The 121,896-nt window shown below is 43.7% G+C and overlaps 2 protein-coding genes across 3 annotated transcripts in view; both read right to left on the bottom strand.

The window, feature by feature from the left end:
- The window catches only part of Golph3 (golgi phosphoprotein 3), a 34,582-nt gene extending 26,806 nt beyond the window's left edge, over window positions 1–7,776 (bottom strand). Inside the window, exon 1 of the mRNA XM_070040977.1 lies at window positions 7,232–7,776. Within this exon, the coding sequence (XP_069897078.1) occupies window positions 7,232–7,459 (228 nt within the window). The 5' untranslated portion in view covers window positions 7,460–7,776. The remainder of the gene's footprint in view (window positions 1–7,231) is intronic.
- Window positions 7,777–46,295: 38,519 nt separating this feature from the next.
- On the bottom strand, window positions 46,296–121,211 carry Mtmr12 (myotubularin related protein 12). 2 transcript variants are annotated; one of them, XM_070040978.1, is made up of 16 exons: window positions 121,034–121,210; window positions 90,404–90,464; window positions 86,563–86,705; window positions 85,338–85,410; window positions 83,516–83,646; window positions 81,998–82,082; window positions 78,603–78,732; window positions 71,911–71,986; window positions 67,276–67,382; window positions 65,820–65,944; window positions 59,764–59,842; window positions 58,332–58,402; window positions 56,107–56,279; window positions 53,602–53,769; window positions 52,515–52,676; window positions 46,296–49,071 (listed from the first exon to the last, which is right to left on the bottom strand). In XM_070040978.1, exons 1-16 carry the CDS (start codon window positions 121,112–121,114, stop codon window positions 48,499–48,501), a joined length of 2,238 nt encoding a protein of 745 aa, XP_069897079.1. In that variant the 5' UTR covers window positions 121,115–121,210; the 3' UTR covers window positions 46,296–48,498. The 2 variants fall into 2 exon arrangements, with proteins under 2 accessions (XP_069897079.1, XP_069897080.1); XM_070040979.1 differs by lacking the exon at window positions 52,515–52,676 and having other exon boundaries at window positions 121,034–121,211.
- Window positions 121,212–121,896: the final 685 nt, after the last annotated feature.

The raw sequence follows: 121,896 nt of genomic DNA on the forward strand, positions 1-121,896 counted from the left end.
AACAGTGCCCAGGCCCTGAGTTCAAGTCCCAGAAATGGTCCAAAAATAACAATAAAAACAGTTATCTTCCCCCCTAGAAATACTCCCTATCCTTTGGCAAGGTTTTTTTTGGCCATCCTTCATTCACAAATTCCACTCCTCCACCGATAGACATGTCTGTCCCTTCCTCTCAAATCTACACTACAGATCAAGCCAAGAATCTCCTCCCTTTAGAAGAACTCTGTCCTCTTACCAGATAAGATAGCCAGTGAGTAGAAACAACTCAAATGCCTGTAAATGGATAAATATGTGATATAAACTTACCATGAAATATATTCAGCCTTAATCTGATATGTTACAATATGAATAAGCCTTGAAATACTATGCTAAGTAGAATGAGACACAAAAGAGCAACTCTAATTTGATTCCCATGTATGAGGCAGCTAGAAATCTAGAGGCAGACAGCAAAATAGAGGTTACTAGAGACTGAGGGGAAGAGAGAACAGAGAATGACCAGAATTTTAGTATGAAATGATTATTAAAAAAAAAAAAAAAAGCCAGGCACCAGTGGCTCACACCTATAGTCCTAGCTACTCTGGAGGCTGAGATCTGAGGATTGTGGTTCAAAGCCAGCCCAGCAGGAAAAGCCCATGAGACTCTTACCTCCAGTTTACCACCAGAAAACTTAAACAGACGCTGTAGCTCAAGTGGTAGAGCACTCCAGGGCCTAAACCCAGAGTTGAAGCCCCAGAGACTGACAAAAAAAGTCTCATAGGCTTTCACTATATATATATATATATATATATAGAGAGAGAGAGAGAGAGAGAGAGAGAGAGAGAGAGAGAGGGAGAGGGAGAGAAAGAGAAAGAGAAAGAGAGAAAGAGAGAGAGAAGTCTCACAGGCCTGGGCTGAAGATCCTCAGATCTTAGCCTCCTGAGTAACTAGGATTAAAGGTGTGATCCATGAGCCCCCAGCCAGACCTTTTTTTTTTCTTTTTTTTCCCCCCTTAGCAGCTCAGGAGGTTTGAGACTGGAGGATCAAGGTCTGAGGTCAGTCCAGGAAGAAAAGACTGAAAAACTAACAAAAAACTGGAGGCAAGTGGTAGAGTAACAGCAGAGAAAATTATCCCAGCAAATTCAAATCCAACCCTGGTACCAAGATGGGGGGAAAAAAATCAAATCTCAATCTCTAAATCAATTTCCAATCAAATCAGCTTCAAAACTTCTGTGGGCTAGGGATGCAGCTCAGCAGAATGCTTGCCTAGAATGCATAAGGTACCAGGGTCAATGCTCAGCACTGCCCAAAAAAAATTTTAACTACTCTATGCCTCTATGGCGACAATTCCCTGGAAGGTTTTGTTCCATGTCCTACCTTCCTTCTACAATTAATGCAAAGCTCAGCTAAACTCTGCTCCCCTCAGGCCTTAGCCTAAGCGGACACTTCCTCTGAAATGAACATTTACCCTTTCTACTAGACATGGCTAAGGGTAATGCTATACTTTTATTAATTCTCCTGTCTTGTTTTTCCCATAACTTGCAGAGACTAAGACCTTTCATGTTTCTTGTTTTTATCTCTGCACCCACCACCCTTTAACAAAGAGCTTTTGTATAAACATTTCAATTTTATAGTTTTGTACCATTTTCTTAGCTGTTATTCCCACATCCTGCACTACTCTCAGCCTCCTCCAGGTTATGGTCTTAACAGCAAAGAGACCCAACAATGAAGAAAAAAGTAATCAGGCTGGGCATGATGGTCAGTAACTGCACACAGGATGCAGAAGCAGGATGTCCTAAGTTCAAGGTTAGCCTGGGCTACATAGTAAAATCAAGAATGGGAAGGGAAGGGGAAGGGAAGGGTAGGGGTAGGAAAAGGGAATTTAAAAGCTAAAGAGGAAGGTAAGGATGTAGTCAGTGGTACATGACAGCATGTGTGCAATGTCTTGGGTTCAAACCTAGCACAGCAAGGAGAAAAACAAAATAAAAATGGCATTTTGTTGCAGTTCCTGACCAGATAACTTCCCTATTTCCCTATTCCACACAACATTTCCACTAAAGTCAGTAATTTTACTAAAATTATTTGCCAATCTGTTTTTTTAGATAGACTGAAGGATAAAAACATTTTCCTCTGGCACGTCAGCATCTAGCTAAAGGACTGGCACTAACATGTTCAATACCTGGATTACAACAAACAAAAGTAACACCTATAACCCTGGATACTCAGGAGTCTGAGATCTGAGGATGTGGATTTGAAGTCAGCTCAGACAGACAAATCTGCCAGAGTTTCATCTCTAACTAACTTCCAGCAAAAAAATGGAAGTTGCCAAAATGTCTTAGAACCCTAGCTACTGAAAAGGTTGAGATCTGGGAAGTGGCGCTGTAGCTCAAGTGGTAGAGCGCTCGCCTTGAGTTGAAGAGCTGAGGAACAAAGCCCAGGCCCAGAGTTCAAGCCCCACGACCGACAAAAAAAAAAAAAAAAAAAAACTATATAGAGCACTGAAAAGGTTGAGATCTGATGATCACAGTTCAAAGCCAGCCCGGGCAGGAAAGTTTGTGAGACCCTTATCTCCAATTAACTACCAGAAAACCAGAAGTAATGCTGTGGCTCAAAATGGTAGAATACTAGCCTTGGGCAAAAGAACTCAGGGACCAACAGTGCACAGGTCCTGAGTTCAAGCTCCATAACTGACTTCCCTCCCTTCTTGTCGCCCCCCCACCCCGCCCCTGTGTTCAAGCTCCATAACCAACTCTACCCACCCACCCCACCCCCAAAAAAAAAACTATGCAAAATTAATCAATGCTGAATTCTAAAGCTAAATTACTGATTACTCTTGAGGGGTGAGGAGTGAAGGAAAAGAAAATCTGTTGAGGCTTCTGGATAGGTGGGCATATTCCATTTCTTGCTCCAGAAACTGTTTCAACAGCATTTGTAAAAACAGATCACAGAGGGGGGAAGGGGGGGGAAGGAGAAGGATTGGGATTGGGGGGAGGGGGGAGGCTGGGAAGGGATGTGAAGGGTAAACACAGGAGGAGGCTGCAATGCTTGGTAAGAAATGTACGCATTATCCTGCCCATGTAATTGTAACTCCTCTGTACAGTATGTTCACAAATAAAATAAAATTAAATTAAAAAATAAAAAATAAAAAAAATAAAAAATAAAAACAGATCACAGAGACTGGAAATGTGGCTCAGTAGCAGAGCTAGCATGCATGAAGCCCTGGGTTTGCTTTCTCTACCACATACACAGAAAAGGCCAGGAGTGGCACAGCTGCAGCTCAAGTGGTAGAGTGCTAGCCTTGAGCAAAAGCAGCTCAGGAACAGTGCCCAGGCCCTGAGTTCAAGCCCCGAGACTGGCAAAAAAAAAAAACAAAACTGATCACAGGCACATGTTTCTGCACATTATTTTCCAAAAGAACATTTTTAAGAGCCAAAGAAATTTTTTGGGGGGGGTCCAGTCGTGGGGCCTGAACTCTGGGCCTGGGCGCTGTCCCTCAGGTCTTCAGCTCAAGGCTAGCGCTCTACCACTTGAGCCACAGCGCCACTTCCAGCTTTTTTCTTTTTGCTTATGTGTTGCTGAGGACTCAAACCCAGGGCCTCATGCATGCAAGGCAAGCGCTCTACCACTGAGCCATCTTCCTCGCCCTGCCAAAGAAATATTAATAGGGCTTTTTTTAATTAAAATTAATTCTACCACTTAGCATTTTCTTAAAACTGATGGTTGATCACATATCAAATAACATTATATATGTATAATATACATTATACAAAAGTGTATAGTGTATTATAATTATATATAATAAACTATATGTAACATTATATATATATATGTAAGTATATACTGTGTAATTTTACATTACATATTCATGTTTGACCAATATTAATGACTTGCCTAAATTTAAAATTAACATCTTAAAAGTCTCTAAATAGGGCGCTGGTGGCTCATGCCTGTAATCTTAGCTACTCAGGAGGCTGAGATCTGAGGATCTCGGTTCAAAGCCAGCCCGGGCAGGAAAGACCGTGAGACTCCTATCTCCAATAAACCACCAGAAAACCCGAAGTAGCGATGTAGCTCAAGTGGTAGAGTGCTCACCTTGAGCTGAAGACCTGAGGGAAAGCATCCAGGCTCAGAGTTCAAGCCCCACGACTAACCAAAAAAAAAAGTCTCTAAATAGGGTCTGAGAATATGGCTTAGTGGTAGATTGCTTGCCTAGCATGCATGAAGCCCTGGGTTCAATTCCTCAGTACCACATAAGCAGAAAAAGCCAGAGGTGGGGCTGTTGCTCAAGTGGTAGAGTACTAGCCTTTAGCAAAAGAAGCTCAGGAACAGTGCCCAAGCCCTGAGTTTAAGCCCCAGGACCGGCAAAAAAAAAAAGTCTCTAAATATTACAAAAATAAATGCTGTTAAAATAATGTATTAGGCTGTATATTAATGGCTAAAGTTTAGAACCTGTTAACAAATTTAGTAAGTTGCATATTCTGTTAAGGGCCTAGGGCTATGGTTAAAAAAAAAAAGTTTCTGCCCCTTAAGAAAAGTGATACAAGCTGGGAACCTCCCAAGGAGAGATAAATTGGTTACTATTACTTAAATATGTGAGGAAAGGAAAAACGCAAAGGCTAAACTCTAAAGCCAAAATCTAAAGCAATGCAAAATCCCAACCAAGTCTCTGGAATTGGGGGGAGGGGGCTTCAGGAAAGGGGGGGAACCCTATGCAGTTGTTGAAATCGGCAACAAAAACAAGTCTGATTTAGCTAGTGTCTGGACCTTGGCAACAACTAGCAGTATAGCCACTATTGATACAAAAGGAACACACAACAGATGGTTTCAATTACCTGCCATCAAAGAACTTCAAATTGCTTAAATTGTTCAAGTACCATTAAACTTCAACAAATTCTTTATCTCCCTGAGAACCAATCACAGAAATATCTATTAACATTAGATTAATCATTTAGAGTAACACATTTAAAATCAGAAAGGTACTTTCTCATCATAATTCCTTACTTAACACTAAGAGCTAATTTAGTTTTTTGTTTTTTAGTTTTGCCATTTCATCCACATGGAAGTACCAAAAACTATAAAGTACATTGTTATTCCAGGGAGCTTTCTCCATTTTGTTTTTCTCATATTTTCTCAAAGGTTTCCATAATCTTAGTAATGTTGCTCCATCTCCCTCAACTCCCCAAAAAACTCTTAAAACATATTTATTACCAAAACTCCAAATTATGGAGCATTAAAGAAAAAAAAAAATCAAGTCGAATACTTTTTGTCTGAAACCAGGACTCAAACTGTGTTTTTCCACCCACAGCACAAAAAACAAAGTCACACACAGGCTGCTTTCATCATCACAACTCAGAAATTAAAGAGGTAGTGGGGCCTTTTGGTTTTTTTGGCCAGTCCAGGGGCTTGAACTCAGGGCCTGGACACCGTCCCTGAGCGTCTTTTGCTCAAGGATAGTGCTCTATCACTTGAGCCACTTCCACCTTTTTCCGTTTATATGGTACTGAGGAATCAAACCCAGGGCTTCATGCATGCTAGCCAATCCCCAGCTTCTTTTACAGCCAGAGGTACACCAACTTTTTTCAAGTTGACTGTTATGAAAACCTGAGAAACTGAGGTTTTTTGCAGAAGGCCCACGCATCAAGGTAAACTTCAGTACATTAGATTTCTAAGCATCAGGTGGCCACAAAGAGCCATATAAAAATAACTGTTGGTGAGTTTTATGGAACTAGGAAGATATGTTTTATAGAGATAAGTTTTTTGTCAGAAGATAAAAAATTTAGAGGATAAAAGTCTATAGACTTTCAACACTGAGGCCAAACAAGTTTCTCACTGGCCATATCATGTGTTAATTATATAAAATGTCCAAACATGGGGCTGGGAAGGTGGCTCAGTGGTAGAGTGCTTGCCTTGCATGCATGAAGGCCCTGGGTTCAATTCCTCAACACCACATAAGCAGAAAAAGCCAGAAGTGGCTCTGTGGCTCAAGTGGTCAAGCGCTAGACTTGAGCTAAAGAGCTGAGGGATAGCGCACAGGCCCAGGGTTCAGGCCCATGACTGACAAAAATAAAAATAAAATAAATAAAATAAAATGTCCAAACATGTCTGTCCACAAGCCTGTCTTAATCACTCTTTTGGGCTAGGAAGATGGCTCAGTGGTAGAGTGCTTGCCTCGCAAGCCGTACGGCCCTGGGTTCAATTCCTCAGCACTACAGAAAAAGCCAGAAGCGGTGCTGCCGCTCAAGTGTTAGAGCACTATCCCTGAGCTGAAGATCTGAAGACAGCACTCAGGCCCAGAGTTCAAGCTCCACGACCGACAAAAATAATAATAATCGCTCTTTGTAGACAGAAGGATATGTGAAAATCAAACACAGCATAAAACGCTAACCATAGAGTCAAAGGCTAAGTACGGATGACCAACGTACTCATTTTTTTCAAATTCTTGTGAAATTCCTAGATGAAGGAGGGATTGTAATTATTTTCAAAAGTCAAGAAACAAGTGTCTACGGAAACTTAAACCTGGGATATCTTCGAGACCTTCTAGCAAATCACACCTGGCATTTCAAGCACTTCATGAAAAACCGTTTCCTTAAAACAGCAAAACAAGACTGAACTTCTCAAGACAAGAAACTCAACTGATAAACTTCAACAACAGAAAAAAAATCATCTCTCGCCTAAAACCAAGCTCCCATAAAAAGTTGCACTGAGAGTTAAGAGAATTTCGAGTTTTAACTTCACTCAGTAAAACTAACTTTCTCCTCCAAATTTTTCGAGCAGGAGGCTTTAACTGAAGTGATGATAACTGCCCAGCAAGCAAATCGGAGGTTGTAAAACCTTTGGAACTCAGTAATTCTGGTGGTCCTGGCGTTTCGATCGACCCGCCAGTCTCCAGGTTCAAGTTGAAACCTAGAGTCTACGTGAGATCAACAGGAGGAAAAAGCGAGGAAGAAGGAGAGACAGTCGGGGGGTCGAAATGGGAGGACTGTACACCGGGAAAAGGGAGGAATAAGAAAAGAGGAGGAAAGGAAAGGAAATCCACGCAGTGTGCTGCAGGGCGAGGGGATCTGGGAAGCGCCAGGGCCCCGCTGGGAAGCACTAAACTCCAGCGCTCCTCGGGTCAAGAGCGGCGCTCCGAGGCGCGGGGCCCGGGAGCGAGGGGGGCAGGTGCGCAGGCCCGCGCCCCCCGGAGCCCGCCTGGGGCCCGGGGCCGGCCCCGCGCCGCCGCCCCGCCGCCCCGCCGCCCCGCCGCCCCGCGCCGCACCTCTCGGTCCTTGAGACCCAGCAGGAGCACCTCCTCCATCAGGGTCAGCCGCGTTTCCTTGGAGTCGCCCTTGTCGTCGTCGTCCGGCTCGTCGCGGCGGCTCGGCGCGTCCTCCTCGCCGCCGCCGCCGCCGCCGGCGCCCGCCGCCCGCTCCTTGTCGGCGGCGCTGCGGGAGGCCTCGGTGCGCCGCTGCACCAGGCCCGAGCTGCGCTGGGTCAGCGAGGTCATGGCTCCGGCCGAGGCGCCGCGCCGGACCCACGCGGGGTGCGCGACGCGACCCGGGCTCCCCTTCCGACGCGCCCCCGCCCCCCGCCGCCCCGGCCCCGGGCTTCCGTGTTAGATCCGGGCGCCGGAGCGACGACCCGCGGCACCGGCAGTCATGGGGAGACGGGGCGGGCCGAAGCAGGCGAGCAGGACGTCCCTGCAACGGGAGAGCAGCGCTTTCCTGCCAGCGGCCGCGGCCCGACGCGACCGGAGCGGTGGAGCGGGGGCGGCGGCGGCGGCAGCGGCGGCGCCTTTCCAATATGGCGGCCCCGGATGACGTCACCGGGGATGTGGCAGCGCCGGGGCGGGGCGACGGCGCCGGAAGTGGTCGAGAGGGAGGGGGCGAGTCGGACGGCCGTCGCCTACGCTGCCGGCCGCTCTTCCTTCCCAGGCTGGCGAGCTCGCCCTTCCGCCGGAGTCCTCGGTCCCCGGTCCCCGCACGGTGACGTGTCCCCCTCTCTCGTCGCCGTCACCGTCCCGGCTGCACCCAGGGCCAGGCCGCTCCTCCCGCCAGGCGGACGCCATGCCCTGGAGGACCCCGCTCGCTCGCTTCCCAGCCTAGGCCGTGTGCGGGCCCCGCCCGGGCGCCGGGGCCCCCGGGACCGGCTGGAAGGGCGTCGTGGGGCGGAAGAGCGACTCCGGGCCGGGGAGTCTCAGCGTTCCCGTGGGAACCTTGCCTTCCTGGCCGGCCCCGGGCGCGTCCGCGACGCACCGGCTCGCCCTCAACTCCAGTTAGCCGTTCGTGGTCACACCCGGGCCCGGACATCGGAAAAGCTGTCGAATCCTGGGGAGGAGGCGGCGTGGAAGAGGAGAGAGGCGGACAAGGCAAAGCATTATACAGAGATGGCAGTGTGAGCCATCCGAGACTATTTAAAGTCGTGATCAGGCAGTATTTAGACAGGTTTTTCCCCTTCCAGTCCATTGGCTGGAACTTCCCCTCAGCCCAGAGCTGGACGGTGAGGATGCTAACTGACCCCTCCTCACCCCCCCCCCGCAGGGTTACAAAAAGTGTATAAAGAAGTGTAATGAAAATCTCCCCAGCGCTGTCCCTGTTCATCCAGATGTTCCACGCAGGACTGAAGATACGCCAGCAAATTCTCAGCCCTTCAAATGAGAGGGCTCATCCCCCCACCAACCACCGCCCCGTTTGGGGCAAGAATAGAATGTGACCGGCCTTCTCAGGTTAGGTCATAAAAGTCTTCGCAGTCCCCCACTCCGACTTCCCCCTCGTTCATTCTGGGGGAAGCCACTCGAGAAGCCAAAGGGAGAGATCCAAGTGGGTAGGTATTGTAAGCCTCGGTCCATAGTCCATTGCACGGTCTGTCTGGGAAACTCATCTTCCAGCTGTAGCAACGTCTTCGGTTAGCTACAGCTCTGGTCAAAATCTCAAAACCCGGTGAAAGATTCTGAGCTAGTACCTCCAACGAAGTTATTCTCAAATTTCTAACCTGCAGAAACTGAGGTAGAACTTGTCTGATGTTGCTCAATTTGGAGTCATTTGTTATGCAGTAATAGATACTCAAGTGTTTGCCTGCACCCTCACACATGGACTCACAAATAAGCACTAATGCTGCTTTCTTGGATATCCTTCCACAGGTTTTTTTTAACACATATATAACCAAATGTGCAAGTTTTTTCTTCTCCATTATGCTAATAATAACGTTATACATATCCTTACACCACTGACTGCATATCCTTCCTTCTCTCCTTCCATTCCTTCCTTCCTGGTATGGGGATTGAGTTGGGTAAGTATGCATTGTGTCACTGAGCTACATTCCTAGCAACACAGTTTTGCTTCTTAAGTTTGTCCACTTAAAGGAAGTTGGAAAGATTATGCATCAGGACTATGGAACTTCTCCCTACCTCACACCCCAACCCGGCAAAAAAAAAAAAAAAAAAAAAAAAAGTTCATGCCTGTGGCCCTAGGTTTGATTCCAACACACACACACACACACACACAGCGTTTTCCTACTGTTTCAGCTGCAGGCAATCTTACTGTATAAACACACTAAAATCCCCTATTAATGGGCATGTAGGTTATTTCCAACCACTTTACTTTTATAACCTGCTATATAATAAATGTATGGTCTGTCTATACACCAGTACACACTTCAAATTATTGAGATTTTGCATAACTTTGCTGGGGTTTTCACCTTTTTATGCTTATTTTTCTCAAACTCCTGCCAAAGAAAAAAGTAAAGAAGCCAAGTGACTCACACCTGTAATCCTAGCTACTCAGGAGGCTGAGATCTGAGAATCATCATTCAGAACAAGCCCAGGCAGGAAAGTCTGTAAGACTCATCTCCAATTAACCACCAGAAAACTGGAAGTGGTACTGTGGCTGAAGTGGTAGAGCACTAGCCTTGAGCTGAAGAGCTGAGGGACAGTGCCAAGGCCCAGAGTTCAAGTCCCATGACTGACAAAAAATAAAGAATTTTTTTTGGGGGGGGTCCAATCATGGGGCCTGAACTCTGGGCCTGAACACTGTCCCTCAGCTCTTCAGCTCAAGGCTAGTGCTCTACCACTTGAGCCACAGCGCCACTTCCAGCTTTTTTCTTTTTGCTTATGTGGTGCTGAGGAATCGAACCCAGGGCCTCATGCATGCAAGGCAAGTGCTCTACCACTGAGCCACCTTCCTAGCCCCAAGAATTTTTAAAAGGAAGGGAGGGAGGGGAACCTGGGAAAACAAAGTATTTTTAATAGTAACAATGAGCTTTTATCTATTGACTGCTAAATATGTGTCAGGCATGTTCTCTAGTAACCCCACCAAAACCCTACCAGCTGTGCCACCACTACACTGGCAGTTCCACAGGGACACCAATTAGCTCACCTATAGAAGCCAGAGGATACCACACCTTACATCCACCTGGAGAACTTAGAAGCCAGAGGAGTTAACACGTCAAGCCAGTGTGTGTATATGTGTGTGCCAGGTGTATATTTGACAGATCCCCTTCTCCCTACAAGGATTGTTTAGAGATAGTACACACACCTCAGTGGTGCTTGGCTACAGCAAGCTCACATTCATCCCTTCCTCCCTCTGCACCCATAAAACAGCACAAAACCCTTTTTCTTCAGCATTGTTTTCTAAGAAACCATAAGACACCCATTTTATCTGTGAAAAGATAGTTTCTGAGAAGTTAAGTAATCTGCTCCATATAACAACATCTGGCAGTTTGCAACTCTGGATCAGAACCCTCAATTCATTCAATAAATATTTATGTTCACACATACAGTATGCTGTTGGCAGTCATTGTATTAAGCAATAAGGATGTAATAGCAAGCCAAAATAAACAGGGTCACAAACCTCCATGAAGCTGACAGTTTAGTGGACAGCACAGCCACTAAGCAAATCAGCTCATTAATATATAAACTACAGCTAAAGTATATGTTATTCTCTGGCAGAGTACTTGCCTAGTATATGTGAGGCCTTGAGTTTGATCCCCAGCATCACAAGAGAAAAAAAAAAAAGATATCACTTTACAACACTACGATGTTATAATGAAAAAGACATAATCACAAGTGTCGCCAAGGATATGGGGAGATCAGAACCTTCACATACTACTTGGAAAGCAGTTTGACAATTCCACAGAGGGTTAAGCACAGAGTTCCGGTGATCTAAAAATTCTACTTCTAGGTATATACCCAAGAGGAGGGGAAACGTGTTGTTTACACAGAAACCTAAACCTAAGTGTTCATGGCAAAGCTACTCATAATACTAAAACAACTCAGTTGTTCCCCAGCTGAAGAACTGGTAAATTAATTGTGTTATACATACCACAGAATATGATAAGGCAAAGCTAAATGGGAGAGTGGGGAAGACACACAAGTTCACATTTTATGTAGCTCTGTTTATATGAAATATCCAGAAGAAATACATCTTTTTTTTTTTTTTTGTCAGTTGTGGAGCTTGAACTCTGGGCTTGTGCCCTGTCCCTCAGCTCTTCAGTTCAAGGCTAGTGCTCTACCGCTTGAGCCACAGCGCCACTTCCAGTTTTCTAGTGGTTTATTGGAGATAAGAGTCTCACAGACTTTCCTGCGCGGGCTGGCTTTGAACCGTGATCCTCAGATCTTAGCCTCCTGAGTAGCTAGGATTACAGGCATGAGCCACCGGCACCTGGCTTAAGAAATACATCTTTAGAAATGGAAAGCAGATTACTGAGGGCCTGGAGTTTTCTCTTGGAAGTAGAAAAGTGTTTTAACACTGATCACAGTGACAGTTGCACAGTTGTGGATTTATTTTTTATGGTTGAATCAGATGGTAGGCCTGTGACCCTAGTACTTTGGAGGCTGAGATTGGGATAGATGGAGGATTGAGGCAAGCCAATGCAGAAAAGATTTTAAAATCCCCTCTCAACTGAGAACTAGCAGAGAGGTGGTATGCATCTGTTATCCTACCTAGGATAGCAAGCTTAAACAAGCAAATAGCGTTTCAAAAATAACCAGGTTTTTTTGTTTGTTTGTTTTGTCGGTCATGGGACCTGAACTCTGGGCCTGGGCGCTGTCCCTCAGCCCTTCAGCTCAAGGCTAGTGCTCTACCACTAGAACCACAGCGCCACTTCCCACTTTTTCTTCTTATGTGGTGCTGAAGAATCAAACCCATACATGAGAGGCAAGCACTCTACCACTGAGCCACCTTTCCAGCAACCCCCCCCCCAAAAAAATAACCAGTTTTTAAAAAATGAGTAGAGATATGGCTCAGTGGTACTTGCCTACCCAGGAGTGTAGGGCCCTGAGTTCAAACCCCAGAGCTGACAAAAAGGGGGGGAAAGTTGATTTCTACTCTGGGCAGGAGTGGATTACATGGTATCTCAATTACATTTTAATAAATCTGTACTTAATAAAATTATTCATTTATGTTTGTCTATGCACATGTCCCAAGATAATATACTATTGACAAAATACTTGATTTACAAACTTATTGTAAAATATATGTGAACATGTGTGCTTGTTTTCCAGTAGGGAGTTATTTTAAAAAATTATACTTGCAAGGTTAGAAATGTTACTCATGCCGGGCGCTGGTGGCTCACGCCTGTAATCCTAGCTACTCAGGAGGCTGAGATCTGAGGATCACGGTTCAAAGCCAGCCCGGGCAGGAGAGACCATGAGACTCCTATCTCCAATAAAACCACCAGAAAACCGGAAGTGGCGCTGTAGCTCAAGTGGTAGAGCGCTCGCCTTGAGCTGAAGAGCTAAGGGACAACGCCCAGGCCCAGAGTTCAAGCCCCACGACCGACAAAAAAAAAAAAAAAAAAAAAAGAAATGTTACTCATTTTTAAACCAATATATTTGGACTAAAACTTCTTTTAGTCAGTACTGGGCTTGAACTCAAAATGGGCTTTTTTGTTCAAGTGGCTCCACCACTTGAACCATTCTTCCCATTCTTGGCATTTTGGTGGTTAAAGATAAGAGTCTGCACCAGGTACCAGAGGCTCACACTTGTAATTCTAGCTACTCGGAGGCTGAGATCTGAGGATCATGGTTCAAAGCCAGATCAAGTAGGAAAGTCTATGAAACTCTTATCTCCAATAAACCACTCAGAAAACCAGAAGTGGCACTGTGGCTCACGTGGTAGAGTGCTCACCTTGAGCTGAAGAGCTGAGGGACAGCGCCCACACCCAGAGTTGAAGCCCCACAACCAACCAAAAAAAAAAAAAATCTGCAACTGGCTTCAAACCTTGATCCTCATTTCTCAACTTCCTGAGAAAGTAGGACTGTGGGTGTGAGCCACTGGCACCCAGCTAAACTTTACATTTTGAAACAAATGTAAACCATCACATTTTCTTCACCTTCACTGAAGATTAGAGTGAGGAAACAATATAAATACTGAAGGACTATCTGAAGATCATAATTCCAAACCTCCTTGGGCAGAAGAGCCCTTGACACTCTTATTTCCAATTAAAAAAAAAAAAAAGGCTACAAGTGGAACTGTGGCTCAAGTGCTAGAGTGCCAGCCTGTGAACAAAAAAGCCAAGAGAAAGCACAAGACCCAGAGTCCAAGCCCCAGTACCAGAATAAAGAAACAATAAACAGCTGTAGTTCTCTGCTTACACAGCTACCTTTCATGCAAATTCCAGAACTATATAGTTTAAGGGAATCTTAGAGATCAATCCATTCACAATTCTGGAACTCTTTCAACTGCCTACTCACTATTCCTAGAAGTCTGGAGGCAAGATTTCATAGTTTTGCCAGGGAAAGCTTCATCTCTGCCCACCATGATCATCCAGAAGTCTTCTGAATTCCTAGGCAGAATTAGTCATAAATTTATATGTCAGGATGTGGCGAGCCACTGACCTGGAGACCAGGCAGATAGCTCCCTGCTTCTGAGGGTGCCCACTGTCACCCACAGGTTTATGGTAAAGCTATCTTGTTGGCCTTTACTTCTGGCTTATGCTGGATCCTTTGCTCTTTGTTGCTCTCAAGTCCCTGTTTTCCTCAGCTCAGTGGAAACAATAGCTTACTCATTCCCTCCTAGAAAATTCCCTCCTTGCATATGGCCACAAAGTTAATTTGTTCCCTGCCCCACCTTCTCTGGGTAAATGATCCTCCATTCCTTGAGTCAACCATTAGAACAAACACTCTCCTATCAAGGAGTTTAAATAAATCAGGGGGTGATAAGAAAGAAATGACCTTCTAGTGGTATTGAAGGCCTCCCTCTTCTCACAAACCACACATTTTTCTTGGAGAAGGCTGCATTGCTTTACCTTCAAAGGATTGGATGCTTCAGCTTCCTGAGCAGCAGCTGTGGCATATAACATATAGTTGTGTTTTTAATGTATACACAACAGGACTTATAACCCAGGCTGGCATCAAACTGGTGACTCTCCTGCCTTGGCATCTTTTTTATTTTTTATTTTTTTTTGGGTCAATCATGGGCTTGAACTCAGGGCTTGGGTGCTATCCCTGAGCTTTTTTTTTTTTTTTTTTTTTTTTTTTGCTCAAGGCACTAGCTGTAACACATTGAACTACAGCTCCACAGCCAATTTTCTGGTCATTAATTCAAGATAAGAGTCTCATGGACTTCTCTGCTCAGGCTGACTTTGAACCATAATCCTCAGATCTCAGTTTCCTGAGTTAGCTAGGATTACAGGCACAAGCCACCTCTGCCCGGCCTGCCTCAGCAATATTGAGTGCTAGGATTTCCTCCTCGCGCCCCCCCCCCCCAACTTGGTCATAGGACTTGAACTCTGGGCCTGGGCTCTTCAGCACAAAGCAGGGGCTCTACCATTGAGCCATAGCACCACTTCTGGTTTTCTGGTGGTTAATTGGAGATAAGAATCTCATGGACTTTCTTGCCGCTTTGAACGGGGATCCTCAGATCTCAGCCTCCTGAGTAGCTAGGCTTACAGGTGTGAGCCACCAGTGCCTGGTTGAGTGCTGGGATTTCTTATCTCATGGTTCTGTACATCAAGCATAACATACTGTATAGTTGGATCCTCCAGTGTGATAGACTCAAAAGGCTGCCATGGAGGTGGCAGTTGGGCTTCATTCTCAACTGGAGTAGCAGTGGGAAGAGCTGACTTCCAGGCTTGCTTGGATTATTGTAGAATTTATTTCCTGCCTGGTGCTGGTGGCTCACGCCTGTAATCCTAGCTACTGAGGAGGCTGAGACCTGAGGATTGGGGTCAGCCGGGGCAGGAAAGTCCGTAAGACTCTTATCTCCAATGAACCACCAGAAAACCAGAAGTGGTAGAGTGTTGAAGAGCTGAGGGACAGTGCCCAGACCCAGAATTCAAGCCTCACAATGGCCAAAAAAACAAAAAACAAAAAACAAAAAAGGAGGAGGCAACAATGCTAGATAAGAAATGTACTCATTATCTTGCCCATGTAATTGTAACTCCTCTATACTGTATTTTCACAATTAAAAAAAAAAAAAACCACACTTCATTCATTTTCTGGTGCCTAAAGGACTGTCTTTGTTGACTGTGAGCTGGAGGGTTAATAGAGAAACTGCAACACCTGGATCAGGTCCTTTGTCTCTCTATGTTCCTGAATAAAGAGTTTAGGGCCACAGAGGGAGGAGTAAAGCAGCAAAGACTTATTGAAGAAAGTGATAAGCACAGTGCCAGCTAGACAGAGAGGTCCTAACAGAGGACACCACCCGGGGTATGTTGTGCAGGGGGTAATAAGGCCTCTGTAGGAGACCGCTGCATGACTCCTTGGGCCAATTCAGTCCTCAGAGTCCTCACAGCTCTTTGGGCAATGCTTAGTCTATCTGCCTTGGTTTCCCTTCTGGTGCACACTTCTGGGTCCAATCAGTCCGCTGTTCACGTGCAAGCCTTCCAGGGGCAATGGGCCATGATGTGATGCTCAGGGCCCCCCATGTTGATGTCTAGAGGCCTGCTCAAGGCGGTGGGAGGGATGCAGAACCTATAAGAGAGCAGGCCTTTGTCCTGTCCAGGCAGGCACTTCTGCTGTCAGAGAGACATGGCTCCTTGTGCTTCCAATACTGCTGGCAATGGCAGATGAGCCTTTGAGCTCAGCCTTCTCCCATAGCTGGAATAGCAGGCATGTACCACTGCATCCACCCATTGATTGGTATGGAAGCTTACAAACTCCTTTTTCCCTAGGCTGATTTTGAATTGCAATCTTCTGGTCTCTACCTGCCAGGATTAGTCTTCAGACACTAGGTCCTACTTACGTATGCATTTTTGAAATCCTAGAAAGGTAACAGGAAAACCAGGCACTGATGGCTCATGTCTGTAATTCTAGCTACACAGGTAGTTGAGATCTGAACATTGAGGTTCAAAGCCATCCCAGGCAGAGAAATCAGAGACTTTCATCTCCAATTAACCAGCAAAAATTTGAATAGAAGTGTGGCTATGGGACAGTGTGAGGTTCTGAGTTCAAGCCCTAGTACTAGCACAAAGCCAAGAAGGAAGGAAGGAAGGAAGGAAGGGAGGGAGGGAGAGAGGGAGGGAAGGAGGGAGGGAGGCCGGCAGGCAGGCAGGCAAGCAAGAGAGAATGAGAGGAGTTACAGATTTGGAAATAGGGTGGTACATTAACATTTACAAAGTATATCAGTGCTATTGGTACAGCAAGGTTTTTGTTTTTACATTTTTTATATATGTATTTTTATTTGTATTTAATTTTATATTTACTACTTCAAAATGTCAGCTCTACTGAGACAGAACTCATCTACCATGCAATGCATCTATGTAAATTATACATATGGTTTGCAGTGTATTCATAGAGTTGCACAACCATCACCCCAATTTCAGGACATTTTCACCACCCACTCCCTGCAAAAGTGCATATTTACTAGTAATCATTTCCCTTTCACCCACTCCCCAAGTTCTGGGCCACCACCAGTTTGATTTCTGTTGTTAAAAGATTTTCCTGCTCTTGCTCTCGCTCTTGCTCTTGCTCTTGCTCTTGCTCTTCTTCTCTTCCTCTTGCTGCTCTTTTCTTGCTCTCTCTCTTTCCCAGCCACATGGAGTGCAAACCTTGCCTGGTCCCAGCAGGTCTACCCCTTAACCTGAATACCACGTGAGTGCTACTGTTCTTACCCCTCTCTCTGCTCTTTTCTGGCTCTTTTCTCTCTCTCTTTCCTCTCTTCCCAGCTCTCTCTCATTCCCAGGCCTTTCCCAGCCACATGGAGTGCCAACCTTGCCTGGTCCCAGCAGGTCTACTACCCCTTACCTGAATACCACGTGCGTGCTGGTGCTGTTCTTACTCGGCTTACCTCTTTTTAGAAACCTAACATAAATGGTACCGTGACTCGGATAAAGGCTTATAGTCAGGATAGCTGGGATTTCTCTGTTTTTTGCCTCTTTTTTCATTTTTTTTGTTCTTCCCTTTTTGCTCTGAGGAATACCCGCAGTTCTGACGGCCTTTTGCAAACCTGTCTGTCTGCGGCGGAATCAATGCATTGATACCATTGCTGCCTTCACATCCACATCCACACCACTTCTCTACTCTGGTGAGTGAAGCTACTCTCTACGGTTCTCTGTTGCTCTCTCTAGAGGGCTCTGGGGGAAGTCGGGACGCCGCTTCTGCCTGGTCAGCTCTCCTTCACTCACCAGACTGACTCTCCTACTCATTAATCGGGTGCTGTGAATCACGCCCAAGCCGTGAAGCCCCTTTGAAATGTCTCCTGCGCTCCCTGGAAAGCCAGAGAGCCTCATTTTTATGCCATTCTCAGAAGTACACAGTTTTTGCTACTGCAATGGTAAATGATCAGAAGTCTGTTTTACTTTCGGGCTCTCTTTGCTCTCTCTCTGCCATTCATGGGCAACTTTCTACCCTTTTTTTTTTTTTTATATAACTTTTTGGCTTGTGCCTTGAAGAGTGCGACGCAGGCTGGGTCCCAGGGAACCCCCCCTCTAGGTTCCCTCTCAAAGGCTAGCCAATGTAGGCTTAATCTATTCAGGCTTTCGTTGCATTCTTTCAGAGATTCGCCATCTTGAATTCGCCATCTTGGCCATGTGGTGGCTTAAGGGTTTGGCCCCATCTGACCCTTAACCTTCCACTAAGTATACTACTCCATCTATTCTAAGGTGCCTTGCTAACAAGTTGCTCTTTTCACAGGCCCTGGTAATGGAGGCCCAACCAGCTGATATGCTTTGTTAGCAAAGATGTCTAAACGTTGTCGAAATTTTGGGTTTTAAGTTTTGCCTTTTTTGTTTTGTGTTGTGTATTCTACTACTGACTAAGTGGTTCTAAAATACTGGGTATATATGTGCTAAAATTCTCATCACATCTAATGAGTTTTGTCATTTCAGAATATTTGTTGGCAATTCTTGATAAGAACCAGGTAAGCTCTACTTATTCTACTTGATCTCCTTGTTGCTTTAATTGGAAATAATAAAGGGCTTTTGTGGCAAAGATTTCAGTTCAAAGCCAGCTCGGGCTAAAAAATTCCTAAGACTCCGTCTCCCAGCTAAACTCTGCAAGTGGTACTATAACTCAAAGTGGTTCACTGCTAGCCTTGAGCAGAAGTGCTCAGGGACAGTGCCCAGGCCTTGAGTTCAAACCTCCTTGAATACTAGTGGTACTATAATTCAAAGTGGTTCAGTGCTAGCCTTGAGCAGAAGTGCTCAGGGACAGTGCCCAGGCCTTGAGTTCAAATCTTGAATACCAACTGGGACAAGCCATCCCAGCAACGAGCACCTAGACTCAGCCAGTCTGGGGAACAAGGGAACGTGGAAAGGAGTAAGAGGAGATGATGTCACATCAGCTACTTTGTGCCTGCCCTTTCAAAATTAACCTGAGCCGGGAGGTCAGTAGAAGTAAGAAGCCTACCCAGCCAGTGTCTATACCTGTCTACCTATTAACTGAACAGGAATTTATATTCTTGCCTTTGTCACTTGACTTCTCTACCTAGTCGCCAGATGTCAGAAGTAACTAGGGACATTTCTAACAACATTTTCAGCCCAAGTCCTTCCTCTTGCCATTTATTTGCTCTCTAGTATTTTTTTCCAGCCCCTCAATGCTCATGAGACTTCTCCAGATTTCATCTAAGGACTCACGCCACCAAGGGACAGCTGCTGCTCACTGCCTTCTCTGGGAGGAGACCAAATTCCAGCCTTTTACCCCTATTGTCGACGCCCCTTGTCAGCAGGAAGTAGCCAGAGAGAATCCTCACCCTATTTCATGATTATTAAAAGGCTGGAATGTAAGGTCCGCTCCTGGATGGCCAGCAGACTCCACCCTCCTCGCAGCAAAGTCTCCACCCAGTACCTGCGTTACCTAGGCAACTTGGATACCAGGAAGAGGTCACATCTGCATCCGCTGAGGTCACATCTGAATTTGATGTGGCCACACCTTTCCCCGCCCATACCCTACATAAGGCCTAACCCAGGCCCAGACGCTCTCTTGCTCTTGCTCTTTTGCTCTTGTTCTTGCTCTTGGTCTTGCTCTTGCTCTTCTTCTCTTCCTCTTGCTGCTCTTTTCTTGCTCTCTCTCTTTCCCAGCCACATGGAGTGCCAACCTTGCCTGGTCCCAGCAGGTCTACCCCTTAACCTGAATACCACGTGAGTGCTACTGTTCTTACCCCTCTCTCTGCTCTTTTCTGGCTCTTTTCTCTCTCTCTTTCCTCTCTTCCCAGCTCTCTCTCATTCCCAGGCCTTTCCCAGCCACATGGAGTGCCAACCTTGCCTGGTCCCAGCAGGTCTACTACCCCTTACCTGAATACCACGTGCGTGCTGGTGCAGTTCTTACTCGGCTACCTCTTTTAAAAAACCTAACAGTTTCCTCATGTTATTTATAATTTAAGGAAGCTCAATGCCAGACATTACTATTTTCTGTAGTTGTATGTTACAAGATCTACATTCATTCCCATGGAATGTTTTATTTTTGTTGGGTGTGGTGGTCCTTGTACTAGGGCTTCAACTCAGGACCTGGCAATGTCACTTCAGTTTTTTGCTCAAGGCTGGGACCCTTCCACTTGAGCTACCTCACTGCTTCTGGCTTTTTAGTGTTAACTGGAAATAAGACTGGGTAGGTTATGGAGGGGGTATGACTGTGATACATTGTATCCATGTATGGGAACTTCACAACCTCCTTCTTGTACAACCAATACTTGCTAATAAAAAGAAAGATAATTAGAGTTCTAAAAAAAAAAATTTTCCTGCTCTGTAGAGATGAGGGTTCCTCTTTCTCCATCATGCGCAAATTTGATCCATTTGTAGACACTTTCTATCCAGTTAATACATTTTTTTAATCCATCATAGACACTTTTGCTTATTTTGCACCAATCCAAACAGTTCCCCCTCCAACTCTTACCATACATTACTTGGTAGCATTTCTTTTTTTTCCCCTCTTTTAATTAGGTATGCAGAGGAAAGTTGCATTATTACATTTCTGATAGGTTTGTGATCTATTGCAATCACTCTCAATCTCACCCCATGTCACTCTAGTGACATCTTTGTGTGTGTGTGTGTGTGTGTGTGTGTGTGTGTGTGTGTGTGTGTGTGTGTGTGTGTGTGTGTGTGTGTGTGTGCTGGTCCTGGGGCTTGACTCCATCCCTGAGCATTTTTGACCAAGGCTAGTGTTCTACCACTTGAACCACAGCTCCACTTTCGCATGGCAAGAGAAAAAGTCAGAATCTGTTACAGATGTAACATTTTTTCCAATATTTTTTATCTGAGGTTAGTTGAATTTTCCATTTCAGAACCTGTGGATACACAGGGCTGATTGTGTTCGCTTAAATACTGAAATATTCTGTCTCAGACCCAGTAACCAAGGCTGTTTGTGCTACATGCTCTCATAGACTCTTGTCTCCTCCCCCACCCCAGTCAAGAGGTCCTCATTCCTTGAACCTGAGCAGGCCTTGAGTCTGGCCCAGGCAAAGGGGGTTGGTGGGACTGATGTTATGTAACTGATGATGTTAGGTCATAAAAGTATGCCTGTGGAGATGCTGGCTGTTGGAGCACAGCCCACAGCCCATAGCCCATAGAGAGGCCCACATGGATAGGAACTGAGCTACCAGTCCACATTCAGCACCAATTTGCCAGCCATGTAAGTGAAAAGGGAGTCTTCAGCTCCCAGTTGACTTATTCAGTGGATGCTTCACAGAGCAGGTGTGAGCCATCAATCTGTGAGGAATAGAAAATTGAAAGTGTAATCAGAATCAAATAGCAGAAAAACTGTTAGAAAAGTTAGAAAAACAAAACAAAAAAGGAAAGAAAATCAGTTTAAAGAGTTTGTTGGAGCTAAGCCCAGTGAATCACGCCTGTAATCCTAGCTACTCAGGAGGCTGAGATCTGAAGATTAAGGATCTAAGCCTAGACAGGAAAGTCTATGAGACTCTTATCTCCAATCAACCACCAGAAAAATGGAAGTGGCCCTGTGGTTCAAAGTGGTAAAGCACTAGCCTTGAGCAAAAATAAAACTCAGGAACAGCACACAGGCCCTGAGTTCAAGCCCTACAACCAACAAAAATAATAAAAATAAAACCAAGAATTTTCTGGGCTCAAGCTTCTCTAGATCAGGGTCAGGCATCACTTAACAGTTCTGTGAAATTCATCACTAGGCGATTCATCTTCATGGGAACATCAGAGTATACTTAGGCAAACTCAGCTTCAGTATCATCAAGGTTATACAATATTATGGGCTTACCTATGACATCATAAGTGACTCATCTTTACTGAACAAGACTTTGAGATGCTACGTGTGACTATTTACATGTAAAGAACTTCCCTCTACTTGATGCAAATCAGCCCAGAATTGAGAACTTGTTATTTATTGTTGTTAGGACTCTGAATTCTCCGTCAGCTTTCTTTATCCAATTAATCAACTGGATAAAGCTGAGCTACATACACTCATTTTACAGGCTGGAGACTTTAGGGAAAATGAAGCCATCGGTGGACACAAGGGCCAAGAGCAATCAGGCTGGGAAAAATAACCAACTTAATGCAACTCTCATGAAGAAGAGACAAGAGATCTCTTTTTTAAAGAAGGAAGCTTTCTATGGTGAGAATCAGAAGAAATAAAGCTAAACCTGAGCATGACTTTGAGACGTCACAAAAATCATCTCTTCTGGTTTTTCAGCTCTTGCAATGAGATAGGATAAGCTCAGAGGCCAAAGAGTTACTCACACAAAGAGTTAGCATTATAGATCTTGAACTTTGTGGGGCAAGGAGGAGAGGGATGGGATGTATCAAATGATCTTTCAAAAGTAACAGTCAGGGGAGGACACAGAACTCCAGGGAAAAGGGTGAAAAATTACAGCAGTGGAGCTCACTGGCCACTGCTGAAAGTGAGCTGTACAACTCATGGGTAGAGACAGGAGGGAAGGACTGGGAGAGAGTGAGTGAACAGAACACACTGTACAAACTAAGTATACTCGTTACCTGACTCGTGTAATTGTAATTCCTCTGTGTATCACCTTTATAATAACAACAAAGTAAGGTGCACACCAGTGGCTCACACTTGTAATCTTAGCTACTCAGGAGGCTGAGATCTGAGGATCATGGTTTGAAGCCAGTCCGGGCAGAAATGTCTGTGAGACTCTTATCTCCAATTAACCACCAGAAATCCAGAAGTGGCACTGTGTGTGGCTCAACTGGTACAGTACTCAGCATGAGCTGAAGAGCCCAGGGATAGTGCCCAGGCCCAGAGTTCAAGCCCCACGACCAGAAAAAAAAAAAAGTAGAACTCCTCTGAGCTCTTGATTCAGGTTAAATATTTTTTGAACATTGTACCCCTTGTTTTGAACATTATACCACATTTTTAAAGTATTCTCTTTTTTATTTAACCATCTGTATCATTTCTTGTTCCTAAACCTATAGAAGCTGTAAAGAGCATACTTTGATCACATCTTTATTGTTTCAATGTGTAGTTCCTACAACTAAACACGTTTGTTTGCCTATTTTTGTTTTTGTTTTTTTGTTTTTTGTCTTTGTTTTTGCCAGTCCTAGGGCTTGAACTCAGAGCCTGTGCACTGTCCCTGAGCTTCTTGCTCAAGGATGGCACTCTACCACTTGAGCCACAGCACCACTTCTGGCTTTTTCTGTGTATGTGATACTGAGGAATCGAACCCTGGGCTTCACACTTGCTAGGCAAGCACTCTACCCGCCAAGCCACATTCCCAGCTCCTAAACATACATTTTTACATCACCATCACCATTGTCAAACCAGGAAATTCAACCTTGCTGCACACTCTTGTCTACTCTGAATACTCTACAATCCATCCACCTTTCTCTGTTATATCAATGAAGCTCCATCATACTGGGCACCAGTGGCTCACACCTGTAATTCTAGCTACTCAGGAGGCTGAGATCTGAGGATCCCGGTTCAAAGCCAGCCCAGGTGGGAAAGTCCATGAGACTCTTATCTCCAAGGAACCACCAGAAAACCAGAAGTGGCCCTGTGGCTCAAGTGGCAGAGTGCTCACCTTGAGCTGAAGAGCTGAGACCCAGGCCCAGAGTTCAAGCCCCACAACCGACCAAAAAAAAAACCAAACCAAACAAACCAGTGAGGCCCAGCCACAAATCAAATATGCATTCAGTTTAAAACTTCATTAACCTTCAGCATGCCTTTCTCTTAAGATATATTCATAAATACAAACTCCTTATTTTCTAGAATCTTCTTTAGGTTTTTATTTTTTGGGAGTCCGGTCATGGGGCCTGAACTCTGGGCCTGGTCGCTGTCTCTCAGCTATTCACCTCAAGGCTAGCGCTTTACCACTTGAGCCACAGCACCACTTCCGGCTTTTTCTTTTTGCTTATGTGGTGCTGAGGAATTGGCTCCAGGGCTTCATGCATGCAAGGCAAGTGCTCTACCACTGAGCCACCTTCCCAGCCCCTTCTTTAGGTTTTTATTTTGTTTTGATGGTACTAGGATTTAAACCTGTGGCTTCAAGCTTGTTAGACAGATGCTCTACCACTTGAGCCAACCCCTCCAGTCTTTTCCCATTGTTCTGGTGTTTCCTTATGACTTGATTTAGGTCTTGGGTCCCTGGGAGAATATGAGGCAAGTATGTTCTTCTCAGAGTATGCTATCTGGCCCCATACCTTGTGAATCTAACCCCGGGTAGCTAACACTCTCTACTGGATCCAAGTGCTGTCTGGCTTTTCCACTTGTGGTTGTAATTTTCCCCTTTCAACTATAAAGAGCAATCTGTGGAGAGGACTGGTAAATACTCTGTTCTGCATCACATGCCATCCTCTGGATTTAGCAATCACTGCTGTTTCCTCCCCAAACCAGTTTGTACTGTGAGAATTGCAAAATGGTGATTTTTTTTTCCCCAAATACATTCTTTCCTGCAAACTTATCACTGTAAGGAAAAAGTGCTCCTTTTATTCCCCCCTAATTTTTTTTTCTGCTTGCTTACGTGGTGCTGAGGAATCGACCCAGGGCCTCAGGCATGCAAGGCAAGAGCTCTACCACTGAGCCACCTTCCCAGCCCTCCCCCCTAATTTTTTAAATTACTTATAAAAATATTTTTATTAGTCTATATGAGTTGTGATAGTCTCTATGAGTTGTCTCATTGTGACATTTCCACACGTACCTACAACATACCAAACTGATCAACTACCCTCCCCATCTCTGTCCCTCATTCTCTCTACCTTATTTACCTATTTGATATCAGCATGATTGCGTTTCTTCTGTTATGTTTTTTGAGGGTAAAGTCTTTAAGAGTGAAATAACTGGGTCACAACTGTATGTATAAGCCAGGCATCATGTCAAACACCTGTTAGGCTAGCACTTGGGAGGCAGAGGATCAACAGAGGCCAGCTGGTGCTACAAAGCAAGACCCTGCCTCAACAACAACAAAAAAAAAGAGGAGAGAGAAAAAAAGTAGACATATTTATAAGCAACAAAAAATATGCTCAGGGCTGGGAAGGTGGCTCAGTGGTAGAGCGCTTGCCTTGCATGCCTGAGGCCCTGGGTTTGATTCCTCAGCACCACATAAGCAAAAAGAAAAAAAAGCCGGAAGTGGCACTGTGGCTCCAGTGGTAGAGCGCTCGCCTTGAGCTGAAGAGCTGAGGGACAGCGCCCAGGCCCAGAGTTCAGGCCCCACGACCGGCAAAAAAAAAAAAAAAAAAAAAAAAAAAAGCTCAAAATCCAGGTGCTGGTGCTCACGCCTGTAATCCTAGCAGGCTGAGATCTAAGGATTGTGGTTCAAAGCCAGCCCAGCAGGAAAGTCTGTGAAACTCTTATCCCCAATAAAAAACCGGAAGTGGCACTATGGCTCAAGTGGTAGAGAACTAGCCTTGAGTTGAAGAGTTGAGGGACAGAGCCCAGGCCCAGAGTTCAAGCCCCACAACCAACAACAACAAAAAATATGCTCAACATTAATCATTTAATGCAAATAACTATTAACATGAATAGAAACTTTAATGAGGTACTACAAGAGTGTGGAGAAACTAGACCTCTACACTAGGGATGGAACGTTGCACTAGGATTAGGAAGTTGTGGCAGCCATGTTTGAAAATGGACCCATTACTCAAAGCTGAACACTCACACAGGCCATGACATTTGTGCCACAGTTACAGTTTTCTTGTCCTACATTTCAAGTCCACATCCATTTTCTTCCAGTTCCTTTATAGGTTTAGTGTTAACTGAATATAGAGTTTAAACAGGAGGCAGAAATTCACTTTATTTTTTCTAAGCGATTATCCAGTTGCTTCGACAGTCTATTTACTGACCAAGTAATCATTTCCTTCTAGAAATCGATTCCCTGATTGCAAAGCCAGAGTAATAATATTCAAAATGCTTTTATCTACTTGGATTCATTTAAAAATACTTTACATTTTTCTTCTAATAATTATAAGTGGGTCAGATGTACCTTATTATCTAAATTTCTAAAATGCCCTTAATATTTTCACTTTTTTTTTTTTTAACTCTGGGCCTGAATTCTGTCCCTCAGCTCTTCAGCTCAAGGCTAGTGATCTACCACTTGAGCCACACCGCCACTTCTGGTTTTCTGGTGGTTAATTGGAGATAAGAGTCTCACAGACTTTCCTTCCTGGGCTGGCTTTGAACTGTGATCCTCAGATCTTAGCCTCCTGAATAGCTAGGATTACAGGCATGAGCCACCAGAGCCTAGCTCACAAATTTCTTTGCTAGTTGAATGCTAGAGTCATTTTGCAGAAGTGAAGTTTGGTTTTGGATTTATATTGGGTTACATTTTAAGATATCTTGAGAAATCCTAATGAGAACATGTATGTTTTCCCACTTATTCATGTCTTATTTTCTGTCTGATGGAATTTATTTTGGAATTTTAATCTTGGAGGGTACAGTTCTTGTTTTAATCATCTTGGTCTCCCGTTGGGGCTTAGCACCTAGACATAACAGGGACACTGAATGTTCATTGGATGAATCCAGGACTATGTTAACACCCTCCAACTCCCCCCTCCTAAAAATAACTGCTCTGTAGGCAACCGAACTTTTTCCTTTGCTGTATAAATTTAAAAATCTATGGGAAGGCCGGGCGCTGGTGGCTCACGCCTGTAATCCTAGCTACTCAGGAGGCTGAGATCTGAGGATCGCGGTTCAAAGCCAGCCCAGACACGAAAGACCGTGAGACTCCTATCTCCAATAAAACCACCAGAAAACCGGAAGTGGCGCTGTAGCTCAAGTGGTAGAGCGCTCGCCTTGAGCTGAAGAGCTGAGGGACAACGCCCAGGCCCAGAGTTCAAGCCCCACGACCGACAAAAAAAAAAAAAAAATCTATGGGAAGGGCTGACGCCACAGCTCAGAGGTAGAGTGCTTACTCAGCATAAGCAAGGCTTTGGGTTTGATCACCAAAACTAAAAATAAACAACAACAACAACAATAAATAAAACTTGGATAAGAATATTTTTCTTGAACATTTTACTACAGTCAAAATGAAATAATGGGCACACCAAGTAAAAGTTGAATCATTAAATTTCATTAGTGCATTCCTACTTGATTAATAACTAAATGTAGTTTTATTTCATGCATGCCGATGTTAGTTCAAGTGAGACCGATGCAATAGAGACATCTGTTATTGAGTGGAATGTGTGTTGAGAGATGTTTGTGACACTTCAGGGTTATTTCCACTGATCAAGCCCTGTACCATATTCATAGTATATTTCCACTGATCAAGCCCTGTACCATATTCATAGTGATACAAATAGGAGGTGGATAGTGAAGAAATGCTAATCTGATATATATATTTTTTGGCAGTACTCAGGTTGGAACTCAGGTTCTCACCTTGCTAAGCAGGGTCTCTACTGCTGAGATGTGTCTCCAGCATTGCTCTTTGCTTGTTGAAACAGAGTTTCACTTCCTGCCCAGGTGAATGCCTGGATTTCAGTCTGCCTGTGTTAGGCTTCCCATCGCACCTGGGATGCCAAGCACATGCCACTGCATGCAGCTTCCCTCTGTTTGACTTTTCTGCTTAGGCTGACATTGGGCCATGGTCTTCCCAATCTCAGACTCCCACATAGCTTAGGACCACAGGCACATACAACTGTACCCAGCTATGAATTGTGAAGGGGTCTTGAAAACGTCTCTGCCTAAGCTATCCTTAAACATCCATCCTCCTATTCTTGGCTGCCTCAGTAGATAGGACTATTGTGTAAACCACTGGGGTCCAACTTAATATTAATTTTTTTTTGACTGCCAGTACTGGGGGATGGAGGGCTTTGAACTCAGTACTCGGCTGAGCTGGGACCAGGCCTCCAAGCCCTGCTTATTGTACAGATTGAATCTCACTGACTTTTTTTTTTTTTTTTTTTGTCAGTTATGGGGCTTGAATTCAGGGCTTGGACATGACACCATCCCTGAGCTTCTTTTTGTTTTGTTTTTGTTTTTTATTTTGGGTCTGGTCATGGGCCTGAACTCTGAGCCTGGGCACTGCCCCTCAGCTCTTCAGCTCAAGGCTAGCGCTCTACCACTTGAGCCACAGCGCCACTTCTGGCTTTTTTTTTGCTTATGGGTGCTGAGGAATCGAACCCAGGGCCTCAAGCATGCAAGGCAAGCGCTTTACCACTGAGCCACCTTCCCAGCCCCCTGAGCTTCTTTTTGTTCAAGGCCAGAGCTTAACCACATTGAGCCACAGCTCCACTTCCAGTTTTCTGGTGGTTTTCTGGCATTGATTGGAGATAAGAATCTCTCGGACTTCTTGCGCAAGTTGTCTTTGAACCACAATCTTCAGATCTCAGCCTCCGGAGCATAAGCCACCAGAGAGTAGCATAAGGATTTTGTTTTGTTTTTAAACTCCTATGTCATGAAAATTTCATAGTATAACTTATGGTTTTTCAAGCTACTACTAAGTATGCCTTTTATTATACAGAATACAAACTTAGGTGTGAAAAAACTGTAACTTTACCTGTCTATAATTGGATTTAATATCTAAAGCCTCCCTTCTGTCTTTGTCTGAAAACTTAATCTCAGTCATTTTGGGCTGAACTCTCAATTTAGGTTGTTCTTAGTTGATTTTTAAACATTTACTTTGTAGAGTTGTTCCAGGGGGAGATCATCTCAAATCATGCTAAGATGCAGCCATGGATAGTGTAAGGTCTGAACAGGGACACCTCCCTCCCTCTTGGCTAAGTTTCTGCCCAGTATCTGTTACCTAGGTAACTGGCAGACCTGGAAGCAGTCACCTTCCCCTCCTGCTAGGTCACATCCTGGGCCACCTCTGGTCACATGCCTCTCATCTGACCTTAGGAGGGTCCCAGACCCTGAAGTTGCATCCAGATCCAGTGTGTCCATACCTTTCCCCCACCTGGCCACACCTCTTCCTGTCCCTGGCCTAGATAAGTCCTGGCCCAGAGGTGGGTCGACCCCCCCCCCCCCCCCCCCCCCCCCCCGTCAACCCTCCCTTTCCTTTTTCAATCATGCCTCTTCACCAGGCATGGCCAGGGCAGTGGTTTGGTAAACTTCTTGGCAGGGGTGGGGGAGGGAAGGGATGGGAAGGGGAAACAAAGGAGGAGGCAACAATGCTTGATAAGAAATGTACTCATTAACTTGCCCATGTAATTGTATGGTATTTTCACACTAAAATAAATAAACAAACAAACAAACAAACTTCTCCTGCCTGAATAGCGCCTGGTATTCTCTTTATCAGCTACCTAATGAAACCTACCTATTTAATATACCTTACAGATAGGAGCTATGCTACCAGTTCCTATAATTTGAAGCCTCAGAATCCATTTTATTTTTTTTATTTGGAGTTGATTTTTTTGTTTGTTTGTTTGTTTGTTTTTGGTCAGTCATGGGGCCTGAACTCTGGGCCTGGACGCTGTCCCTCAGCTCTTCAGCTCAAGGCTAGCACTCTACCACTTGAGCCACAGAGCCACTTCCGGCTTTCTCTGCTTATGTGCTGCTGAGGAATCGAACCCAGGGCCTCATGCATGCAAGGCAAGCACTCTACCACTGAGCCACCTTCCCAGCCCCAGGTAAATACTATTTTATACGCTCAGAGGCACGTAGGCATTGCGCCTTTGTTTTCCTCCCCTAAGAGTATCCTCCTTTGGTCTCACTGTGTGTGGATGCCTAGAAACCAGGACAATTTATCATGTCCCAGTGTAGTTTAGATCTAGCTTCCGATTATGAGAGAAAACCTGCATTTGTCTCTCAGAGCTTGGCTTACCTCACTTAACACGATTTGTTCTAGGTCTACCCATTTCTCTGCAAATGACATAATCTTATTCTTTCTAATCATAATCCATTTTAAGTACAAGGCATGCACTCTTCCTATACGTCACAAGCCGAGTTTGGTCACCCTCTTTGGAGTTCCTAGCTCTCCACCTCTCCCAGCTTCTCAGCATGGTCTACCCAGATAGCTACCTACAGCAGCACTTCCTGGGACCACACCCTGCGATTAGATTTCCTGACCTCACTGAGCCTCAGTCACAGAGGGACTTCTGGGAACTTGTGCTTGCCTGCCCAACAGCACAGTGCCCTAGGGCAAACCCTCCTGGACGACTCTGTCTCCCAGTAAAGGTTTAGGCCTTCAGGCTCCCTATTTGCCAGCGTGTGTGAGCATCCCAGACAGCTCTTCCCTTCCAGTTAGCTCTGCCTGGGAGACCTGCTTCCCTCTTCTCTCAGATCTGTGAGTGAGACACTTCCTCCCTTCTATTATTTTCATGTGTTTTGTGTTCTGCTGAGTTGCTGCACCTGTGTCTCACCTGACAAACATCCTGAATTTACTACTTTCCTGGTCTGGTAGCTCCCAGTGGTGGCCATCTTGCTGGGAATAAACTAGGCAAAGGCCAGACAAGAGTCACTAGGGTGTCTGCCATAGCAACAAATTTCCTGAAAGAGAAAGTGAGGTTAGCAACTTGGCAAGACAAACCAGGTGGTCTTGTCAAGATGAACAACTATTCCCTGGCCAGGCGCTGGTGGCTCATGCCTGTGATCCTAGCTGAGATCTGAGACTGAGATCTGAGGATCGCAGTTTAGAGTTAGCACAGGCAAAGTTAGTAAGACTTTTACGTCCAACTAACCACCAAAAAACTGGAAGTGGAGATTTGGCTCAAAGTGGTAGAGCACTAGCCTTGAGCAAAATAGCTCAGGGATGGGCTGGGAAGGTGGCTCAGTGGTAGAGTGCTTGCCTTGCATGCATGAAGCCCTGGGTTCAATTCCTCAGCACCACATAAGCTGTGGCTCAAGTGGTAGAGTGCTTGCCTTGAGCTGAAGAGCTGAGATACAGAGCCCAGCCCAGAATTCAGGCCCCACAACGGCCAAAAAAAAAAAAAACCTCAGGGATCGTGCCCAGGCCCTGAATTCAAGCCCCATGACCACAACAACAACAAAAGAACTATTCCCTGGCCAACCCTAGTGATACACACTTGTAGTTCCAGCTGGTTGGCAGACTGAGGCAAGAGGATCTAAAAGTTTGAGGCTAGCCTGGGCATACACGTAATAAGATCCTGTCTCAAAAAAAAAAAAAAGTTAAAGGCTGAGGATGTAGCTAAGTGGTAGAGTTTGCCCTAGTAATGCAAAAATAAATAAAAAGTAGTACAATGTACAAATATTCCCTGAAAAGCACATCACAACCAAATGGCCTGCACACCTGGTTGAGGCAGAGCTAGAGTTTATGGCCACTGCCCTGAGGAAGACCTCAAGATCAGATCAGAGACAGGCATGACAAGGCGCGGACCAACTCCTTCCACAACTCCCTGCACACTCCTTCCCCGCTCTCCCGGCTCCCGAAGAGCACTGCTGAGCCCAGGAAAGTATTGGGCCTTTTTCTTGGGGCACTTCAAAAACTCTCAGGCCGCAGGGCGCTGGTGGCTCACGCCTGTAATCCTAGCTACTCAGGAGGCTGAGATCTGAGGATAATGGTTCAAAGCCAGCCCGGGCAGGAAAGACCGTGAGACTCCTATCTCCAATAAACCACCAGAAAACCGGAAGTGGTGCTGTGGCTCAAGTGGTAGAGCGCTCACCTTGAGCTGAAGAGCTGAGGGACAGCGCCCAGGCCCAGAGTTCAAGCCCCACGACCGACAAAAAAAAAAAAAAAACCCTCAGGCCTCTTCCCACCCCACCCTTCCTCTACCCCTGCCCTCCGTGGGGAATTTGATGAAATGCCTCTTCCCAGGCTTACAAATTGGGAGGGGGGTGGGTGAGGATGAGACCTAAGGATCCTCTTCTCCAGCTTCTGAAATCAGTTTTATGAGTTGCAGGGCACAAAGTCCATATGCTGCTCCATGGTGCTCAAGGGAAACAGGGTGCGACACTCCTGCCCTGCTCTTCCTCTCCCCAGACTCTAGTCCCCAGCCTGAGGCGCTTTAGTCAGGAGGGGTATGGGAAAGGAATGCCTGCTCTTGACACCTTGCCTTTTGATTGTACAGGAATGAAATGCTTTCATGGGGGGGCGGGGGGGGGGGGCAAATCCACTAACTGTCTTGAGTACTGGTAATCACATTTTCTCCTGTAGTTTGAATGGGATGAAGCAGGGTTTCTATCCTGGGGGGAGGGGGCGGCTGTTAGATGTCAGCCATGACAGCATTTGGAGGAGGTGTTTGCTGGACTTGCACAGTGTTCCTGGCAAATGCTAGGGAGGAGCTCTCCAACTTCCTGCTGGCATGAAAACACTGAAACAGGGCTGACTACACATTTGCTTTATACCCAGTATTATGAAAAATAAGCACATACATACATAAAATAATTAAATGAATACATGTTATAATTAATTCATATCACCCTCATAAAAATCCTCCATTCTTTTTTTTTTTTTTTTTTTTGTCAGTTGTGGGGCTTGAACTCTGGGCCTGGGCGCTGTCCCTCAGCTCTTCAGCTCAAGACTAGCCCTCTACCGCTGAAGCCACAGTGCCACTTCCGGTTTTCTAGTGGTTTATTGGAGATAAGAGTCTCATAGACTTTCCTGCCCCGGCTGGCTTTGAACCATGATCCTCAGATCTCAGCCTCCTGAATAGCTAGGATTACAGGCGTGAACCACCAGTGCTCGGCTCTCTCCATTCTTTAAGTGAGAAACTGAGGTAAAAGGAGATAACTAACCAAAGTCACAGAATGGCTTGGAACCTAGGTCACTGAGTTCAGAGTTTGTTCCATGGGTCACCACACTATGCCACTATGAATCAACAACATCTGTGTTAGCTGAAAATGGAGGAAATCCATTTTTCCCAAACACTTAGTGATTTGGATATAAATACTTTACTAAGAACATTAATAATGAGGGGAAATCTGAATTGGAAACATGTTTTTTCCTTTTAAAAAGGGTATGTTACTAAATGCATCATGCAAAATAATAAACATATACCCATTTACTAGGATATGGATAGTAATTTTTTTCTTGTCTGTTTGTTTAATGCCAGTACTTGGGCTTGAACGGAGGGCCGAGGTGTTGTCCCTGAGCTCTTCAACTCAAGACTAGCTTGAACCACAGCTCCACTTTCAGTTTTATGTGATTAATTGGAGATAAGAGTCTCACAGACTTTCCTGCTGGGGTTGGCTTCTAATTTTAATCCTCAGATCTCAGCCTCCTGAATAGCTAGGATTACAGGCATGAGATACTGGCACCTGAATTGTCATCCCCTTTCTAAAAATGTTTTTTAGTAGCACATGTTAGCTGTACAGGTGTTTCATTGTGACATGTTTATTATGGACAGTGACCTTTGTGGTAAAATCACTAAAAGTTCCCAGATGAGTAAACATAGCTCTTTGTAAAAGACAAGACGTGTTGGGTCTTACAAGATCTTCTCATTGTAAATTTCTTTTCTAGCTGTAAGTGACCTCCATTTCATGAAATTTATTATGTGTTTTCAACATGAGGTAGCTTCTGACCACATGGATTTGCACTATTGCTCGTAACAAATTACTCTAAAATTCAGTAGTTTACAACCAAATGGTTTTTGTTCCCTTATAGTTCGGCTAGGCCAGTGATCTGGGCGAGGCTTAGCCGGGTCCTCTGGCTCAGTGGCTCTTCAATGGTGCTGTCATCATTTCAGTGTTTTCCCTGGCAGAGAAGCAGGTCCAAGCTTGGCAGCCTCTCATCTCCAGTGCATGCTAAACAAAGACACCATTTTCTAGCCATAATGAACTGACTGTGTGCCAGCTGGTTGGCTTCAAAGCAAATGTGGTAGTGGGAGGATCACAGTCCTGTGACTCAATCACAGAGAGTGTCCTATCTGTTAGAAACAGCCCACACTCCAAGACAGATGATTACACAGACATGCCCACTAGGGGGCATAATAGAGGCTGACCACCCACCCAGTAATTTTATTCTGCCTCTTGGTTGTTGCTTACCTTTCTGTCCTTGTAAAATGAATCAGGCCATACACATCCAACCAGTCAACCCAGGTCTAAAAGTTCATACTATAAGTACTGTAAGCACATATTGTTCTTTCATTAATATGATGATGTGCTCTTTGTACTAAAAAAAATCATTGAAGAGAATGGAAAGCTTTTTTTTTTTTTTTTTTTTTAATCAGTCGTGGGTCCTGAACTTTGGGCCTGGGCGCTGTCCCTCAGCTCTTCAGCTCAAGGAGAGCGCTCTACCGCTTGAGCTACAGCGCCACTTCCGGTTTTCTGAGTGGTTTATTGGAGATAAGAGTCTCATGGACTTTCCTGCCCAGGCTGGCTTTGAACCATGATCCTCAAATCTCAGCCTCCTGAGTAGCTAGGATTACAGGCGGGAGCCACTGGGGCCGGGCTCATTTTGTTTTTTTAAGATAGGGACTTGCCAGGCTGACCTGGCACGCACAATCCTTCTGCTTCTACCTCGTAAGTGCGGAGATTACAAGCATGTGCTATGTTGTATGGTGAGAAAGACTTTTAGAGCAATTTTACTATATGGATGTGTTCAGATACTTGGATTTTCAGCTCAACAGTCCATAGCATAGGACAAGCAGGACACCTCTCCAGTGGGGCTTGCCTATCTCCAATAGAACCTCAAAAGCTTTTGTTCCTTCAGTGAAGCAAAATTAATACGTAGGACAAAAGATGTGAGGTTTCCCAGGGTAGCTACATCTAGGAAATGTAGCAGACGAGAGAATAGCGCCGCAGGGCTGCTATACTGGCTGCTGGCCTTCCAATGCTTGGTTCTGAATGTGGTGTGCGTTGATGGGGGCTATGTGGCTTGCACCAGGAGAAGAGATGCAACCAGACTAGAAGCTTGTGAAGATGACTTTCTGCTAATTCTGCTAACCCGGCATCCACCTGAAGTTCTGTAGTCATTGCTACGCCTCTAGGCTTCTAAAATGACAGCGTTGAAGCAAATGAAGTGTACAATTTATGGGTTAATGTGTAACAGAGATAATTTATGAGCTAGTAAACAATGTTTAAGTATTTGGAAGTGAGAGGGATATACTAGTGCTGGTTTATTTTTTATTTATTTTTTTGGTCGGTCGTGGGGCTTGAACTCTGGGCCTGGGCGCTGTCCCTGCGCTCTTTAGCTCAAGGGGAGAGCTCTACTGCTTGAGCCACAGCGCCACTTCTGGTTTTCTGAGTGGTTTATTGGAGATAAGAGTTTCACAGACTTTCCTGCCCGGGCTGGCTTTGAACCGTGATCCTCAGATCTCAGCCTCCTAAGTAGCTAGGATTACAAGCGTGAGCCGCCGGTGCTCGGCTAGTGCTGGTTTATGAAGAAAGTACTATAAACAATTTATGAGAGGGGGCTGGGAAGGTGGCTCAGTGGTAGAGCGCTTGCCTTGCATGCATGAATCCCTGGGTTCGATTTCTCAGCACCACATAAGCAAAAAGAAAAAAGCCGGAAGCGGCGCTGTGGCTCAAGTGGTAGAGTGCTAGCCTTGAGCTGCAGAGCTGAGGGACAGCGCCCAGGCCCAGAGTTCAAGCCCCACGACCGACCAAAAAAAAAAAAAATTTAATAGAATTATATATATTGCACAAATAGTTGAAAAGAGTATTGCTTTGTAAATATAGAGCTACTGTTCTTGAACTAATCACCTAGTACTTCTTTCTTCAGTCCCTTCCACCAGTAGGACAGACAGATGTACATGCATGTGTGCTTATGCACACACACGTGTGCGCGCACAAACACACACACACGCACGCACGCGTGCACGCGCACACACACACACACACAGAGTCTCACGGAAACCGCATATTGGTGCACCATCATCTGCTGGCAACAGGGTCACCCTCAACCTTTCCCCTGGTGATGTGGATCTGGAAACAGGTGAAGGCTACTTTTGCTACTAGAGCTAGTTGTGGAGGTAGGAGGGAAGGGATGGTAGGGGAAAACAGGAGGAGGTAACAATGCTCCATAGGAAATGGACTCATGACCTTGCTCATGTAACTGTAACCCCTCTGCACAGTATTTTTACAATAAAAAATATATATAAAAGAGAGGGGACAGACAAATAGGATATAAAAGGAGGATAATGCAATCACAATATTCAATGTACATATGTGGAAATGGAACCAGTGACTTGAGTTGGGAGAGATGGGGGAGAACGATGCACCGACGGACATGAACTGACATGTTGAGTTGCAATCTCTCTGTACACGTACTTCAAGATAGTTTAACCAATTGAAGAAGGAAAGAAAGGGATAAAGAAGAGAAGCAGGGAGAGAGAGAGGGAGGGGAGGAATCGATATGTCTGAAATTGCCTTATTTTTTTCTGTTCTTCACCAAGCTTCTTAATAATGAAAATACATGTAAAATAATTTTAATTTTGTATTTGTTTGCTGAAAATATATTTAAATTTTGTACTCTTTGTAAAAAAAAAAAAGAATGCCAGAACTAGCTGGGTGCTGGTGGCTCCTGCCTGGAATCCTAGCTACTCAGGAGAGCTGAGGATCATGGTTCAAAGCCAGCCTGGGAAGGAAAAGTCCATGAGAATCTTATCTCCAGTTAACCACCAGAAACCCAGAAGTGGTGTTGTGGCTCAAGTGATAGAGCACTAGCCTTGAGCTGAAGAGCTGAGGGACAGCGCCCAGGCCCAGAGTTCAGGCCCCACGACTGATGGGAGAAAAAAAAAAAAAAAGAATGCCAGAATCTAAGCTAGGAAGGTGGCAGCTCTAAAGTGTCACCAGAAATCAACAAGCAACAGAGATGAACAGAGTGAAAGGCAGAGAGGAGGAACGCAGCACTATGTGCACTTCTAGCTCCCACTATCGCGAAGGCACAGCTGTTTCCTTGTTGATTTTCTGAGATAGCAACAGGATCCTCGTGACAATTTCCCCTTTTGGTTATACATAATTGATTTGACTTTCAGTCTCTTGTAACCTAAGGGGTTGCAGACATAACTAATTAATAAATTTATTGCAGAAAAAAACTAATTGAAAATGTGTGAAGAAACTGAAAGCCAGGTGTGGTAGTATACACCTTTAATCTCAGCAATTAGAAAGCTGAGACTTGGAGGATCACAGTTAGAAGCCAGTCCTGGTAGAAAAGTCTGAGAAGACTCCATCTCTAAAATAACCAGCAAAAGCCAGGCTGGAGGCATGGCTCAAGTGGTAGAATGACAGTCCTGAGTACAAGTCCTAGTACCTGCATAAAACAAAAATAAAGAAGAAAACAATATCAGCATAGTCAGTGTGCAGCACTGAGGGCAAACCAGTGCTGAAAAAACAAAACAAAACAAAACAAAAACAACAATTCTACCATTATATGATTTCTCTTAACAATTTGCAACAATTTTCCTGTCACTTCTCTATGGATTTAAATTAAATTAGATTTTGGACATGATTTTAAAAACTCATATCCTTTTCATGTGAATATGAATATACTGTGGACATTTGTATGTCAATTCATGCTCTTCAAAAATGTAACTTTCATGCTGGGTGCTGGTGGCTCACGCCTATAACACTAGCAACTCAGGAGGCTGAGATCTGAGGATCACAGTTCAAAGCCAGCATGGCAGGAAAGTCAGTGAGACTTTTTTTTTTTTTTTTGGTCGGCTGTGGGGCTTGAACTCTGGGCTTGGGCGCTGTCCCTCAGCTCTTCAGCTCAAGGCGAGCGCTCTACCACTTGAGCTACAGTGCCACTTCCGGTTTTCTAGTGGTTTATTGGAGATAGGAGTCTCATGGTCTTTCCTGCCTGGGCTGGCTTTGAACCGCGATCCTCAGATCTCAGCCTCCTGAGTAGCTAGGATTACAGGCGTGAGCCACGGGCGCCCGGCGTCAGTGAGACTCTTATCTTCAATTAACCACCAGAAAACCGGAAGTGGTGCTGTGGCTCAAGTGGTAGAGTGCTAGCCTTGAGCTGAAGTGCTGAGGGACAGCGCCCAGGCCTAGAGTTCAAGCCCCATGACCAATATATGTACATATATGTAACTTCTAGTTCTCTAGGACAATCCATGCTCATGAGATTTTAGCAAATGGAGCCACGTGGTATGAGTGCAAAGAATAGCTCAGTTGGATTCGATTTCTGAGAACAAGATCTGCACTTACTTCACAAGAAAGGAGGAAAGCACTTGATAAGGAGGGAGGGCTAGGCTATGGCCTCTGCCAAGCTCGAGAAAGAACTACGCTTCTGCATAAGGCAATTTCCTTGGAAGACAGTCGCGAGTGAAAGCCACTGGTCTTTCTCTCTCACCATTTACCTAACTATAGGAAAGTAGTTCTAGAAAAGGAAAGTCAGCATGTTCTGAACACCTGCTATATACACTCTGTGCTGGGTGCCACACAGGGAGTACTTAAAAAAAAACTCCAATATTTAATTAACAAATAGGCATTTCAAATTCTCCCTTGATAATTCCTGTCAGAGAAATGACACTCATATAACCCTAGAGAGTTCACCGCCAATGAAATACCTGCAATGAAACGAGTATTGTGTAAATATAAAAGCCTGATTGAGTTGCCTTACCTGAAGACTAGCTCAGCATACCTGAGAGGTGACAGCTAAACGGTGTATGGTGGGTTTGTTTGTTTTTGAGACAGTCTCACTATTTAGCTCAGGCTTGCTTTGAATGCACATTTCTTTTGTCTCAACCTCCTGAGTGCTTGGATTACAGAAGTGAGCCACCACCACACCTTATTTTCTAACCTTACCCCCCACCCCCCAATCCTGGGGCTTGAATTCAGGGCACTGTCTCCCAAGCTTCTTTTGCTCAAGGCTAGCACTCTACCACTTGAACCATAGCTCCACTTCTGGCTTTTTCAGTTTATGTGTTACTGAGGAATGGGACCCAGCGTTTCATGCATGCCAGGCAAGCACTCTACCACTAAGCCACATTCCCAGCCCTTCTAGTCTTTTCTAGACATGGTCTTTGTTGTGTGGAGGCAGGTAGGAGTTTTTGTTTTGTTTTGTTTTGTCCAAGTCTGGGACTCAAACTCTGTATCTGACACTTGCTTATGCTTATTGGCTGGCACTCTGCCACCTGAGCCATGTCTCCAACCCCTAGTCTCATCTTCAGTTTAAGGGCAATTAGGCCCTAAGCCCTTAGAGAATTGTATGTGAATAAGTAGCATTTTAGAAAGATCCTAATATGCAGAGTGGGCAGATTGCAGAGAAACAGGCAGGAGGCAGAGGTGAGGGAAGTTGATAGTGGAGCCCAGTGAGCACCCATGCTGGTGTGGAACAGATGATGATGATTCAGGATCATAGAAGGGAAGGGGTGAGAAGAGCAGCAGTAGGCGGACGCTGGACACTGGGGTTTGATTAGGGATGGGGAGAGAAGGGAATCAGGACATGGAGAATAACTCATAGATCCAGACTGGACAATGGAATGAATTGTATCTATAGTTTAGTAAGACAGAGCATTCTGGAGGGGAAGAAAGTTTGAAAGGAATAAAATTAATTTCACAATGGACTTAAAGTCATCTCTGCAATGCTTTATAAATACTCAAGTCTTGATATTTGAGTCAGAGGAGATAAAAATTTGGAGGATGGGGGAGGCATGGGTCAGGTAGTAGAGCACCAAGCAAGCCTCAGATACAGAGTTTGTTCCTGGTCTCAGACAAACATTAAAAACAACCTTTTACGGGTGAGACTGCTACAGGGGTTAACACTGATCCAGATGCATTTTATTCATAAATTGCTTTGTTAAATGGCACATCCTTTATACAACTACTTAAAGATATATAAAAACTTTCAAACATTGGAGGTCAGGGCTGGGGGGTGTGGGTCAGTGTAGTGTGTGCTTAGCATGAGACCCTGCGCTTCATCAGCCAGGACCAAAATTTCAAACTAAATAAATATGGAAGTAGTATGTGTTATACTGCATTTTTCTTATCACCTACTATAATCATTTCAGGAGAGGAGTGACGAGAGAAGAATTTGGGGGGATCATTTGTGCCCACAGGTAATGAAAGTCGCAGGAATGAATCACATACCTCAGGAAGAAGAGTAAGAGGGCTCTGTGGTAGAACCCTGAGTTGTAGCCCCTACACTGAAAACAAAACAAAATACAAACACAAATTTGGATGAGTGGCCGGCAGGGACTTGGGGTGGGGATGTAGCTTCAGGAGGAAGAGAGGACCAAGGCACTGCAGGGGGACTGAATACTCACAGGCAGAGTCAGGGGAGACGAAAGGGCTGGGAGACAGAAGCTGGGAGGGCACGAGTTTCCCAAGTGGGCAGGCAACAGGCAATGCAGCCAGGGCACAAGTGCTGGGGCTGGATACAGACAGAAGGCCAAACCTTGCTCTAGGCCGCAGGGGAGAGAGGAAGAATGGGATCAAGGTCATGGCAAGCTCGGGTGATGGGGAGAGGGCATCGGGAGCTCTAGCCTCTCCTTAATCCCCAATGTCAGATCCAGTGAAGCCATGGAGCCAGCTCAGACGTCACTGCCCAGCTTCTCTGTCAATAACATTGCTCTTTTTACTCTCTAGCAAGGGCTCTATTCCCAAGTAGCAAAGGCAATCTTTTAAAAGAATGTATCTAAATCTATCTCCTCCTGCATTAGCTTCTGCCATCTCTCTACCAAGACAGATCAGATCAGACAGCAGGTGGATGATGCCCGTGGATCCACTGTGAATCCTACAGTCAGTCTGGAGTCTACATGAACCCCAAGGGCCAACAGCTAGAATAGAAAGAAAGCCCTCGAAAAGAAATTTGAGGCCAATAGGCAGTTTCTCTCCAAGAGTCACGAGTACCTTCAACCATTTGGTTCAAGTTGAGAGGAACCTAATAAAAATGTGGATCACAGTGTACAACCACAGGACTGGGCAACTATGGGTCATTGAAATTCATTCTCTGTTGTTCTTTGTCTTGACAACCTGGCTCCTTTCTGTCAGTCTGTCCAGAATGTCCTCTCTGTGTCTAGAACACACTGAGACCTTATTCTCTGTCATGGACTGCGTTCGTATGAAAACTGGCAATTTTGGAATCTGCTCACACAGAGGAAGTAAGCACCAAACGGAATCTGCAAAAGACAGGAAGTGCTATGTGTAAAGTTACATTTTTTATACCACCTACTATAAATGGAGGCTACTTGATTTCTTGGATTTTATTTTACTCTTTTTTAGGCAAGTGTTCATGAGCCATGCTCCCCCAATCTTTTGTTTTTCATTTATCAAAAAGTCCTTGTGGTTAATTGCCCAGGTGGCCTTGGACCTTGATCATGATCATCTTATCTTCTTGTTTTTTGGTTGATCCTGGGGCTTGAACTCAAGGTCTGGACGCTGTCCCTGAGCTCCTTTTACTCAGCGATAAGTCACAGCGCCTCTTCCTCATTTCTTTTCTCTTCCTTTCTTTTCTTTTCTTTTCTTTTCTTTTTTTTTTTGGTCACTTGTGGGGCCTGAACTCTGAGCTCTTCAGCTCAAGGTGAGCACTCTACCATTTGAGCCACAGTGCCACTTCCAGTTTTTGGAGATAAGTCTCACCGACTTTCCTGCCCAGGCTGGCTTTGAACCACAATCCTCAGATCTCAGCCTCCTGAGTAGCTAGGATTACAGGCGTGAGCCACTGACGCCTGGCCATTTCCTCATTTCTTAAAAAAAAAACCAAAAACAAAAAGATAAACATTTCTTTCTTGGATTCTTGTTCTTTTTTTTTCTTCTGGTCGGCCGTGGGGCTTGAACTCTGGGCCTGGGCGCTGTCCCTCAGCTCTTCAGCTCAAGGCAAACACTCTACCACTTGAGCTACAGCGCAACTTCTGGTTTCCTGGTGGTTTATTGGAGATAGGAGTCTCATGGTCTCTCCTGCCCGGGCTGGCTTTGAACCGCGATCCTCAGATCTCAGCCTCCTGAGTAGCTAGGATTACAGGCGTGAGCCACCTGCGCCCGGCTTCTTGCTGTTCTATGCTCTGTACCTTGGGGGACCTGGGGACACTTTAGAATGTCCCTGTGCTTCAAAAGTCCCCATGCTCAGAAAATCAGATGATGGCTCAGGAAGTTCTCTGGATTTTAAAAGCATTGTGCAGTGATTTTTGTTTAACTTGGTAACAGTTCAAATTTACATTGAGGATTAAATGCTATTATCATCTAATTTCAGATTATTTCAGAATTATTTCTATCATTTGAGTGAATTCTCGTCATTTCCTATAAAGCAGGGGATAGTGTGGACCAAATCTTCCAAGAATTCTGGGAACTCAGGCCCTGTAGCCAGAAAGCTGATGTGCAGTGAACATCAGTCCCGGGCAGCCTCAGCCTAGTACTGAGAAATGCCCACCATGCTTTGATGATGCAGACATAATGTCTCTTTTAAACACAGCTGGCACAGCAGCCCTGACTTTGGGATGGGTGAGAAACCAAGGAACTTACAATGAAGCAGGAAAAGAGCTGGCAACTCCAGCCAGCTTGAATTCAGAGCCTGGACACTGTCCCTGAGCTTTTGTGTTAAAGGTTAGTGATCTACCAGTTGAGCCACAGCTCTTTCTGGCTTTTTTATTGTTTCTTGGTAAATTGGAGATAAGAATCTTACAAACTTTCTTGCCGGGGCTGGCTTTGAACTGTGGTCCTCAGATCTCAGACCTCTTGAGTATCTAGGATTACAGGCAGAAGCCACCCGTGCCCCGTCATAAGCACATTTTTTAAAAATTAGCATCAATCAGGGGCTGGGAATGTGACTTAGTGGTAGAATGCTTGCCTAGCGTGCATGAGTTCCATTCTTCAGTACCACATAGACAGAAAAAGCCGGAAGTGGCACTATGGTTCCAGTGGTAATGTGCTAGCCTTGAGCAAAAGAAACTCAGGCCCTGAGGTCAAGCTCCAAGACTGGGGGAAAAATAGCATCAATATGTTGTACGAGGGTGTTTTGTTTTGACATGTGTATTTGCATACAATGTACCCCTCCATCGCTCTCCGTCATCCTTCCTCTTCTCTTTCCAACCAATTCCAACAAGCTTCATTGTTCCATCTTCACATTTAATAGTTTGACCATATTTATCATCCTTCACCCCCTGTTCAGCCCACTAGTACTCACCCCCAGATTAGACTTGTCTTACATTTCTGTCATTCGCTATTTTAACTTTATGCTAGTTGCTCAATAGATTTTCACTGTATTACACATATGCATATACTGTGCTTTAATTAGACTGACCCTCTAATGTTTAACATGCCTAGCATGCATGAAGCCCTGGGTTCAATTCCTCAGTATCACAAAACAGGAAAAGCAAGAAGTGGGGTTGTGGCTCAAGTGGCAGAGCACTATCTTTGAACAAAAGCCGCTCAGGGACAGAGCCCAGGCCCTGAGTTCAAGCCCCAGGACTGGCAAAAAAAAAAAAAAAGTTGGTAATTTCCTATTGCTTCAATCCGGTATTTGTATGTGACTAAATGTAGAGAAAATTAAAAGTAGACATACACAGGTTAAACTATGGCAGAGAGAAGGGGGAAAAAAACAAGAAAGAAAATGAAGATTAGTCAGATGCTGGTGGCTCATGCCTGTAATCCTAGATATTCAGAAGCTGAGATCATGGTTCAAAGCCAGCCTGGCAGGCAATTCTGTGGAGACTTATCTCCAAAGGACCACCAGAAAACTGGAAATGAAGCTGTGACTCAAAGTGGTAGAGTGCTAGCCTTGAGCAAAAAAGTTCAGCAATGGCTCCCAGACCAGCCCCATGGCTGACCAAAAAAAGGGAAGACTATAGGAAAGAAAGGAGGCAAGAAAGGATGAGAGGAGGAATATGTAATAACATATATAATGTGATTTTCTTATAGTGATATTTTTATGCATGAAGGATGCCACATGTATACATATAAAGGGGCCTTTGGTTAGAGTCCAAACCCCTCTGTGGAGGGGGCGAGCTAACATAAAGCAGGCTCCTCTTCCATACTTGTGTCCTGTCCCTCAGCTTCTCCCAGGATGAAACCACTAAATGATTTGGGGCTTATAGGAGCCTCTCAAGATGGCCAGGTACTTCTTTTTCCCCTATTTCCAACTCTCTGGTGGGTTGAGTTTTCACATTTGGAAGCTGGGAGTTAACAGACTGCTTTTGTTCAGGCCTGCCCCACTGAGGTCCAGGTTTGGGAGGTGTAGATGCTCCAGAAAAAGAGAATAAAAAGACTCTTATTTAGAAATGGTGCAAACAGAAAACTCTAAGTCCCACATTTCAAAGTCTGCCTTGGCTAGTGATTGCTGTTGGAGTCAGAAGCCACAAGCCTACCAGTAGTTTAATAAGGAAACTTAACAGAAGGAGAAACTGTTGACACTGTTGCTTTTAAATAGACAAAGCCAGTATAGTTTCTAAACAAATAGCTAAAGAAAACGCTAGTCACTTCACACCCAATTGTCGTAAAAAATCAGGCTAAATTAGTACCTATTTGTATATTATCATATACTAGTTTTAGTCTAAGTTTACTAGGTTGTTTTTTTTTTTTTTTAATCGGTCATGGGGCTGGACGCTGTCCCTGAGCTCTTCAGCTCAAGGCTAGTGCTCTACCACTTGAGCCACAGTGCCACTTCCAGCTTTTTCTGCTTATGTGGTGCTAAGGAATCGAACCCAGGGCCTCATGCATGCAAGGCAAGCACTGTACGGCTGAGCCACCTTCCCAGCCCCAAGTCTAAGTTTACTATGAAAGTGCTTTCTTATCATATTGAAAAGCCTTAGGAGTACATAAAAAGATTCAGAGACATTTATAAAGCAGGCTAGCAAAACTGGAACTTGTATTTTCTTTTAATGAAGGTGTCCAGGAAGCTTACTGTGTTTATTTCCATGTGTTTATACACTTCATATCCTTTCATTGCTAAAGGAAGTATAAAAAGAAAATTTAAAGATTTTTTAAAAGAAATTGAGCCTGAAACACAAAATGGGACAAGATGTCCTGTTTGCAAAGGCATAAAGTCACCCTTTGAACAAATGACTTTGCTCTTGAATATTTAAATGACACTTAGACGTCTATTCTGTGTTGCCCATGCTATCAGCCGACTCACAAGTGGGCCCTTGGCCACAGCCCTGTTGCAGTGGAATCCATGGCACAACCGGAACTGCCAATCCCACTCCATCCTGATACTTTCTTAGGGTTTCGTAGAGGGTGTGTATGTGTGTATGTGTGTGTGTGTTGGGGAGGAAGTTGTTGGAAGGACATACGTCAGCACAAGGAGGCCATGAGTCAACTACAGATTCTGCGGCTGTCCTGGATGTTTAGCTTCGATATGCTGTGCTCCAGAGACGGTTATATAAATAATTTTTTGGGGGGGAGGGGTTGGTCGTGGGGCCTGAGCTCTGGGCCTGGTCACTGTCCCTCAGCTCTTCAGCTCAAGGCTAGTGCTCTACCACTTCGGCCACAGCGCCACTTCTGGCTTTTTCTGCTTCTGTGGTGTTGAAGAATCGAACCAAGGGCCTCATGCATGCAAGGCAAGCGCTCTACCACTGAACCACCTTCCCAGCCCTGATAAATAATTCTTGAGCATAGCCCTGGAGAGCAACAGACCACAACTACATGAGGGGCTCAGAAAACAAGGCCCTGCTGCTGCCTCGTCTCCCTCCAGGGACAGTAGGTGACAGAAGGTTTCGGCCCATTCTCAACAGGCATCCACCACCATCCTGCCGCACACTAGAGGGAAAATGTTCCACTCTCCTCCCTCACGGAGTCCCCATGCTCTCACTCTTAATTCAGGTACACACAAAAGAAGAGTCACTGGCCACAGTCCACCAACAGTCCAGGAGCTAACCCAGCGCACATGAGAAGGCTAGAAGTTGCTAAACTCTAGAGTTACAAATACTTAAACAAATTTATTACAAATACAAAAGAACCACAAGCCTGAAAGGACCATGGTAGCAATGAGGGCGCGTTAATGCCAGGGTCATCCCAGGCTACGCCTGGGCTGTTGGAAGAGGACTTGTGGAGACAGGGAAGGTGACACAGGGTGGAAAGGCAAAGGCCCAGGAAGCCGGTGCTGCAGGCAGAAAGGTCAGAGAAAGGGAACTTCTTGACCAAACCTAAGTCTAATTAAGAACTAAACCAACTCAGTCTGTGCCAGCTCTATTGTTCCCTCTGGAAGGAAAAACAAAGCCTTTTCTTTCTTTTTTTTTTTTTTTTGCTGGTTGTAAGATTTGAACTCTGGGCCTGGGTGCTGTACCTCAGCTCTTTAACTCAAGGCGAGTGCTCTACCACTTGAACCACAGCACCACTTCCGGTTTTCTGGTGGTTTGTTGGAGATAGGAGTCTCACAGACTTTCCTGCCCAGGCTGGCCTTGAACTGCGATCCTCAGATCTCAGCCTCCTAATGATCTAGGATTATAGGCATGAGCCACCGGCGCCTGGCTACAAAGCCTTTTCTGTTGAATTATGTTATATAGATTTCCCCCCAAAACTAGCTGTGATATTTGACAGGAGGGGTTAAAAAACCTCCTTTCTTTTAGTTACCCCTTAAGCCTCTTAATCCTGATTTCTTTTTTCTAATACCATTTGTCACCACTCAACATGTATTTTGTTTGGCTACCGATTTGCTATCACATATTGACCCCACACATGCACTGGCACACAGGCAAGCTTCCAAACGCCAGGAGAGCAGAATGTGGTCTCTGGGTTTCTACCTGCAATAGGCTTACAGGACCTGGCACAGCTCAACACTTCCTGAAGTGAATGGAGGGGATGACTCTATGATGGACCAATTACACCAAATACAGTATTGCTTGTAAGTTGTGCTTTAATCTCTGCAATCAGATATGACGCAGTGAGATACAAGTATAAACTTCATTATACATCAGAACATAAAAGCACATTTGTACAGGTCTTGCCCAACAGCTTATTCCCTTTAAAAAATTGAATTTGATTAAAGCTAGTTTATCTTCAGTGTAAAAACTTGGAGGTATAAGCAAACTTAAGATATTATATACAGTAAGTTATTATTGTACATTTCCAAACTTGCACAGTGCAGCATTTTAAACCAAGTAAATGGTCTCATTTCAGCTTTTACTATTAAGCATGTCCACATCTCAATCTGGAATAAAAATTTCACAATATATAAACTCACTGAGAATTCTGTACACAAATACAAGTTATAGAAATCTCATTTCAAATATAAATACATAGTCATGACCTTTCGTGCTACAATAGCTTGCTTATTTTCCTATTGTGAATTTTAAAAAATTATAGAAAAATATTTCAATGCACATTCAACTGCTATGATAAAAGCCAGGACCTTGTGCCTTTAAACTACACTGTATGGAGTGTAAGGCATCACACTAAAAACTTTTGGAATGGAAATTGGTAAGACTGGAGAGACGATAATATAAATATTCACGTTATAATAGTAACAAAATAGTTAGGCCCATAGGGTATTTGGGAGGCAATGGGGTGGCAAAGTAGAGGTTAGTGCTGGCTAAGAAGGCTCACAGAGTACATGTGAAGGTAGCTAAGGAAATAGCACACTTTAAACTCCCGTGGCAAGCCTAACGTGGACCCGGCCTGTAAGACCTTATCTTAAGGCAAGCAAGATTGAGCAGGAAGCCTGCCCTCCCCACAACCTTCCATCTCAATAGCCTACAGGCCTCACTCTGCACTCGTGCAGAGAAGAAGAGCAAAATGATTGTATGTACAAAAGACAGTTCAGTGCAAATCAGAAACTCTTTGTGAATAGTTTCAAGATTTCTTACTGCTCTTGAGCAACTGAGAGTTTTTCTAAATAACATTCAAGTTGGGATTTTTCCTGGACAGCAAATACATATAAAAGGCAAACATTCATTTTAAAACATTCTAATATGATTTTTTTTAACTTTCTTTTGCAGGATTTGGCAGGGCTCTATTGAGGATGAAAATACTGGTCCTTAAAAAGTATACTTTCACACATTAAAAAAATATACATCATTTAGACAGCAGATCGAGGAAGGTGACCAGGCATAGTCGAGTTTCTTCTATGGCTTTTGAAATCACTGAGGTATCCTGTGATAATCACCACTTCAGACATGTATGCTTAACTGCTTTCCTACGAAAGCCACATTCAAATGGGACCCACTCCAGCTTCTGTGAAGGGAACGGAGAAGACTAAGGGCTGCAGACAGCACAGAGGTGTTCTAGTCCTCAGGATGCAATTTAAGAAAAACAAAGCAAGTTGTTCAAACACTGTTCTCCAGAGGATTAGAAGCTCCTGTGGGCAAACAAAGATCTCCTTCCCCCTCCTCTCCCCCCCCCCCCCCAAGTGTAAATGCTGGCTTAGCAGCAAGACACTGGGCTATGTGAGCCAAGGTGCACAGAGCAGGAAGAGGAAAGACCCAGAGCTGTCAGCACAGAACAAAGGGCAAGTGGTTGGCTAGTCCACACTCTACCCCTCCATTCCCACCCCCATATTGCCATAACAATCCAGGAAGGAGGGAGGAGGGGCTGAGTGTTAGCATGAGCCACACCAGTGGCATTTCCTAGTTTTCCTATAGAGAAGGGAAGAGAGAAAGGGAAAATGCTAGGGTTTAAGTAAATATGTCTATTTCTATATTTCAGTTCATTCAAATACCACATAAAGCTGACCTTGCTCCTGACTGAGACGGTTATACAGAAACTTATATTCTCAATGTTTAATTATATTATCTTGGCACAGAAAGGATCAGAAGAAAATATCAAGCCCAAGAATATCTTACTGAAGCTTTTTCCAGTAATAAACCAGCCATTCCAGGTTCTGTGAAATTGGCCATAATCCTATGACAGGTCAAGTAGAGATCCCTTCCAATTAGTAACACTATAGAAACTGCAGTCTTTCAGAACTGTGAAATACTGACCAGTTCTTTTCCTAAAGGCCCAGGTGTTCTCCATCAGAGCACTGGGCTGACTCTCAGCATTTGTGTGATAGAAGTCCCAGGATCAACAGTCCCAGCCTACCTTCACAACCAATGAACATACAATCATACATCCCCAAGATCCACAAACTCATCTTCTCGTTTGGCCAGATCTTCCTCATCTTCCAAAGCTTTCCAGCCACTGGTGGGTAAGACAGGCTTGGACGAATGCCGCTGGAGCAGAGCGAAAGGAAACAAGGAGGACAGGCGGGCAGAGTTCCTCAGCAGGCAGGAGGCCTCCGCATGCCGCGACTCTGCCTGGCTCGGATGTCTCTCGTTGATTTTCTCCTGTAAGTCCTGGATTTCCTCCATCATTTCCAAGAGTCTGCTCATAACGGCCATTCTGCCACCACCTAGGATTTGGGCTTCTGGAATCCAACGCAAGTAGCGCTGAGCCCAGACTCTGATTTCTGGTCCCTCGATATGAGGCAACAACAAACCATGGTAGTCAGTGGGCTTGCTGTGCCAGCTGTCATAGAACTCTCGAAAGTTGTCTTGCAGCTCATCAGAAGAATTAATAAGTTTACTAATTCTCTTGCCCAGAAGGTTTTTAATTAAGTGATCTGTCTCTTCCCTGAAAAATCCTCTTTTGGGAGATGACTTAGACTGGGTAAGTGGCAAAGAAAGTTGTCGTTGATGCTTTGAGAGAAAACACAAAAAAAGAACTTGTGGTTAACACAGAGACATGGCTATTGTTGTTACCATTTTGTTTTAAAGGGCATAATCCTGGTTTAGTAGGAATCAAAAGACTTTAGAACTTTCATGTAAATACATACTCATTAACTGCTGTGGGACACAGAAAGGAAAAGGTACATATTTATTCTCATTATGCTCATGCTTGATGCACACTGCACATAATGGGGGAAAACCAGGACCATGGGGCAGCCATGCAGAAAGGTATGCCGAGACAGCAAAAGTGGAGCTACTGATCCTCTGCTGAGAAAAGGATTACAAAGGACACACTGGCTTAAGATAGATCAATGATTTGAGAGTTTGGGAAAAATGCCTGTTCACATTTACAAACAGAACCAAGTGTTTCTTTAGGGACATCAACTGCTGCAACATTCTGAACACCTGCAGGGAGGCAACTCTGGCTGCCTGGAAATCCTATCATGTGAATCAAATAACTTAATAGCTTACCTGGCATTCAGTAAGAGTTTAAGCCTAAGTCATAAAGATTCTTTTGGGCAAGGAAAACAAGCAGGTAGAAGCAAAGGAATTTTAAATGAATCAGCTAAATTAGCCAGACTTTTTTTTTTTTTTTTTCCAGTTCTAGGCTTGAACTCAGGGCTTAGGCACTGCTCCTGAGCTTCTTTTGCTCAAGGCTAGCACTCTACCACTTGAGCCACAGTGTCACTTTTGGCTTTTTCTGTTTATATGTTACTGAGCAATGGAACCCAGGACTTCATGCATGCTAGGCAAGCACTCTACCACCAAGCCACATTCCCAGCCCTTAGGCCAGATATTCTTCTCGACAATCTGTATGTAGTAGAAACTGTGGGAGCATTTAATTTTTTTACTCTTTGGTAATTCTCTCTGTAGCAAAGCAAGGTGCTATATTTTGGAGGACACAGTGAGAGGCCTTGGAAGATGGGTTAGCAGGTGTGGGATCCCCTGACCAAAGGAGATGGTGGAACAGGTGAGGAGGAGATGCATTTCCCCGACTCCTGTTCTCATAAGAGGTCCATTAAAGTAAGACTAAAACAATGATTTCCAAGCTAGTTCTATCATTTTCTAACATATTTCTGCCAGTAAATTTTTTATAATAGAAATATGTAATGGAATATAGGATAGCTATAAATCAGAAAGAAAGTAATACAATTCAGGGCTTTGGACTTTCTGCCCAGGGTCAGGAAAGATGGCAGGCAAGGGGCCAGTGGCTTCTCTCCTCCACAATGATCATGGTGGGATAGGTGGGATTAGAGAACACATGGGAAACCCAACTCTCATGAGAGCTCACTGCCTGCTGGGTGATGTGCTGAGTGCTTTACACATATTGACCTACAAAACTCTACATCTCTCTTATCGCCCCATTTCACAAATGAGGAAACTAGGCTCAGCGGTTAAATAATCTGCCAAGGGCACCAGCCACCAAGTGTCAATGACAATTTTGAGCACAGCCTGGCTTCAGAGCCTGAGCTCTTAGCTGAACGCTATTCTATTGGTGTTAGAAGCCCTCAACTCCCAATCTCCTAGGTGAATGGGACATCTGAGATGGATCAGGCTGAGGTCTGCGGCTACCGCTGAGACACCACTGCACACCTGAGTGAACGCTACTCTCAGGTGGCATTTCAGGGAGCAGCAGTTCAAGCTGCTCAGTCTCTGAAGAAATTCTCCAGGGCTATGTCCACTCAGCAAGATGCCAAGCTCACTTGATTGTCTTACCAAGGTTTCAAGTGCTTTGTTGCCCAGATCCAACTCTGCTTTATTTACTCAACCTGAAAATTTCTAGCACTTTAGCTGTCAGCATCTGCCCCTATCTTTAAGAAGGACAACTAGAAAAATGGACTGAGTAGAGAAATCCGTTTTTTTGCTTTTTTTTGCTTATGTGGTGCTGAAGAATCGAACCCAGTGCCTCAGGCATGCAAGGCAAGCACTCTACCACTGAGCCACTTTCCCAGCCCAAGAAATCCGTTCTAAGAAGGTAGATCGTTAGTTCCCTCCCATCAAATAAGGGGAAGGCCTAGCTGTCCTGGAGGTCCCTGGCCCCTCAGGTACCAAGCAGTTCTGTAGTCCCAGCCCACCCCTTTTGAGAAGCGTGCAGGTAGCCACCAGGGGGCACAACACCCTGGTGAAAAGTTGAGCTCTGTCCAACTTGCTCTAGGGCTCAGCAGTGCTGGTCAAACTAACAGAAAGGAAACTGAACCCAAGGAAGGAACAGCCAGTGTCGGGACGACAGCTAAGACGTCGTGAAGCAGCAGTTCTAAGTTCTTTGTCATCACTGGCAGTGACCATGACAAAGGCATTACTCGACTTCGGCTCGTGTAGGTTGTTCCTGTCCTTAGAACAGAACGACCTCCCACACCAGAGCTGAGTGGGCTCCCTGCAGTCCCTCCCCGGAGCAGGATGGGAAGCACAATGATAGAGAAGATGGTGACATTCACTCGTGACCCCCCCCTTTGAGACCTGCCTTTGTGGTCTCTACTCGTGAGAAATTCCAGGCCAGGAGACAGAGCTAGAAAAATGCTGCTTAAGAAATTGATCAGTTAGGGCACTTTGACGTACAATCAGGAACAAATACCTGCAAGAAAAACAAATAGTTGGTATTTGTTAGCTGGGGCCCACACTGTAATCTTTACTACTCAGGAGGCTGAGATCTGGAGGACTGTAGTTTGGAGCTAGTCCAGGCAGAAAAGCCTGAGACTCCATCTTAACCAGCAAAAAAGCAGGGCTAGAAGTATGGCTCAGGTAGTAGAACAGCAGCTGAGGAAGCGAGCTGAACAAGTCTAAGGTCCTGAGTTTTAATCCTAGTATCACCAAAAACTAACAACCACAAACAACAGGGAAAAAAAATCAAGATTTGATATTTGTGGTTTAGAGCATGGGTTGGCTTATGGCCAAATGCAGCACAGCACCTATTTGTAAAAATGGAACACAGACATGGCTGTGTCTGTATTCTGCCCAAGGCCATTTTTGTGCCACAACAGTGGAGTGTATAGTTGTAAGAGGCTATATGGCCTTTCACAGAAGCTTGCCAACTCCTGGATTATAGGTTTAGTGATTAAGAAAAGTCTTACTGTATAATACATGAACTGGCATATATTGAGTAAACCCTACTGGATCACTGCTCCCTTTATTCTGCTAAGTACCCACAAGGTTGGGTCAGAAGCAAAAGACTGTGAAGCAGGATGACAGCAGTATCCTCATAGCCAATCAGCAATCACTTCTCCTCAGGGCAAAGGCTGATTTGCTCAAAGTTCTTCTAATGGACCACAACTTGACCATCATCAATCATGACTTCACACCATTTCAAAGGGTAGAATATACATTGACTGACAAAATCCATAAGGAACGTTTTATCTTTATACACATGGAGTCAGGTGATGGGGAAGATGAAATGGGGTTAGACGTAGACATCTTACTTTGAAACGCATTCCTTTCCGTGGGCCTTTGTCCGGCTTTGGCTTTTCTGCATAGAGAGGGTTTCTAAGCAATGTCTGGGCTTTGGGTTCAAACTGTACAGACCAATCCCACACGGTGAGCAGATTCAAAGGCTTGCTTTGTGTATCCAAGCTTTCCCTACCCTGCCAAAACAAGCACAGGTCACCATGGCTTCCAGGGAGGGCTGGGGAAAGCAAACACATATTCTCAGAAACAGGCACCAGGAATGTGCTCCTGCTCTGCTTAAGATGAATGCTCCCTGGCATTTCATTTTCTAAGGCTGGGGCTACCAATGGTTATTCACCAACAGTCTTTACGGGGGAAAGGACAAGAGGAAACGATGCTTATTTTCAATGGACCACAAGTCAGCCAGTGGGCCGAACACTTTCACAAGCTTGTGAGGTGACCACTATGTTTTCCAAGTTTATACTAGAGGAAACTGAGGCCCAGAAAACAGAAGTGATATGCTTAAGGTCATGAATCTGATGAGCTGCAGGGCTGGAGTCTAAAAGCCCAAGTTCAGTTGTTCCCACTTCACTGTGAGACTTGGGAATCTTATCAATTCAAGCAAGCCCTTAGGCCAGGAGAAGGCTGGTGGGAGGCACTAAGCTCAACTTCCAAGTTTATTCCCTGCAAAAGAGGCTCTGGAGGGACTAAAAGGCCTTAGAAGCCTAGTCAAAGTCTGGCTTCCAGTCCTGCTGACGGTCCATTCTCATCACAGAGTAACTCCAGGCATCAAGCTAATGGAGAGAGAAGACAGCTCGTCTATCTTCCAAAAGGATAACTTTTAAGTTGGCACACTCTCCCAACCCTAATACTTTCCAGATCAAATATTTACTGTTGGCCTGGATAGTCAGGCTTTGTATCTTACCTTCCTCAGAGATAATACACATCCCAGAGGGTGCTGTAAGGGCTAAAAACTTTTCCAGATATGAATACAAGGAAAGCATCCAAAATAATGCCAGGTCTATAATCGACGTTAAACAAATGTCACATTTAGCATCGGTGTCATCACACTGTTTGTGAGACACAGTGTCTGGCACACAGGTTTCTAGGAGGGATTCTTACCATGTTAGTGTCTTTTTGATGAGGTGAATTGAAGAAGAAGGTGCTAAAAATAGGTATATACAGGCTATCTGACAAGACGGTCAGATAAGTCTCGGTGAATTCAAATGCTGGGGTATGCTGGTGTACCAGCTGCCAGACACAATCTAAGAAAAGCAGGAACACAGGAACCTACGTGAAAACAAGATCCATGTTATTCAGAAGACACTGCACCCAATGTAAGCTGCCTGAGCTCAGTGGACAGCCAGCTCAAGAACTGTGGTGTGGCCACTCCTGAGCCCTTCCTTCTCTGGGACACACAACTCAATCCCATTCCAAGTGATAAACAGATGAATAAAAATGCTCAATTGAAGCCACATGCTCATAGATTAACATCAGTAACTGGGAGTACTGATCTGTGTCAAAGACATTGCCAAGATGAAGTAAAATTTCTTACGGATCAACATTCACAAGTGAGCATTTACAATTGATTTTGATGACAGAGAACAGTAACTTTGAAACCCCAATTAGAAGAGATGTCTCCCCCAAAAGGATTCTACTCTTGGGGCTGGGAAGGTGGCTCAGTGGTAGAGCGCTTGCCTTGCATGCATGAGGCCCTCGGTTTGATTCCTCAGCACCACATAAGCAAAAAGAAAAAAGCCAGAAGTAGCACTGTTACTCAAGTGGTAGAGCGCTAGCCTTGAGCTGAAGAGCTGAGGGACAGCGCCCAGGCCCAGAGTTCAGGCCCCATGACCGGACCCCCCCCCCAAAAAAAAGGATTCTATTCTTATCAATAATGATAAACTGTAAACAACTACTTAGTGATTATTTTAAATATTGTCAATAGTGTGTGTGTGTGTGTGTGTGTGTGCGCACGTGTCTGGAGGGGGCAGTTATGCTACTGCCTACCCACATGCTAACTAACAGAATAAGGGTCAGAAGCTTCCCTTCTTCACCACTTGCCCTTCCCAGTGAGGGTCCCAAAGACAGAGGAGGGAAAGAAGGCAGAAGCAGCAAGAATAAGTCCCTAGCATGTTTTCACAATTTTTTAACCTTTATTAGCAACCGAGGCAAGCCCTTTATTATCAGAGACAGTGGTTTTAGGGTATGTTATTTACGAAGTGCTTATCCTTCTCCCCCGACTCTCAATGATCCTACCAGGTGGGCAAAACAAGCAACGTGACAGTGTGTCCCTTGAGAAGATTGGTGAAGCTGAGGTTGTTGGTGAAGCTGGTAAGACAGAGGAGTTGAGAATTCAAGTTCTTGGATAGAAGGCCAGTGTTGCTCCATTAAATAACAAATCAGAGTACCAATTTTTCCTTTAAAACTTTTTTTTAAGTCTGAGACTCAGTCAATACCTGATGCTTTCGCTCATTGGCTGGTGCTCTACCAACTGAGCCATCCCTCCAACCCTTCTTTTCAAATTTTTATATGTCAGTGCTGAGATGCTAAGAATCATTCATTTTGCAACTCTACTTCATACCTTGTATATCATTAATAGAACATACAATGTGTGGACCTAACTGTACAGTTAGAAACAGGAGAGATCTTCCCAGGGCTGGGTAAACAAATCTTGGCTTCTTTTCCCACTGGATCCAGTGCTTTTCTCTAGATAGGCAAAATCATACCCCTCTCCATACAATGTCATCTCTTTCAGCTTATCATGCTTCATGAATCTCATCACTTTTTAAATTAGTCTTCTAAATCCTTTCCAAGCATAGAAACAGCGAGTTCTCTACAGCTCAGTGGCACACAGAGGAGTACAGATTAGGCCTACAAGCAGGAATCTATCAATCCCTGAAGGGCAGAGATCACAGCTCTTTATTCTCATGATAATTGTGCCAAGCTGTTCTGCACCACAGATAAAATATGCTGATTCTGTGAAATAAATAACACAAGTTGCACTAATAGTAGGTCTACTTTCATTTTCCTTCTACCAGTCACCAGTGAAGTAGCTATGGGAGTTAACATAGCTGCCAAATACACCATCTGGAGGTGAACTAGAATGCTGAATCTCTAGCCTAACCATAGAGGCCCAGGCCTAAAGCCATTTACTTAGACAAAAGGAAGCTAGGCATGGTGGCACCTCCCTGTAATCCCAGCTACTTGGGAAGCAGGAAGATTTTGAGCTCAAGGTCAGCCTGGGCAATGTAGCAAGACCCAGAAGAGGCTCTGGCACAGTCCTGCACATCACTGACTATCTACTTATTGCAAAGTTTAATTCACAGAATGTGTTGGAATCTGTCTACAACACACTGGGTTACTTTACATTTAAGTGGCACAAAACCAACACTACTTCCACAACAAAATATATGCATACCTTCAGTGATGTAACTTAGAAGACTGTGAACATACTTGTTATAATACCTTTGTCCCCCAGGAAAGGTTTCAATACTACTTAAAGCATTTGAAATCAAACTCACATGAGTCACACTCATTTGCACTCATTGCAAGCAGCACATTGCAAACAGAAATCCCATATCTGAGGACTGGTACTGAGACTAGGCAGTCTGTCCTGAGGAAACTCACCTCTTCTTTGTCATTCTGGCGGAGATGGTTGCAACGATCCAAGAAACAGTGGCCACCCATGACCCACTCCTTTTGTACAAGGCTCTGGAAACCAGTCCTGGTTCGACAGTGGGGATCCATCATCACTTGTACCAGAGAGGAAAGGAGGCAGCAGAGGTCGGAGGCGTTCTCCTCTGGGAGGGCCCATTAGCAATGCCAAGAGGAAGGAGGGCAGAAAGTATTAAAGCTGTAGTAATCTCACATGCATAGGTTAAAGTAGTTTCCCAACACTAAGATCCACTACTAAAAGCTCTTATTCCCTACAGCAGGGACCAGTGGAACACAAAGCGAGTTTTCAGAGCCGGACACACTGCTTCTAGCCTGTCTAGGGCAGGTTCTGGCATATGACGGTGCACAGTATGGATATGCTCACTGAGTAAGTGAAGTACTGGAAATTCATTCTGGTCCATGGGCATCCAGATGTGCCATATAAGAGTGAAATCATGACAGGACAACCCGGCAGCTTCTAAGCAAGTGGAAATTCCTGCCTCCTGAATTCAAGCCTCATATTGGACCCACTGTTCCAAGGCTCAGTTACTTCTCACACCTATGAGCTCCACTCCTAATCCTATACTAGCTCAAGGCTAGCGCTCTACTACTTGAGCCACAGTGCTACTCCAATTTTCTGGTGGTTAATTGGAGATAAAAGTCTCATGATGGGGCTGGGAAGATGGCTCAGTGGTAGAGCACTTGCCTTGCATGCATGAGGCCCTAGGTTCGATTCCTCAGCACCACATAAGCAAAAAGAAAAAAGCCGGAAGTGGCGCTGTGGCTCAAGTGGTAGAGCGCTAGCCTTGAGCTGAAGAGCTGAGGGACAGCGCCCAGGCCCAGAGTTCAGGCCCAACGACCGGACCAAAAAAAAAAGAGTCTCATGAACTTTCCTGTCCAGGCTGGCTTTGAGCCACGATCCTTAGATCTCAGCCTCCTGAGTAGCTAGGATTACAGGCATGAGCCACCGGTGCCCGGCTATGATCACATTTTAAAGCCAGAAAGCTCCTTCTTTGTTTGTTTGAGGAGCATGGATGCACCTGCTTTTCCTTGACTGGTCTAGGGAAGAAATTCTCCTTGGTCTGCTTTTTTTTTGGGGGGGCGGGGGGTTCGGTCGTGGGGCCTGAACTCTGGGCCTGGGCGCTGTCCTTAAGCTCTTCAGCTCAAGGCTAGCGCTCTACCACTTGAGCCACAGCGCCACTTCCAGCTTTTTTCTTTTTGCTTATGTGGTACTGAGGAATCGAACCCAGGGCCTCGAGCATGCAAGGCAAGCGCTCTACCACTGAGCCACCTTCCCAGCCCTCCTTGGTCTGCTTTTATGTGCCCACCTAGAATGCACTTCACAAAATCCCCATGGTAAAAACCATTCATATACTTATTTAACACTCAGGACTCAGTGAAAATAACACACCTACAGCCATATATTTGTCTTTTCAGTTATTTGTTTTGTGGTACTGGGCATTGGATCCATAGCTTCTTGAGCCACATACCTATTTTCCTTCCTCTTTCCTTCCTTCCCTCCCCCTTTTTTTCCCAACACAGGATCTTGCTAACTTTGCCCAGGTGGGCCTCAAACTCAAGTCTTCCTCTGCCCAGCTACCTTAGGGTTTAAGAGTCTGTGAAGCCCTGAGTTTAAGCTCGATATCATTAAAAACCAAAACAATCCCCCAAACCCCAAACAATAAGAAATGCAAACTTTGTGTGTTAGGATGGCTTAAATGATCCCAAAGAAGCCATACAGAGTAACTGCAGAAAAACGCATGAGAAGTAGTATGATATAAAACTGTATAAATTGGAAAGTGGAAATTTCATGAATTTATAAAAATTCTGAGTTTGCAATATTACCTTCACATTTCTGGCATTAATGCTTGCATTAACAGTAAGATAAGATGCTTACAGTTTCCAGTTTAAAAGTAAAAAACCAAAAAAGAAATGTGAGCTTTGCTAAAGATACCAAACAATTCCTTCTTGGGGTATGATAGCACTGCCAAGTTCCAAGAGAAAGAATTTTATTTTAAACTGTAATATTGAAATCCAAGGCAAGGGATTCCAAGGCTGAGGAGAAAGGAATGGAGAAGATTTTCATACTCATTTGTTCCATTTATACCACAAGTCCACTTCCAGTAAGTTACATGTACAAAAATTGAATCTGAAGTGAAGGAAAATGGAACCCATGCTTTGTGTTTTAAATATATTACCTAAAAGAAGAACGTTCATGTTTTGTGCTTCCAGACATTCTGTAATCTCTATTGCTTTCTTCAGGCAACGTCTGAACAGAAAAAAGGCAAGAAACAGGAGCATTAGTTTGTGGGCTTAGTACTACCAGAGGTAGTTTTCTTCTTATATTTTTTTATGCTAAAATCCTCCAGAAGAGAAAATAATCACCACTTACACTATTCAGATTCTGAGAGACACTATCTTTTCTTTTCTTTCTTTTTTTTTTTTTTTTTGCCAGTCCTGGAGCTTGAACTCAGGGCCTGGGCTCTGTCCCTGAGCCTCTCTGTTCAAGGTTAGAGCTCTACCACTTGAGCTACAGTGCTACTTCCGGCCTTTTTTATATATGTGGCACTGAGGAATTGAACCCAGGGCTTCATGCATGCTACGCAAGCACTCTACCACTAAGCTACATTTCCAGCCCGTGAGAGACACTATTTTGCCTGAATCTGAATCTGCCAGGTGCTGGCATACATATAAGGCACAAAATTTAGAAAGGTATTTAGTGAAAAATCAATCTCCTAGTTCATCCTGTTTCCACCGGGAGGCCAGCATAGCTGCCTCAGTCACAGGCTAGAGTTGTTAAATCTGGTATTTTAGTCTTGAAATGTCTTATCTACAGAGTACATTTCCTTATAAACAGGTAGTATGCTGGTAAATTCCTACCAAATATGCAAAGAAACAATAAATAGCAAATGTATAATCTAGCTGGGCTCCAAGTAGAAATATGATCTAAGAATACTTAACTATGGAGAGTTTCATACAAGATGTTAAAGATTCTCAGAAGAAACAATTAATAGGTAGCAGAAAACAAGTAGTCAAGAAAGATATAGAAGAAATTCTTAAAAAGAAAATGGATAGAAGTGGAGGTGTGACCTAGGTAGTAGAATGCTAGCCCAAAGCATAAGTCCCTGAATCCAAGCCCCAGTATTGGCAACAACAAAAGGAAAATGAGACATTTAAGAATTTGGTGGATGGCCAGGCGCTGGTGGCTCATGCCTGTAATCCTAGCTACTCAGGAGGCTGAGATCTGAGGATCGCGGTTCAAAGCCAGCCAGGGCAGGAGAGACCGTGAGACTCCTATCTCCAATAAACCACCAGAAAACCGGAAGTGGCGCTGTAGCTCAAGTGGTAGAGCGCTCGCCTTGAGCTGAAGAGCTGAGGGACAGCGCCCAGGCCTAGAGTTCAAGCCCCACGGCCGACAAAAAAAAAAAAAAGAATTTGGTGGACATTGCCATAACACTGATTCCTGTCATCCAGAACCATGTATGACTCTCAGTGTACTCCTGTCATCTTTTATGTCCTTCAACAAACAAAAGAATATTCCATTCTGAAACATCAATTATGTGTAAATTTGCTCTACTCAAATGAAACAATGTAAAATTCATGAGCAAAACAATGGTTTGAAATAAATACCTGATGATATCAAGCCAGCTGCTACTTTCTAGGAGAGAAAACCATTTTATATCTGTGTCCCAGAATTCAGTACTGTTATCTGAAAAAGAAAAAAAGACATCAGGTCATTGTTTACTGACACCCTGTGCAGTGCAGATCAGACGCAGCCTCAACCAGCAGAAGCCAGGCACAACACTCCATCATTTTAAGCAAAGAGCATTTCAAAACTTCAACTCGCACTGAAATAGTTTTGGAACTGTAGGTCTCTGGAAGGGTATAGCAGTCAAAGAGGTCTTTGTTACTGAAAGAAGAGATGCCTAGCCATGGTCTACCGTGTAATTCAACATGTTTTAGGAAGAAAACCATCAACATCAAGACTGCTATTGTTGGGCTGGGAAGTTGGCTCAGTGGTAGAGCACTTGCCTTGCATGCCTGAGGCCCTGGGTTCGATTCCTCAGCACCACATAAGCAAAAAGAAAAAAGTCGGAAGTGGCGCTGTGGCTCAAGTGGTAGGGCACTAGCCTTGAGCTAAAGAGCTAAGGTACAGTGCTCAGGCCCAGAGTTCAGGCCCCACAACCGGACCAAAAAAAAAAAAAAAAAAAAGACTGCTATTGCTAGACATGAAATAGGCAACCAGGGACTATGCCACCAAAACCTAGACTCTTGTTTTTTGGTAGTCTTGGGATCTGAACTCAGTAGGAAGGCACTCTGCCACTTGAACCACATCTTCAGTTCTTGTTTGCTTTTACTTGTTTTTCAAATAGGTTCTTGTATTTATGTCCAGAATGGCCTAGATCATGATCTTTCTTTCTTTTTTTGGTCGGTCGTGGGGCTTGAACTCTGGGCCTGGGCACTGTCCTTGTGCTCTTCAGCTCAAGGCAAGCACTCTACTGCTTGAGCCACAGCACCACTTACGGTTTTTCTCGAGTGGTTTATTGGAGGTAAGAGTCTCACGGACTTTCCTGCTCAGGCTGTCTTTGAACCGTGATCCTCAGATCTCAGCCTCCTGAATAGCTAGGATTACAGGTGTGAGCCACCAGCGCCAGCTTAGATCATGATCTTTCTACTTAGACTTCCTGTTCAGCTGGGACGACAGGTACACTCCCCCCCTCCCCCTGCATAAGCTTTTTATTATTGAGATGAGGTCTTGGCAACTTTTGTCCAGGCTGGCCTGCAAACTGTGATCCTCCCAATCTCCACCTCCTGAGTACCTAGGATTAAAGGTGTGAGCCATCACTGTGGCTGGCTTTGTTTCCTTTTTGAAACAAAGTCTGTGTATATAGCCTAGGCTGTCCTCCAACTTAAGAGGTGTGAGTCATCACACCTGGCTTTGTAGAAGTTTGAATATGAGTTCATATAACTTGCATACGAGTATAATTTCCTCTTTATATCTCTTATTTATTTATTTTTTGCTTATGTGGTGCTGAGGAATCGAACCCAGGGCCTCATGCATGCAAGGCAAGCGCTCTACCACTGAGCCACGTTCCCAGCTCTTTATATCTCTTATAAAACAAAAACTCTTAGCCAGGCGCTGGTGACTCACACCTGTAATCCTAGCTACTCAAGAGGCTGAGATCTGAGGATCACGGTTCAAAGGCAGCCCGGGCAGGAAAGGCCATGAGACTCTTATTGCCAATAAAAACTAACAGAAAACTGTAAGTGGCACTGTAGCTCGAGTGGTAGCGCACTAGCCTTGAACTGAAGAGCTGAGGGACAGCACCCAGGCCCAGAGTTCAAGCCCCATGACCGACAAAAAACAAAAACAAAAACAAACCCAGAAACTCTTGAATTTTACAAAGTATTAATTTAAAAGTTTCCAATAAGCCAGGGACTGGTGGCTCATGTCTGTAATCTTAGCTACTCAGAAGGCTGAGATCTGAGGATCACAGTTCAAGCCCAGGCAAGAAAGTCTGTGAGACTCTTATCTCCAATAAAACCACCAGAAAAGTGGAAGTGGCACTGTGGCTGAAGTCATGGAGCACTAGCCTGAGCTAAAGAGCTGAGGGGGAGCACCTAGGCCCAGAGTTCAAGCCCCATGACCAACAAAAAGAAAGGAAGGAAGGAAGGAAGGAAGGAAGGAAGGAAGGAAGGAAGGAAGGAAGGAAGGAAGGAAGGAAGGAAGGAAGGAAGGAAGGAAGGAAGGAAGGAAGGAAGAAAGAAAGAAGGAAGGAAGGAAAAAGAAAAGTTTCAAACCAGTTAAGTAGAGTAGTGCACACATGTAGTCTAAGCTACTTGGGAAGATAAAGTAGGAAGATCACTTGAGCCCAGGAGTTTGAGACCAATGTGGTAATATAGCAAGACCTCATCTCAAAATAATAACAATAACAATAATTCAGATCAACAAAAGATACCAGGGAATCTTGGGTGATTAAAATAAAACACAATTCTAAAATCACCATCTTGGATCAAATACTAAGATTATCTTTTCTCCAGGTTCCTATTTCTTTCTTTCTTTCTTTTTTTTTTCGGTTGGTCATGGGGCCTGAACTCTGGGCCTGGGCACTGTCTCTCAGCTCTTCAGCTCAAGGCTAGTGCTCTACAACTTGAGCCACAACACCACTTCTGGCTTTTTCTACTTATGTGGTGCTGAGGAATCAAACCTAGGGCCTCATGCATGTAAGGCAAGCACTCTACCACTGAGCCACTTTCCCAGTCCCACCGGGTTCCTATTTCTTACTGATCTTTCTTTTTTTTTTTTTTTTTTGTCGGCCGTGGGGCTTGAACTCTGGGCCTGGGCGCTGTCCCTCAGCTCTTCAGCTCAAGGCGAGCGCTCTACCACTTGAGCTACAGCGCCACTTCCGGTTTTCTGGTGGTTTATTGGAGATAGGAGTCTCACGGTCTCTCCTGCCCGGGCTGGCTTTGAACCGCGATCCTCAGATCTCAGCCTCCTGAGTAGCTAGGATTACAGGCGTGAGCCACCAGCGCCCGGCTCTTACTGATCTTTCTTATAGTAACCATCCCAACATTTTTATAGGCATATGCTGTTGCAGGGTAAATCCAGTCGGTGAGATTTAGAGAAGCCACATTTTTGAGAGGTCAAAATGGGAAACTTTACTGGAAAGCTCTTCATGGTAGACTATCATCTCAAAGACCAGCAGCCCTGAACAGAGCTTACACAAAGCCTTTTGTGTGTGTGTGAGAGAGTGTGTGTGTGTGTGTGTGTGTGTGTGTGAGAGAGAGAGAGAGAGAGAGAGAGAGAGAGAGAGAGAGAGAGTGTGTGTGTGTGTGTGTGTGTGTGTGTGTGTGTGTGTGTGTGTGTGTGTGTGTGTGTGTGTGTGTGTGTGTGTGTGTGTGTGTGTGTGTGTGTGTGTGTGTGTGTGTGTGTGTGTGTGTGTGTCCTGGGGCTTGAACTCTAGGCCTGGGTGCTGTCCCTGAGCTCTTGAGCTCAAGGCTAGAATTCTAACACTTGAACCACAGCGTCACTTCCGGTTTTCTGGGGTAGATAATTGGAGATAAAAGGTCTCATGAACTTTCCTGCCTAGACTGGCTTTGAACCACAATCCTAAAATCTCAGCCTACTGAGTAGCTAGGATTACAGGCCAAAAGACTTTAAAGACAAAAACCATATGCTTGAGCTGAAGAGCAAGCATTACAAAAGCAGACCTTATATGGACATACTCAGGTACAAGCTCAGGTACCAGCAGAACTTTTCCATCAAGGGAAGATACACCTTAACTTTCCCATATAGGGGAAATCTTAAAGGCTACTCAGAATTGGGTGATTCAAGCCATTCAGAGAGGCAATCAAAGCAGAATCAGAGCATTCTCTATGCCAAGCTTTCCTAAGGCTCTGACATGCCGAAGCAGAGCTCTCCCAGCTCACCAGTTAGGTCTGCAATTCAATGAATGGCCTCTCTCACTGCCAGGCTTTTCAGCAGGGTGGAGAGCTCCCTCCACCTAGCAAGAGGCACCAGGATGTCTGTGAGAACAAGGTGACATTACTTAGACTCTGTTCCCCTCACTTCAATGCTTGTTTCCCTTACAAGAGCGTAGTTTTTTTGTGTGTTACATTCACTTTTATTCCCCCTACCAATACCAGGGCTTGAATTTAGGACCCTGAACTTGCCCAGATTGATTGCTTAAGCTGGCACTCTACCACTAGCGGCATGCCTTCAGCCCAACTTTTAGCTGGTTATTTTGGAGATGGAGTCTAGTGTACTTTCCTACTCCTGATGGCTTCAAACTCTTTCAGATCTCAGCTTCTTAAGTAGCGAGTATTAAAGGTGTGGGTCAGCAGTGCTTGGCTTCATATTCCTTTTTATCAGTAATGCTTGACATAATATATAGGGGAAAATAAATAAATGTCAGCTGAACAACCCTAAAATAGTTAAGAATTTACTAGGCTAAAATATCCAAGTTAGGAAAAAGTTACCTATAAGCATGACAAAACCTCACAGAGTAAAGACTCATTCAAGAATAAGAATTGGAGCCAGGCGCCAGTGTCTCATGCCTGTAATCCTAGCTACTCAGGAGGCTGAGATCTGAGGATTGCAGTTCATTGCCAGCTTGGGCAAGAAAGTCCGTGAACCTCTTATCTCCAATAAACCACCAGAAAACAGGAAGTGGCGCTGTAGTGCTAGCCTTGAGCTGAAGAGCTGAGGGACAGGGCTCAGGCCCAGAGTTCAAGCCCCATGACCCACAAAAAAAAAAGAAAAAAAGAATAAGAATTGGGTTGGAAATGGCTGAAGTGGTAGAACAGCTGATCAAAGCCCCAAGTACTGAAAGAAAAGAAAAAAAAATGAGAAGAATTAAGCCAGATGCAGTGGTTCATACCTTTATTACTAATTACTTGGATCAAGTGGATCATGGTTCTGTTGTAAGGTGAGAAAACAGAGAAGCCACATTTTGATAGGTGAAATCTTGGAGTCGTTATTAAAAGGTTGCTGACTGCATGGTGGACTCCGGTCTCAAAGACCAGCAGCCAGCTGATCTCTTAGGAAACTGAGCCACGAAGGCCAAGATGAAAGAAAGAACAAAACCAAAAACAATACCAACAAACCAATTCAGCTCCAATGGAGAGCCATGGGATGCCATGGTGACAGAGAAGAGCCAGGAGACAGGTCACAAACACGGAGACTTATAGCATAGCGTAGTGGGGCCTGACCTGGTCTGGGCCTAAACAGGGTCCCGGGGCAGAGCCATAGGAAACTCTCAGTTCCACATACTGGACTGACAGGTTTAGAAACCTATCATCCAAGTCCCCCTGCCTCCAGGGATTGAAGTGTGTCCATCACCTGAGGGGGGACTTCATTGTCCCCCCCCACCCCCACCATGAAGACAAAATGCCAGACCTTATATGGACATACCCAGGAACAAGCTCAGGTACCAGCAGAACTTTTCCATCTAGGGAAGACAGGACTCAAAATTCCATATAGGGAAATCTTAAAGGCTACACAGAGGTGGGTGATTCAAGCCATTTAGGAAGGTATTGAAGGCAGAATCAGAGCAACAAGCCCGGAGCTGGTGGCTCACGCCTGTAATTCTAGCTACTCAGGAGACTGAGTTCTGAGGATGGCTGTTCAAAGCTAGCCCAGGCAGGAAAGTCCAAGGCTTTTATCTCCAATAAACCACTCAGAAAATGGGAAGTGGCACTGTGGCTCAAGTGGTAGAGCGCTAGCCTTGAGCTGAAGAGCTGAGGGATAGCACCCAGGCCCAGAGTTCAAGCTCCACAACTGACCAAAAAAAAAAAAAAAAAAAAGAAAAGAAATTTCCACACTGGAAAAAAAGTCCATTAAGGAAAAATCAATCATTCTCTTTATAAATGATTTGCCAAGTGAGTGCCTATACATACTTCATAGTTCACAAACTTACAAGACTAAAATGCTTACCACTGGCTGGTGTGGGAAGCTGAGAAAGAAAGAGAGAAGAGCAGCTGTATGACTACTCCAACAGTGAGAAGGCCAGGGGGAGATGCTGGGAGAGGGGGAGAGGGGCTGCCAGACCCTTCCACGGCATGACAGGCACCCTCAAGGCTGTGGAGCTCTGCATACCATCAAAAGGAACCCAGGGAAAAGGCACCAACTTTCACCTGATCCATGTGCCAAGTCTTTCCCCATTTGACAGAAAGTTTCTTCTCACCTATCAGAAATAGCTGCTTAAATTTACAGTATGCAGTCTGGATTTCCTGCAAGGATAGGAAGTTGCTTGATAGATCTTCAGTTTTAACAATTTCATAGGGTGGCCTGTGGATGGTCTTGTAAATTCTAGGCATCAAAAAATAACATGAGATTAGAAGAGCAAATACGAATTTACAATAGCTTGTTTTTCTTGAGTACCACCATGACCTGTGCTAAGAGGCCTGAAGGTATCTCCTACTAAACCCTCATCTATAAGGAACCTGCTTTAAGACTGTGTCCCCAAACAATGGATTTGGACATGTGATCAAAGAGTAGAATTGTCCAGCCCAGGGTTATCAAGGTTCTCAACTGAAAAGAGCCATGATGTGAGCCAAAAATTTAACTCCAGAGCCTACTTTTTTGTTGTTTTTACTTTATTGACTTTGGATTTTTCAAATTTTTATATATTTATTTAGTTTTTGTCAGTTGTGGGGCTAGATCTCAGGGCCTGGGAGCTGTCCCTGAGCTATCTTGCTCAAGGCTACTGCTCTACCAAGGCTACTGGTCAAGGCACAGCTCTATTTCTGGTTTTCAGGTGGTTAATTGGAATCTCACAAGACTTTCCTGCCTGGACTGGCTTTTAACCACAATCCTCAGATCTCAGCCTCCTGAGTAGTGAAGATTACAGGCATGAGTCACCAGTGGCCAGCTTAAAATTTTATTTTGAAAAGTTTTACGCATGGGCTGGGAATGTGGCTTAGTGGTAGAGTCCTTTCCTAGCATGCATGAAGCCCTGGGTTCAATACTTCAGTATCATATAAACACAAAGGCCAGAAGTGACACTGGCTCAAGTGGTAGAGTGGAAGCCTTGAGCAAAAAAAAAAAAAAAAAAAGCAGGGCTGGTAGCTCAGTGGTAGAGCTCTTGCCTTGCATGCCTGAGGCCCTGGGTTCGATTCCTTAGCACCACATAAGCAAAAAGAAAAAAAAAGCCGGACTTGGCGCTGTGGCTCAAGTGGTAGAGCGCTAGCCTTGAGCTGAAGAGCTGAGGGACAGCGCCCAGGCCCAGAGTTCAGGCCCCACGACCGGACCCAAAAAAAAAAAAAAAAGCTCAGGGACAGTATCCAAGCCCTGAGTTCAAGCCCCAGGACTGGCAAAAGAAAAAAGAAAAAAGGACTTCTGAAAAGTACAAGACAATAGTACAATGATATATGCTGTGACCTAGATTTGCCCAGCTGTTAATATAATAGACATCATGCATACTTCAGCATGCATCTCTTAAAAACAGTGCAGCTGACATTCCTAATAACTGTTATATTGATTCCTTTCAAAATAATTTTAAAAATGTCTGCAACTTGTATTCCTCTGACACTGAGTATCAGCATGTAAACAGAGGTGGACACACTACTAAGAACTATTTCCTACTTAAAAAACAAGAACTGAACTAGACAAGAACAAATGTAGAATGAATGAGTACTGACCCATCCAAGAAGCTCTTCTGGATTTGCAAAATGCCATCATCCTGTTCTTTGGGCAGTGCTGACATTTTCAAAAGGGCACTTCCATTGTGGCAGGACCAACACCATATCTGCAGAGGAGAAAAATGTTTGCTAGATGGAATATTCACAACCAAAAGGGAGCAGGTAAGCTTAGTATTTCAGTGCAGACAGGGAACTTTGTAACTTCAATAAGAAATAGTTGCATATACACAAGCCCCAGAGGATTTCTTCAATAAAAAACACTGATTTAGTCTTTAAAAAAAATAAAAGCATTAGGTAGTCAGATTTAGACTTGCATATGGTCTACCAATCACCTTTGACTTGGCTTTAGTGCTGATAACCTAGATGATGATAACAACATTATTTTTATCGTTATGATTAGGACAGCAGCTATCATTGGAGTATAACTTAAGTGTCAGCCATTTTACAGGTGCTAATTCATTTAAGTCTCAGAGTGACTCCCAGTAATAGGTATGGTTATTATCTTCGCTTCAAGCAAAAACCTCAGGCTCAGAGTGACTTGAAGAACTTTCCCAAGTTGTAGCTTCAGTGTGACTCTACCAGTCATGCTCTACCTGGATGGCAGAGTGCAGCTCTCATCAATGGAGTGTGTATTCCAGGAGAACAGAGAGTGACTACTCATCAATACTGTATAGTGGGGACTCAGACACGGAAAGCACTGCACTAGGTTGTGAGAGCATAAAAATGACCAAGACTGTCTTGGTGGAAGGCCTATCCACTTCCTTATGTCTTCATAGATTTCCTTCTATAAGTTTTTATAGTTTTTTACTTTATAAGTCCTTGATATCCATGGTCAAGATAATTCCTAGGCCTTGGTTTTTTGAGACTATTACAAATGAGTTACTTTCCTGACTTCAGTCTCATTTGTTGACATACAGAAAAGCTACTGTTTTGTTTTGTCTGTTTGGTTTTTTTGTCAGTCCTGGGGCTTGAACTAGGGCCTAAGCACTGTCCCTGAACTTCTTTTGCTCAAGGCTAGCACTCTACCGAACCATAGCACCACTTCCAGCTTTTTCTGTACTGAGGAATGGAACCCAGGGCTTTATGCATGCTAGGCAAGCACTCTACCACTGTCACATTCCCAGCTCAAAGGTACTGATTTTTACTTTTATTTATTTTTTGGTCAATCATAGGGCTTCAACTCTGGGCCTGGGAGCTGTCCCTTAGCTTTTCAGCTCAAGGCTAGTACTCTAACACTTGAGCCACAGTGCCACTTCCAGCCTTTTCTGCTTATGTGGTGCTGAGGAATTGAACCCAGAGCCTCATGCATGCAAGACAAGCACTCTACCACTAAGCCACCTTCCTAGCCCAAAGCTACTGATTTTAATGGACTGATTTTATATCTTGCTACTTTACCAAAGTTTTTAAATCAGTTCTAGTAGCTTGGGGAAAGAGTTTATGGTGTTCTTTAAATATAGGATTACGTTATATGCAAACAGGGATAATTTTACTTCTTCCTTCCCTATTTGGATCTTTTCTTTCCCTATTTGTCTTTTTCTTGCCTTATTATTCAAATTCATGTAATACCCACCAAAATACCAACACCATTCTTCAATGAGACAGAGAAAATAATCCAACAATTCATATGGAACCACAAGAAGGTCTAGAATACTGAGTAGAAAAAGTAGTGCTGGAGGTATAAAAATAACAAACCTCAAACTCTACTACAGAGCTATAGTAATGAAGACAGTTAGGTACTGGTACAAAAACAAGCCTGAGAATCAATGAAACTGAATATAAGACCCAGAAATAAACTCACAGACCTATAGACAAAAACACAAAAGACAGCCTCTTCAACAAGTGGTGCTGGGAAAACTGGATATCCACATGCAAAAACTGAATCTGTATCTATCACCTCAATGTCAGAACTGAAACCATGCAACTATTACAAGAAGGAATAGAAAAAACATTAAGACTACTTGGCACAGGCAGAAACTTTCTCAGTAAAGAATTAGAACACAGCAAATCAAAGAAAGACTTGATAAATGGAATTGTATCAAACTAAAACTTCTACACAGCAAAGGAATAGCCTACAGTATAGAGCTTTGTTGCCAGCTTTGCATCAGAGAATGACTTAATATTCAGAATACACACAGAGCTTAAAAATTAAGCCCTTAAAGAACCAATAACCCAATTAATAAGTGGGCTTAATGAGACAAAGAGAGACTTCTCAGAAGTAGAAGTAAAACCAGCCAATAGACACATTAAGAAATGTTCAAGCCGGGCACCAGTGGCTCATGCCTATAATCCTAGCTATTTGGGAGGCTGAGATCTGAGGATCATGGTTCAAAGCCAGCCCAGGCAGGAAAGCCTGTGAGACTCTTATCTTCAATAAACCACTAGAAAACCGGAAGTGGCATTGTAGCTCAAGCGGTAGAACATTCGCTTTGAGCTGAAGAGCTGAGAGAGAGTGCCCAAGCCCAGAGTTCAAGCCCCCATAACCAGCAAAAAAAAGAAAGAAAGAAAGAAAAGAAATGTTCAATATCTCTGACCATAAAGGAAATGCAAATCAAAATAACACTGAGATTCCACCCTACCCCAGTTAGAATGGCCATTATCAAAAAAACAACTAATAACAAATGCTGGCAAGGATGTGACCAAAAGAGAACTGTAAACTTGTGGAAAGCAATATGTTGGTTCCTCAAAAAATTAAACATAGAACTACCCTATGATCCAGCATATTACTCCTGGGCATTTATCCAAAAGATTATACACAAAGATATAGGAAAATCACCAACACAACCACCAGCATTATTCACCATCGCCAAGGTATGAAATCAGACCAGAGTATACACAAAGGAATTTTACACTTTCATTAGAGAAAGTGATATTGAATCATTTGTAAAGAAATGGAAAGACCGGGCTGGGAAGGTGGCTCAGTGGTAGAGTGCTTGCCTTGCATGCATGAGGCCCTGGGTTCGATTCCTCAGCACCACATAAGCAAAAAGAAAAAAGCCGGAAGTGACACTGTGGCTCAAGTGGTAGAGCGCTAGCCTTGAGCTGAAGAGCTGAGGGACAGCGGCCAGACCCAGAGTTCAGGCCCTACAACCGGACCCCCCCCCCCCAAAAAAAAAAAGAAATGGAAAGACCTAAAAGAATTATGTTAAGTGAAGTAAATCAAGTCCAGAGAGACAAAGGATGTATGCTTTTCCTCTTGTGGAATTAATTTATAAGCCTCTAAGTAAATATCTTGAGTGGTATGCAAGTATATGCAAATGTATTAACTAAAGTATGGTAGATTAGAACTTTGCCTTAGAAAGGTAAAGTTAAAGTTCAACAAAATGAACACCAGGAAATGGGTACTTGAAAGGGGTGGAGTGGGGAAGAGGTAAGGGGGGTAGATGAAGAGAAGGAGTGGGGGTGAATGTAGTCAAGAATTAAATATATATCCTACAAAATTTTAAAAAAGTGAGAGAAGCTGGGCGCCAGTGGCTCACGCCTGTAATCTTAGCTACTCAGGAGGCTGAGATCAGAGGATCGCAGTTCAAAGCCAGCCCGGAAGGGAAAGGCCTCGAGACTCTATCTCCAATAAAACCACCAGAAAACTGGAAGTGACGCTGTGGCTCAAGTGGTAGAGTGCTCACCTTGAGCTTGAAGAGCTGAGGGACAGCGCCCAAGCCCATAACTAACAACAACAACAAAAAAAAGTGAGAGAAGAGATAGGATGGGAGGGATGGGTGGCTGACATTAGTCAAGATACATTTTATATATATATATATAATTATATGTATATTATATATATAAACTACTTTGTTAAATGGCAACTCTTTTGTACAACAACTTAAAGATAATAAAGAAAATAAATAAAAACGAAAAAAATGTGGACATATTGGGACCACTGGGCCCATAGTCCCTCATGGAACAAATGGGCTGCTACTAAATAGCTGCCCCTGGACTAGACAGAATCTCTGGTTCACAGCAATGCTGTGCTTATTATCTTTCTGGCTTCAGGAGCTTCTGGGCTTGCTTCACCATCTTTCTTCCCATATGGGAATGACCATGTTAGTGAAAAAGCTATCTGTACAGTGCAGCATTTACTTGTAATTCTCATTCATTACTAAATTCCTTGTAGGCTCGGGAACTCCCAGCCACCAATTAGAAATGGGAGTGGCTACCACAGTCTTGGTTTCTTTCATCAGTGACACACTTAATATGGTTCCCATCCCATACTATTCTGTGAAAACGAAGAAGCAATTCTTGTCATCTCTGGAAGAAAGAATAACCACACTATACCAAGATTCGTAGTGCCAACCCAAATAAAGCACAATCCTACTACTCTTAAGAGTGGTCAGCTAAGGTTCAAAATGACTTAGGTGTGAAACCAGTTTTGCTTTCCATAGGAAACAATATTATAATCTTCTTCCAGCTTTTCAGTGTCATTGCTAAAAACTTAAGTGCATCTGTGAGAACTTTAAAACTGTCTCAGGGAGTCTCATGTTCAAGAGACTTCTCTAGGGAGTTTCTATGTTATTTCTGGATTATTTTTGGACTGAGGACAAACTCTTGAATACCAAAGCCAAGGCTTTAAGTAGGATCACTTCGTTTGGATGGGCCAGTGAGCAACCAAAGCCTCTTAGCATTTCCAGATGAACTTACTGGTATGCCATGACCCTGAAAGCGTTTCACATCCTCCTCAGGAAGAGGGGTGGGGACAACAAAGTATGCTGGCAACCTAGAAGAAAGAGAGGCCATCAGATTCTAATACTACACTCAATTCACAAAGTATGAAAGTTCAATTTCAATGAATACAAAGAAGCTGAGCATTATAAAGCATTATAGCCGGGCACCGGTGGCTCACGCCTGTAATCCTAGCTACTCAGGAGGCTGAGATCTGAGAATCACGGTTCAAAGCCAGCCCAGGCAATGAAAGTCCGTGAGACTCTTGTCTGGAAGTGATGCTGTGGCTCAAGCCGAAGAGCGCTCGCCTTGAGCTGAAGAGCTTAGGGATAGCGCCCAAGCCCAGAGTTCAAGCCCCATGACCGACCAAAAAAAAGCATTATAAGAATGATCATATATACCTCCTAAGAAAAAACACCTGGCCAAGGCACAAAGAACTGGGGTTATTGATTTAGCTCAGTGGAAAAGTGCTTGTCGAGCAAATGCCAAGTCCCTGAGTTTGTTCAGTCCTTAGCACCAAAACAAAAACAAAAACAAAAAACAGCTTAGATGAACTCTCCCAGTTTGATGATCAAGTCAGTCAGAAATGAAAATTTAAATCCTAGCCCTGTGTCTGATTTTTGTTCAACTCTAGATAAATTTTTATACCTTTTCTGAATCTGTTTCCTCATCTACATCTATAGTGACAAAATTGAGGCTGATACAGCTTAGTGGTGAGAATTTGTCTAGCATTTGCAAGGCCCTGGATCCTCAACAACACACTTTAAAAAAAAATGTGGTGGTATATGGGAAGGTTGGAAAATTCATTCTGGAAAGGTGGGTGAATTCCAAAATCAGGAGTGACAATAACAATATAAGCACCTGTGTTTCACTCAATTTAACTGTCTGAAAAAAAGTAATTACGATTAATGCCTGCTTTTTAAAATGCTCTGACAATGAACATTTGAGTCAGAGATTGCTCTAACACTTCACATGAATTACTCATTTAATCTTCCCAGTGAGTGGATTATTCACATTTTAGAGAGAGAGAGACAACACTGAGGCCTTTCCCAGGTTATAAACTTGTAAGTATATAGTAGGCACCTGAACAAGGCACTACTGACTTCAACTTTTTTTTTTTTGTCGGTCGTGGGGCTTGAACTCTGGGCCTAGGCGCTGTCCCTCAGTTCTTCAGCTCAAGGCTAGTACTTTACCGCTTGAGCCACAGTGCCACTTCCGGTTTTTGAGTGATTTATTGGAGATAAGAGTCTCACGGACTTTCCTGCCTGGGCTGGCTTTGAACCACAATACTCAGATCTCAGCCTCCTGAGTAGCTAGGATTATAGGCGTGAGCCACCGGCACCCGGCTCTGACTTCAACTTTTTAAAAAAATTAGCCTCTAAAGAGAACAAGACTCCTAAATAATAGGTCATAGGAAAGAAGATTTTCAGAGTTGCAGAGATAAAAGATGTACCTGGACACTCATGTACCTGGATGAAAATTTATTAGAAACTGCCTAAGATTCACTACTGTACACATCCCTCCCTCAAATAGCTCAAAATAAACTCTCATGAGAAATACAAATGTCCACAATGCTAAGATGTAATAAAAAAAAACTCGTTAGTGTTTGCATGTATACTTCATGCTTGATCTAAATCTGTTAAGTTACAGGTCATTGTATAAAGCTTTAAAGAGATCATAACTCTAATGCACATCAATTCATAGGAGAACAAACAATATATTACATAAACTATCAAAATGTATACTCTGGGAAATTCTATTAGACAAATAGCTTTATTTCTTCAGCAAGTTATTAGAAATATATGATAGATAAGAATCTATAGATAAGGCAATTCATGAGCTGTGGCTCATGCCTATAATCTTAACTACTGAGGAGGCTGAGATCTGAGGAGCTAAGTTTGAAGCCAGCCTAGGCAGGAAAGTCTGTGAAACTATTATCTCCAATTAACCACCAGAAATCTTGGAAGTGGAACTGTGGCTCAAAATGGTAGAGAACTAGACTTATGCGAAAGAGCTCAAGGACAGTACCCAGGCCCCAAGTTCAAGTCCCACAATTAAGGGGGCAGGGGGGAAAAAGAAGCAGCAGCAGCTAAGGCTACAGGCTTGAATCATAGCACCTATCTACCTAACCTAGTCTTGAACAGCTTCCTTAAAAAGTAGCATTGACGCTGGGCGCTGGTGGCTCACACCTGTCTGTAATCCTAGCTACTTAGAAAAGCTGAGATCTGAGGATCACAATTCCTAGCCAGGCCAGACAAGGCAGGAAAGTCTGTGAGACTCTTGTCTCCAATTAACCACAGAAAACCAGAAATGGCGCTATGGCTCAAGTGGTAGAGCACTCACCTTAAGCTGAAAAGCTCAGGGACAGCGCCCAGGCCCAGAGTTCAAGTTCCAGGACTGGGAGGAAAAAAATAGCAGTGAGGGGCTGGCAATATGGCTTAGTGGCAGATTGCTTGCATTGAATTTGTATGCATTGAAATTGTATGCATTGAAGCTCTGGGTTTGATTGCTCAGTACCACAGAAAAAGCCAGAGATGGCGCTGTGACTCAAGTGGTAAGAGTGCTAGCCATGAGCAAAAGAAGCTTAGGGACAGTGCCCAGGCCCTGAGTTCCAGCTCCAGGACTGGAAGGGGGAAAAAAAAAAAAGTAGCACTAAGCTGAGCGCTATTAATGAACTCGAGTTAACCATCCACAAAATATCTTGTTTCCAGGCAAGAGCCCTTTGCACAGGGTGACCAGTATGGGTTTTGGGGTGGGACAGTGTTAGAGAGTCAGGAGTCAAAGACAGACCCTCAGGTACTGCTTAAGTGTTCTGTTCTATACCAAGACCAGCGGGAAGCCACAGAAGGAGAGGTATGATCAATGTACATGGGATGGTCAATGCACATAGGAAGAATGTCTGAGTTTGTTGTACAGACAAAGAATAGAAGCTGAGGGTGGGATGGGATGCTGGATATATAGATGGGAAAGACTACATAGATAGCTACTATGGTAGGACAGAAACAAAGCACAGTCTTTCATATATCATGCCTGTTCTTGCTGTGTGCCTGCAATAAGCACTCCAAGTATCCAAATACAGATAAATTGCTTAACTCGGTGTCTTTCACACACTGTCACCTACACAAATATCTCAAATCAGTATATGGCTCTTAAAAAAAGAATTCTGGTAGCAGGGCATAAGCAGTACATTGCCTGTAGTTCCAGCTACTCAGGAGGCTTAAGTGGCAAGACTGCCTAGGCCTGGGAAGGAAATCAAGGTGAGCCTAGGCAATGTAGCAATCTTCTTTTAAACAAACAAGCCCCACAATTACTAGGAATAGGGACATTCATTGGTATCAACCTTGCCTCACACCACTGAGGAGCAGGAGTTTCTAATCTCTTCCTGAGTAGAAGCTAGCTTTTCCTTTTCAAGCTTTTTCACTGGGGAAAGGAGAAAGAGCAAAGAGCAAGGTAGGGCCAATAGTGAAGTTCTAGGTGGTTTCAGGACTCAGGCCCCTCCCACTGTCACCACAGCTCATTCCTGTGTGAGGTGTCATCCTATAAAGGTCTCAGATTGATCGACACCAAAACTATGCTGCAAAGGCCTATCAGACAAAATACAAAAGCCCTACCAGGGCTGGGAAGGTGGCTCAGTGGTAGAGCGCTTGCCTGGCATGAGGCCCTTGCTTCAATTCCTCAGCACCACATAAGCAGAAAAAGCTGGAAGTGGCGCTGTGGCTCAAGTGGTAGAATGCTAGCCTTGAGCTGAAATGCTGAGGGGCCGTGCCCAGGCCCAGAGTTCAAAAAAAAAAAAAAGCCCTACAAACTGAAAGCATTTCATAAAACTGTTAATAGAGTGATAGGAACTATGTTCCAAAATGACAAGACTCAGATTTCTAAAAACAGATTATGTAAGCAAAGCCATCCTTTAAAAATGTACGTTCATCACTCTCTACCTCTGCCCTGACTCCCCTTATTGTTCTGAGAATCAGAAAGGATTACACTTCTGAAAACATTCATATGGTCCTTTCTCTCCCCTTACCTCCTACTGCTCTTTCCCTAACTTCCTCCACTTGTCTCTAGGCCCGTTATTTACACAGCTCTTACTATTCTCTCTGCCCAAAATACTTGCCAGGCAACTAATCTGGCTTAATCCTCACTTATTCAAGACTTTGCTCAAAGGATGAGGCCCCCATTCATGGTAAGCAAGTGTACTGCCACTGACCTAAACCTCCAGCTCTGCAGCACCTTCCTATTAATATATCTTATTTCTATATTCTATGCCACCCTCCCATTCGAAAGCTCCAGAGCTTTGCTGAGCGCTGTAGAGCTATAGTAAGACATTCTCTGGCACATAATAGGCATTCCAAAATTGTTGTTCAATGAATCAAGTTTTTTGAGTAATAAAAGAAAATTAAACAACATAAATTTGGAAATGCCTATAAGGTTTATACTTGGCAATAACAACAACAACAAAATGGTGTTTTTGTTGTTGTTTTTTTGCCAGGCCTGGGTCTTGAACTCAGGGCCTGGGTGCTGTCCCTGAGCTTTTGTGCTCAAGGCTAGCACTCTACAACTTGAGCCACAGCTCTACTTACAGCTTTTTGTGGTTAATTGTAGATAAGATTATCATGGAGCTGGGCATCAGTGGCTCATGCCTATAATCCTAGTTACTCAGGAGGCTGAGATCTGAGGATCACAGTTTAAAGCCAGCCCAGCCAGGAAACTCCTTGAGACTCATCTCCAATAAAGCATTCAGAAACCTGAAGTGGCCTGTGGGTCAAGTGATACAGGCTCCCCTTGAGCTGAAGAGCTGAGGGATAGTGCCCAGGCCCGAAGTTCAAGCCCCATGACTGACCCAAAAAAAAAAAAAAGAATCTCATGGACATTCTTGCCTGGGCTGGCTTTGAACTGTGACCCTTACATCTCAGCCTCCTGAATAGCTAGGATTACAGGCGTCAGCTTATAATCAGACTCAAAAAGTATTTTTTTTTTTTTTTTTTGTCGGTCATGGGGCTTGAACTCTGGGCCTGGGCGCTGTCCCTCAGCTCTTCAGCTCTTCAGCTCAAGGCGAGCGCTCTACCACTTGAGCTACAGCGCCACTTCCGGTTTTCTGGTGGTTTATTGGAGATAGGAGTCTCATGGTCTTTCTTGCCCGGGCTGGCTTTGAACCGCGATCCTCAGATCTCAGCCTCCTGAGTAGCTAGGATTACAGGCGTGAGCCACCAGCGCCCGGCTCAAAAAGTATTTTAATAGCTACTTTGAAAGTTTCTTTTGCTGGGCACTGGTGACTCATGTCTATTATCCTAGCTATTCAGGAGGTTAAGATACAGAGGATCAAGGTTCAAAGTCAGTCTGAACAGAAAAGTATATGGAGCTCTGTCTCCAAAACAGCCAGCAAAAACCCAGACTAGAGGGGTAACTCAAATGGTAGAACCATAGCCTAGTCAGCACACTCAGGGGTAGAAGTTTCCTTTAAAAGCTAGCATTGAGGTTCTGAGGCTGTGGTTCAGTAATAAGGGTATTTCCCAAATCCTGAGGTTCCCCCCTCCCTATTTTTTTTTTTTTTTGGTCGGTTGTGGGTCTTGAACTCAAGGTACTGTTCCTGAGCCTCTTTGTGCTCAAGGCTAGCCCCCTACCATTTGAACCACAGCACCACTTCCAGTTGTTGAGTGGTTAATTGGCAATAAGAGTCTCAAGAGGACTTTTCTCAGGGCTGGCTTTGAACTCTGAGCCTCAGATCTCAGCCTCCTGAATAGCTAGGAATACAGGTGTGAGCCACCAGCACCCAACATGAGTCCCATTTTTAGCAATAAAAACTACTGTTGATAAGAAGAAAAAACCCTCATATACTGCTAGTGGCTATGTCAAACAATGTAATCTCTTAGGAAAGTAGTCTAGAAGTTCCTCAAAGAGTTAAACACAGTTGTGATACATTCTGGAAATTCAATTCCTAGATTATATACTAAGGAGAGAAAAAAAAATCCACACAAAAACTTGTAAATAAATACTTGTCTGTCTTATTCAGAAGCGCCCTCAAAGTAAAACCAATCTAAACATCTATCAATTAATGAATGAATAAATAAAATGTGGTAGATTCATTCCATGAAACATTAGTTGGCAATAAAAAAAAAATGAATTCTTTTTTTTTTTTTTTTTTTGGGGGGGGGTCTGGTCATGGGGCCTGAACTCTGGGCCTGGGTGCTGTCCCTCAGCTCTTTAGCTCAAGGCTAACGCTCTACCACTTGAGCCACAGCGCCACTTCTGGCTTTTTTCTTTTTGCTTATGTGATGCTAAGGAATCGAACCCAGGGCCTCATGCATGCAAGGCAAAGGCTCTACCACTGAGTCACTTTCCCAGCTCTGGAATTCTTTTAATATACTGCAACATGGATGAATTTTGAAACCATACTGAGAAGTCAGTCATAAAAGATCACATATATGATTCCATTTATATGAAATATCCAGACCAAGCAAATCAACAAAGAAAGCAGAGCAGTGATTGTTAGGGGCTGGTCAACAGGAAGATGATGTGTGGCAAGTGATTGCTAATGGGCCTGGGGTCTTAGGAGGATGAGAAAATTTTTCTAAAATTGACCTTGGTAATGGCTGCACAATGCTGACAATGTATTTTTTAAAACACCATGCACTTCAAATGGGTGAGTATGATAAATAACCGGCATTGAAACTTACCTCTCACAAATTTTGTAGCCTTCATTGACATTCACTGGTTTGTATTTCACGTTGCCTTTGGTCCGCTCCAGTTCCCAACACCAGTCCTTAAGTGTGTCAAACATTACTGTATGGTTCCTGGGTTTAGTGGCTAATAAAACAAAATTAGCAGGGCAAAAATCTCTTCAAGACACTTGTATTTTATTTACTTCAATGCCTTCACAGGCCATTATTTCCTCTAAATGAATTCATTGCTTAATCCTTACATTGTTATGTTTTTTGGTTTCGGTTTGGTTTTGTACCATTAGGGATCAAACTCAGGGCCTTGTGCATACTAGGCATGAATTCTACTACTGAATCATATCCCAGCCCAATTTTAGTTTTGGTCATTAATCCAAAATTATGACTTAGCCTATCTTTTTATAGTACAGAAAATGAGTTGTTCTTGTTCCACTCCTTGCAAAAGTAATTTATAGCTCCATTCTCATTTTACCACAAAATCATTTATGTAAAACAAAAAGATTGTGTGAAGCACTAAAAGACGGGTATGACACCAAGGCTAAAATACTGAAGAATTTTTAGCCCTACCAATATGTGCATACCAACCCAACTTGAATAGCATGTCAGATACTTGAATAAAAATCCCTCTGCCCTTTAAAGTTGTTCCTAACATCCGGCTAGTATGGCACTTGCTTACTGAAGGCCATAAAGAGCTCAGGCAGCTACATTAAGAGCTGGGGCCTCATAGCCCAGGGCCACATCATGGTGACAGGTACTTTGGTTCCTAAACCAGCCTGGCACTACCAGCTAGAATGAAATGCCTAGGAATAATGCTCTTGCAGCCCAGTAGATGTAATCCTTGGTCTTCTCCTAGACAATAATCTGCTGACTGAAGGTAACATGCACCAAAATAGTCTTCTGGGAAAAACAAAGTGTCTGCTAAAACCACCCCTCCTGTTCTGGTTAACAAAACCAGAAAACAAAACCATAGCAAAAATAAAAGGAAAAATGATGATGACAATAACCAATGTTTGTATATATTGAATATCCCCAATCTAAAAATCTAAAACCTGAATACTACCAAATCCAAAACTTGAGTGACCATGTAAGAATGTAAGTAGAAAATTCCACACCTGACCTCATGTGACAAACTATAGTCAAAACACAGGTGTGGGTTGGGGATATAGCTCAGGAATAGAGTACTTGTATATCATGCACATGGTCCTAGGTTTAATCCCCAGCACCATATACACAAAAAAGTACATTGAAAATATTGTAGCTGGGCACTGGTGACTCATAGCTATAATCTTAGCTAGACCTAGGAGATTACAGTTCAAAGCCAGCCTTGGCAGAAAAGTCCAAGAGATTCCATCTCCAATTTGTCAGCAAAAAGCTGAAGTACAAGCATCCTATAGTAGCAGAGCCTCAGCCATGAGTAGGAAATGCACAGTGAGTACAAAGCCCTGAGATAAAGCTCCAGTAATTGTGTGTGTGAGAGACAGAGAGACAGACACACACGAACAGAGAGAGAGGGGCAGGGTGCGAGAGAGCGAGAGAGCGAGAGAGCGCGAGAGCGCACCAGCATGAGAGACAGAGAGAATGTATGTAACACAATTGCCTTCAGGAGCCAGGCACTGATGGCTTACACCTATAATCCTTTCTACTTAGGAGGCTGAGATGTGAGGATTGTGGTTCAAAGCCCACCTAGGCAGGAAAGTCCATAAGATGCCTACCTCTAATTAACCACCAAAAACAGGAAGTGGAACTGTGGCTCAAAGTGGTAGACCACTAGCCTTGAGCAAAAGAGCTCAGAGACAGTACCAAGCCCTGAGTTCAAGCTCCACGACTGATTTTTTTTTTTTTTTTTACAAACTGCCTTCAGGTTATATGAATACATGTATATGAAATATACATGGGGCCTGAACTCTGGGCCTGGGCGCTGTCCCTCAGCTCTTCAGCTCAAGGCTAGCACTCTACTACTTGAGCTACAGCGCCACTTCCGGCTTTTTTATTTTTGCTTATGTGGTGCTGAGGAATCGAACCCAGGGCCTCATGCATGCAAGGCAAGCGCTCTACCACTGAGCCACCTTCCGAGCCCCTAAATGAATTCTTTATTTAACACTGGGTCCCGTCCCCAAGATTATTTCATTATACATATGCCAGTATTTCCAGTTTCAAAACACTTCTGTATCTAAATATTTTGAGTAAGAGACACTCAACTCATATAACACTATGTTGAAGACACTATTTTGAGCGCATTACATTTTATTAATTTAATCTTCAGGACAGGTAATATAATAGGTTACCTACTGACGTTATAAATATGGCACAGAAAAGCTGAATAACTTGCCCAGGTAACAGAGCTAGGCAATGTAGAAATGAAATTCAAACCCAGGTAGCTAATATGGAAATTGTCATAAAGTGAAAATGCAATATATAAATAATCCAATGGATATATTAAAAAAAACAAAACTTACTCAATCCCATAGGCCTTTTCTTTTAATGTGTTTTTTAAAATTAGTATACATCACTCTCACTTAACCTTTCTTCCTCTCAGAACTACCCTCCAGGCTTCATTGTTCTTACCAATACAGGCAAGTCCTTCCTTAAAATTCCCTGGTATTAGCATTTAGGACCTTTGAGCCAAACCACTTTTGTAAATTATTAAGCCAGGGAACAATTAAAGATACTCAGGTTGCAAAGTATATATACACTCCTCAATGAAAAAACTAATTGTCCAATTAGCCTCAGTTCTTATCTTTACTTCCCCCAAATAATGGAGGTTAGATGGGAGAAAGGAGAAGGATGGAATTTTTAAAAAGATGCTCTGTATCCTGGCCTCTGGCACAAAACTCTACTAAAAGGCAATGAGCTGGGCACTGATGGCTCACCCCTGTAAACCAAGCTACTTAGGAGGCTGAGATCTGAGTATCATGGTTCAAAGCCAGACCAGGCAGGAAAATCCATTAGCTCATGTCTAATTAATCACAAAAATCTGGAAGTGGAGCTGTGGCTCAAGTGGTAAGAGTGCTAGCCTTGAGCAAAAAAAAAAACTCAGTGACAATGCAGAGACCCAGAGTTCAAGGCCCAAGATTGGCATAAAAAAAAAAAAAAAAAAAAAAAAAAAGAAAAAAGATAAAGAATCCTGCCTACATTTAGGGGAGAAGGCAGAAGCTGGAGGATTTCAAGCTCCAGACACTATCTCAAAAGCAAAATAAAAACAAATAGGCTAAAGTAAGGACTTAAGTTGTAGAGAGATTGCCTAGCATGGGTAAGGTCCTAGGTTCAATTCCTATTTTCTCTCTCTCTCTCTCTCTCTCTCTCTCTCTCTCTCTCTCTCTCTCTCTCTCTCTCTCTCACACACACACACACACACATCCTGCTGATCATAAAATTAAAACTCAGAAAATTCTTACCTGTGTTGTTTTGTGCATAGGAAAACAGAAATAATCTCTTCAGCAGTTTAGGAGATTGGGTATGATGAATTATACCACTGACAATCTGGAAAAGCAACCAATGGATATAGTTATATGCTTTTGACAGCTAAACCTAAAGACAGGCAAGAGATAAATTGTCTAGGTTCAAAGTCATGCCAATAAGGGTTCAAGAACAACAGCAACTCTTGTTGGGGGTCTGAATCCATCACTTAGCTTTTGGAATAATGCCAGGCCAACAGAGTACTAGTTTTTAGGTTTTTTAAGAGCTCTGAGTTTCTAGGGAAAATTAGAAAACATAGTCTAATTTTTCAGAAGCAAAGTTCTGAAAAGTGAAAGTGCTGTAAGTCAGGTGCACTAAATACCTAACACGTCAAAGAATTACAGCTGGAATCTGTTTTGTTTTGACCTACTTGTGGCCTTTAGGATCCTCTAAAAGAGAAGAAAAAGAAATCTACCTGTAGCACTGTTTGTCTATTGAATCAAACAAAAGTATGTTTGATTGGATGACTAAAACCATTATCCAAAATTAAGTGTCTGGTTCCTCACGGAATTTTCCATATTCTCACCAATCTTCACCTGCTCAGAATAGATAGTGAAGTTACATTTATTCTAACTGAATTACTGCACTATCTGAAAGAAAATTAAGGTGTTACCTATAGGTGTGCATAACACAACACTCATGAACTAGCTTCAAGCTAGGTTTTTCCTGAGGTGTTTAACTTGATAAGAGAAGGTCTGAGATCTTCACTATCTTAAGAGAAATTTTGGGGTTGCACGAATTATCCAATTATTATAGTTACTTTTAAATGCGCTAGCTCTGTTACAGATCTTGCTTTGCAACGAGGAAATGATATTTAGTTTCCAAAAACACACTAGTGGTGGCAAATTGCTCCTTTAACCTATATACCTCTTTCTTCCACACACAACCACTCTCCCACAGGTAAATTCGTTTATTACCAGGAGTTAGAACTCAGCACTACTGCCTTTAGACAGACTGTCAGAAATGGAGAAAGGGAATAACTTTTAGCTGTCCCATCCTCTTGTTCCCCACCTCCTAACAGAAGTGGGGAACCTTTTTCATACCAAGGGCCTCTTGGATATTTATAACACCCTTCACTGGCACAGAAAATCATCAATATAGGGAGACAGCCACAGAAGCTGATGGGAATCATAAAGCATCTGTGTCTGTCCCATCATGTACCAGATGATTTAGTTGGACTTGTATGACCCATGGTCCAAATATTCCCTACCCTTGCTTTACAGGCTCCAAGAGAAACATTATGAATTGAAGGATCAAAGGTTTCATTTACCAAGTTGACACAAAAGTATGCTTTACTCAATTATCTCTCATACTCTAATCAAAGAATACAGGATTACAACTAATTTCAGCTTTATAGAGTAAAAGGTTCCTCTTTACCTTCATGAACAGAAGCAAAACAAAACCAATGGGGGAAATCTAATAGGAAATAAAACCTATAAATGCATGTGACTAGTTACCCTTTTGACTTCCTCTTCCTTTGTGTACCTCAGACAAAAGTGGAACACTCGGAGGTCTTTGCAGTGGATGATAAGTTTCTCAGGGTATTTCTTTAGCTGTCCAAAGAGAGTCTTTTTTTTCTCATCAAACACTACAGGGGAGTGATGAAACCAGGAAATTATGTTACAAAGCAACCCTTAATGCTAAAGAAACAATGCACAATTAACTTCTTATGACAGGAGCTCAGTCTCTCCTAGCAGGAACTCTGGCTCTCTGAGAACAATCAGGTTCTTCATTCCTCTAGAGTCAGTATAAGACCCAAATGGACTGGTCACTATGGCCAGAATAGACTCCAAAGGCCTGAAGAACACTCAGCTCTGAAAGCTGAGATCATAAAGAATGATTGGTAGAGGGATGGGAATGAGGTTTAGTGGTAGAATGTTGCCTAGCATGCATGAAGCCCTGGGTTCGATTCCTCAGCACCACATAAACAGAAAAAGCCAGAAGTGGCACTGTGGCTCAAGTGGTAGAGTGCTAGCCTTGAGCAAAAAAAGCTCAGGGACAGTGCCCAAGTCCTGAGTTCAAGCCCCAGGACTGGCCAAAAAAAAAAAAAAAAAAAAAAAAAGAATGATTGGTAGAATGCTGAAGACATGCTTTCAGACTAGCCAATGCTCAAGTTTATAGCTAACACCTCTCATGACATCTTCTGTCTGCTCCCGAGCCTAGATCAACTGAGCACCTAATGGTGTTGAGAACATCACCAGTGGCTACTGAATAATTTTTGAAAATACTTTAACCCAAAAATGGAGAACAGAGAACAGAGATACTTGACAGTAGATACTTATCTAGTCAGTACGAAACAATATAAATCAATCTTTAAAGTAAAACCTACACAGCTAACACCGATATTAGATACTATGGCCAACACTTAACATGGAATGATCTAGTATGAAATATTAGGAAGAACAGGTTTTAAGTTATACTGTAATCCCAGTGCTCAAGAGGAAGAGGCAAGATTTTAAGTTTGAGTTTACTCTGGGCTGACACAGTGAAGCCCTCTCAAAAACAAAAGAGAGAGAAAAATGAGGATGAATATGGTTGAAATAGTTTGCTTACATGAATGAAAATAGAACAATAAAACCTATCAAAATGTTTTAAGGAGGGAAAAAGGAGGTAAGAAAAAGTGATTAGGGTGTGAGATTTATTGAGATACATTTGGACATGTGTAGACATTTCATAATGAAACCCCTTCCTTGTATAATTAATCTATACTAGTGTTAGGTCCACCTGGGAAAATGGCCCCTTCCCTTTGTTTTCTCTTCATGTGAGACCACACATTGACCCTTTCCCCTTTGTTCTCTCTCCCTACAAAACTGGACATGACCCTCCCTAGAAGTCCCTGCCCATCACCTGTAACCACCAGGAAACTGGTCACTGTGCACCTACGAGTTAGTGGGAGGTCCCCAGGCTCTGAGGTCACTTCCTCATCCATTGCAGTTAGACCTCCTTCTTGCTCTTCCCTATATAACCTTTCTCCACCATTAGTTCCAGCAGCTTGGCTCTCCCAATAAACTCTTTTCTGCCTGAACCATGTGGTAGTCTTTTGGCAACCCTTACATATAACTAGTTTAAAAAATAAAAAGAATATGTTTCAAGTCCAAGTTTCTCCAGTTAAGCAACTCCAAAAAATTTCCTTCATACTTCAATTTATCATCGTGAAGGTACTTTATATGACAACATATATGAATACATTTGAATAAACTGTAAGGACTACAAGAAAATGATCAATTTCAGCTATATATTACAAGATTGGAAATAACACAAGGGAAAAAAGATACTTACCTCCATAAATCTGATCCACACAATGGAGTGTAATGTCATTTTCTCCTATAACCTTATTCTTAAATTGAGTCTCCTAAAAGATTTAAAAACACAAACCTGTAATTCCTTTCTATGCACAGTTTTCCACTTTGTACTGAGATAAAAGAAAAGGCAACCAATCATCCCTAAGAATGGGACGATGAAATATGTAAGAGTTCCTGAGCACCTGTTTTCAAAATTAGGAAGAGAGCCAGACTCCAGTGGCTCACATCTGTAACCCTAGCTACTCAGGAGGCTGAGATCTGAGGATCAGACTAGACAGGGTAGTTTATGAGAATCTTATCTCCAATTAACCAGCAAAAAAGCCAGAAGTGGAGCTGGGGCTCAAGTGGTAGAATGTTAGCCTTGAACAGTACCCAGGCCCAGAGTTCAGGCCTCATAACTGACAAAAAAAAAAAAAAAAAAAGCAAGGGACTTTGGAAACAGCTGGCACTCTGGGGCCTAAAAGGTCTCTGCGGGGGCCAGGAAGGTCTCTGGCTGGGTTTCCATTGGCATTCAGTGCTCTCCCATTGGGACAGTTCTGTCCTTTCTGCATTGTTCATTCTTAAGTAGGGTCATGTCTCACAAGGACAGAACTACAAGGATCAGATTAAAAAGCCCAAGTTAAAGTCTGGACTCACTATTAGTTTCATTACTAAACTCAATTCCTGGATTTGAGGAAGATTGGGATACAGAAAACATGGGGAACTAGTATATTGGGGGAAAGTGTTATTTCAATGAGTGATGTAGCCAGGCGCTGGTGGCTCACGCCTGTAATCCTAGCTACTCAGGAAGCTGAGATCTGAGAATCGAGGTTCAAAGCCAGCCCAGGCAGGAAAGGCTGTAAGATTCTTATCTCCAATAAATCACTCTGAAAATGGGAGGTGGCGCTGTGGCTCAAGTGGTAGAGCCCTAGCCTTGAGCTGAAGAGCTGAAGGACAGTGCCCAGGCCCCAGGTTCAAGCCCCATGACTGACCAAAAAAAAAAAAAAAAAGCAAACCAATGTGACATGAGGCATAAGTGGGAAGTTGTTTAATGGTCCTGCTGCAAGGACTCTCTGAAGAGAATAGACTTATGATAAGAACAATTTCTATCTTCTGCTAATATTATGTATTGGGTATGGCAGGATTAAGAAACTGGGAGGGGAGCAATACAAGTCCTAATTGCACTCTTCATTCTAAATTCAGCAGATCTAGTTCATACGTACGTAATTATCCAAAGCAGATTCATCATCACCCAAGAAGGCAATCTTAAAGTCTGTGCAGACAAGTCTCCCGTAGACTCCACGCTGACAGGAATCTTCCTGCACATACTTCAGGACTGTGCTGGCTTCACAAAGCAGCTGTTCACCTGGTAGAAACTAAAGTAAGTCTTCAGAGTCCTCAGGGAACACACAATATGCAAACACAAAGCTTCCCACTCTGTTTACGTAAGGACAAACACATAGTACACTGTGGCATTTCAGAATGAGCCACTCTTCAGAATGTCAGGAGCTTCAAATTTAGAAGATAAAAGCAAGGGGTTGGAGGTATGGTTCAGGTGTCAGGGTGCCTGCCAATGGGGGTAAAGTGTCAGGTAGTGAGTTTGAGTCCTGATCTCAGACAGAAAGAAAAAAAAAAAAAAAAAGGAAGAGAAAGCAAGAGTGGGAGGAGCAAATGGCTTAGGGACACCATCATACAGGATTGCTCTAGTTTCTCACTGCAAAGAATGGAGGCTTCAAAATAGGTGGCAATTAATTCAGCTGCACTTTGAGGCACAGATCTAAGTGTTTTTATTACTTTGACCCCAGCAGATGTTTCAGAGCAGTGATACCCTAAATGAGGAAAGGCAGGCAGGCTGGTGCGCAGAACCTGGATGCACACTTCACTCCCTTTTCCTGTGGGAGATGAGGGCTTCCACAGCTTCCTCAGATACCACAGATGCTGAACTCCACCCTCACCCCACAACACCACCTTATTCTGATTACACTTAGCCAGCAGGATGAGAGGAAAATAGAGGTCATAGCTGGTGGGAAAAAAAAAAAAAACCACACAAAACAAAACATATCCTCTCTTTGTTGAGAGTACTTCCTCTCAATGGCCCATGTGAGCAACTGTAGTTCCTGGAGACAAGTAAGCATTCCTGCTCCCTAGAAGCAGAAGAGCCCCACGAGGGCTAGAGGATGAGCTGAGGGCAGGAAAAAGAGAAGGAAATGGGAGAAATGAAAAACTAAGTGAACTACTTTGCAACAAAAAAGAGAAAGGATTTTCTCTTCTCATTTGTCCTCTGGATTTCCCCATCTTTTGTTTTGGGTCCGGTCGTGGGCCTGAACTCTGGGCCTGGGCACTGCCCCTCAGCTCTTCAGCTCAAGGCTAGCACTCTACCACTTGAGCCACAGCGCCACTTCCAGCTTTTTTTTTTGCTTATGGGTACTGAGGACTCGAACCCAGGGCCTCAAGCATGCAAGGCAAGCGCTTTACCACTGAGCTACCTTCCCAGCCCTTGGATTTTCCCATCTTCAAATGTACTTGTTAGCTGGAAGTTCATTAAGACTAAGAAAGAAGAGTGAGGGTAGCAACCTCACACTATCAAGCGAATATATTTTATGGTGCTTTCTTCATTTTTCAAGGAGTAAATTACCTCTAACTGAAACACTAAGGAAATATCAGAAGATGGCTCAGTCACTAGGTCAAGCCTCTAGAGAGATTACAGAATTTGAAAAAACAAACAAACAAAAACAACAATGAACTAAAGGCTTTGTTAGGGTTTAAAACAGCCCAAGAAAAAGAGCATCCACTAAGTTCAAAGTGAAAGACAAATGGACAAAGCTTCAACTCCCAAGGTGAAAAAGATGGAAAAGTTCATCTCAAACCAGGACAGCCCCCTCCCCTGGTCATGCACCAGAGACCAGAGATCAGTGTGCAGTAATAAAACAACCTGCTGGTGACACCCTCTGCATCCATGGATGCTGCAGCCAGGGTCAACACCTTGTCTGTACCGGATATGGACTCAAGAATCGTGAGAACTAGGAGTTGCAAAGGGCTTAGTACAGGCTGAGACTGACAGAAATTAACTGTGAACTCACATCTGTAGACCTAGAAAAGACCATCAGGTAATCCAGAAGATCATAAAATATATATAACTCCAAATTAAAAATAAAAAACAAATTTCAGAATCTCTAATCCTAAAAGCAGGGAGAAAAAAAAAAAAACAGGAAAGAGGGCTGGGAATGTGGCTTAGTGGGAGAGTACTTGCCTAGAATGAGTGAAGCCCTGGGTTCTATTCCTCTGTACCTCATAAACAGAAAAAGCCAGAAGTGGGGCTGTGGCTCAAGTGGTAGAGTGCTAGCCTTTAGCATAAGAAGCTCAGGGACAGTGCCCAGGCCCTGAGTTCAAGCCCCACGGTGACAAAAAAAAAAAAAAAAAAAAAAAAAACAGGAAAGATAACTCAAGGTTTAGATCATTACAACATAAAAAAAGTCTTTGAAACTAAAAATAGTTTTTAAAAAGTTTCAGAATTTCAAGGTGTTTTACCAACGGGTTGATCAATTGGAAACACCTATTTATTCATGCCACCTTAACCACCTGAGGAGACCTCTATTGTTTGAGGAAAACATATGTAAAAACTTACGAAGTTGGGGACTTTTTGGCTAATACCTGTAAGAGGCTAAGATCTAAGTACTGTGGTTTGAAGCCAGCCTAGGCAGGAAAGTCCATGAGATTCTTATCACCAATTAACCACCAAAAAAGCCAAAAGTGGAGCTGTGGCTCAAGTGGTATAGTACTAGCTTTGAGCACAAAAGTTCAAGGTCAGTACCCAAGTCCTGAGTTCAAGCCCCAGGACTGGCACAAAACAAACAAACAAACAAAAACAAACAAAAAGAACAACTTGTGGGGAGGAAAAATAGAATTGGGGGGGAAAAATAGAAAAAGAGTATACTGTAAGATTTTCCACATATGGGGAAGATATGCCATCAAATAGTTTCTGTTCCTAAATCTAGAAGTGATTAAAATTTAAGCTATAAAAATAATCAATCCAAACCCCTCCATAATAAAAATGACTACAGAGCAAAGCTCTGGTTGCCTCAAGGCTGATAAGCCCCAATATTGCCAGTACTGCTACTAGATACACCAGTAGATGGGCAGATGAGGTCACCCATCAACTGTGCTGTTCAAGGGCAATTTTAAACTTGGGCAGAGGGAGAATGTATGGGGTTTAGAGAACTCTTCAGGAAACTTAAGCTTTTCCTAAATGGAAACTAGAAATACTATTGTCCTAGTAGAAAAAACTAAAAAAAGGCCTCATTTGCTTGTCTGAGGCAAGCATTTTCCAGGTTCATTTTTATTGGGTCAGGGAAAAAAAAGAGGAAAAAAAATTTTTTTCCAGGGCTGGGAAGGTGGCTCAGTGTAGAGCGCTTGCCTTGCATGCCTGAGGCCCTGGGTTCGATTCCTCAGCACCACATAAGCAAAAAGAAGAAAGCCAGAAGTGGCGTTGTGACTCAAGTGGTAGAGCTCTAGCCTTGAGCTGAAGAGCTCAGGGACAGTGCCCAGGCCCAGAGTTCAGGTCCCACGACTGGACCCAAAAAAAAAAAAAAAAATTTCCAGCTGGATGTTGGTGGCTCATACCTGTAACCCTAGCTACTAAGGGGGCTGAGATCTGAGGACTGTGATTCAAAGCCAGCCTGCACAGAAAAGTCCATGAGACTGTTACCTCCAATAAACCACTCAGAAAAAAACAAAGATGGCACTATGGCTCAAGTGGTAGAGCACTAGCCTTGAGCTAGAGGCTCAGGGACAGCACCCAGACCCTGAGTTCAAGCTCCAGGACCAGCAAAAATAAAATAAAAATAAATAATAATAATAAATAAAAATAAATTATTTCTAGATGTTGTAATACTCAGAACCAAGTATAGTTATTGATGTAAAGACCTTGATGTCTTTGTCCAATTTGTTACTATTATATGCCAGAGGATGAAAACAAAAGCATTTATGTGTAGTGATACTAAGGATGATGTAATTTTTCACTGGCTTTGAGTTGCATATGAGGAACTATACCAACATGACTGTTACCTGGCAACAAGTGAAGAGTTGCTTCCTTCTCTGTTACTTCCTTTTCATTTGTGTGAATTTCCTTTAGAAAAAAAAGAAGAGCAAAGGTCATATTTTTCTTTGTTTCAAGGCTCAAAATAACATAAATGGTATTTTCAGAATACACTAAGCCTTCACTTCATGAGCTCTGAGATTTTAGGAAGATAGTTTTTCTTTTTTGCAGAGGGTAGGAACTGAACGCAGGCCTCTCACAGACTAGACAAGCAATCTACCTTTTGAGTCATTCTACTAGTCCTAATAAGCTACTTTTTCTTTTTACAAGCTATTTTTTTTGGGGGGGGGTCAGTTGTGGGGCCTGAACTCTAAGCCTGGGCGCTGTCCCTTAGCTCTTCAGCTCAAGGCTAGTGCTGTACCACTTGAGCCACAGTGCCACTTTCAGTTTTTTCTGTTTATGTGGTGCTGAGGAATTGAACTCAGGGCCTCATGCATACAAGGTAAGCACTCTACCACTGGAGCCATCTTCTCAGCCCTTTACAAGCTATTTTTTAAAACATTTTTTTGCTGGTGCTGGTGGCTCATGCCTATAATCCTAGCTACTCAGGAGGCTGATAACTGAGGATCCTGTTTCAAAGCCAGCCAGAACAGGAAAGTCTGTGAAACTCTTATACCCAATTAATCACAGAAAAAGCCAAAAGTGGTGCTACGGCTCAAGTGGTAGAGTACTAGCCTTGAGCAAAAGGATCCCAGCACCCAGGCCCCGAGTTCAACCCCAGGATGACAAAAAAAAAAAGGAGGGGGAAGGAATGTTTCTAGTTAGTGCAGATTCACTGCTCTAATAACCCACTAGGGCTCAGTAAAGATAGCTGAGACATTCATTCCCCTTTCTTTTTTTTTTGGGGTCCGGTCATGGGGCCTGAACTCTGGGTCTGGGCTCTGTCCTCAGCTCTTCAGCTCAAGGCTAGCGCTCTACCACTTGAGCTACAGCGCCACTTCCGGCTTTTATTTTTCCTGCTTATGTGGTGCTGGGAAATCGAACCCAGGGCCTTAATGCATGCAAGGCAAGCGCTCTACCACTGAGCCACCTTCCCAGCCCCTTCATTCCCCTTTCTATATTACCTAAGATCATGAGACAGTACCAAGGTACAATCACTTCTATTGGGGAATTGATTCTTGGCTAAGTATCACAATTTCTAAATAAATATGTCTTCTACTTCAGGTTCAACATTTACTATATATTTAAAGATAATTAGCAGGCTAGAAGCTGAAGCTCATGCTTATAATCCCAGTTACTCAGGAAGCTGAAATCTGAGGATCAAAGTTGAAGCCACCTTGAGCAGGAAAGTCCATGAGACTCTTAACCACCAAAAATGTCCAAAGTGGAGCTGTGACACAAGTCATAGACTGCTAGCCTCAAGCAAAAAAGCTAAGAGACAGAGAGCTCAGACCCTGAGTTCAAGCCCCAGTACTGGCACAAAAAATAAAAAAAGATATTTAGCCAACTTTTTTAAATGATGCTTGCAAAACTATCATAACAAGAAGATGTGGCAAGCCTCCTAATGAAGTTTACCACACCATCTCAGAAGCATTCTTGCCAAAATATCTAATCTAACCTTAGTATGTTAACCTCAAAATGTTTGAGCTTCTGTGGCAATCTATCCTGAAACTCTAGAAACCAGGAGTGGTTGCATATTCCTGTAATCCCACCACTTGGGAAGCAGGAAAATCATGAGTTCAAGGCCAGTTTTTTGGGGGTTTTTTGTTTTTTGTTTTTTTTTTTCCCGTTGTGGGACCTGAACTCTGGGCCTGGGCCGCTGTCCCTCAATTCTTCAGCTCAAGGCTAGCGCTCTACCACTTGAGCCACAGCGCCACTTCCAGCTTTTTCTTTTTGCTTATGTGGTGCTGAGGAATTGAACCCAGGGCCTCAGGCATGCAAGGCAAGCTCTCTACCACTGAGCCACCTTCCCAGCCCCCAAGGCCAGTTTGAGAAACATACTGAGAACCTGTTTCAAAAACAAACAAACAAACAAAAAGAAGAAACACAGGGACAGAGAAATACATTAATTACTATGTGCCACAAGGATACAGTCAAAACTTGACTAGAGACCAGATACTAGTGGCTCATGCCTGTAATCCTCATTACTCAAAAAGCTGAGATCAGAGAATTACAGGTTAAATCCAGCCCCAAGCAGGAAAGGCCCTGAGATTCTAATTTCCAATTAGCCAGAGAAGTGGAGCTGTGGCTCAAGTGGAAAAGCACTAACCTTTAGCACAAAGGCTCAGGCATAGTGCTCAGGCCTGGAGTTGAAGCCCGAGGAATGGTACCAAAAAAAATCTAAGAAATTCTTTTTTTTTTTTTTTTTTTTTTGGGGGGGGGGTCCGGTCGTGGGGCCTGAACTCTGGGCCTGGGCACTGTCCCTCAGCTCTTCAGCTCAAGGCTAGCATTCTACCACTTGAGCCACAGCGCCACTTCCGGCTTTTTTCTTTTTGCTTATGTGGAGCTGAGGAATCGAACCCAGGGCCTCAGGCATGCAAGGCAAGCGCTCTACCACAGAGCCACCTTCCCAGCCCCAATCTAAGAAATTCTTAAAGCACACTTTGTCAACAAAACTACACATATTTAACTTTCATAAAAGGCTATAGTAAATAACATATTGCCTGAATTTGTTGATAGAGACTACACTATGGTATTAGAATTTACACCCATCTCAAGGCTGCTTAGAATGCAACAGTTTTCCCAGAGACTCCACTTTGAATATGGTCTAATTTGATGGTGATTTCTATCCAGGGAGATGTGAATAAATCAAGTCATTCTGGGGCAGGTCTTCTTAACCTGGGGCATGTTAAGTCATCCTGGGAGCTCACTGCCCACTCAGACCCTCACAGTCCCCACACAAAACAACTGAGGCAGCCTAGGTGTGTGTGTGTGTGTGTGTGTGTGTGTGTGTGTGTGTGTGTGTGTGTGTGTGTGTGTGTGTGTGTGTGTGTGTGTGTGTGTGTGTGTGTGTGTGTGTGTGTGTGTGTGTGTGTGTGTGTGTGTGTGTGTGTGTGTGTGTGTGTGTGTGTGTGTGTGTGTGTTTTTCCATCCTGGGATTTGAACTCAAGGTTGGGGAGCTGTCCCTGAATTTCTTTTTTTCTTTATTTGTCCGTTGTGGGCCTGAACTCTGGGCCTGGGCGCTGTCCCTCAGCTCTTCAGCTCAAGGTTAGCCCTCTACCACAGTGCCACTTCCGGCTTTTTCTGCTTATGTGGTGCTGAAGAATCGAACCCAGGGCCTCATGCATGCAAGGCAAGCACTCTACCACTGAGCCACCTTCCCAGCCCCCCTGAATTTCTTTTTGATCAAGGTTAGCACTCTACCACTTGAGCCACAGCTCTACTTTCAGCTTTTTTGGTAGTTTATTGAATTTTCCTGCCCAGGCTGGCCTTGAACTGTGATCTCAGATCTTGGTGGCTTATGCTTGTAAGTCTTCTGGTTTTGCAAAAAGTACCCCTGCTGATCAGATGCACTGTTCTAGGTTAGCAAGACTAAGTACTCATGTACATACTATGAGTGTTTGGAAAATTCAGAAATTCTAAGAGGTTTTATTATCTGTCTTAAGTAAAAAAGTTAAATGAAAGCACAATTATATTTGACAGGTTCTATCATCTTCCACTGAAAATTCAGAAAGCAATGCTATTCAGTTGTTGAAGGACTACAGCAATCGTCTTGACTAGTGCTTTGTGCAGTCCAAATACTGTAGCTAGTTTGGAGAAGATTTACCTGCTGTTGTATCATATCAGCCTGTTGTATTATTTTGGTGTTTTGTTTTGTTTAAAGATGAGTCTCCCTATTTAGCCCAGGTAAGCCTCAACCTGGCAACTGCCTCAGCCTCCCTAATGCTGGGGTTACAGGCAAGTGCCACCACATCCTGTATTTCAGAAAACAAAACAAAACAAAAAAACCCAAAGGTATATTTTAGGTTTCTATCCAACCCCAATTTCAGATCACTGTAACCTAGGCCTCCTAGATTGAACAAGTTCTTCTACTCCAGTTCACTGGAAGAAGAAACTAACAAGGACAGTTGTTTCATAATAATCTCTGAATTAATTTGGCTGAAGAGCTCAGAGATGATAATTAAGCTGCTTAAAATATAGACATGGAAATCAGACCACAAACATGGAGAAGCAAAGGAAGCAGTTCTGTAGAGAACTGGGACACATAAAAAGGGTAAAAAGAGATAAAAGCAAGGCTTTCTGACACACAATAATGGCCTGAACTCCCAAGGCTTTTCAGGCTTCTGTGAAATCCAAGCATACCTTTGACCCACAAGGCCATAATTCACACCTGTATCTTTCCTTGGCAGAAATTAGCTACAGTGGGTTCTGTTTATTATCAACAAAGGTATTGACTTAAGTCAACTGTATAATCAACGAGAAACCACAAATGCGTGGAATCATATCATCTAATATGTAGATATACAATATTCTAGAACCACAGGATGAAGATCTAATGTTGCAACTAGTGCCTCACAAGTAAGATTGGCAAAAAAGGTCAAATGCCAAAGGCAGCATCTACAGCCTTCAGTATGTGAGGTTTGGGTGGGGGGGCATGTATGGAGACTGTAAACGTAAAGCCATATACGATTTGTCCATTATTCAGCTTATATCATCCTTCCCAAATTGCTTTCCTTGGCAGCTACCATCATATGCCCATTACAACCTTGGGTGTGGAAACATGCTTCCACAAAACTTGCCAGATATAAGGGTATAGCTCATAATATTTCAAAGCTAGGGCAGGAGGACCATGAGTTCAAGTCCAGCCTGGTTGCAAGCCCTACCTCTGCAAACACACAAAAAGAGAAAAAAGAGATAGGGAAAAAAAAAGGAAGGCTCCTTTTTTAAATGAGAAAAGGAAGCTCTCCATTTTAAATGACGGTGTCACAGTAAGCAAAATTCTCAAAGATGAGTGAGTATCAGTCACCTAGAGCATTTAACCATTTCTTGTAAGAAAAAACGAGGAGGCTGAGGACCTTTTCCCACTACTCTCATCTTGATCAAATGTGTCAAAAGCTTAGTACACATTTTCTCATTTAAAAAATACTGACTCCTTTGCTTCCACCAGATAATATTAAATATCTTTTAATATTGGCACCAAGCTGCTAATTAAAAACTTAGTCATCTAGAGAAAAGAGAAAATCTAAAGAGCATCTAAGTCATCCAGGAACCACATATTTTATGAAACATGCAATAATTTCAACACCAGAGGATGACGAAAAACTTCCCACTAAAATAGCTATTATTCATCAGACTTCCTTCAGCATTGCAGACAGGAAAGGAAAGGTCAGAACGACACAGTGATACATACATTGATACTGAACTGCCAGTGTCTGAAAACAAAACAACTCACCTATCAAATATACGTGAGCCCCTGCATCAAATACCAGTAAATCTAAACCAAGATCCTATACATCCTAAACCCAGCCGCCTCACCTGTTTGGAATACTGCCAAAAATCTACGGAAAAACGGCTTCTGGGCAATAAGAAGAAAGTGTTTCAACTCTGTACACAGTGATCAAAGTCCTACACAATCTGCCTGACAGATTCCACCTCTACAGCATGCTTTTAACTTCAATGATAAGAGTCTATATTTAGTATACTTCTACAATATCATCAGATACGTACTCTTCCTTAGTAGCTAATCCTAAAAACAATTCTAGTGTTATCTCCATTTTACAGAAAACTGAGGCTTAAAGTGGATCAGTAACTTGACTGAGATTTTAAGAAAAAGTGTGTTATTAACCAAGGATTAGCTCAAACACTATCAAACTCATTGCACATACTGCTTACATTTGGAAATATTCTAACAAACAAGATTTCTAACACTCTACTTTTTAAGAAATTATTTTATTTCTTGGGCTGGGAAAATGGCTCAGTGGTAGAGTGCTTGCCTTGCATGCATGAGGCCCTGGGTTCGATTCCTCAGCACCACATAAGCAAAAAGAAAAAAAAAGCCGGACTTGGCGCTGTGGCTCAAGTGGTAGAGCGCTAGCCTTGAGCTGAAGAACTGAGGGACAGCACCCAGGCCCAGAGTTCAGGCCCATGACCGGACCCAAAAAAAAAAAAAAAAAAAAGAAATTATTTTATTTCTTGTTTATGTGGTACCAAGGAATCAAATCCAGGGCTTCATGCATGCTAGGCAAGCACTCTACCACTAAGCCACATTCCCAGCCCAACACCCTACTTTTTAAAAGAGGGAAAAATCACTGCTATAGTAGGAAACCTGTCTTATCACAAAACTGAACAAATTTGAAAAATTCTCTTAAAGAAAACAATAGAAAGGGTTATTTTGAAAAATTATATATGCACATATTAAATAGGATGGTGAAGACTCTTGATGCATTAATATACAGTACTTTTTTTTTTTTTTTTTTTTTTTTTTGCCAGTCCTGAGGATTGACCTCTGGGAATGTATACTGACCCAGAGCAACTTTTGCTGAAGGCTTAGCACTGTACCACTTGAGACACAGCACCACTTCTGGCTTCTTCTATGATTAATTGGAAATAGGAGTCTCATGGACTTTTCCTGTCCAGGCTGGCTTCGAACCACAATCCTCAGATCTCAGCCTCCTAAGTAGCTAGGATTACAGGCCTGAGCCACCAGCGCCTGGCACAATTTTTAAAAAACGAATGGCAGCCAGGCACTGGTGGCTCACACCTGTAATCCTAGCTACCCAGGAGGCTGAGATCTGAGGATCATGGTTCAAAGCCAGCTGGGGCAGAAAAGTCTGTAAGATTCTTATCTCCAATAAACCATCAGAAAACTGGAAGTGGCGCTGTGGCTCAAGTGGTAGAGTGCTTGCCTTGAGCTAAAGCTGAGGGACAGCGCCCAGGCCCAGAGTTCAAGCCCCACAACCTACAAAAAAAAAAAAAAGGAATGGCAGGAAAACAACAGGCTAAGGATGGGGGCAAGGGTACTAGCTGGGTGTTTTTGTTACCTAGGAGGGCATATGAGGATTAATATGGCCTAAGTGGTCTGTATGCATGAATGAAAATAGAATAATGAAATCTGTTGTTGCTCTATGAGGGAAAAAAGGAGAGTGACAGAGGAGGGTGATTGGGATACACTGCACACACATGTAGAAATGTCGCAATTAAACTCTCCATGTTAAACTCAGCTACTTATTCCTGAGGATCTGCTGGATGGCAGTGAGGTCTACTGGTTCTCAAAGAATCAGGGCTGGGAAGGTGGCTCAGTGGTAGAGTGCTTGCCTTGCATGCATGAGTCCCTGGGTTCAATTCCTCAGTACCACATAAGCAGAAAAAGCGGGAAGTAGTGCTGTGGCTCAAGTGGTAGAGTGCTAGCCTTGAGCTGAAGAGCTCAGGGATAACACCCAGGACCAGAGTTCAGGCCCCATGACCAAAGGGGAGGTGGGGGGTGGAGAAGAGTCAGTTTGCTGGTTTCTCACCAAGTTCATATTCAGAGTGCACATCTCTTCAAAAGAAAAAGAAAGATCATAGATCTTGAAAAGAACTGAGGTAGGGATAGGGGGTCACAAAAAAGATCTCACAGGTCAAAACACTTTTACAAATATTTACATCACCAGCTTTGAGTAGAAATAAAGTTGTTCTCAGCCAGATTTCATCCAGCCAGAGGGGCCAACTCCAACAAGCAGCATCCTTCAATATTGCTAAAGATAGCAAAACTTAGTTTTTTCCCTATTGTATTTGGTGCCAAAGTATTGAAAAGATACAACATCAATGTTTAAGTTACCCTACTTTTTAAAGAATGATCATATAATACTGGTTTCTCTACTACCCAAAAAATCTGAGAGGAAAAAAATTTGAACCCACATATTGCATAGTAATAAATTGAAAGTGAGACTTTCCTTTTTTTTTGTCAGTTGTGAGGCTTAAACTCTAGGCCTGGGTGCTGTCCTTCAGATCTTCAGCTTAAGGCAAGCACTTTACCACGTGAGCCACAGCACCACTTCTGGTTTTCTGGAGGTTTATTGGAGATAAGAATCTCAAGGCCTTTCCTGTTCAGGCTGGCTTTGAACCTCGATCCTCAGATCTCAGCCTCCTGAGTAGCTAGGATTACAGGCATGAATTACCACCAGCACCCAGCAAGAGATTTTCCTTTTTCAAATAGAAAGTTGCATTTTAAATACAGCATAGCATTAATAATTCAAGTGATTGTTTTTCCTTGTGTTTCTCCAATCTTTGCTGCATGTATTTGTTTGTCTGTTTGGTTTGGTTGGTGTTATTTTTATTTATACGCTTGAATTCCAGGGCTAGCACTCCTGCTCAGCTTCTTTCATTCATGGCTGATGCTCTACCACTTGAGCAGCATTTCTACTTCTACCTCTTTGCTGGTTAACTGGAGATAAGAGTCTCAGATTTGTTCCTCCTTCCCTTCCTCATTTCTTTCTCCCTCTCTCTTTCTCTCTCAGAAGCCAGGACCTCTTGCATGATAGGCAAACACTCTACCACTTGGCACCCTGATAAACATTCCCTGGGTCCTAAAAACTGTTACTTAACAGTTTTATATTTACTAGTTTATTTAACCCTCACAGCAAGTCTTTGAGGTAGTGTTTTCATAGGCATGAGTATATCCATCATATTAATGAACAGACCAACGGCAATGTGGTACAGTGGAATTCAAACTTAGGTATTCTAACCCCTATGTGTACCACCTTGCAAGATGCCATACTACTTCTTATGTGAAAAAAAGAAAAGACAAAAAACAAGACAGAATGATCAGTCAAGCACTTTTAGACCTGTTTTCAGGTCAAGGAAGGCAACACAGAAAGGGCCCAAGAAGGTCTATGTGTGGGAGGGCAGAGGAAGCCTCCTTTCCCCGAAGGAAACCAACACCTAAGAACCCCAAGTAATGAGTCTAATGACACTGGTGCTTCACGCACACCAGCTGAGAGTTTTAACCTCATCTTACTGCACTGTGTCTCCTAGGACATCAGTCTCTTAGTTGCTACTTCAACCAACCCTTGAGAGTTCAATGAGTATCTTATGACTCACAAATCCAGAAAAGACTCCAACCATGAATACCTTGCTACATACTGTACAGGAAATTCTGTGCTCCCTTCAAGAGCATACAGCTAACCAAGCACCAGTGGCTCATACCCATAATCTTACTCATGGTTCAAAGCAAACTGGGCAGACAAATCTGAGACTCTTATCTCCAATTAACAAGCAAAAGACTGGAAGTGGAGGTGTGGCTCAAGTGGCAGAGTGCCAGTGTTAAGCAAAAAACTTAAGCAAGAGTTTGAAACCTCCAAGTTCAATCCCTACTACTTGCATGCGTGTGCCCAAGCGCACACGCACACACACACACACACAAATAGTATATAGCCTAGTGGTTATCTTTATCCTTCTGCCCTCAATAACCAAGCTATCACCAAATTCTATCAATACTACCTACTAAATTCATCCACAATCTATGCTCCTCTTATATTCTTCTAAAAAGTATATTCTTCTAAAAAGTATTTATCATCATTTACCTAGACCACTGCAATAGTTGTCCAACTGGTCTACCAGTACTTGTTTTTCCGAATCACTTCTCCACCCTCAAATGGAGGTGATACTTAGTCATGAGATGGTAAAAATGCCTTGACATGGCAATATGAGGCTCTGCATATGTACTTCTCCAATCCGGCCTTCGTTCCTGTTAGCACGTCAAACTTGTTGTTTCAAATTCTTTAATTATTTAAACCTACCTCCCCATCCTTCAATAAACTTTATCATCAGAATCTAATACTGGCCTTGTATATTTTAAGTACTGAAAATATTTTGTTGAATAATTCAATTAATAATGATTAAGGCCGGATGCTGGCAGTTCACACCTGTAATCCTAACTACTCAGGAGTCTGAGATCTGAGGATCGTGGTTCAAAGCCAGTCCAGGCAGGAAAGTCCATGACACCTTTATCTCCAATTAACCACAGAAAACAGGAAGTGGTGCTGTGGCTCAGGTGGTAGAGTGCTATCCTTGAGCTGAAGAGCTGAGGGATAGCACTCAGGTCCAGAGTTCGAGCCCCACAACCAACAACAACAAAAAAAGTCTAGTAAGAAGTTTTAGAAACACTCTTTTTTTTTTTGGTCAGTCATGGGGCTTGAACTCTGGGCCTGGACACTGTCCTGAGCTTTTTTGCTCAGGGCTAGCACTCTACCCCTTTGAACCACAGCTTCACTTCCCGTTTTCTGGTGCTTAATTGGAAATAAAGAGTTTTGTAGAGTTTCCTGCCCCAGCAAGCTTTGAACCATGATCTTCAGATCTCTGCCTCCTGAGTAGCTAGAATTATATGCATGAGCCACTGGTACCTGGCTACTCCGTAATTTTTTACACATTACATATTTTTTCCAACTGATTCGGTAATACATGTTTGTAGTCCCAGCACTCTAGATGTAAGACAGGAGGATGGCAAGTTCAACATTAACCTGGGTTATATAGCAAGACCTTGTCTCAAAATTTATTTCATTTTGTTTTTTCATTCACTTATTTGTTGGTTTTTTTGTTTGTTTTTGTTTTGCAGTACTAGGATTTAAACTCAGAGCCTCATTCTTGCTGGGTAAGTGGTCAACTACTTGAACCACACCTCTAGCACCATTTTTTAAAGAATCCTACTTACTCAAGAGGCTGAGATCTTAGTATCATGATTTGAACCAGCCTGGGCAGAAAAGGCCATGAAACTTTTATCTCCAATTAACCACCAAATAGCAGTAATGGTCCTGTGGCTCAAATGATAGAGTGCTAGCCTTGAGCAAAAAAGCTCAGAGAACATAGCACCTTTGGATCATTCCTGTGATTCTAGTTACTCAAGAGACTGTGATTTGAAGATTATGGTTCAAAGCCAGACCAGGCAGGAAAGTTGAGACTTTTGTCTCAACTAAATTACAAAAAAAAGAAGTCAGGAGTGGGGCTGTAGCTCAAGTAACCCTGAGCAAAAAGGTCAGGGACAAATTCCAGGCCCTGGGTTCAAGCCCTAGGACCAGTGCGAGCATGTACACGTACACGTACACGTACACGTACACGTACACACACACACACACACACACACACACACACACACACACACACACACACACACACAAACTATTGATTCTAAATTCAGTACGAGCCAAAGAAGTATATGGAAGATTAAGAAATAATAGCCAGACTTGAGCACTAATGTGGTGGTATCATCAAATACTCCATATTATAATATATACTATGAAAAGAAAGCATTTCCTTAAAGGCTGCCATGTATATGATGTTAATCTCAAAAGACTATTACTGGTGAAGCCTGCACAGAAAGAACTGCAGCAGGGCAACAGAGGTGTATGGGCCTGGCATCATTCCAGATCTTGTAGTGAATTTGCCCAGCAACTAATGAACCACTTTAACCACTGCTTCTGTGCTCTCCTCGTTGCTTAAGGTGATAGGAGCTTCTTAACCCAACATCTGGTTTCCATGGGGAGCCCAAAATCTTCCTTATGCCTCTGCTCCTTCTATCTACTATCCTTCACCTCTGACACACACTGTCAAATGCCTAATCAGTACATGGAGATAATCTTACTTCCATAGCTGTGAAATGTGACTTAAAATTCCTCACTGACCTTATGAACTATCATGTTCAATGTGCAGGAAATAAAGGTAGAATCAGGCAGAACTGGTTCTACTGGCTCCTTTTCAAAAATTATTTCATATGAAAGCTAAACAAGTTTTCAAGAAATGCATCAATTGAAATGACCTAGGAGCTGGTGGCTCAGACACATAACCCTAGCAACTCAGGAGGCTGAGATCTGAGGATTGTGGTTTGAAGCCAGCCTGAGTAAGAAAGTCCTTGAGACTTTTATCTCTAATTAACCACCAGAAAATAGCCAGAAGTGGAGCTGTGGTTCAAGTGGTAGAATGCCAGCCTTGAGCAAAACAAAGGGACAGCGCCTAGTTCATGCTCCAGTACCGGCACAAATGCACATACAAGCCCTACAAACTATGAATAGCACTTTCTGCTACTACATTTGAGTTTGGACCAACCTTGATATTATGGCACAAAAGAAAGACAAAAACTGTTGGCACTGGAGTCACAGCATGTCCAGATATGTAAAGGTAGTTATTTATCTCAGTGGCATAAATTCAATAAGAACAGAGGCACCATATAAATGAAGGGTAGTTCTGTCATAGTGGTGGAATCAGGACTGGGTTTTTGTTGTTAATTTCTCATTTCAGTGTTTACCTCAGTGTTATGCTAATCTTTGTTTTAATTTGAAAAAGAAGATAAGGGCATGGAAAATAAGCTTTCTAGTTTCCACAAGTTTTAACTCAAAGATCAAAGAGAGCTGGCTAGCCACATCTGTTCTGACTCCCACTGTGAGTATCAACGCTCCCAGGACTTGCAGCTGCCACTACCCCTTCATCTAATAACCCCACTCAGGCTGAGCCAGAAGCACTCTCCTTCTCAAAGACAAGGTATAAATGTTGGATTGTCACCCATTCTCCACCAAGCTTACGGCCCAAAGGAGACATACCTACAGGAATCCTCATCATATATGTAACTGGCCCAGCACTGAAAGTTCTCAACCATTTCTGCAAAGAAGAGGTTCAAAATCACATGGCTCCACTGAGGCTGAGTAACCCTCAGGTGTATGCTTAGTTAGTGTTGCAAGATAATGAACCTCTAATACATACCCATTCATTTTAACAAACAGCTCCTGTATATCCTATACCAAATGAGGAGGATAAAAAAGACCTTTGCCTTCTTGAATTCAGACAAAACAAATTAGATCATTGCGTAACTGTTGCAAGAAGTCCTAGAAGTCTACAAAAGATTCTCTCTATGCACTATCTCATATAATCCTCACAACTCTGTTTACTTTTAATGTACTCCTTTTAGAGAATAAGGAACTAAGACTAAGCCAGTTTAAGTGAGGTGGGTCTCAAGTCTTGGTTTACTTGACTAGAACTATAATTCAACCTGCCTCTCCCTGCTAATCATCTCTTAGTCCTAAGCACTGAGCCTGTCCCTCCCTCAGAATTCACACACTTCCATTTATTGGACAGTGACTCTTTATAACACCTGCTTTATTCTAGGCACAGAAAACAGGGATGAACACAACACAGTCTCTACAGTTCCAGACTATGTGGAGTCCCTCAATGACAGCATTAACCAAGATATGTGCTAGGTTAAGAGAAGTACAGGGTAAAATGAGAACACAGCAAAAATACCTACCATATCCAGGAAGGTTAAAGAGGACTGTTGCCCTCAGAAAGTGTCATTTATACTGAGACTGGGCAGTGAGTAGAAGGTAGCTGCAAGCTAAATAACCAACCTCTTCCCAGCTGCTCTTGGAAGTCCTTTCCAGGAAGGATCCTCTTTGCCTCTTACAAGCTTGGGTTCCCTGGAGTAGCACTCACACTCCAAGTGTTTCAACTTTTACCTGATGATGCCCAAATGGCTCTTCACTCAAGATCTGTCATCAGAGCTTCAGATCTAGACAATTCTAATCACCTTCTGCACTGACATGCTCCTTATGTCCTTCAAAATCACCTGTCAAAGCTAGCATCACTACCTCTGCCTAGAGCCCTCAACAAGCCTGCTCCTGGATCGTAGCTAGTCTGGCTAGCTGTACCACACACCTGGGAGTCATTCTAGTAACTCCTGCCTGTCAATGCTTCAGCATCAGTCCACATCTACCCTCTCTCTTGCCACTCTTTTACTTCATCCACTACCACCTGGCATGCTCCTGTGACTGCCAGCCTCACTGCTTCTGTGTGGGGCCTACTGTACCCACTTCTCCACCCTATCTACTGTCCCTAGTTTTGTTTGTCCAACTCTTTATCCAACCCACTGTCCACACAGCACAGGTCCTTTGTGAAGCTTTCTCATCCAACTATCCTCCACCAAAACAGTAAGAAACTTCTTTTCTGGATGCCCAAATAATACCCTGTGTATGCTGTCCTTATAGCGTCTTTTATGCTTTATTAATATGATTTCTTTCTCCTTTTTTTTTTTTTTTTGGTCAGTCATGGGGCTTGAATTTTGGGCCTGGGCCTGGGCCTGTCTCTGAGCTTTTCAGTTCAAAGCAAGAGTTCCAGCACTTGAGCCACAGTCTCACTTCCGGTTTTCTGCTAGTTAATTGGAGATACAAGTCTCAAGGAGGGCTGGGAAGGTGGCTCAGTGGTAGAGTGCTTGCCTTGCATGTATGAGGCCCTGGGTTCGATATCTCAACACCACATAAGCAAAAAAGCCGAAGTGGTGCTGTGGCTCAAGTGGTAGGGCACTCACCTTGAGCTGAAGAGCTGAGGGACAGCACCCAGGCCCAGAGTTCAGACCCCATGACCAACAAAAAAAAAAGAGTCTCATGGATTTTCCTGCCCAGGCCAGCTTTGAACGCAATACTGAGACCTCAGCCTCCTGAGTAGCTAGGATTACAGGTGCCACCGGTGCCTGGCATGATTTCTTATAAAATGTTCATCAATCAATGATACAAACTACTACATTTATGGATTGTTAATTAAGAGTAGACTCCTAGCATATAACTCTGATGGATAGTAAACTGTCCATGAAAACCTACAAAGAGACATGAAACATAACAAAGAGACAATTCTTGATCCTAGCAACACTTTTCAGTGATAGTCACAGTCTTGAATGATTAAGCAGTTTGTTATGCACTGGTGGGCTCATACCTATAATCTTAGCTACTCAACAGGCTAAGAGCTAAGGACCGCAGTTTGAAGCCGGTCCTGGTAGAAAAGTCTGTGAAACTTTTTTTTTTTTTTGGTCGGTCATGGGGCTTGAACTCTGGGCCTGGGCGCTGTCCCTCAGCTCTTCAGTTCAAGGCGAGCGCTCTACCACTTGAGCTATAGCACCACTTCCGGTTTTCTGGTGGTTTATTGGAGATAGGAGTCTCATGGTCTCTCCTGCCCGGGCTGGCTTTGAACCGGGATCCTCAGATCTCAGCCTCCTGAGTAGCTAGGATTACAGGCGTGAGCCACCAGCGCCCGGCAAGTCTGTGAAACTCTTATCTCCAGTTAACCACCCAGAAAGACAGAAATGGAGCTGTGGCTCAAGTGGTAGAATGCTAGCCTTGACAAAAAGTTCAGGGACAGCTCCCCATTCTTAATAGTGGATAAGGAAGAGATCAATATCTGAAAGGGTGGGGGAAAAATATAGATGACTACCATATTTCCCCATGCAAGCCTCTAGGATACAGCTGAATCTCATTATTATTTTTTACTTTTACATTTGTATTGCACATACGGTTCTCTAAAAGGTCGATTGAACAAAATACATCTTTCAAAAACCATAAATCAGGAAATGAGAATTCAAGGTCACACAGAAAAGAAATGGTCAGACCCAAAGCCTCCTAAACCCAAGCTAAGGTTTTTTAACAAAAGCAGAAGCAAGTGGGATCCACTGATGGCAGGCTCTTAGGTGGAAAAATGACAGCAAAATCCTATACTCAGCAGGAGCTGGGCCCATGGCATGCAGAGGATCTCAGGGTAGGACAAATAGGAAGCAGTGATAAGTAGAGAGGAAAGTCAAACTCTTCTGATAAGTGGATCCAGGCAAGTGGGGGTGGCTAAGCAGGGAAGATGACAATACAAATCAAGACAGACAGCCACCAAAAACACCACAAAGAGCGCCCTGAGGAGTGTGACTTGCTTAAAATTATGGATGAATGGGGGAGAGGTGGTGCTGGCAGAAACTGGGGGTGGTAACTTCAAATTAGAGGAAGCTAAGCTGAATTAGAGGTATCAGCTCAGGACGTCACAGGATATCCTGAGGCTCTTGAGAGAAAAGATATGGCTACAGGATAGAAAGAAATTTCAGAACCTACTTACTATAAAAGAAAACTGCAGGAAGCAATGCCCTCTGGGTAGATGGGAAAGATGGCCATGGTGGGTATAGGCATACTTAGCCAAGACAAAAGGCACCCTGTCTGGTTCTGAGCTGGGTATACTGATTTATTTCTTCTCATTCTCAAGATAAGCATGTACTCTTACATGTGAGAAGTTTCAAAGCTGTGAAGTCCCATGTCTGAGGTCACCGCCAAGTGGATGAACCAGAATTGAAAACTTCCAGAAACCAAGTTCTTCCACAATATCATTGCTTCCCATTTCCAGACATCAAGTCTGGATAGCTCTGGGAATACAAGGAAGACAAGGCTGGGAGGGAATGTAGGGCAAGTCTTGCCACCATCAGGACCCACACTGGTGACCCAAAGAACAATACATGAAAATATAGATACATGCACTGCAGTCTGGGGTGGCAAGAAATAACAGCAACTACAATAAACACTCTTAGAGGCCTGACCTATATAGCTCAGTAGTAGAGCACTTGCCTAGCATGACAAGAACCTGTTTGATCTAGCACTCAAAACAGTTAAAATTTGGGGCAGGGACATACCTCAGTGGTAAAGCACTTGCTTAATTAAGTGCAATTCCCTGGGTTCCATCCCTAGTACCAAAAAGGGAAAGACAAAAAAATTGTTTAAAAAATTAACACTACATGCCAGGTACATGTTAACATGTTTCTATGACTGGCCTCATGTAAGATAAATAGTAACCTTATGAACAGAACTGGATATTATTACTATTATCCCCATTTCACTGATGAGGAAACTGAGGCTCAGAGAAGTAAATACCCAGGCCAAACTCAATTAACAAGCAGCAGAGCTCTGCCTCGTTCCAAAACCATGCTCATAAATACCACATTATACCAAAGGTGAGAACTGTATGTTGCCTTAGAACGGTGTTTATTAGTTTTCATTGCCTTACATTTAAGCTAAGGTATGTGACTAATGGCAGTTACAGATACATAAGGTATTGGCTTTTGTGCCTCCCCATCTACCACCTCCCCTAGAATGGCTCTATAAGCTCTAGCTTAGCTAAATGGGGGGGGGGGGCAGTCAAATGCCTTGGAGCAGGGCAAGAACAAGAGAAGGTACTTATAGCTTGCTAAGGGCCAATGTGGTCAAATGCTAAATATGACATGTTAGAAAGTATCCTCAGGGGCTGGGAAGGTGGCTCAGTGGTAGAGCACTTGCCTTGCATGCTCGAGGCCCTGAGTTCAATTCCTCAGCACCACATAAGAAAAAAGCCGGAAGTGGCACTGTGGCTCAAGTGGTAGAGTGCTAGCCTTGAGCTGAAGAGCTGAGGGACAGCGCCCAGGCCCAGAGTTCAGGCCCCACGACCGGACCCAAAAAAAAAAGAAAGTATCCTCAAAGAATCTTGGAAACAATCCTGTCTGTCCTAGTAGCACGCTGATCATATTCCTTACAATTTCTCTATCACTGTCATGCCAGAGTACACATACTTTATGTAAGAGATGGAGATAGACACTCCAACCTAAGAGTCCCAATGCACCTAGGAGCCTTTCAAGCTATCGCCCTTGCCTGAGAGTTGCATTAGACCTCTCCTTCCCACACACCATCCCACTTTCAATGCCGACCTTTTCAAGGCCTACACAGCCTTCACACAAGACCAGATGCCATAGTGGGCTGCCCAGTAGGTCCTCCACTGTGCTCTGGAACACTCTGGGCATGCTTCCCTCTTCCAGAGTCAGCCACCTCTGTGCATCAGAGCCATCTGGTGACCTGCTGTCTCCCCAATACAATGTGAAGCTCCTGAGTACACACTGTTCCCTGGATTTCTAATTTTAACCCAGCTAAAGTTTAGCAAATGACAGGTACACAAAAACAACGGTCAAACAAACAATCTCTCACTTCAAGTTGTTATTAGTAATTCTAGCACCTAACAGTTGTGAGTATCTGCCACAATTGGTCCTAAGTTACAGAGACATGATTTATTTATTCTTGGTCTTAAAATATGCCTGCAAGGAAGATGACTATTCCCATGTTATAAGAAAGAAGTCTCAGAGAGGTGAAGTCACATGTCTGAGGTCCACATCAAGTGGGTGGGCCAGGAAATCAAAGGCTCTCCCATAATACAATAGCACCTCCTTCCCATCCCAACCTTCTACTGTGATGATTTTCTTTCTCAGCTGCCACTCTGTTTCAGCACAGCCACGCTGACAGCCTTGCCCATTCTGAGCCTTGGTGTACCCCATCCTTTCTGTCTGCTACCAGATCATATCTGGCATACTCACTGAAATCTCAGGCAGATACACTGGGGTTCCGGTTCCTGTCACCCTTTTAACAGGACTATGTTTCTTACTCAGCAGGTAGCAGACAGTGGTCATTAAAACAAAATGGGGAAAGAAGCATAAGAGATTAGTCAAGCCAAGTAAAGCCAAGCAAAGCAAGCTGGGGTGGAGGAAGATACAGATGATGATGAGTAGGCAGGTAGATACGCATGGGACAGGAGGGATAGACAGTATTTAGAATCAAAGAAGGGGGGTACTGAGGTGTATCTGCAGCCATGCCCAGGAGGCTCTGGAGATAAACAGAGCTTTCTGCTAATGCCAAGCAACTCAGTCTCAGGCTCTCTCTTTTAACAGTGCTCACCACCAAAACCTAGCCCACTGGGCAAAGTGCTGTTCCTGGCAGTTTGTTTAGGTCACATGTCTACTGAGAGACCAAGGATGAAAGAGAATTATGGGGACTGGGAATGTGGCTTAGTGGTAGAGGCTTGCCTTGCATGCATGAAGCCCTGGGTTCAACTCCTCAGTACCACATAAACAGAAAAAGCCAGAAGTGGTGCTATGGCTCAAGTGGTAGAGTGCTAGCCTTTAGCAAAAGAAGCTAAGGATAGTACCAAGGCCCTAAGTTCAAGCCCAGGACTGGCAAAAATAAATAAATAAATAAAAGGGAGAGAAAGAAAACTATACTATCTCTAAACATGTAATGTAAGGGATTCGATTTTACATATAGAGAAAAGGCAGAAATTTTGTTTGAAAAACTAGGTTCATTCTCTTCAAGGCAGTTTGTTTTTTAAGATAAGGTATCTCAGGCTAGCAAAAACCTGCTCTCATGTTTTAACTGGTTTAGTTTTGTGCTAATCTCACTCAACTTTTTCACTCATAGCTATCATTCTACCACTTGAGCCATACCTCCACCCCAGCTTTTTCCTGGTTAATCAGATATAAGAGTATCAAAGATTTGTCTGTCCAGGCTAGTTTGCAACTGGGATTCTCAGATCTCAGCTTCCTGACTAGCTAAGATTATAGGTGTAAGCTATTGGTGCCAGCCTCAGGTATTTTTAAATTATTGAGAATAAACACCCAGCAGCCCAGGACCATTGTATGACATGGGCTGGTAAGACCCAAGATAAAGGTAGACTTAACAGTTTTCAAAACATTTTGCCACTGTGGCCTGGACTTCCTTGACCCTGAACCATACGTAAGCCCTGCTGTCATATGGCTCTCTTCCCCCAAATCCAACAAAGGTAGCATACTACTTCTATCAGATTGCTCATCATCCAGGTCTGCAAGAAATGATGAAGGATAGGCTACAGAGAGAAAAATCAATAATCTTGTTTGAAGAAACGCAAATAAAAATGGCACAGCCTTGTAAATAAATACCTTTGAAACAAAGTTATATTAATCCCAGAGACAATTTTATTTTACTTTCACTAATTATGATTTTATTATGAGTCACTCAAATCTTTAAGATTTTTATTAGCATACATTAGTTCTACAAAGGAGATTTCATTACAATATTTTCATAGGTACATACAACATATCCCATTCACTTTACCCTGTTTCTTTTATCCCACCTCCCTTCTTCTTAAAACAATTTCCACTGATTTCATTGTTCTATTTAGTGTGTGAGCACGCGCACATACACACTGTGTGTGTGTATTTGTGTATGTGCGTATATGCTGCTACAAAGGCTTGATCTCTGGGCTTGGGCACTATTCCCAAACTTTTTCATTCAAGACTAGTGCTCTACCACTTAAGCCACAGCTCCACTTCTGGCTTTTTGGTGGTTAATGGAAGAAAAGAGTCTCAAGGACTTTTTGTATAGGGTGACATAGCCTCCTCACTAGCTAGGATTACAAGTGTGAGCTGCCAGTACTGGTCCATTGTCCTATGCCCATTGCATAGATAGTACTTTGTCCTCTTTCCTCTCCATTTGTCCTGCTACACTGCCTGCTGAACAGACTTTTTTTTGGTTTTGGTTTTGTTTTTTTGTTTTTGTCAGGCTTGCACTCTGGGCCTGAACGTAGTCCCTCAGATCTTCAGCTCAAGGCTAGCACTCTACCATTTGAGCCACTTCACCACTTCCGGTTTTCTGAGAGGTTTATTGAAGATATGAGTCTCATGGACTTTCCTGCCCAGGCTGGCTTTGAACTGTGATCCTCAGATCTCAGCCTCCTGAGTAGCTAGGATTACAGGCATGAGCTACTGGTGCCCAGCTTAGCAGACTTACTTTCTGTCATTCATTTCTTTTTTAGTATACATTAATAAAAAGGTTTCAGTTTCACACAGATTCACTCACTTCCTAAATGCATGACTGAATAAACACAATAAACGGACAAAATTTAGACTTTGGCAGAGAGGCCCAATAGACCTCAGATATGTTCTTCACCAAATGTCTACACAATTGAAAGTAGCAAAATGTCAAAAGCAAATGTTATCGGTGAAATGTCAATGGTTATGTGCTCTCTTTAGGTTGGAATTTCATATATAATCAAATCATTTTCAAATATATAAAACAAAAAAAAAAGAGGAAAGGAAACTTCAGGAGATAGTGAAAATTATTCTAAGAGTTACCACACAGTGTTCTTTCCTGGCATGATACCGTGGCAACACCACCCCAACAAACTACTTCACTTTTATTAATACCATAGCTACGAAAGATCTCTGCACTCTAAGATTAATGATTAAGCATTTTATGAAATATCATAGTGTCTCTAACCACCTTCTGAATAATAGTAATAGTCCATATCTTCTGAAGACTAATCCCACCAAGGGCTTTATATGTAAATCATAGTTAATATTCATAAATATTCACACATACTTATCATGTAAGATGAGTATTATCATTCCAATTATTCAGGTAGACAACCAAAGCTTGAATGTGATAATATCTTCAGCTAATACAAGCAGTTATTAACAAGCTTTGTTTTTCTTAGACTTATGACATGATATGCAGAGAGAAATAAAGGAAGTAAGGCCATAGATCTTCCCACCTGATAGATTTACTCCCTCCTAGAATCTATCTGTATTTGTACTTTCCTCCTTCTTCCTCTCAGAAGATTAGAGGCTAGAATAATTATTCTTGTTCAATACTAGTCCCCCGATTTATCTCAAAAGGTTCATTTTAAATTGTTCCTTTTGCCAGGCCCGGTGGCTCATGACTGTAATCCTAGCTACTTAGGAGGCTGAGATCTAAGGATCCCGGCTCAAAGCCAGCCTGAACAATAAAGTCCTTAAGACTTTTATCTCCAATTAACTACCAGAAAACTGTAAGTGGCACTGTGGTTCAAGTGGTAGAGCACTAGCCTTGAGCTGACGAGCACAGGGACAGTGCCCAAGCCCTAGGACCCACCAAAAAAAAAAAAAAATGTTCCTTTTGAAGATTCATAAAACATACTTCAATGAAAGTGAAGTTGGGATGCTTAACTGAGACAATTTTGGTTGAACTGAGACAATTTTGGCTTATCAATGTGATTGAAAGTGTATTTGATCAAAATGCCATCTATGCCAGGTGGCCCATACATGTAATCCTAGCTTCTCAGGAGGCTGAGATCCGAGGATTGTGGTTCAAAGCCAGCCCACGCAGGAAAGTCAGTGGGACTCTCATCTCCAATTAATCACAGAAAAAGCCAAAAGTGGAGTTGTGGCTCAAGTGGTAAAGTGCTAACCTTGAGCAAAAGGAGCCCCAGGAAAGCACCCAGGCCCAAAGTTCAAGTTCCAGCAATGGCAAAAAAAAAAGGCCACATACCCAGAAACATCTGCCTTTCTACTTTAACTTCATATTAGGCCCACAGGTGGCTGCTACCAGGAACATAACCCAAATAAGGCCAAGGACTTGCCTCAGCCTTTTTCTAAACTCATAGGTTTCTTATCAAAAGGTGAAAACCTATAGATGAACAACATGAGGATGGTTTCCTTCTGTTAAAACAACTCAAAGTACTGCCAAGCATAGCTGCCTCCACCTGAAATCCTAGCTACTCAGGAAGCTGAGATGAAAGGATCATGGTTCAAACCCAACCCAGGCAAGAAAATTCATGGGACTCTTATCTTCAATTAAAAACTATCCCCAAATGGGTCAACAATACTTCAGACATAGAAACCACACAATAAGCTCCACACACATATTTTTCTGGGAACAGAAAAATAGGAGCCCTGCTTTGGTTAGGGCACCATTATGACTTCATAGAATTTCATTTTTCTAACTTCCAAACTGCAATTTGAGTTTAACATAACACTTTTTTTTAACAGGATAAAAAACGGCTTTTGAACCAGATATAATGATACATGCCTGCCTATAATCCTAGCTAATCAAAAGGTAGAAGCAGGTACTGCTAGTTCAAGGAAAGCTCAGACAGTTATCAAAACTATATCTCAAGCACAAAATAACAACAAGAGTTGGGAGCAAACCTAAAGTGGCTAGCAAGTACAAGACCTTCAGTTCAATCCCCAGAATCAGACACAAAACCTCACTTTCGACTACAAAAGATTATTTCTAATATACACTGTCATATAGTATGGTTTTGTGCCAAGTATTCCTTGAATATCTAATATCCTGTTGAGGACATTCAGAGAAAAGATATAGAACTTTAAAGTATAGGTTCCCACAACCTGAAATTCTAATATTAGCCTTTTTAGAAGTCAGGTTTTGTTGTTTTGGTTTTAGTTCTGGAGCTCTATCCCTTGCACATGCTAACCACACACTCTACCACTGAGCTACCTTCTAAACCCCCAAGTCCTGGTTATTCCACTTAAGAAATAGTAGTAGCTCAGAGTAGTATCTGATTCTAAGAGGATGACTATAAGAGTGGCAGCTGTCGCCAGACGCTGGTGGCTCACGCCTGTAATCCTAGCTACTCAGGAGGCTGAGATCTGAGGATCGCGGTTCAAAGCCAGCCTGGGCAGGAGAGACCGTGAGACTCCTATCTCCAATAAACCACCAGAAAACCGGAAGTGGCGCGGTAGCTCAAGTGGTAGAGCGCTCGCCTTGAGCTGAAGAGCAGAGGAACAGCGCCCAAGCCCAGAGTTCAAGCCCCACGACCAACAAAAAAAAAAAAAAAAAAAAAAAGAGTGGCAGTTGTTTCATCAGGCTGCAGGAAGAGCCTTACAATGCTTTCTGATGCTACATCTGCAGAACTTGGATCTGACACAGGGAGATGCCACAGGAAGCACATGCAAGAGAGAAAAAGCGGAAGTTTTGGACAGATCATCAGGCTAAAGCCACAGCTAAGAAAGTGATTATTTTAGGAAGAACTTTTTATGTCCTTGAAAGGCCTATTGAATCACTGTCAATGGCTGGCCTATACCTGTAATCATAGCTACTCAAGAAGCTGAGATCTGAGGATTGTAGTCATTTGGACAGGACTCTTCAATTAACTATCCTCCCACCCCCACCTCCCCCAAAAAAGCTGGAAGTAGAGCTGTGGCTCAACTGACAGAGCACTAGCCTTGAGCAAAAAAGCTCAAGAGACAGTACGCAGGCCCTGAATTCAAGCCCCAGTATCTGCGTATTCACATGTGCATATGCGCGCGCATGCATGAGCACGTACGTGCACATACATACACACACATAAAATCTCTATTAATAACCTCTAATTTCAAAGAGAAAAATTCTCCTATCAGAAAATTAGTTGGAGGGTGGTGGGACTGAAGATGTAGGTCAGTGATAGAGCACTTATCATGCACAATGACCTGGATTTGATCCCCAGCATTATAAATAAATAAGTAGGTAAGTAGATTGGTAGAGCTTTCTGAGGAGAGAAACCGAGCTATATATTTTAGTATCTTCATAAGAAAAAAACACACAATAGATAACAAATAAGTACTGAATGCATTCAAAATGTATTAGTAAGCTACAAAAGGTTATGGAGTTATGGCTTATTAAAAATAAAAAAAAAAGGCTGGGAAGTTGGCTCAGTGGTAGAGCGCTCACCTTGCATGCATGAGGCCCTGGGTTCGATTTCTCAGCACCACATAAGCAAAAAGAAAAAACCCGGAAGTAGCACTGTGACTCAAGTGGTAGAGTGCTAGCCTTGAGCTGAAGAGCTGAGGGACAGTACCCAGGCCCAGAGTTCAGGCCCCACGACCAGACCCAAAAAAAAAAAAAAAAAGGTCATGCCTGTAATCCTAGCTACTCAGGAAGCTAAGATCTGAGGATCACAGTTTGAAGCCAACCAAGGCAGAAAAGTCCCCCTGAGACTCTTATCTCCAATTACCACTCAAAATCTGGAAGTGGTACTGTGGTAGAGTGCTAACCTTGAACACAAACAGGCTCTGAGTTCAAGCCTCACACAGACAAAAAAAAAAGTAGCTGGGCACCAGGGATAATGGAGGTGGAAATCAGTAGTATAATTGTTTGATGCCAGCCTGATCAAAAAGTTCACAAGAGCCAGATGCTGGTGGCTTACATCTATGACTTTAGCAAAACAGGAGGCTAAGATCTCAGGAAGAGGTTTCAAAACTAGCATGGGACAGCTTACACAAAACAAAAGGAAAGAAATGTAAATATCACCTGATGTGGAAGAAATAGTTGTATCGTCAAAGCTCATAGAATTCACAAACTTTATAGACCATGATAATGACAATTTGCCTTGTGAAGATTAAAATTTGTGACTTTAAGTATCACTGTTCCACAATACTGTGAAATATATGTAATCACCTAATCTCAATTAAAAAAAATTTTTTTAAAAACTAGCATGGGAGATTCTCTTCAGTTAACCAGCAAAAAGCCAGAGGTAGGGGTATGACTCAAGTGGTATGGCTCACGTGGTAGAGCATCTGTTTTGCACAAAGAAGAAAAGCAATAGCTCAAGGCCCTGAGTTCAAGTTTCTGCAATGGAAAAAAAAAGTTCACAAACAACCATCATAGCAGAAAAAGGCCAAAACATGCTTGTCTTCTTAGTTACAACAAAAAGCATAAATAGGAGGATCACATCATGGTCCAGTCCAGGCTGGAAAAAAACAACATCCCCTCTCAAAATAACCAAAATAAAAAGGACTGAAAGCAGGGAGGCATGTCTCAAGAGTGCCTACCTAGCAAGCAGAAAGCCAGAGTTCAAACCCCAGTATCACAAAGAAAGAAAGACGTAGGGAACTGGGAGCCAGTGACTCGTGCCTGTAATCCCAGCTACTCAGAAGGCTGAGATCTGAGGATTGCTGTTCAAAGCCAGTCATGGCAGGAAAGTCTGTGAGACTCTTATCTCCAATTAACCACCAAAAAACTAGGAGTGGTGCTGGACTCAAGTGGTAGAGCACTTGCCTTGAGCTGAAGGGCTAAGGGACAGCACCCAGGCCCAGAGTTCAAGCCCCATGACCAACAACAACAACAACAAAAAAAACCAGGGAAGGGTACAGAGAGAGAGAGACTTCAAGAACAGACTAGAGAGCCACTTCAAGAACAGACTAGAGAGCCGGGCGCTGGTGGCTCACGCCTGTAATCCTAGCTACTCAGGAGGCTGAGATCTGAGGATTGCCGTTCAAAGCCAGGCCAGGCAGGAAAGACCGTGAGACTCCTATCTCCAATAAACCACCAGAAAACCGGAAGTGGCGCTGTAGCTCAAGTGGTAGAGCGCTCGCCTTGAGCTGAAGAGCTGAGGGACAGCACCCAGGCCCAGAGTTCAAGTCCCACAGCCGACCAAAAAAAAAAAAAATTTCCAGGTCATTTTCACAGAACACTAAAGCACCCTGAAGCTTTGATAGCTCCTTACCACAATGAATTGTTTCTTGTTAAAAAGGAACTTTTTCTTACATACATCTTATTGTCATTTATTTACACGCTTCAGGGCACAGTCACTAAGCACTTCTAATTAATATAAATTACCAAACCAGGTAATTGATAGTCTTGAAGAATCAGAATTGTCATTCAGCAGAAGAAAAAGTTTCTAAGTAGAAAATCATCAGAAAATCATCTGCTTAGGCTGTTTTGTGTTATTTAATATATCCACAACCCTCTGTTGACCAAAAAGAGTTTAAAATGATGTGCAAAGAGTTAATGGCTCATCCCTAGAATCTTAAGGACTCAGGAGGATAACTGTTTGAAGCCAGCCCAGGCAGAAAAGTCCAAGAGATTCCCTCTTCAATTATCTAGCAAAAAAGCTAGATTGGAGGTATGATTCAAGTGGTAAAGCACATGTTGTTGTGAGCAACAAAACTGAGGAGATAGTATGCACACAAAAAATAAAGCAAGGGGGGCTGGGAAGGTGGCTCAATGGTAGAGAGCTTGCCTTGCATGCCTGAGGCCGGAAGTGGCACTATGGCTCAAGTGGTAGAGCGCTAGCCTTGAGCTGAAGAGCTGAGGGACAGCGCCCAGGCCCAGAGTTCAGGCTCCACAACCGGACCCAAAAAATAAATAAATAAATAATAAAGTAAGGGCTGGGAAGGTGGTTCAGTGGTGGAGTGTTTGCCTTGCATGCATGAGGCCCTGGGTTCAATTCCTCAGCACCACATAAGCAAAAAGAAAAAAGCTGGAAGTGGTGCTGTGGCTCAAGTGGTAGAGCGCTAGCCTTGAGCTGAAGAGCTGAGGGACAGTGCCCAGGCCCAGAGTTCAGGCCCCACGACCGGACCCAATAAATAAATAAATAAATAAATAAATAAAGTAAAATGAAGCAATGTATCTTAGCATCGATATGGAAAGAAATTTATAATGTATTTTCAGTGAAAAAAGTAGATTGTAAGTGGCAATATTAATCTAATTTTGGTGAAACACACAAATACACACACATATCTGAAAGGAATACATGAAGAGTTGTTAAGAAGTTCATAATTCTTAATTTTTTTTGCCAGTCCTGGTGCTTGAATTCAGGTCCTGGGCACTGTCCCTGAGCTTCTTTTGCTCAAGGCTAGCACTCTACCACTTAAGCCACAGCACCACTTCCAGATTTATCTGTTTATGTGGTACTGAGGAATTGAACCCAGGGCTTCATGCATGCTAGGCAAGCACTCTACCACTGAGCCACACTCCCAGCCCATCTTAATTTTTTAATATCTTTATCCTTCTATTTTTCTACAATGAACACTTATGGCTCTGACATCATAATAAGTCACACAGACATTGAAAAATGGATCTGGAACCTAAACTACAACCAACTTAGCACCCAAACTTCCTCTGCAGCCACCAATATCCTTTTCACCCTGTGCCTGAGGCTAGGCAAAGATGGGATACTGAGATGTTTTTAGGTACCATTCATCAAATATCAAGATGTACCCAAATTCCTCCTCTCTGCTCACCTCAACTTTCAGAAGCATCAGCTTCCTACTTACCAGTAACTCTCTGAGCTGTTAAGACCAGAAGTCCTAAGCTATGGTTTAAGATTTTACCTATCACACTCACTGATTTAGGAAGATCAATGACAAAACCACTGAAGTTACTCTGGCAGAGATCCAATTCTAAAAGATGGAGTGAATTATTTTCCTTCATTTTAGGCTAGCAAATGCTAGTCCATTCTGATCCCAAGGAAAAAATAGGCCCACCAACTTCTAACACTTTAAATGTAGCATCCAGAGAGGAGCCCAGTGCTGCTTCTTCATAAGTTTCTTTGGCAACATAATGGCTGCAGAAACTGGAACCTTCCAAGATCTGATCAGCCTAGAGCAAGCTTATCACAGGAACAGGTATCATTACATCATAAAGTGTAAAGATTGTTCTGGCAGCTCAATAAGAGCATCCCAGGGGAAAAAAAGCATCTGACGCACTGCAATTTCCCAGCTAGTATCCCTATTAGAAAGAACTGATAAAGCCGGGCGCCAGTGGCTCATGCCTGTAATCCTAGCTACTCAGGAGGCTGAGATCTGAGGATCACAGTTCAAAGCCAGCACGGGCAGGAAAGTCTGTGAGACTCTTATCTCCAATAAACTACTAGAAAACCGGAAGTGGCATTGTAGCTCAAGCGGTAGAGCGCTTGCCTTGAGCTGAAGAGCTGAGGGACAATGCCCAGGCCCAGAGTTCAAGCCCGTGACCGACAAAAAAAAAAAAAAAGAACTGATAGGGCTGCGGATGTGGCTAAATGGTAATGTATATGCTGATCATGAGTGAAACCATGGGTTCAATCTTCAGCATTGTGGGAGGAAAAAAGGAAGAAAAAGAAGAAATCAGTAGGAAAGAAGTGATAGCACAACAAACATTAGAGATAAATGCAACAGGTAGGAAAGGTGAATAGAGACAGTGGACTCTGTCTTAAGAAGTATTCTGAGGGACTCATCTCATAGAGTAAGCCAAGAAGTTACCAGATTCAGGGCTCTAAGGCACACAACAATTCCTTAGTGCTCCTTACATGCAATTCCCATAAGTGAGGCCTAGCAAGGCTAAGCACTTAAAAATAAATTGTCTTCTCACTTCCTCCTAGCCTAATCTTTAAGGAACCTCCCACAATTCAGGTAAGAGCTTTATCCTGTTACAAAGTATTTTTAGAATCAGACTACAACAAAGTAGTACAGAATATGCACAGCATTATTTTAATAAAAAATATCTTTAAGGATCTTAAAAATGTGACCACTGCAGGCATATTCCAGGACTGAACCACTCCTCTTCCCTAATTATCCCTCAAAGGAAATAGATCAGGTCCTGTGGGCAAAGAGCGCAAACATGTCTAATTACAACATGAGCACTTGGTCGGTGAAGAATTTGAACATTCTTGAACTCTAGCCACATTTCAGAAGACTTTCCCACTCATGAGTTTAATCTTGCTAAGAAAGGTTACAGATCAGGCTGGGAAGGTGGCTCAGTGGTAGAGCGCTTGCCTTGCATGCCTGAGGCCCTGGGTTCGATTCCTCAGCACCACATAAGCAAAAAGAAAAAAACCGGAAATGGTGCTGTGGCTCAAGTGGTAGAGCACTAGCCTTGAGCTGAAGAGCTGAGGGACAGTGCCCAGGCCCAGAGTTCAGGCCCCACGACCGGACCCCCTCCCCCAAAAAAAGGTTATAGATCAACTGCCCTTCAACCAAGGTTCTATCAAAAAAAAACAAAAACTGAACAAAAAAAAAGGAGAAACCAACTGCATTATTTACATGTGACACTACAGTGTGCTGCAAATTTAAGATGACTCTGACTCCATATCAAGCACTAACAGAGGAAGTAGTTTTTAATATGAAAATTAAAACTAAATAAACGACCCATTTCAAAAATACTCTCTACTGGGGAAAAACACTCATCTTGAACTTGAAGATACATAAGCAATGGCTTCAGGCCCAAATCCCAGATCGCCCGTAGTCCCACTAGTCCACCTTACTCAAGTAAAAAGTGGGAAGACAATGAATTTGGCCTGAATTTGGCTGTTTCTGTACGTTACTGATTAAAGAGCTGGGGCCGGAGGGGTGGGGGCGGGGGAACCTTTCACAAGCCCAAGTCCAAAATCAGAAAGCATTCATAGGTAATGATTAAGAGCTAAGGCTCAAAAAGCCTTGAAATCTGCCAAGTACAGGTGGCTCACAACTGTAAACCCAGCCACTCAGGAGGCTGAGATTTGAAGACTAAGGTTCCAAGCCAGCTCACACGGATGGAGACGCTCATAAATGAATAAGCCAGAGGTTCTGCTGTGGTTCACATAGCAGAGGTATGGGACAGAGCGCCTGGCCCTCGCTGAAGGCCCAGCACCGGCATACAGGCATGCATACATACACATACGCATAGACACACACCCTTCAAAATTGTCCAGGAGTTCTCATGGCCCCACCTTCCTCCCCCACGCCTCTCCCCGGGCTTCCTAACGCTGGCTTCTGTAATATTCCTCCAAGCCGCCAGACCCTCACTGGGCGGCCCAGCTGGGGCTGCCTCCCCAGACCCCCCTCCGCAGTTCCTCGCATCCTCCTCGTCTTGGCTCAGAGCACCATTACAAGGACGAAAAAGGATGTCCTTCCTCTCTGTATTTAGCTTCGGATCTACCGGATCCGTGCTGCATTTTATGTTCGGTTAGCCCAGTGTCTCCTCTCACTCCTCCTATGCGCCCCGGGAAAGCAGAGGGCTCTACGTTCGGCTCACAAATGCCCAGCACACAGTAGGAGCTCAGAAAGTGTCTTTTCCCAATGGATGGACTTGTAGGTAGGAACGCTGCAGGGAGGCTGCACTGGAGGTGGAGGGAGAACGAAGCGACAGCGGAGGTTCACGGGGGGACGGGGTCGGGGGTGCGGGAGGACAGCGAGGCCAGGGCCGACCCACACCCCGGGCGCGCTGGCCCGCGGCCGCGTCCGAGGGCGGCTGCGGCTGGCCAGCCCGGAAAACTCCCCGACCGGGTCCGGCCTCACCTGGCCGCGGGATGCGCGCGGGGCCCCGCGGGGTTCCGACCGTGCAGCGGCGCCCGACAGCCCCCCGTTCCCCTCCGGGGTCCCCCGGGGCGTCCCGGGCCACGGGGCCATCCCACGACGTCAGGGTGCGGGGCCCGGCCCGCGGCACCTGCCCGTCGGCACCCCCCCCCCGGGGCCCGGGCCCGGCCGCGGGAGGCCCCCGAGCGCCCGGAGGCCTCGCCCCGCCCCGCACACCGGCAGGAAGCGCCTTCCCGCCCGGCCCGCGGCAGCGGCGGCGGCGGCGGGGCCCCGGAGCCCCTGCCCCGGCCGCTCCAGCCCGACGTGGAACCCGGCGGCGCCCGCTCACCTCAGGGCGCACGTACGACACGAAGGACGGCTTGGGCGCCTTGGTGCCGCCGCCACCGCCGACAACGCCTTTCCCCAGCATTCCGCCGCCTGGGAAGCCACGACGCGCGGGAGCAGAGGCGGCGGCTCGGTCCCCAGCTTGGGCAGCGGCGGCGGCCACCAGCACTAGCAGCCGGGGCTCCGCCCATCCCTAGGGCCTCGGCGGCCGCGGCGCCGCCCGCATCCGGCTCCGCCGCAGACACCGCTCGCCCCGCCCAGGCCCGCACGCCCCGCCCACCAGCCGAAAAGCTCCTGGGCGGAGGCCACGCCCCTCTCCCTTCACTTGGGAGATCCGCCTCCTGCCGCAGGCTCTGCTCCACCCGCGGGCGGTAAGCTCGGGCTGCCTGTGATTGGCCAGCAAACACCCTATTTGAATGAGCCTGGAGTGATGTTTCTTCTAGCCAATCCAGAGAGCTCTTTCTCAGTACTTCCCCGCGATTGGAGAAGGAGGATGTCCTGGTTGCCCAATGATTCTGCGGCGACTTAAATTGTTAGCAGTTGTTCACCGCGGTTGATCTTTGTTGCTTTGGAATCAAACCTCTAAAGGTGTGAAGAGTCGCTCCAACGACGTTCAAGCTCTATAGTTTTAAGTGTGATAGCAGAGAGACAATAGTACTTCTTTTATCGACTCTCCCTAGTTGGCGACAAAACCCTATTTTTTTATTTTGCCGGTCCTGGGCCTTGAACTCTGGGCCTAGGCGCTGTTCCTGAGCTCCTTTTTGCTCAAGGCAAAACACTTAAGCCCTAGGTATACTTTTTCTGTGATTAATTGGAGATTAGTGTCTTGCCCGGGCTGGCTTTGAACCGTGATCCTCAGATCTCAGT

Source organism: Dipodomys merriami, unplaced genomic scaffold (genome assembly GCF_024711535.1).
Source record: "Dipodomys merriami isolate MVZ:Mamm:240054 unplaced genomic scaffold, mDipMer1.0.p SCAF_30, whole genome shotgun sequence".
Taxonomy (NCBI): Eukaryota; Metazoa; Chordata; class Mammalia; order Rodentia; family Heteromyidae; genus Dipodomys; species Dipodomys merriami.

Bases quoted from the DNA above. Each gene is read 5' to 3' on its own strand.
- Mtmr12 (XM_070040978.1), bottom strand. From the start codon at position 121,114: ATGCTGGGGAAAGGCGTTGTCGGCGGTGGCGGCGGCACCAAGGCGCCC. The intron at 71,987-78,602 runs GTAAGTTTCAAT...TCTTTCTTCTAG, and splicing joins GGCTACAAAATTTGTGAGAG to GTTGCCAGCATACTTTGTTG. The intron at 58,403-59,763 runs GTATTTATTTCA...TTTTCTGTTCAG, and splicing joins AGCTGGCTTGATATCATCAG to ACGTTGCCTGAAGAAAGCAA.